General features: G+C 37.6%; 9 protein-coding genes, 1 long non-coding RNA gene and 1 pseudogene across 13 annotated transcripts; 9 read left to right on the top strand and 2 right to left on the bottom strand.

Annotated features, from left to right (window-relative positions):
• Nucleotides 1-4,618: 4,618 nt before the first annotated feature.
• On the top strand, nt 4,619-5,370 carry LOC113308859 (ubiquitin carboxyl-terminal hydrolase 12-like). Its single transcript, XM_026557306.1, has 2 exons — nt 4,619-4,808; nt 4,899-5,370. The coding sequence occupies exons 1-2, from the start codon at nt 4,745-4,747 to the stop codon at nt 5,129-5,131; spliced, it is 297 nt and encodes a 98-aa protein (XP_026413091.1). The 5' UTR covers nt 4,619-4,744; the 3' UTR covers nt 5,132-5,370.
• Nucleotides 5,371-9,241: 3,871 nt separating this feature from the next.
• LOC113311430 (vicilin-like seed storage protein At2g18540) lies at nt 9,242-10,266 on the top strand. The gene is made up of 3 exons (XM_026560271.1): nt 9,242-9,301; nt 9,652-9,998; nt 10,080-10,266. Exons 1-3 carry the CDS (start codon nt 9,242-9,244, stop codon nt 10,264-10,266), a joined length of 594 nt encoding a protein of 197 aa, XP_026416056.1.
• Nucleotides 10,267-27,646: 17,380 nt separating this feature from the next.
• On the top strand, nt 27,647-28,204 carry LOC113311429. The gene has a single exon (XM_026560270.1). The coding sequence runs from the start codon at nt 27,647-27,649 to the stop codon at nt 28,202-28,204; it is 558 nt and encodes a 185-aa protein (XP_026416055.1).
• A 30,213-nt stretch (nt 28,205-58,417) lies between these two features.
• Nucleotides 58,418-58,831, top strand: LOC113311428. The gene has a single exon (XM_026560269.1). The coding sequence runs from the start codon at nt 58,418-58,420 to the stop codon at nt 58,829-58,831; it is 414 nt and encodes a 137-aa protein (XP_026416054.1).
• A 1,623-nt stretch (nt 58,832-60,454) lies between these two features.
• Nucleotides 60,455-61,287, top strand: LOC113309614 (ubiquitin carboxyl-terminal hydrolase 13-like). The gene is made up of 3 exons (XM_026558068.1): nt 60,455-60,582; nt 60,689-60,837; nt 60,926-61,287. Exons 1-3 carry the CDS (start codon nt 60,539-60,541, stop codon nt 61,168-61,170), a joined length of 438 nt encoding a protein of 145 aa, XP_026413853.1. The 5' UTR covers nt 60,455-60,538; the 3' UTR covers nt 61,171-61,287.
• Nucleotides 61,288-62,554: 1,267 nt separating this feature from the next.
• On the bottom strand, nt 62,555-64,813 carry LOC113308833. Of its 3 annotated transcripts, XR_003340119.1 has the most exons (4): nt 64,617-64,813; nt 63,696-63,932; nt 63,046-63,296; nt 62,555-62,943 (listed from the first exon to the last, which is right to left on the bottom strand). It is a non-coding gene; the product is annotated as an uncharacterized LOC113308833 (long non-coding RNA). The 3 variants fall into 3 exon arrangements; XR_003340118.1 differs by having other exon boundaries at nt 62,555-63,159; nt 64,617-64,811; XR_003340117.1 differs by having other exon boundaries at nt 62,555-63,296; nt 64,617-64,810.
• Nucleotides 64,814-65,115: 302 nt separating this feature from the next.
• LOC113308573 (ubiquitin carboxyl-terminal hydrolase 12-like) lies at nt 65,116-66,718 on the top strand. 2 transcript variants are annotated; one of them, XM_026557036.1, is made up of 4 exons: nt 65,116-65,274; nt 65,378-65,526; nt 65,599-65,902; nt 66,633-66,718. In XM_026557036.1, exons 1-3 carry the CDS (start codon nt 65,135-65,137, stop codon nt 65,883-65,885), a joined length of 576 nt encoding a protein of 191 aa, XP_026412821.1. In that variant the 5' UTR covers nt 65,116-65,134; the 3' UTR covers nt 65,886-65,902; nt 66,633-66,718. The 2 variants fall into 2 exon arrangements, with proteins under 2 accessions (XP_026412821.1, XP_026412819.1); XM_026557034.1 differs by lacking the exon at nt 66,633-66,718 and having other exon boundaries at nt 65,599-66,109.
• A 1,456-nt stretch (nt 66,719-68,174) lies between these two features.
• On the top strand, nt 68,175-70,513 carry LOC113313865 (3,9-dihydroxypterocarpan 6A-monooxygenase-like). Its single transcript, XM_026562648.1, has 2 exons — nt 68,175-69,356; nt 69,548-70,513. Exons 1-2 carry the CDS (start codon nt 68,406-68,408, stop codon nt 70,253-70,255), a joined length of 1,659 nt encoding a protein of 552 aa, XP_026418433.1. The 5' UTR covers nt 68,175-68,405; the 3' UTR covers nt 70,256-70,513.
• Nucleotides 70,514-70,813: 300 nt separating this feature from the next.
• LOC113308736 (mediator of RNA polymerase II transcription subunit 15a-like) lies at nt 70,814-73,509 on the bottom strand. Its single transcript, XM_026557201.1, has 4 exons — nt 73,445-73,509; nt 72,881-72,992; nt 71,311-71,434; nt 70,814-71,125 (listed from the first exon to the last, which is right to left on the bottom strand). Exons 1-4 carry the CDS (start codon nt 73,507-73,509, stop codon nt 71,019-71,021), a joined length of 408 nt encoding a protein of 135 aa, XP_026412986.1. The 3' UTR covers nt 70,814-71,018.
• Nucleotides 73,510-98,219: 24,710 nt separating this feature from the next.
• On the top strand, nt 98,220-127,618 carry LOC113311427 (annotated as a pseudogene).
• On the top strand, nt 112,721-115,602 carry LOC113314319 (dynamin-related protein 5A-like). Its single transcript, XM_026563113.1, has 6 exons — nt 112,721-112,868; nt 112,964-113,133; nt 113,968-114,057; nt 114,791-114,910; nt 115,037-115,184; nt 115,460-115,602. Coding segments are annotated over exons 2-6 (387 nt in total). The 5' UTR covers nt 112,721-112,868; nt 112,964-113,106; the 3' UTR covers nt 115,462-115,602.
• Nucleotides 127,619-144,179: the final 16,561 nt, after the last annotated feature.

Here is a 144,179-nt window from a genome sequence, read left to right as displayed (position 1 = left end):
TGCCGCAGTTGTTCATCTCTTCATATTCCGCATTTATCACACGTATTCTTTCATCCATTTGTTTCTTGACACGTCTTCTGTAACCGCTGCTTTTCAACCGCTCACGTCTTTTCATCCAAGGCATTATGAAATGAACGAAGAAGGGTAGCTTCATCAGAAAGACCATAAATGTCTGCAAAAAGGATCATTTAAATAAGATAAAACAACAGGATGAATGAATAAAGGGAAAAGAGAAAAGTAACATACCGTAAAGCTGATTATTAGCTTGCTGAAGACTAGAGCTTTTGTTATTATACGAGGAAGAATCAGTTTCTAATTGTCTATTTTTCTCGCGAAGACCTTTAACTTCAGCTTCCAATTCTTCATTCTTTTTGCGAAATTGAAGATTCTTCTTCTCAAGATTTTCGTGTCTTCTCTCTAGATCTAAGGCAACAACAAAAGAAGCTTTTCCATCCTGCGAGAAAATATAAAAAAAAAATTAATATAGAAAGAAATTTTGAGTTATAACAATGAAGAAGTAAAAGGATAAAAATATACCAGACTATTGAGAGAATGCAAGAAGTCGGGAGTCACTGATCTAGAAACTCCAAGAACAGAGCTATCACCATCCAGTAAGGGGACATCGCAAAGGGTAGAGAGAGCTTTGCAGGTATTTGCGAATTGGCTATCTCCCATTCCTTGTAGAGAATCAGAAAAGAGGCCAGAGAGCTTAGCCATAGAAGATTCAGGTAGAGAATCTTCACTTGTAGCAAGATCATCATTGTCCTCATCACCCTTGTCACTTTCGGAATTTTCGTGAGGAGGGATATTTGAAGGAGAAGAATAACGAACTTTCCTTTTCTTTGGAGGAGGACCAGTTGATTTTTCCCTGCGAAGAGCACCTTTACCTTTATCACCAGTCTTCGCAACATCGACAGATTCTTCTACTTCAACAATAATCTTCACACACAGATAAAATTAATAAATGGAAACATGGAAGCAACAATATACTATTTAAAATCATAAGAGAAAATTTCTTACCTCATCTGTGTATGAGCGAAGAGCTAACAAAGTACTAGCTTTCCCAGTCCTGTTATAACTATCTTTCAGTTTTTGGATCTGCGGAATGTCGCAAGAGTTAGCGAACATAATTATAAAAATCAATAAAGAAATATAAAGTGAGTTAAATGGGAAGAAACATACCTCTTTATCCTTTTCGGGCCAAGAGAAAACCCAAGGTTGATAAGCAGCGAGATCCGCCGGAAGAACATTTGACCCAGCAATGTAGGGTCCTTTTAGCATTAAAAGAAAAACACACCATTTATCATCTTTGGATTGGCAAGGAGTTGTGTTTTTACCATAATGCCAGTCAATATCTTGCATGAGAATTTTGGTTTCGTCAATGTTATCTTTCTTTTTTAAGCGAATACCCCAGCGAGTATTCTCTTTCTTCATGGAGATCAGTTCATAGTTCTCAAAGAAACTCGCTACTGTGTATTTCTCAGCAATTATCTCTAAGTCTGCGAATTTATGATCCCTAAGTTCTTTGGAGCATAGATATCCTTTACCAGCACCACGGGTAGCGAATTCTAGCATCAGACGGATGCAGTCCCCACTCAGTTGGAAGATAGCTCGTGAAAATCCCAAGTGAGCGAGAATTTCATAAAATAAAGGAAGATATGGGTTATAAAGAGGAATAGGGAGACTCGCGAGAATCTGACCTAGCGAAATTATGATTGATTGATCATCACAATACTGATCAGAGAAAAGTTTGACAGAAAGAATTGATTTGGCATTTTCACCAGGAATGGTGGAGAGTGTGAAACCTTTATCAGCAAGATCTTTTTGGACATCTTTTAAACTCTTCTCATGTCTATGATCACTTGGAGCCATATTTGAATATAGATTATGGGAATGAATAAAAAGTAAGAGGATTGAAAGGGGAAAAAATTACAACAGCAGAACTTGCAGAAGAATAACAGAGTTGCAGAGATGAGAAAATAAAAATAGAAGAGAAAGTAAAAAGAAAAGTGGAAAGAAGAGTATATAAAGGAGATTTTTTTTACTCGAAGAAATAAATACCATTAAGACGAAAAGACGTGAGTGGCTGAACAACATCGGTTACAGAAGACGTGTCAAGAAACAAATGGAAGAAAGAATACGTGTGATAAATGCAGAATGTGAAAAGATGAACAACTACGGCATTTCTCACATCATTCTCTACTTTGCAGAGAAGATATGAGAAGAGGCAAGATGTAGGATCATAATCTCGCAACAATAATATTTCGGCGAAATTATCAACAACATAATACAACAGCGTCGCAGAACAATTTCAGGAAGAATAAAATAAACGACGTCAGCTAAGATCACGAGAAAGATATGATAGTCCTACGAAAATTAGAGAGCTTGCGAAGTTAACATTTGTAAGGTTGCGAGAATGTCGCAGACCATACCCGAAAATAAAGGACAGATTAGCTGTCATCCACTATGTATTTCCTTATAAATAGTCGTTCAAATTGTAAAGAAGGGAGAGATCTTTTTTGAATAAGAAACAAGTAAATAGGAGAGAGAAAAATCTAGAGCAGAGATCATTCTTGAATTCTTTATCTTTTCTTGTAAGAACATTCAAAGATTGATCAATAAAATTAAGAGTGTAAACCTAAAAATGAGTTGATTAATAATGAAATCATATGAGGGGTGTAGTGTAGGATTTCCTGCAACTACAAGACCCAAGGGAAGAGTTACATGTGGACTATTCTTGTCCATACAACTTCTACTAAAACAGACTCGATCTAGTGTCATGACAATAGTATGATCACAGTTGAGGTTACTTGCTGGATAAAAGAGAAGGAGGGCTCAACGGTACTGAAAGAGAGCACTCCAAGGATGAAAGGCAGTAAGTATTACTCTAAAGAATCATATATAGGAAATGTATCTGGAGATGGATGAATATTTTGTGTTCCAAGAAATGTTTTAGACAGTTATATAAAGGTTTATTTCAGCAGATCTTCTATTCTCGGAATCACATTAGTAAGCTAGCTAATTTACAGTGAAATAGAGGTACTGATATTCAGCTCATATATTCAAAGGTTTTGATGCGTTTAGTTTCCCTATTCGATTCCGCAGCTAGTTGCAAATTTTTCTGCCTCTTATTCTTGAGCAACATTTATCATACCAGTAACTAAAAGTTTACCTCGGTTTCAAATGAGAGAATTCCCGATACTTGATTGGATAATACTGCAAAATCTTTTTGGAGCTATCTACATTACACTTCTGGTATTGATTTGAATCATTTATTCTTGGGTGTGTTACACTGTCTTATGTGTTAGTCATGATATATTAGGATCAAGGATCAGTATCCTGGACTTCAAAAAAAAAAAAAATGTCAATGACCAGATTGTGTTTCATTCAAAAGTTATTTTTGAACAGTAGAAGGTAATCGCGCGCTCTCAAGTAGAATTGCAAGGACAACCAATTTCAAGAAAAGAGTTGAAATTAGAAGTTAAAAGGCTTTTTCATGAATAGATAAGGAAATTAGTAAAAGCTAGCACTTTTCAAGATGGAAACTGCACAACAAACATAACAATAAATGGAAACAGTGCAGAATTCCTAATAAACTAGCCAAGCAATTTTGGTGAAAACATATGTTAGATGCACCATGATAGGGCGCGTGAGCATTTTGGTGCATTCGCATTGCACACCTCTACATGATTGTGAACAGCCAAGGGTTGGAAACACACCACATTTCAACATGTGCAAGAAGTGGCCACTGGCATTTTTCATGTTAGATCCATTTGAAAACAGTTATTTTTCTTTTTTTTATTACTTTTGGGTACCAATGGTGTAAACAATTTGAGGTTGAAATTGGAATTCACATACCAACAAAATTTGCTTCCTCCCAAACTGTTAAGAAATTCAAAATTCAAATTTAGCCGTACCTTGTCAGACGTACTCTCACCACGTGTATCTTTGTGAATTGCGAACTGCGTCTTTATATGGTGTTCATTTTTCCCAAGACAAAAGACAAGTCTTTCTTTCCCAAATCCAATATCACTATTCAGTGGAAGACAAGTAGAACAAGAAGAGCAATATCGTCGTATCAAATGGCAATGGTTAAAAAGACAAAATTGGTTAAAAAGACCAAAATCAACCATTCCTGAGTGAAATGGACAGTTAGATTTTGATACTGTTTAAATGAAAAAAAAAAGTAAAAATAGACAGGATGTAACCAGTTTCATCGGGCCCATTTTCAAATATTTTTTTATATTTTTAATTTACACAGGATGTATCCATTTTCATCATTACTATTTTTAAATTTAAAATTCTTGTTCCATAATTTAAAATTTAAGATTTTTTAATTTAAGATTCTTGCTATTTTTTAAAAAATTTAAGATTTGTTAATTTATTATTTTATTTTTTTTTGACATTTCATCCAAATTATTTTTTCCTCGTCCATATTTAAACCGTGATTTAAAATATTTGCCCATTTTCGGTAAATTCAATTGGAAGATCAAAAACGTTTCAAATTTTCCAACGATAGCTACTGACAGTGATGTTTTCTCTGTTGGTAATTCCTATTTATACATTCTCGAATTTAATTAGTTCATCTTTTTAGATTCTTGTTCTTTCGACTAGTTTTATTCAATAATCCACAAAGTTTTTTTCTTAATTTTTTAGGAAAGCAAGGATTTATCCAAAGGGAAAAGGGAAAGTGTATGACCACTTATCACTCTTCCTCCTCCCTGCCGGCGAGTTGACAAAAACCATGAACGTGGAGTCCAGTTTTGCGATTACTAGTCAAACGGATCGCAACAACACAGTGAAATTGGGTATATGTGTATACCTTCAATTCTGCCATTGATATTCATATATAAAATTTAACTAAGTTCGTTTTACTTTTGATTTCTTTGATTCTGCAGAGGGAAAAGACATTTTTCTTGAAAATAGTGGTGAAGGGTGGGGTTGGCCAGAATTCATGCCTCTTAGTGAACTCCATGACCCTACTAAGGGCTATATCGTGGATGATACTTGTATTATCACAGTCGAGGTTACTTGCTGGATGAAAGAGGAGGAGGACACAACATTGAAAGAGAACGATCCAGCTGAGGTCCCAGAGGCAAAGCGTACCAAAATCAAAGATGAAAGACAGTAAGTAGCCTAGGGTATGAGTTGAAGAAAGTTTTAAGTCACTGAAAGGGATGATTACTCTCAAGAATTGCTTATGTATCTAGAAAAAGGTGAATATTTTGTGTTCGATGAAATGTCTTAAACAGTGGTAAAGTTTTATTTTGGTAGTGAAATTGAAATGATCAAAGTTAGTAATGCTAGTTTATAATGAAATATGGATGCTTCTCTGATGATATATGAACGTTTTAATGTTTAGTGTTTCTATTGAATTCCATGACGCAAAACTGCTTATTGTAGACGTCTCTTATTCATGAGCAACAATCTTATGGCAAATATCGCACAAGAGATTTTAGATTTTAGGCATCACATCGCATGAGAGCAATTCCAATACAAAAGTCCAGAAGACTTTGATTGAAATGATATTCTAGAATCCTATTGGGAGTTATTTCCATTGAGGGTATTGTTTTCAACCATTTATTCTTGGATGTAATACCGTTTTGGTCTCTCAGACAAGATAAGCTGGTGTGTGTGGTCAGTGTCCCAGGCTTCCAAAAAGAGAAAAGGTGTCAAAGACCAGGTTATAAAATGTCAATTGCCAACTTTCAAATAGAGATACAAGGAAGGTCAAATACGAGAAAAGATTTGAAATCTGGAGTGAACAGAGTTGCAAAGGGTTGAAATTTAGAATTGGAAAGGGTTCGTAATGAATCATAAAATTAACTTAACAAAGAACAAAGGATGTCTCAAATAGAAAGGGGGATCAGAAAAGCTAGCACTTGTCAAGATGGAAAGCAAACGATATTGGAAACACTGCAGGAATTTCGCTAAATAAATAAACAAAGCAATTTTCGATGGAATATAGAGCTCTTGAGGGACTTGATTTTCTAGCTAAATTCCATTCTCAAGTACTTGAAGAAAACAGGACAACTTCAACAAGGAGAGGTGATTCTACGAACTGTAATTGTTAGACAAGGCAGCGCAATGCACTAGTGGAAACTAGACTGAGCAAATGAAGTTAGATTGTATGCAATGCAACAGCTAAATACTTCGTATTTACTCTTTATGTAGGTACACGAAATAGAATTGCCACGTGTCATACCAAGTAAGGTAATGAAATCCTAGTCAAAGATCCGTGTCAGTAAACTATCAAATCAGTCAACATCAGAAGGCGAGACACAGATCCCAAACGCGAGGTAACTCCCCACCCCGAAAAAAAACATAAGGACCATTAAGATGCTAAGGCGAAGCCACAAAAAGATTTCTTGGCAAAGAAGACAAATCGCGAAGTAGGAGTAGTAGGGCACAAGAAAAGGACAGGTGTCCCGACAAGACCACGTGAAGACAGCGAAAGGTGGGGGAAAGCTTTATGGAATATGCTCCAGGCGAAGCATAAAGTAATCTCGGCGAGATGATATGAGATGTATACCACTATGGTTGCTTAGGCCTATAAATAGAGACCTTTGAGCAATGTTAAGGGGGGGGGGGGGGGGGGGGGGGGGGGGGGGATCTAGAGAGGAGAGGAGAGAGGGAGAGTTAGGGCTTCCTTGTAATCCATAGGCTTGGAGAGGGGATTAGGATTTCTCGATAATCCACGAGTATAACTCGTATTTCGCTGGAGATTAATAAATAATCTTTTGTTCTTGCGCTTATCATGTCTTAGATCTCATTTACGTTCCATTTGGGTGTGTTGCTGGATTTCCAGTAATCACATTTTGGCGCCCAGAAACAGGGAACTTAGATTGGGGGTCAATCCTCATCTAAGAGTTAGAAGAAAGGCGAGGTTGTGAAAATAGGAGATCTAGGTAATTAGGGTTGAAAAAGTTCAGCTGATACTGAAATAAGGATAGGTTAATGGCTAGAGTACCAAATCGAGCAGCGCATGTAATAGCAGTAAGGAAAAGAAAACGATTGGTGGATAAAAGGGGAAGGATGGAACGGGCCGGAACATCAGCTGCAGGAGGCAGACGAGAAGAGAACCAACGACGGATGAAAGAGGATGGCCTTAGGGAAGGATCGGTGCACACGTCCGATACAGACACCGTTGTCGAGGATGAAATGACTCGTGAGGAGATGGAGGAGAATATCGGAGAAGAAAACATGACGTTGGACCAGCTAAGGGAGACGCTCCATCGTGAACGTGAACGGGACTTGGCGGAACAACAGATGCAGTTGGAAAGGCATAACGCTAGGTTGAGGCAACAAAACCGATAACTTAACGAAAACGTGGAGGATGCCATAGATTCGGAAGGAAACACTGTATCTTCGGAGGAAGATGAGTTGCGGCGAAGGAGATATGAGCACGAGGAAGACGAAGGATGACGAAGAAGACGAAGAATGAATGAAGACGAAGAAAAAGAATTTAGAAAAGCACTTGAGATCTCACAATGAGAAGATCAAAGGAGAATACATGAGGAGGAACAGAGACGGGAGGACGAACTACAACATCAGGTGAACCTTATCCGAGACGAGGAGGAAAGACGACGACCAGATGAAGGGAGGCATAACGTGATGAGAGGCCGTCACCATGAGGAGGATGGAGGAAACTTGAACCAAGAAGTTTTAAACGAGCTGAGAGACATGAAGGCTTTAATAAATAACTCACGAAGAGGTGGAAGAGTATAGTTAGCGGAAGCGATAGAGGAAGCAGATAAATCGCCATTCACCTACGAGATCATGCATGCATACATTCCGGAGAAATGCGTGTTACCAACGCTTGCAGGCATATTCAGTGGATCGGAAAGTGAAGTGCAACACTTGAAGCAATATACTCTTTCACTGATGCAATGGGGACGAAATGATGCAGTACTTTGCCGATATTTCCCTGCGAGCTTAGCAGGGGAAGCATTAACCTAGTTTGATGGACTCCCGGAAAGGTCGATATCATCTTTCAAATATTTTCAGAGGATATTCTTAACGACGTATATAAGAAACAACTTGTTGAGGCCAGGGATAAAGACACTGTTCAGCCTAAGAAGAAGGCCAACGGAAAGCTTGCGGGGGTCGGTCACGAGATGGAGAACAGTATGCAGCGAGCTAGCAGGGAGAGTTGATGAACGAAACTCCATCTTATCCTTAGTAAACGCTTTGATCCCAACGGACCTTCTGTACACACAGATATTCATTATCCGGAACTCGATAACGATGAATGAGCTGGGGGAATACCAGGAGGAATATGTAGCGTTGGAAGAAAAGCAGAGGCAAGTCAGCGAAATGACGCTGGCCCCGACAAAAGAAGGGAATTCTAGGTTGTTACCAAGAATGGTCCACGCAACAGAGGATGAACCTAGGCAAGGAAGGGAGAGCCTACAGTTTCATTCCCAGCAAACCTCGTATCCGTCTCGAGCGGAGATCAGGAGTGGATTGATCAACAAAGGTATGAGGAGTCAAAACAAAAAAATAATGAGCCACGAATCTAAAATTCGGGATACCAACCTAGGAATAATCAGGGACCCAGATACGGCGAAAGAAGGCCCAATGGACCGATCTTTGAAGATGTGAAACTCCCACGACTTAACACAACTGTGGAAAAGGCGTGGGAGGCAATAGTGCTGACGGAGGAAGTCCCTCCCCCACCAAATTTCGGGAGAGAGCCCCCTTCAGGGTCACGAAGTCATGAATTCTGTAAGTATCATCGCTTCCATGGACACCACACAGGCGATTGAAGGAACGTTCGGCGAATTAAAATTCGCTTGATAGACCAAGGGAAACTTGCGCATTTCCTAGAAAGTTATATGCCACCCCCGCCACCTCGTGAGAATCATCCAGTATACCGGATCGAGATAGATCGAGGAAAACAACAATTAAACTGTAACTCGATAGTTCACGCGACAAAAGGTATCCAGGAATTTCATGACAATGTGCTTAAAAGAGTGCACAAGAGGGATTTCGAGGGAAACGAAATATTCAGCGTCATGACGAAAGAGCCGCTAGAGGAATGGCAGAAAAGGGAGATAACCTTCTCGGCGAAGGATGCACCTGTTTCGCACACAAGTCATCTGGTCGTGACCTTGGGATTCGAAAAATATTCCAGATGGAAGGACGAACAAACTGAGGAAAGGAGAATTTGGGAAATAGACGTAATCTTAGTTGATACTGGGAGTTCATTCGATATCCTATTTTATCATCCTTTATGACCATGGAATACAAGGACTCGGATCTTGTACCTTCTACATATAACATATATGGGTTCAATAAGGTAGCGTCTAAGCCGAAAGGGAGTTGACCGTGAAGATTCTAGATGGAGAACTAGAGACGAAGGTCACAGTCTTTGTCGTAGATGTCGATTCTCCCTACAATGCTCTCATAGGGCGGCCTTGGATACATGAAATAAAGGGAGTTGCGTTGACATATCACCAGGAAATATGGTTCCCGATTCCAAGTAGAATCGGCGAGATAAAGTGAGATCCGAGGGATGCAAACGTGCATAACTATGAGGAGAATATAAGAAAGAAGATGAAGCAAAGGAAGAAAGTCAACTAAGAAAGAAGATCCGAGCAGCTGATGGTATTTACGATAGAGTCTAGCAAAGAAATTAGCGTAACGTAGGAGGATGAGGAGGAAATCAATGAAACAAAAGTTCATATTGAGGAACATAACAACGCAATTCAAGAGGAAGGAGGCCAGGTCAATCAAAAGACAAGGGGAAAGTCCAAGAAGGGGAAGGTTGTTGAAGGAAATGAAATGACAAAGAACAAAAGGGAAACTCCCACGACAAAGGAGAAACAAATTCCACGAGAAGGAGGGAAGATGAACCGGTCAAGAGGAAAAAGGGTGCAAGGACAAGAGGCAGAGGAAAGCATTGAAATACAAAATTTGCAGAATAAATTTAAAGACAGTCGCGAAGACGAGGAGATGGCCCAGCTAAAGGAGGAACTTTACGAAGAGAGGCGAAGGTAAGAAGATCTGGTCAGGGAACGAATAAGGTTGGAAATGGAAAATGAGAAGTTGATTATCAGAAATAATCATTTAAAAAGGAAGCAGGCAGATAGTGATATACAGGAGGAGAGATATGCTATGGGAAGATCACGAACTGAAGAAAAACATTACGCACGAAAACGAGAAGGTCTAGGGCAAGGTGAGCAAAAGGAGCGAGAAGACTTGAAGAAAGCCATCGAAAGCAGCAGAAGAGAATTCAGGGAAAGAGAGTATCAAATGCAATAATCAATAGCGGTTACTCAAAGAAGAAACAATATTCCTAGGGAAATGAGAGAAAGAGATTTTCAAATGATGAACATATGTTCAAGGAGCGATCCATGCAAGCCAGAGATAGCAACACTCTTCTCGTTAATGCAAAGGGAGAATGAGAGTTTGCGAAGCCTCGTTGCAAGATGGGAAGCAATATGCATAGAATTGAAGGGAAGAATCTCGGAAGAGGAGTTGGTGCGATCATTCATTTATGCTTTGTCAACTAGGAAACCGTTATTTTCGGCACTATTCAAGATAAGAAATGCAGTACGAATGAAGGAGTTGAAAGAATACCAAGCCGAGCACATTCCTACGGAAGAAGAGTAGACGAGATAAGATAAGTGTATTCGCTTTATTTATATGATAAAAATGAAACGATCTTTGTACTCAATTTTCAAAGAGCGTATCAATAAAAATTTGATAAAATTTTGATGAAATAAATATTCGTTGAGTAGCCAAAGACAGTAAGACCTCAAGATTAGGATGCAAATAATGAATATGAAATAAAAGTTTCCAGGGAAACTTAAAACCTTCGCCTAGGAAGGATGGTAACCCACGGCATGCACCCTAGTTCGCATGAAAATGCAAGAGGAAAATACCTAACACATGTCGTGGACAACTCAGACATAAAGCTAGGGGCAATGACAAGACCTATCCGCTGGGGACCCCTTTTATGATGGCCTTCGGTAAGGAGTGCAGAAATATGACCAAGGCGTCGACGTATTCGGTTGAGCTGCGGGTGCCTGGGACGTCTGGAGCGTTACCGGCCATGTCCGTCTGGCAAGTCTTGCCTACGATGCACTCGATCCCAAAGAAAACCCACTTAGGGTGTGACTTCGTAACTCCAAGCCTCATCGGCGAGGAGGATAAGAAGTAGCGAAAACAACTGAGTGTCATAATAACCGGATGGGAGGAGACCAACATGCATGTTAGGGTTAACCTCCTTGAAGGGGAACTCAGGGGGAATATAAAGGGATGACACCCTTCATATTACGGAGATGTGTGACCAAAAAAGACGACAATGTCATGGGACTGCTATTCATGGGAATAGGTAGGCTGTCATATTGTCGCAAAAATAAAACTTAACAAATATGTTAAGGCGAGGTTGATGGATTGCTATTCGCAAAAATAGCAAGCGCCCGAGACTTCGCCGAAGTAATACCCTTTATAATAGCGTGACGCGCAATAAGACCTTAGTTAGGAGGCGCATTAATACCTCATAAACAAGAAAACCAAGGAGATAAGCAAAAAATGAATACAGCTACTAAAACAAAAAAGTTACAAAGAGCATTCTCAGAACCATCTCGATCGGATGATGCCAACAAGAACAAGAGGCAAGTATATACTTTTATATTTTTTGTTCTCTTAGCATTATCCAATCTAAGAGAAGGAACCCGAGGCAGAAAACTGAGATCGGGAGCATACTGTAGCAATCAGTGCTCCTCGTTCTTTTAAAATTAGCATTCCTAACTCGCCGAAAATCAAAAGGAAGCAGGGATGAGTGAAGAAGGAAAGCCGAAACTAAGGATAACTTGAGAAGCGAGGGAAGAAATAAAGATGAAAACTCGCAAAAGAATAAAAGGCAAGTATATACTTAAAGGCTTCATTATTCTTTTAAGAGTTTTCATGGTCAGTATATACTTGAGGCAAATGGCAGATATCAAATAAACACACGCTTGATAAAACAAAATCATAATATCGTTAAATGTGATTATTCCCAAAATAAAGTGTTTGCCCCCCAAGCTTGGGAGCGCCCATAAAAATTGTTAGTTGTAAAACAATGATCCAAGACGAGAGAACACAAAACTAAAATTTCTACTGAGGGATGGCTTCATCGATGATTGCAGACTCAGGGACTTCACCACATGCAACGTCAATGCTAGTAGAATCTCCCTTGGGCCCCTTGTTGTCCTTCGCGGTGTCACCTTTTGGCTCCTCATCTTCATCAAAAGATGCTTCCTCATTGGTAGGATTAGCAGCTTCATCCTGAGGCTTTTCATCATCGTAAAAAACCTTTAAAAGAAAAGAAGGAGGAGGAATGCCATGCTCGGCGCAGTAGTTATTGAAGAGCGGAACCAAATAGCTCTGATTATTCTTGTGGGATGTCTTTGCTACCTTCTTGGAGGATTCAATGATCTCGTCCATATTATCATTTAGGCTTTCAACCTTCTTATTAAGACGAGAAACGTCACCACGAGCCTCATCTCTCTCTCTGGTGATACGAAGGACCCGACTCTTATGACGAATATCAAATAAACACACGCTTGGTAAAACAAAATCATAATATCATAAAATGTGATGATTCCCAAAATAAAGTGTTTTTCCCCCAAGCTTGGGAGCGCCCATAAAAATTGTTAGTTGTAAAACAATGATCTGAGACGAGAAAAGACAAAACTAAAATTTCTACTGAGGGATGGCTTCGTTGATGATGACAGACTCAGGGACCTCACCACCTGCCCCGGTAATTATAGTAGAGATCCCTTGAACCCCTTGTTGTCCTTCGTGGTGTCATCTTTTGGATCCTCTTCGTCATAAAAAGATGCTTCCTCGTTGGTAGGATCAGCAACTTCATCCTGGGGCTTCTCATCATCGTAAAAAACCTCTAAAAGAAAAGAAAGAGGAGGAATGCCATGCTCGGAGAAGTAGTCATTGAAGAGCGGAACCAAATAGCTCTGAGTATTCTTGCGGGCTTTCTTGGCTAACTCCTTGGAAGATTCGATGTTCTCGTCCATATTATCATTTAGGCTTTCAACCTCCTCATTAAGACGAGAAACATCACCACGAGCTTCATCTCTCTCTCTGGTGATACGAAGGACCTGACTCTTATGACGCTCATCTGATTTTGCGAAGGTAAGCAGAATTACATTAGAAACAAGGAAGTAAGCTGGGACAATCAAAGATAATAGTACACCTAAAAACTACCTTCCGCCTGAAGGATAGTAGTATTTAAAGTACTCTGAACATCAGAGTATAGATGATCAAGCATGGCTACTTTGAGGTTGGAATCTTCAAGCTGAACGCATAACTCATGATACATTCTATCCCATCCTTCACCGTGAGGGGATTTCAAAGTGCTCTTGTCATATTGAATGGCGAGAACGCCTTTTCCACGAAGACTTCCAGTCTTGATTGGACGAGAGGATTTCGCCGGTTTTGGACGAGAGGAAGTGGCTAATTTAGCTTGCTAGAGTTCCACCTTTTTCTTCAGACAATCAACCTCCTCATTTAGACCATCCACAGTGTTCCGAGACCTACGAAGAGTAGATGCGAGCTCGGTTTTTCTTTTGATCACTCGATCGTAATCTTCCTCCAGTTTCTTATAGTTGGCTATCGACGAAGAATAGAGGCGTCGCGAGGTAGTAAGAGAATTAGAGACCCATTGAAGCTCTGACTTAAGGCGCAGGTTGTCATTGTGGAGGTGGAGGTTCAGTTCCTCGTTACGAGAGCATTCAACTGACAGACGGTCCACTTGCAAGCAAAGGGTCTCGGCCTTTTCATTAAGGATGGAGTTCTCCGAAACATAAATATCATTCTGAGTTGTAAGATTCACCATCTCAGCACGAATATCTTCCAGCGAAGAGGAAGCTTCGTCGACGCTCATTTGACATTGCATGCATCGAGCTTGACGAAACTTAGAATAAGAAAATAATGGAAGCAAAGGCAACAACAATAGAGGGACGTTAAAGAAAAAAGAACTCACTCAAAAGCTTCTCTATCTTTTGATCTTGCTGGCGGGAATGATCTTTTTCTTTCTGAAGGTCCTCCGATAAAGATTTTATTTTAGCCTCATCTTTCCTAGCCATCTCGTGAACGAGCAGAATTTCCACAAGGGTGGCCATGTGACGGTAGACTTCCTGCGAAGCAAAGCTTGAACTCAAAAAATAGATCTCGGAGCCGAAAAGGAAAAATAGCGGAAAAGGTACAAAGAAATCACCTGGTTCATCAAGGCAGGGTCCTGCTGCTGAGACAGATTCATTGAAGCATTCAAGATCGCTGACGAGTCTTGAGAGAGGAAGTAATCAGAAACAAGGGCAGACAAAGACTCCAAAGCGCGAGATCTCATAGCAGGATCTTCTTGGGCCTTTTGGTAAATATCTCGAAGGAATTGCATGTCAGGGTCGAAAAGGGTATTTAACATTGAAAGCCGGACAGATTGCTTTCCCTTCTCGCCAGAGAAAGGCACACCCGAAGAACTCTTAGGATATTCACCCCCTGGATGAATAGGGGAATCCACGACCTTGGAATGAATGACATAATCAGCTTCTTTCGGAGGAGCAGAAGCAATAACTGAAGGGGGTTGTTGCTTAGTGCGAACGGGACGACCAAGGAGAGCGGATGGTTGTATTGCAGCTAAGGAATCCACATCAAAGGTCTTTCGCGGCCTCTTGGATTCCCCAGACGAAGGAGCATTTGTCTGCGAAGTCAAAGGTTAGAAACCAAAAGGGCTAAAATTTACAAACAAAAGGCAATAAGGATGGTACCTGAGAAGAAGGATGAGGAGTAGGGTTAGAACGTTTCTTGTGGCCCTTGGGTACCCCAGAAGTAGGTAATCCACCCTACAAAGAGGAACGACATCAGGATAGGCAAATCATCACAAAATCGTTAGCAAATGGACGAAAATGATACCTGTTCAGAAGGAGTCTTCTTAGCAACCACTTTCTTCTCCTGGCGTGCCTTGACGAGTTCAGCAACGTGCATCACATCCTAAAACAAATTGAGAAGTATAATTACAACAGATAGATTATGTGTATGATAAGAAGACGATTAGGGTGTACAAGACGAAGTCAAAGAAGTGTAGATTCCTATTCAAGATTATATTTTAGAGGAACAAAGAAACCGATAACGTGTGGAGAATGAATAGAGTTGATGTTGGTTGGCATAACCATAAAGATCTGGAAACTCTTGTTGGGCATTTTCAAGTTACCAAGTTGAAACCGCACGAGTTCGAACAAGTAAGAACAAGTTTGGGAATTAAACCAAGCAAGATCCTTAGTAAGTTCACGAGGGATGACAAGAATAACCTCTCTTCATTGTCTACAATTTATGCGGCCAAGGAAAATATCAAAAGAATTGAATGGGATGGATGAAAGGTGATGGAAGAATCACAATGGTTAGTACACAAATACAATTACACGGTGAGACACCATGAGTCATCGGAAGGGAAGTTGGATCGTATTTTTCTTGCGCATCCCGATATGATTCAATTGGCGCGTTGCTTTTACCAAGTTTTGTTCATGGATTGTACTTATAAGACGAATAGGTACAACATGCCTTTATTGAACATTGTTGGAAAAACCTCGGATAAACATTCGTTCACCGTGGCATGGTGTTTTATGGATTGTGAGAAGGATGATAGTTATATTTGGGCATTGGAAACTTTGAAGCTTCTCTACCACGAAGATGAGACTCCCGGGGTTATAGTGACCGACAATGAGCAAGCAATAATGAACACCGTGAGGATAGTTTTTCCAAATGCACAAAATTTTATTTGTACTTGGCATATACAATGCAATCTTAGAAAGAATTGGAGGAATCATATCCAAAATCCAAAGGAAAAGAAAGGCACTAAATGTGAAAAGGAGGAAGATGAACGTCTTAGTAAACTAACTAAAGAGGAGAGGGAGAAAGAGAAAAAGAAAGAAGACAAATAATGGAAAGAAGATGAGATCAAGTTTGGGTTATTCATGAAAGCGTGGGATAAGGTGGTTTGGTCCATGAGTGTTGCAAGATATGAGATAAACTTGAAGGAGTTCGAGGATGAGTGGGGGACTAATTACCCCAAAGTAGTGGAATATTTCAAGAAACAATGGTTGAGGCCACACAAAGAGAGGTTTGTGCATGCTTTTACTTACGACTATAAACATTTCAAACTTGAATCCACAATTATGGTAGAGCAAGCTCATGGGAGACTAAAAGGTCTACTTTTCACAAGTCAAAATGGGATTGTGACGGTGCAACATGCTATCCATGAGTACACTAATAATGATATTGACAAGATAAAAAGCAATTCCAAGAAAGTAGCTTCCGTAAGTTGAAGGAGTTTAAGGAGGATGATTGGTTTCTTGTTGGTATACATAGAAACGTCTCGCATTGGGAAATACGTTTCATGATGAAACATCTTAAGTTGTATCAAAAGTATGATGACCCGAGCACTACTTGTAAGTGTAGGATAATGAAGGATATCGGACTTCCATGTCGTCATATGCTTGGTAGGTATAAAACTCCCATTCCTCTTGAAGATATCGATCCTTATCGGAAGCAACTATCTTTCAAACCGGCTCCAAGAGAAGATCCCGGCGAAGAGTTTGGAGACATGGAACTTGGGAGAATAATCCTCGAAAAGTATCACAAGTTAAATAGGTTGGACAACAAACTATGAAGCAAGTTGATGCCGATTGTTTACCCTTTTATGGAAGAACTTCAAGAACCGGCGAAACAAGATCCTTGTGATAGACCACCTACCACAAAGACGAGGACAAAATAAACGTAACAAATTAAAGAGTATTTGAGTACAAAATGAGATCCATCCAGACATGTTTATACCGAGGCGCAATACAAGGAGGAGCCGGCTATAAAGAAAAGAGGTCGTCCGAGGAAAGAGACAACTACACCAACGGTTTCAAACTTGAATCCAAATAGCACTCCACTTCTTGATAGTCCAGCAAGTTTGGAATTTGTTGGAAATAAAAGGGGTCGGCCAAGGAATGATTCAATTACACCAAAGGTCTCAACTTGAATCCAAATGGCACTATACCTCTTCAGAGTCAAGCAAGCCAAGGGGATGTTGCGAAGAAAAGAGGTCGCCCAAGTAAGGCAGTACAACCGGTATTGCAAGAGTATTGCTTACAACTCCCTCAAATTATTCAAGAGTTCGTTATTGGTACCAAAGACGTCCCAAAGGATGGAAATTGTGGGTTTCACGTTGTCTCACAACAATTGGGACACCTAAGTGGAGAGGTTGAGGAGAATATCACCCAATGCCAAAACATAAGAAAGAAGATGGCCGCCCCACTAGAAAAAGACAAGGAGTTTCATATCTCAATGATGCTAGAAGGCTCGATGGAGGACAAAGAAGCGACTTTTAAAGAATTGCTTACTAGTGTTAAAGTCCTGGAGGGAAATGCACCGATCAAATGGGAGCATTGGATGAGAATTCCGGAGTGTGTCAATATATTAGTGGATATGTGGTCATGCGTGGTACATTGTTTTAGTAAAGGACTATATATAGAATTTGCACCGAAACATGGGGTTTGTGTGGAGCAACTCAAGCATAGAAGAATTGTTATGGCTTTGGTGGATAAAGTCATTTTATTGGTCTACAACTCAACTAGGAATGTACATTACCTCCTCTTTGTGGGTTTAGTTTTTGGGAGAAGTTCATAAACAACAAGAGCAAGGAATGGGTGAAACTTTTATAAGGACAACATAAACCTTTGGAATGTTTTAGGTGAGTCTAGGGAATGTCCCATAGATTTGGATAAAGGAGGTTCAATAGATTTGAATGAACTCCCTACCATAGATTTGAGTGATGAGTGATTATGATTAGGAAATAAAGAATCTTTTTGGAGTACTTTTATAATCGCATTCGTGTTTTGTATAATGTACTTTGGCGTACTACAAATGAATGAAATGGATGTGATTTTTTTTGTTTATACTCCTTTGTTCGGCATTGTATGTGCTACATGACCTGCCGACCGCAATAGGGTCGGCATGTTATAAATTCTTCAGGCTGTCGGCTGCACTGCATGAAAGCACAGGAAAAAATGCATGGGACGGTCGGCAAGGTTTTTTCCCTCATACAGTTCCGATGAACACATGGTCGGAAGGGTCTTGGTTTCGTCAGGTTGCAGGCATTTCTGTGGCCGGCAGGGTTTGTGTGGATAACCATGCCGATCATAACATAAAAAATAAACATGTTTATGGATGTTCTCATACATCATAGTTGGCAGGGTGTATTAGGAGAAACCTGCCGACTATATATTCACCGGCAGGGTTTGTAAACTGTTAAGTGTCGACTGTTAAGCAGCTGACACGCTTTTAATTTAGTACAATGCCGACTGTACATCGAATACAAACCTTAAAAACTTAATTAGAGCAGACAAACCTTAATTAAAGCATACAAACGTTAAAAACTTAACCGTAACACATTTGGGACATAGATAGTATCTTTTTCCGCTACACAATTGCTTAGGAGAGGTAATTATCTTCATCTTACCGTCGCAACATGGATCTGTGTATGGTAGAAGGTTGATTTTAGCAACTTCATCTTCATACGGAGCTAGGCGCTCATCTATCCAATAGAAAAACCCACAACAAGTGCATTTTGAAGCATACAGATGATATACATCTCCTAGAAGCTTTCATGAGAAATAATAATCCCTTACAACCTTCAATAGTGCATTTGCTTTCTTTAAAGGAACAATCGTTTGCAAAATGACCACTTAGTGTACAAAGACTACAAATATTTGGTTGTGTTGCACTTGAAACTTCCATTATTTATCCAAGGTTGAAGATGAAGTTGACAATGCTTTTATAATACCAACACACCTAATATCTTGATTTTGAAATTTCTAGCCGTTGAGCATTCAATGGGTTGTACTTTGTACCTAAAAAGTGCACCTAACATTTAAGTCGGCAAGGTCGAGATTTCAAACCATGCCGACTACCACTCCCTGACAGCATTGTGGCATATAAAGCCTAGTATGGTCGGCAAGGTTGAGTTACAGACCATGCCGACTCAGTAAAACTCTAATATTTTCTAAAACTGCTCAAAAAAAAAAAAGTTCTAAAGCAACTGAAACTGAAAATTAACATAAGTTTAACAAGTCTAAAACCACAATCTAAGAGTTCAAAAAAAACATAATGTAAGAGTTCAAACCACAATATAAGTTTCTAAACCAAGTGAAACATAATAAAGTTTAAGAATTTCATGGATCCTTCTCATTGTTGTTATCTTCCTCCCCATCACTAGCTTTTGCACCAGCATCAGCTTTTGTTTTTCTCTTATCTGGACCTATGTAGTCACCGGCCTCATTGTAATAGGGGTTCACTCCAGAAAAGTCACATGCCCTGAAAAAAGTCCTCGGATCAACCTCCTCTTCTTCCTCCTCTGATGATGTGTGTTCTTCATAGTTGAGGGGATTTTAAGACTATCCATAAACCTTAGAAATTCTTCAGTATCTTCCTTAGCCATCATAAGTAACTTTCTTACAGGACAATTCTTTTCAATTTCATCTTTAGGATCTTCTAAATTGGGATAAATTGCGTCAATAAATTTTAATAACTCTTCTGCATTGTTAACAAGACAAGGGGTATCTTTTATTTTTGCCTCTGGAACCTAAACAATACAAAAATAAGATATATGAAAATTCTAAGCATTGAAACATGGTTCTGGTAGTACAACCAGCAGGGTCTAGAATCTAAACACTGCCGACCAACCAATGGTCGGAGGGGTTGTAACCATATAGCATGCCGACTAATAAAAAGTCGGCATGGTATTATTCAAGAAAGATGCCGACAATTAACTAATGAAATTCAAGTTTGTGTGACCTAAAGTCGGCATGGTACAAGTCTAAGACAACGTCGACTAGATTCAAATCGGCAGGGTTTGTTAATATACCCTGCCGACCCTGGTTATTGTCTAACAGTCGCCATGACTGCTATGAAAATTCGGCAGGTTATTCATCCTGATACCATGCCGGCGCTTACAAAGCAACAACAGTCGGCATGATTTTAAATTATCGACCTTGCCGACCAAAAACTCTGAAATCATAATTTTTGATAATCTAACCTAATATAACAATCATACAACACATCAGAATAATGGATTGAGTTTAGAAATCACTTACAATCTTCTTTTCACCGGTGGGTTTTTTTTTTCCAACATTCTCAGGGATTGGATTTTCGGGTTTGCTAGTTCCAACTCTTTCCTTACCTTTTCCCTCTGATTTGGATCTTATCATGTTACCTGTTGAATCTCTCTTGCTACTGGTCGAACCATTTTTGGTAGAATATCAAAATTAAAATTTTTGGTTGATTTTTGGTTGATGGAATAAGATGAAGGAAGGAGAAGAGGAGAGGGATTAGAGAAGATAGATTAGAAGAAGATTAAACGTTTTTTAGTTTTTAAGTTTAAGGTTTAATTTTAGGTTAAATACTGCACGGGTACTAAAATTATTTCATCCTGTTTTGACCTCTCCTTAATAAGGGCACATGTACAGTTAAATTTGGGTATACCCCAATTAGTTTGAGTATACCCCAATCTCGCTAGGGTCTTTTACACCACCATAAATGGCACCGAAATTAATGCCATTTTTTTAATTGTTCTTTGTCCATTTACTTTCTCACGATGGTGAAACATGAGGAACGATTTTTAACCACCAGTGGATAATCTTATTTCTTTAGTTTCGGCCTTCGGGTGCCCATAAGAGCGTCCACAATGGAACGACCATACTAAAACCAAAAAAAAGACCAAAAACTAAAAAAAAAATGGGTTTGGGAGTGTTTCAACACAACGGTGTGGAGCAAAATTATAGTGAGGCGAAGTTTTAATGTCCGCCATAAATGAAGCGTACATTTTATCTCCGTCCCATAGACAGACGGACGTACACTTAAATGCCTGAATGTGGTGTAAATAAAATCTTCATCTGATATCGGAAAGATATAGAAGTTACGCTGCATATGGGGCGTACCACCTGGTGACCTCCCGTATGAAAGTTCGTCAATCAATAATCAATTAGCATCTTTCTATACCTGGCTAAATTGTGGCCTATATGACTTAATTGGGTCCTATAGGTTTTTCCTTCTCACACCCCACATTGCTCTAGGCATCCAAATCTTATCAAAAATACTAATTTATTCCCACATTAATTTCTAAATATCACTCGTATATATTCTAATCTTTTTATTTTTAGTAAATCCAAAATCAAAAGAAGCTAAACCTAAAAAATCTTTCCATTTCTATCATAAACTTTCCAGATTCTCAAAACCCAAACCAATTTTATTTTTTTCATCCTCTACTCCGACGATCTTCAATCCAACCAAGAAGAAGGTAATCTCCATCAACCCATCTTCTTATATTATTGATTTACATCTTTAAATAATCATTTTTGACAAATCAAAACTCTGATTCAATCCAGAATCGGTTTTTATTGACCTATCGAATAAACCGATTCTTGATTTTTTTTCCCGACCATGAAGAGCATGCACAACACTCGGCTTAGAAATGAAATATGAAAATACATAGCCAGAATCGGTTTATATATGTAATATGTATAATCCGATTTTGGTTGTTTCTTCATAATCGGTTTACATATAATTCTCTATTAACCAATTGTTAACTTGATTTTTGTTTATTTTTTGTGTAGAATGGACTTCGGACACCTACCATTTTACAATCAAGAGTTAACCTTGGAGGATATTACGAGGAAATCACAAAGAGTTCCAGTGAGAAGCCTATATAAGTTTGCTTACGGAGCTGAGACCCGTCTTGAACAAGCCCTTGCATTGATTGATATGCTTTAAGAGCTTGTTGAGGTCATGACGTTTTCCAGGATGAGGAGAAACATTATTTCAGCTGGTAGGAATGCCCATCAAGAATTGGAAGGTATGTTTGAAGAAATGGTTGAATTTATGTCCATGGATGATGCATAAGTTTATGCTCTTGATGATGATGTTGCTGCTGGTGGTGCTGCAGCTGCTCCTGATGCTGTTGCTGCTGCAAATGCTCCTGATGCTCCTTATGTTTTTAAGTTTCACTTTTAAGTTCTAAAACTTTAAGTTTATAAGACTTCTGGTTGTTTTAAGTCTTTTGGGATGGTTGATGTTTGTATTTTGGATGATATTTGTGTGGTTTATTTTTTTATTTTGGATGATCTTGTGTTGAACTTAATGTTTAAATTGATTCTAGCCTGACATGCCAACAATCGGTTTACTCGATATGGCTTTAAAAACCGATTGTGCAGGCCAAGCTTTCTGGATGTTACAAAATCAGATCACATATGGAAATATAAAAACCGATTATGCAGGCCAATCTTTCTGGATGTTTTAGAATCGGATCACATATGGAAATATATAAACCGATTGATGTCGGTGAAAATTCAAAGTTTTAACTGTCTTTAATCGGTTTATATTGGTATCAAGAAAGTCTGATTCCTAGTTCCATGCAAACACAATCGGTGTTTACAATCCTTCTAAAAGACCGATTATTTCAAATTATTTCACGTTTTTCAAAAAAATAGCCGTTTGGGACTTTCTATATAAATGGAGACCTCACCCTTGGACCCCATTTGCCCCAAAATTGATCATTTTACTCCCCCTCACTCCATATACTCCACAACTACTCATTTCATACATCCACACACAAGAATGACTTCATTTCATTCAAATGAAGATTTGGCAATCACCAAAGCTTGGTATGCGGAAAAACGACTTAGACGTCAATCCTCCGAAAGGGTGGATTCCACAAACTTTTGGGCTAGGGTACACAACAAATTTATCCAAGAGTTTGGAAATCCTAACGCAAGAAGTGTTCAACAAGTGCACGATAGGCACCTTGTCATCGAAAACGCGATACTTGATTTTTTAGCTCTCCAACCTCGGATTTTTAACACTCGGCCCTTCACCTTGTCCATTATGCAATTTGTGAGTAATATTTTGGTTTTTTTTTACATAACCCATGTTGTTTTATCTTCCAATGAAACACCACTAACAAATGTAAGTTTGTTTTTGTGTTTTTGAAGCACGAATCCGTGAAAACGGGCTACTTGTTATTCGTGTTCGATGCAAGCTATCATTTCTTGGAAGATAGAATCCCGGTGGATAACACGCACTACTTGGATGATGTATCGTCTTCTTCGGAGGAATATTGATGGCTTTAAAAGTTTTAGTGTAGGTTTTGTAGGTAGATCTCTATGTAAACCCTCACGAGACTATAACTCGTCCACTAGGGTCGCCTAGGGGTTTAAAGGCTTGATGCATGTGCTAAATGCATCCTACAATAATAATGCGATAAATGAAAATTCGGTAATGAAAAGAAACAATCGGTTTATGTGTGTGATAAGAAAAAACCTATTTTCATAATCGCATTATAAATCATGTCAAAGTAAACCGATTCTGGATGTCCTCTGGTAATTATAAACACCAATCCAGAATCGGTTTACAAGTGGATGAACATAAACCGATTATGTGTAACTTTTACGAAAAAAATTCAAAATGTTGATGTTTTGATGAACTCTCTAACATTAGTTAATATCACATCCAAAACAAAATTAAACCCTAATATGATTAATTAGTGCTAATTAATCAGGGATAAAATATGTAGTTTGGTAATTATTTTGATAAGGGGTGGTGTGAAGTGATTTCTATTGATTTTTTTTGTCATCTAGATATAGGCCCCAATTAAGTCATATATGCCCGAATTTAGCCAGGTTTCTGTAGGATTGGTGTATATGCCCTAAGATTGGCGGACAATAATTTCACTTGTAACTATGCTTTGAGTAAGTTGTTTAAACCACCAATGCACTGCCATGTGCCATGTAAGTACACGTTTCATCTCTCCCTATGTGTCCGCCAAGAAACACGTGGAAGACATGTATCCAAAGACATCAAGATATGATGCCACGCAGGAGTAGCCCAGAAACGTGCCCCCTCAACACAGGTCCATCATCTGGCGCATCCGACGACCAAGAACCAGGGAGCACTGAAGATAAGGGCTACCGCAAGGCAATGAAGCAGATCCGTGAAGTCACTTTATTCCATCCCAAGAAAGATCCTAGATCAGCGGCTAGGGTTAGTCCGACTGACATGGATAGGACAGAGACAGTAAACAACTGTCCGCCGCATGCAGACGACCCAATCACCCGCATTAAACACCCTAAGATAGGCACGTGTCGACCAACCTGTGGAAGAGACGACGGTAACTCTTCGGGATCAAGCATGGAACGGTGGGGGCATCGAAGAATACGAAGATATCTGCGGGATTGGCACAAAACACAAGACGATAAGGTTTCAACGGTCTTCAGAGGTGGATCCCACGAGATAACCCTATAAATACCCCCCCCCCCCCCTTCACTATGAGAGGGGAGGACAACTAATCCAGAACAACTAGAGGAGAATATGAGAGAGAAAACTAGGAAGAGTAAGAAAAGTCCTTAACCCGCAGACTCGATGTATATCTTAAAGTCATTCGACTATTCTTGTAACACCTCAATACATAGTGAAACACCAACTTCATGGACGTAGGCCTTAGTGCCGAACCACGTAAATCACCGTCTCATTACTTTCTGTTCTTTATATCCCGCACTTTACATTATGTACTCTTCTCGCAGGCTTAGGTCTTTGTTTATCTTGTTATATAAATCTCATCAATGGTAGTAACGATAAGACAAGGATGAGCCCGAAGGCTATGAGTTGATGAATCAATACAATCACCATCCCTTGTATTTACCAAACATGTTTCATATTGTTAACTGCATACGAGCATTTTTTGTGAACACGTGGATGCCCTCGTGATTATTGTGTTAACAATCTGGCGCTAGAAACAGGGACTTTGTCCCGGTAAAAGATTTATCTTATCCTGTGATATTTATACGTATCTTTTTTTCTTAGCACCACTCTTTGAAAATAACGATGCTTAGGATGCTTTTATGTTTCAACATCCATTGTTTACGAACAAATTTGTGTCTTTTTCGAAATTTCCGAACAGATCTTTGTCTTTTGCAAAGTTTACAAACGGATATGTATCTTTTTCAAAGTTCACGAACGGATCTACGTCCTTTTCAAGCTTTTATCTTCGAAAATAAAGAATTACTTACAGTTATATGTATCTTTCCAGTGGATCTGCTCCACAGCCGAAGATTTTTAAGTTTTTGCCCTTGAAAATGAGAATTTAAGGGACCGACCCATGTACTTCCCAATAGGTCTAAGTTTTCGGAATAATGCTCGAATTATTGGCTTTGAAAGTTAAAACCCACAGATGGATTTACTCCACCCTTTGAAAAATAGTCTTATTACTGTCAACTTTTAAAACAGGCCTGGATATTCAAGAGATCCGATACCTTTGAAGAAATGAATAATAGCCGGATAATCTCTTTTTTCCTTCAGTGTATGGATTTCAAAACTCTGCTAACAGATCCTCCACGGACCCCTCTTCTTTTTGTCTACTCGATGTTTCTTTTGCAGACGATATCAGAGATGGAAAAGGACAAGGATGCAGGAAAAATGAAGGCTTCATCAAAAGAAGCACCCAGTACCATGCCAGTTATGACAAGGAGCAAGCAGAAAGGTGAAAATCTCAAAGCAACTGATAAGAATCCAAACGGAGCTGAGAGCACGATGCCTTTAGCTGCCGGCGCTATTGCAGAGGATGCACTAAAGGTCGCTGCTGCTAAAGCCGGAACCTCAAAGACTGTAACTCTTGGGATTGGGGTTTCAAAAGAAGCAACTGCCTCCCGACCGCATGAACAACCCGAAGGTGTGGCAGAGTCTGTAATACATCAACCTATTTACGGAATGTCGCTCACCAATGAGCAGAATCTGCCACTTCAAGTTGATCGACCACTTCTAATGGCAAGGCAGCCTGCACAGCAACAGGCAGAGTTCCAAAACCCACCAGAACCCGTGATACAAATCATTGATGAAGGCCATATGGTAGCATCCGGAGGTCAGGTGCATGCAGGAACGCCAAATTAAGGATCGAACCACTCTGCTCAGATGATGGCCGAACTGCAGGAATTGAGAAAGAACCAAAAGACGTACGCCGATGATGTAGCTCTGCTATCTCAGGAAAAACAACAACTCAGAGAAAGAATCGCCTTTAGCGTAGAGGTGGAAAATCTGCACGACGAAGCCAACTCTAGGGCGCCAATACCAAATCCAGACCGAAGAATGGTAGTTGCTGACAACCCAGCGCCTTTAAACCGAAGAGAGGCCAGGGAAAATCGAAGATCCGATCCAGACTATAACCCAGATGGATCAGACTACTTTGATGATGACACTACTAGGCCCGGAGGACCTGCTATTCACGAAGAACATCAGCGTGCAATGGATAATCTTCGTGCAGAAATGATGACGAAAATCAAGAAGCTAAAGGCTAGACAAGGGGGCAGGAGATTGGAGCAAGTTATGAAGGAAGCAAATACTACTCCCTTGACGCAACGATTAGCAGAAGCTCTCATTCCCCAGAAATTTTCGGTCCCATCCTTCGATTGTTACGATGGATCCAGCGATCCCGCAGCCCACCTGTGGTATTATAATCGAATGATGGTTAGGTTACGAAGATGCCATACTTTGCAGATACTTCCCTTCAAGTATGAAAGGATCCGCGCTGTCTTGGTTCGACAACCTAACACCAGATTCTATCGATTCATATGACCATCTTATTGAGAAGTTCCTGGCCACTTACATGTACAACAAGGTCGTCAACACAGGAATGAACAAGATCTTCTCATTTGCAATAAAATACAAGGAGACCATCAGGGAGTACACTGATAGGTGGCACATGATATGTCAAGCCGTAGGGAATGTTGATCCAGTAGTAAGTATCAACTGTTACAAATAGGGGATGGACAGGATGAGCCCCTTGTTTGTTGATATTCACGGTACCATCCCTTCCACGGAATGAGATCTTCGAGTAATCATAGAAAATCATGCAAGACTAGAGGAAATTCAACGAGAGAACCCCAGAGCTCAGGCTCAACGACCTCCACGGACAAACTTCGTAGAGCAGGCAAGCGGTTCCAAAAGGATCAACTTAGATGAATGACCCAACGAAGATAGAAGGGAACGAAGAGATGACCGCAGAAGGGATGATCGAAAGTTCGAAGACCAAGTCTACACGAAACTAAATGCCAGCTACTCGCGCATATTGAAGGAGATCAAGGGTCGGGAAAACCTTGATTGGCCATGGTCCAAGGGAGAGCATCCCCCTAGATCAGAAAAGTCTAGAGAATACTGTCAATATCACTGTTTCAATGGCCACCAAACAGATAAATGCAAAAATATCAAAATAATGATTCAAAATCTAATTGACGCAGGGGATCTTAAACATTATGTGCAGAAGAATGATGCCGAAGGAAGGGAAAAAAGAAGCAAGCAAGTTCAACTACCCGAGGGTAACCACACACTTAACACCATCTCATGTTTTGAGAAAAGAGGCCATCTCTAACTGCCCAAATAAGGAAAAGATTGAGAAAGCAATTCGAAGACTATTGTGAGTTATACAAGATCGATGGGGAAGAGGTAGATGAACACGAACAGTGGATGGACGCGCCCATGGTTTTAGATGCTGAGGATGTCGAAGAAGATATGGAGGATCACAACGATCCTTTAGTCCTTACATTACCAGTAGCCGGGTGCCATGAAGAAAATCCTCATCGATAGAGGGAGCTCGGTCAATGTTCTGTTCTATGATACATTCAAACGAATGGAACTCAACGACGAACAGCTGTTATCTTCGTATCATACTATCTACGGGTTCAATGGGGCAGCCACGAAGCCACTTGGAGACATTGTCTTGCAAGTGGACGTAGGGCCAATGAAAGTCGATACACGATTTAGTGTGGTAGATGCACCATCACCCTACAACGCCATAATTGGCCGAAGATGGGTGCACAAGCTCAAAGGAGTGGCAGCTACTTATCACCAATACCTCAGGTTTCCTACTCCCGAAGGGATAATGGAAATAAAAGGATATCAAGTCACTGCACGAGAATGCCAAGCTTTACAGAACCATCTCAACAACGAGCAAGACGAGCAGCAAAAATCCCGAAGATCTCGAAACAAAGAAGTCGTGAAGGGAAAAGCCATCAATACTTATCTAGAGGAGATCTCTGGGAGGATCCTTTCGAAGGAAAATGTCATTGAAAATACGGAGGCAAATACTTTAAATACAGAAGCTGTGGAGCCTACAAAATAGAAATTAAAGAATGCTCCCCTCCTTGGGGAGCTAAAGCCCACGTTAACCTCCTTGGAACCTGTAAAATAAGTTAACATAGGGACCGAAGAAAACCCAAGGATGATCAAGATAGGAACTTTGATGGACAAAGAAAGGGAGGCATCGTTAGTAAACTACTCAAGGAGTACGCATACATCTTCGCATAGAAACTGTCTGACATGCCAGGAATCGATCCACAGATAATCTAGCACGAGCTTCGTATAAATCCCGGCAGGCCACCCGTGAGGCAAAAAGTACGGAAGGTAGCCACTGACTATCACAAAGCCGTCGAAATAGAGCTGCACAAGCTGCTGGAAGCGGGGTTCATCAAGGAAGTCAAGTATCCAACATGGATCTCGAACATGGTAATCGTGCCAAAAAAGAACAGAGGGGTTAGAATATGCACCGACTTCACCAACCTCAACAAAGCGTGTCATTAGGATATCTACCCGCTACCCAGCGTCGACCAATTGGTTGAAGCGGTAGAAGGATACGAGGAACTATTATTCATGGATGGATATTCCGGATACAACCAATTATTCCTAGAAGAATAAGATCAACAGCACACGAAATTCTATACCCCACATGGCCTCTACTTCTATGTAAGGATTCCCTTTGGACTTCGAAACGCGAGGGCAACATACCAAAGAATGGTTGATGCCATATTTAAACCATGGATTGGGAATACTTTGGAAGTCTACGTCGATGACATGCTCGTCAAAATCAAGCCGCGCAAAGATCACCATCGAGATCTAAGGGATATCTTCGAATCAATGAGGAAACATAACATGAAAGTAAATCCAGAGAAGTGTACTTTCCGCGTCACTTCTGGAAAGTTCCTCGGATACTTGGTAACAAAGATGGGTATTGAAGTGGACCCTGCGAAGATCCAAGCCATTGTAGGTATGTCATCCCCAAGGAATCTGAAGGAAGTTCAGAAGCTTAATGGATCCCTAACAGCGCTATGAAGATTCATATCCATATCATCGGATAGATGTAAGCATTTCTTCAACATACTCAAGAAAGGGAGAAAATTCGAATCGACAGCAGAATGTGAGGAAGCTTTTCAAAGCATCAAGGAATATCTTGGCGAGATCCCGATCTTGCAAAAACCTGACCTCGACGAGGTCCTGGCCCTATACATAGAAGCAACTGAAGATGTTGTCAGCGCAGTGCTGGTCAAGGCAAACACGAAGATAGAGCAACCCATCTACTACATCAACAAAACTCTCAACACAGAAGAGAGAAACTATACAAAAATTGAGCAACTCATCTTGGCCTTAGTATGGGCCTACTTAAAATTAAGGACCTACTTCTTGACACACTATATCCGCGTCCCATGAAGAGCCCTGTTGGAAGCCATTCTTAAAAGTACATGGAAAGTATGAATAATTACGAAGTGGAGCACAGACCTCGACCAGTTTAACATTATCCATGAACTCCAACACTCCCAGAAGTCGCAAGTCCTAGCAGATTTCCTGGCTGACCTACCACTGGATAATGGCGAAGAAATCCTCATAGAAGGATTAAAAGCCACGGGGATGCCGGTGATCGACAAAGGTAAATATCCAGACAATATGCTCGAGCCAGCCGACCCAAGAAAATGGGAAGTCTTCGTTGATGGGTCAAAAAATAGAGAAGGTGCGGGAATTGGCGTTGTAATCACCACTCCCACAGGGGATACGATCGTGCACGCATTCAGGTTGGAATTCAAGGGGAACACCAACAAAATTGTCGAATACGAAGCTGTGGTACACGCCCTTCGTCTGATAATAAAGATGAGCATAACCGACGTGCGCTTGACAAGTGATTCACAGCTGGTCATACGACAAATAGGGTTTGAATACAATGTTTACGATGCCACTTTGATGGCGTACATGGACCTAGTCCAGACACTGGCATCCCAAATACCGAACATCAAGTTCCGACACTTGTGCAGGAAAGAACTCAGACATGAGGATTCCTTGGCCCACATATCCTTCATGCTCGTGAACGAAGATATCAAGGCAATCAAGATAACCAGAGTGTACGATCCCTCTATAGATCATCAAGAGATCTCTGTAGCCAATCAAGATGATAATGTAGGAGAAGATATTCCTGATGACGATGTAGGAGAGGACATTGTCGAGGATTTTAAGGAAGACGATATCATGATCAGAGCTAACGAAGATGAAGATTTCAGCAAGGAAGAAGATTGGAGGTCTAAGATTCACCTTTTTCTCGAAGAAGGGACGTTGCCTACTGATCTGAAGCAGGCTAGGAAAATACAGTCAAAAGCAGGGAGGTACGACCTAAGAGAGAGAATCTTGTACAAGAAATCTTGCCTGGGACCTTTGTTACGATGCTTGTCTAGATCTGAAGGCCACCTGATTCTGAAAGATATACACCGCGGGGACGCGGGGAACCACAGCGGGATGAGATCCCTAGCAGACAAAGAAAAAACCCAAGGGTACTACTGGCCAACAATGATACGATACGCAACAAGAATGGCGAGAAGATGTGAAGAATGTCAGCGTTTTGCCAAAAGAATCCACGCACCAGCAACGACATTGAACTCTGTGGATAGTCCGTGGCCATTCTTCAAAATGGGGCATAGATATCGTGGGACCTATGATCGAAGGATCGGGGAAAAAAAGATTTTTAATTGTAGCCACAGACTATTTTAGGAAATGGGTAGAAACTAAGGCTCTAGCAAGGATCCGCGACGCATATGTCTTCACATCCATCTTTGAAAACATCATTTGCAGGTTTGGCATCCCAGCAGAGATTGTCTCCGACAATGGCAAGCAACTACAAGGAAAAAACATTGACATGCTCTTCGATACCTTCAAAATCCGAAAGAACAAGTCAACGCCCATATACCCTCAAAGAAACGGCCAAGCAGAGGCCACGAACAAAACACTTGCTCTAACTCTCAAGAAGCAGCTTGACGAACATAAGGGACGATGGTGTGAGCAATTACACAATACTTTATGGTCGTACAGAACAACCCGAAGATCAGCCACCGAAGAATCTTCGTTCCTACTCACTTACGGAGTCGAAGCAGTCATCCCTACAGAGATCATCATGCCAACTACGAAGACTGAATCATGGGAAAAGAACCTCACAACAGATATGATGTTGGAAAGACTAGATGATCTCGAAGAAAGGAGAAAAGCATCACTACAAAAAATGGAGAATTATCAACGAAGATTAGCAAGAGAGTACATTAAACTTAAAAATCTTGTAGAAGGACAGTATGTGCTGAGAACTATACCCCAATACCAACGAGAAAATAAATGGGGCAAATTAGCACCAACATGGGGGGGACCTTTTGTTATACATGACATCGCAGGAAATGGATTTTATTACATGCGCAACCTAAAAAGGGAAGTCCTCAGACACCCATGGAATGCAAAATATCTCAAGCCATATTATCCATAGAAAGCAACACAGCTCTGCATCTGCATGAAGAATACCAGAAGAAGAAGATGACACATCTGTTCAACATGTTTCTATCTCTGGGTGAGGCATAACGGACCACAACTTATCAATAAACAAACTTTTGGCATAAATCCATATTTCAGAACACTTGTAAATACGACGCATCACAAGAACACTGTGCATGTATATACAACAAGTTTTCACTATTGGATAAAGTAGTTACCTACGATCTCTCGGGACTCCCCTATCAGTGTCTATGAGTGTAGGACCATGTGGAAGGCATCCAATAGAAAGAGATATCCGACCAACCTTAAGGCAGCGGGTCAACGGAATGGATGTATGTAAATATTCTGAATAAACATCCCATATCCTAGAACGCTGCCTCGACCTCCACCGTCTGGGAATCTTCTGGCCCAGGATTAGCCAGCGGGGTGACAGGTCTCAAGATGATCACAAAGGTACATACCTTCGGCATCGCACTCAAACACTTCCATCTTTTTAATACTAACTTATTTCCAATTTAATGTAACGCAATATATAAAATATTTAAGAACAAACAACGCAGGTACACCAAAACGATGATCCATTCCATGAAAGTTGATTACAAGTTCGGCAAAACAAACAAGAAATATATCAAAAAAATGGCACGAAGCCCCATAATAAACAAAGATCAACTTTCTATAATCGATAAAGCCCTATAGATACTTGGATAACGCAGCCTGATCAACTAAATCTTTTCTTCGAGACGAAGGCACGCTCCCGCCAGAGGAAGGCCCCGAGGAACTATTCAAGAGCGCGAGTTTAGGACGACGAGGACACTCCTTGACGATGCCATGCTCCGCCTTAAGGTCATGTTCGATCTTATCCAGAATCTTGTTAGTCTCTTCTACTAACTGGAGGCGAGCCTTGTACCGAATCATGGCACATTTCATCTCGGACTTTGATAACAAGTAGGATAGACTTCTTACTTCCTTGGAGGCTGCATCCGCTGCTTCACTACGAGACACAGCCAGACCCTTGTAGTAGTTGGTTTGACCCTCCTGCTGCACTAAGGAAGTCTGAGCGTTTTCAAATTTTTCATTTGCAGTGCGAAGCTGTCCCTCGAGCTTTGCGAAGAAAAGAAAGAGAAAAGGGGTTAGAATAATGAAGATAAAGAGTCCCACTCGACGGAGAAAATATATACCTTCAACCCTATCCGAAGCTATTTCATACTCATCAACAACGACATCTCGGGATTCATCAAGAAAGTCATACTCATCGGATATTTTCTTATAATCGGCCTGAAGATTTGTAAGGGAAAATTGACAAGCATCTAACTCTACCTGCTTCATGGAATCCATATGACGAAGATGATTGACTTCGTTATTCATTCCTTATATCCCCTTGTTAAGTCTGTACATATTCACCTCAAGATTCCTCTCAGACTCAACTAAATGGGCAACGTCGGCCCGAGACGCAGCTAAGGCTTTGCTAAGGGCGCCATCCTCAGCCCTAACATCGTCTCTTTCCTTAGCAAGACGCTGTATATAATCTCTTACTTCGGAATCTTGAGAAGAACGATCTTGCCGTAACTCTCCTTCTATAAGGGATATTTAGGTTTCCAAATCCGAAGCATGCTCTCGAGCCTCACGAAGGTTATCACGCGTCCATTGCAGAGCTCCATAAAACTGATGACGATCAGCGTTGTACTTATTCTGCATATCAACCATCAGAGTATGCTTCACACGCCACACCTCAGCCTTTGAATTCCATTTATCGTCCTCTCTCTTTATTTGTTCTACTAAATCCTTGATCCGGGACTTTTGACGCTTCCTTTCGTTTCGTAGCCATATCAGCTCTGGGACTCCACCTACTGAAGATAGGGTGGGGAGAGTCAGACAGAACACTAAGTGCTAGAAAAGAGCGACGACGAGCTAAATAGAGAAGAAGAACAAACATGTAAAAGACGAAGCATTTTTACGAGCCTCCTCCATTTCACTATAGACCACAGCAATCTCCAGACGAAGCTTTTCCTCTTGGTTGCCTAGTTGTTCCTTCCCCTTGAGACGACTCTTCAATTCACTTATCTCTTTGCCTCTAGCAGAGATGATAGCTTCAGCAGCAGATAACTCCTCCTATCTGTGACGGAGCTTGGCCTCTAATTTGAGAGACTTAACATTGAAAAATTGGTATAAGGTGTGATTACAATGTCCATTCCTCATCATCTACGGCCCGAAAAATAACATTGTCAAATCAAGATTCCGCGAAGTTTCTAAAAAGAAATAAGCATATTGAAATTACAACTGACCTCTAGCATCCGCTGCTGAGGGAAGCCATACTGGTACCCATCTGCCACGACCATCATATCAACAATCGTGGAGGGAGGGTCGACCACAAGGTTAGCTTCCAAGCCCCTCAGATTCTTATCCCATACCTCTGAAACCTGGTCTTCGGCGGACAATTGCATCATCCGACGAGTATAGGCGTCGGACTTCTTCTCAATGTCAATCACCGGAGCAGGATTTGGGACGAACATCAAATTCTTCTTCTTGAGCCAAGTCAGAATAGCGTCATCACCCTCATGCATCAAAGACTACGGGAAATCTTCCAGGAAAGACTCAGCATAAGCGTCTCCAACGACAGCATCTTTCCCGACCACTGATTTCTTGCTTTCCTCCACCTCTTTGTGCGCAAGGGTTTTGGAATTCCCACCTACAGAACTATCATCTACGTCAACAGTCTTTTGACCTTCATCATCCCCCTTGACAGAGTTACCGAGCACATCATAATCATCGTTTGGAGAAAGCAGTGAAAACTCAGAAGAAAGACCCATGGCAGCGTCCATATCAAAGTTCTCTCCCGCAGAGTAAATCCTGCCGAAGGAAAACTCTTGGACGAAAGGAGGGGTATCACTGGTATTGTCACCACCTGCGGTTATATTTTCTTCACCAAAACCGTCACTACCTGCGGTCACATTTTCTTCACCAACATCTTCGCCGTCTGGAACACCTCTTTTCCCACCAGTACCAATCTCCTCCTCAGCAAAACCGCTACCATCTTCATGGTTGGGGGGAGAAGTTTCGATACGCTCTTCCCCGTCGGAATCGTCCTCATCCTCAACAAAATCTTCGTTCACAGGGCTGGTAACCTCTTCATGAACCTCTGCTTTGTCAGTCACAATGGTAGAAGATTTCTTAGCACCAATTTTCCTCTTCTTATGTACTTACAGAACCACAAGGAATTTCATTCAAGAATATTTCCTCCTTCGTTCAAAGGAGTCGAACCCTTCAACCTAAGGAGAAAAGGGGAAAGTATAAGAAGAAGTCATACCCTGGCAGTCGCAGCACTCTTTGGAGGAAGGGTAGCATCGGAACTCTCCTCTTCGTCTCTATCAACAACATCTAGGGCATAAGGAAAGTTAATGCCTTCGAAATTAAAACGCCAGGGACAGAAATTCCCATAACGAGAAGGAGGAGTTTCACGAGGTTGGCTATCAGCAATGGAACGCCATCCGCCGCGAGGACCGGGGATCCAACCATAAGCCCAAGGGCCTACAACCTCGATCACGGTAGCATGCCACTCATAATCGTGATCACGCTTGATCTTCTCACGAGGAGGAAAGATCTTCTTATTCGAATATCCTTTCGTACCACGGACAAATTTCAGCTTGGTATCGCTCTCTTCACTCAGGAGACGAATCTCACCATGAGAAACAAAGATATTACGAAGACCAACGCTCCATGGCTTGCGGTTCTTCCTATTAACATAATCCCCGAAGGAAGCATTGAAATTCTGGGGAGTGTACAACTCTCTCTCGGCAGGATCGGAGACATAGCAAGTCATCGTCGTCTCTCCCTTACTCCGAATATAACATTCCTTCAAAGCGCGGAGATAATTCCCAGTCAACTGTGACACGGAGCGACAGTGGGTATTTGTAGAAGAACCCTCGCGACCAGCCAATACATCATAGTAAAAATAATCACCTGATTTGTACAGAGGTAACATGAGACCCGCCTCGAAGGCCCCCACGGTCGTCAGCAAATGATACGCATCAAACTGATAATTCGAGATGAGATCATAAGTAATATCATCTTCGGCAGCGTAAAAGCGGACATCAAAAGCTTGAAGATCATGCTTCTTCTTAAAGTAATCAAGATCAATATGCTTGAACGTGACTTTCTTTCTACCAGCTGAGACGCTTCGTATTTCTGGGATAACGTCCTCTTCCTCAACAGGATCGGGTGTAGAATCCTTCGGAGGACTCATATCTGAAGCCTTCCTTTTACTAGGAATATTTTTCGGAGAATCAGTCTTTGTAACGGTACCCTTGGAAGATTTCCCTTTGGAAGGAACCGGGGGAGGAGGAGGCAGAGAATCCCGCTGGGGAACCGAATATGGAACCACAGAACGAAGAGGCGAGACATTTAGTTCTTCTCCACGAGGAGGAGGAGGAGGATGCGTGTCCCTTGGATCACCACGCGGACGAGAAGAAGGATTGCGACCAACTGCATATCTAGAGCCAGGTGGATCCTTCGGAGGATCTCCCCTTTCTGTGGATGAAACTCTTTGACCAGAAGAAGAAGAGGCCTTTTGAGAACGAGGATCTACTTTCGAAGACTTGGTTGAACCACCTCCTGGAGGATATATGTCATGATATCTATGTGTGGGGGGGGGGGGGGGGGGGGGACCTACACGGAATATACGGTGGGTCTGATAAGGAACTCGCCGATCAGCCATGTCCGCGAGAAAGCATAAAAGCGAGACAATAACATCAGCAAAAGAGTAAATAAAGATCAAAATCCGAGAAATCACCAAAACCTCTATCAGTTCATCACAAAAATCTGACGAAAAGCCTAAAACTAACCCCATCCTCGACTGACGTCTCAGTCAGAAGAAAAAGAGGCGAAAACCACTACCATGGAGTCTGCAGATATCAGTATGTAAGCCCTATGACGAAGAACAGGGGAAAGTATATGCATTTTATATATTTGTTCTTCATCACATAATCAAGAACACCAGCAACAAAAAATCAATCATAGGTTAAAATCAAGAGTGAAATCTCATACCTATATCAAGAGATTTATGTAAGTAGAGACGTATGATGAGGAGACAACGAACAACAGAGAATCGATACCAAATCAGGCTCAGAACAAAGGCGGTAGCAGTTAATGGCTAAAGAACAAGAATGAAGAACAAAAAATGAATGAGAACCGACAGAGAAAAGGAATGAAGAACTGACGGAGAATAATGAAATTTATTTCAAAATTTCGACTCTCTCTCTCCTACTTATAAGCATTAAAAGAGAGAGAAACCGTCTCATCACCCTAGGAGAAGTTAATGCAAGAAGTGGGGAACGTGCCCTAAAATCTAGGGGAAGTTAAGGAAGAGAGATGAAGAAAACGATACGATTTTCCTCCAACTTTAACTGACGTCTTAGTCGGAAGAAAAGGGGCAAATTGTAAGTACACGTTTCATCTCTCGCCATGTGTCCGCCAAGAAACACGTGGAAGACATGTATCCAAAGACATCAAGATATGATGCCACACATGAGTAGTCCAGAAACGTGCCCCCTCAACACAGGTCCATCATCTGGCGCATCCGACGACCAAGAACCAGGAAGTACTGAAGATAAGGGCTACCGCAAAGCACTGAAGCAGATCCGTGAAGTCACTTTATCCCATCCCAAGAAATATCATAGATCAGCGGATAGGGTTAGTCCGACTGACATGGACAGGACATAGACAGTAGACAACTCTTTGCCGCATGCAGACAACCCAACCACCCGCATTAAACACCCTAAGATAGGCACGTGTTAACCAACCTGTGGAAGAGACGACGGTAACTCTTCGGTATCAAGCATGGAACGCTGGGGGCATCGAAGAATACGAAGATATCTGCGAGATTGACACAAAACACAAGACAATAAGGTTTCAACGGTCTTCAGAGGTGGATCCCACGAGATAACCCTATAAACACCCCCACCCCCACCCCTCCCTTCACTATGAGAGGGGAGGACAACTAATCCAGAACAACTAGAGGAGAATAGGAGAGAGAAAACTAGGAAGAGTAAGTAAAGTCCTTACCCCGCAGACTCAATGTATATCTTAAAGTCATTTGACTATTCTTGTAACATCTCAATACATAGTGAAACACCAACTCCGTGGATGTAGGCCTTAGTGCCGAACCACGTAAATCATCGTCTCATTACTTGTTGTTCTTTATATCCCGCACTTTACATTATGTGCTCTTCTCGTAGGCTTTGATATTTGTTTATCTTGTTATATAAATCTCATCAATGGTATTAATGATAAGACAAGGATGAGCCCGAAGCCTTTGAGTCGATGAATCAATGAATCAATACAATCACCATCCCTTGTATTTACCAAACATATTTCATATTGTTAACTGCATACGAGCATTGTTTGTGAACACATGGATGCCCTCGTAATTCTTGTGTTCACATGCCATAAGAAGATATGGATGAATATGTTAGGATGCTTCATGGGTCAAACGTAACTGTAATTGCTTATTTTCATGTACCTTTACGACAAATGAACGGATCATGTAATTAGTTCCAAGCATACGAAGTTATCTCTCGTATCATGCGTTTTATCTCCCCTATTTGGGTGACTACAGGACCATTTTGGAATGCTCTTATATAATGCTAACTAAAATATTCGAAATTACTGGAGAAAATACAAAAGTTGTCCAAAATATTTAAAAGGCCAAACTTTCCATTTTATTCATTGATCAAGGCGAGCTCTTCATATTTTTATTATTTGGATAAGTGATTGTCGAACTATAAGACATTTGAGTAAACTAAACATCCTAGTATCGCAATCTCAACAAATGAATCGGTTAGCTTGGTCAGCAGCGGAAGCAAAATTGAAGGTCTATATGGGCTAAAATAACATTGTGAGCTGAACATTAGAGTTCTAGGCTATTAATTTTTATGGCCAAAATTACACACAAAAAATTGAACTTCGGGTGATGTTTAGATATTTGGGGGTGGCTCGAGCACCTCGAAGCCATCCCCAGTTCCGTCACTGAGCTTGGTATTGGCCATTCAATCGTTACACAGGGAGTGCAATGGATTTGTTGGCTCTGACAGCCGGGCTTAACCCTCCTAGTGTTCATCCCAAAATCAACAGTTCACCTGATTTACGAGTGTTTTAAATTTAATAAAACATGAAAAGTGTATATGTTTATGCTTTTCGGGGCTGTGGTTGTTTTCCAGAATATTATCAGAAATTAATTCCCTTTTAAATAGAGGCTCCAAAGATTTGGTTTTGAGGGCTTTTAGGGATTCAAACGTCTTGAAAGTAATTTGGTTTTGATTGCTTCTAGGAATTCAAATGTCCTGAAAGTGCACGAGGGGACCTAATCACGTAAGTCTTATTAAAATCAAAATAAAAAACTAAATCTAAATCGGGAAGAAAAAAAACACGCTTTTACCTCTCTTTTCTCCACCATCGCCTCTTTTTTCTCTTCTTCCATTTTTTTCTTCAATGACGATTATCTCAACCGTAATGTCTTCAACCGGGTAAGAATGAATAAACCAACCATTCTTTTTATGTTTGTGGTTGCATGAATAGGTTAGATTTGATTAAACGAAGGATTTATAAATTAGTTTCCGAACTGAATTACGGTTAGAAAAATATAAATTCTCAACCGTAATCAGATATGAATTCCCAACCGTGTATAGTGTTTACGGTTTGAAAACCCAACCTTATGTGTTGAAATATCAAAAATAAAAAAAATTCCCAATTGTAATTTAATTTGACTTTCTCTTTGATTCGAAAAATATGAACTCTCGACCGTATTTTGTATTTATGGTTGGAAAACCTCACCGTAAGTTGAATTTTCAAAAATAAATAAATAACAATAACTGAAATATCTTGATTTTTAATTTTCAAACACTAATTATGAATCAAATACTTGTCTAACCTAATCACTAATATTACTTAGCTTAAAGCACGGAATGTGGTGTGCGTCCTGTGGGGCTAGAATGAGAATATTCCGATTACTAATGTAATCTAACTGTATTTATCCAAATAATTATATATATTATTTTTTTCACGGTTACTTTTCCGTAAAATATGGTGGTTAGGCATTTTTACATCCTTTAAGAGCAAGGAATTTGGAATGAGTGTCTAAAGCGTTCATTCGCTACCAAAACCAACAAGAGGCTAGCTCAACAAGTGTTTTTTTTTTACCAGAAGCCAATTTAACAGGTTAAACAGCTAATGATTATCCGTTTGGGGAGAAAAATTATCTCCTAGCGGCTGAATTATATGCTTCCGCATATCATTATTCTTTTCTTTTTTAATAATAAAACCTAATTGTTAATCCAGTATCCAACAGTTTTAAATGAGTTTTAAATTAATAAAACTCTAAAAATATGTTTGAAAGATAGATCTTTAACCACTTAAGGTGTTTTTTTTTCCAAGCGACTGATTTAGTATCAATTATCCCCCACTCCTTCGATCCAATGAGAGTATGAATGATTATTGAGGTATGAGTGAGTGTTTTCATTCCATGGTAGCACCTAATTTGGTGTTTTTAGATAATACTCATTTATATTGAATGAGAGCCTCATTCCATACCCCTTTCTCTAAGAAAACCTCTAAAAGTAAAGGATAGGTTAAAGCATGTGAGAATAACTAACACGCCAACTTAGAGGTGTAAATTTGGTCAGACCAGCACGGGCACAACCCAGCCCACCACATGAGTTAGCCCAGCACGGCACATCACGTTACCTTTATATGATGTGATGGGACGTGGCACAACACGCTAACAAAGCACGGTACGATACAATACAACACTTTTTTTTTTGTATATTTCACAAAAAGTGTTTATCTATACATTTTTTTGACATTTTATCTTCATGATGTCAAATTATTTCAATAACAACAAATATAAATATGTAGAAAAAAATTACTTTGAAAAATGCAAAATAAATGTGCCAGACACAACACCACATGGAAGATCACGCCCCCCCAACATGACACAACACAACATGCCTAGTTTTAGACAAGACACATACCACGGCGATCTCTCCTCTTAATGGTTGGTAATGGTCCGGCATGTTTTACACCTATAGGACAACTCATCTACACATTCAATATCATATCTCTGTTAGAGAATATTTTTCGGTAAAAAACTGATAAAACCTATGTGGCCATGAACATGGGAAATTGTCTTGGTCCATTGGGAATTCTCTTAGTTAATCTAATTTTTAACACTAATTGATCGACGACATTTCGGCCATTGATAGAACTAGTAGAATAAAGAGTTTTGTTGATACATATTTGATGATCCGATTTTGTCAGCTTGTGCACCTTCAAAAGCAAATGCTTGGAATCCCTATAACAGAATTCTTGGTTCATTTCCAGTTTTTTTTTTCTTTTTTTTCTTTATTTTTTTTCCCGCCAATCATTTATTTCCATATCTTACACCAAAATAAATGGCACCGAAGATGTATATTCGTTGTTTACTCATTTTTGTTAATTAATGCCCCTTGTTTTCTTTTCTCTTAATTTTTAGTATCCCACAACAATTTCTGGGGATTGTCCCATTTTTCTCCCATTATGGGATGAACAAATTTGAAAAAGGACGATAAAGAAATAAGTCGAACACTTTTCCATGCGTCGTCTGGATCTTCTTCAACCACTAGCAATTATATCTGACTGTCTACGACTCTTCTACAGCGTCCTCATTTATATTTTCCAGATATGATTTATTCATGTTACCTAACTTTATATGATATTTTACATTATAACTTTATTTTATCCACAACTTTTAATTTTGCATTCTAACTTTATTTTATCCACACCTTTTTTTATATATTATATATATTATATAACAAAATATTACCACCAAGGGCTTTTATTAAGATGAAAAACGTATTATACAGGAGTAGGAACGACAGGGAGTCTAGCTACAAGCTGAGCACCCACGCCTTTTTGAATAATAAGACTGAGCCTATGAAAAAGAGAACCACCTATTTTGTTGTTTACATCATGACTTACAAGGCAGTTCTTCAACCTTTTTAGAAAAAGAATCACATCCTCCCCTTGTTCTCCTAAAGCGGAGGCGACCAAAACACCAAACTCATACCCGTGAGTCATACATTTAGTTAAAAACCTGTTGCGCTTACAGGTTACGGCTGCAGAGATAGCTTGCCTAGGTATAAAGTTACCGTTGGTTGTAAAAGTAGAAACCACTGTGACATCGAAGCACGTATCTTTCCCATTTTTCCAATTGTAAACGAGTATGTATGCAGGTCTTAGAGATGATCTATCTGATAGAAAACCCAACTTGGCCTCTTTCCTAGACGCGACACCGTCCTTATAACACATTTATGATAGCATATGTGGAACCAAATCATACCTGAATTTGAGACCAAGGTCGCTCGCGCAGTGAAGGGTGTGGTCTCTGCATATGTCATAATCCTCCACAACAAGAACAAACACTGTCTTCCTCAAACAGAGGTATGCCCAAGGGATACTGCAGAATGGATCTAAACTGGCGGGGTCCAATATTCTGCTTGAGACCCGCTATTGGTACAACATGGTCTGACATGCTATTATATTCATTATGATCTTTTTTATAACTTAATTAATGGATATATTATATACATATTTGTTCTTATTTTCTTTTATAATTTAATTATTGGATAAATATTATTATTACAAGAAACTAGTTGGAAGTCTAACTGTTAGAGCATTGCTCGGTCGAACTCGCAAGCATTGCTATCTCAAGCTTGTTTGTCAAGTTTAGTTTCCAAAACTATAAGTCTTGATTTCTAGTCTACTTATAACTAAGTCTCGGATTAGGAGAGTAAATGCAGTTGAGCATCAGACTTCACGGCGTTCATCGATTGAAGACGAAGAAGTACTAAGGGGAGCTTGTGGAACTTCATCAACAAAAGGTATGTGAAGACTTGAAATCATCTATCAATCAGAAGTCTATCTACTTTATCTCCTATTTCAGAAAAATTTCGTACGACTATATATACAGATTTTGACTATACACATTTGATATTTCGATCCGAGTTTAACTCGCTTACATATTTCTCGAAATATGTGTTGGTAAGCTTTCTCTTTAACCAAGTTCAACTTATATTCGTGACGGAAGTGTAGGAACAGAATCTCGCAACAGTTATGTTTCAGCGAAGTTAACAATGGTATTGCACAAAAGCGTCGCAGAACAATTTCATAAACGACATCAGCAAGGATCATGAGAAAGGTGTGACAGTCTTGCGAAAATTAGAAAGCTTGCGAATAATACATTTGTAAGGTTGCGAGAATGTCGCAAACCATATCCGAAAATAAAGGATAGATTAGTTGTCATCCATTAAGTATTTCCCTTATAAATAGTCATTTGAATTGTAAAGGAGAGGGAGATCTTTTTTGAGTGAGAGATAAGTACATAGGAGAGAGAAAGTTGAGAGCAGAGATCATTCTTGATTTCTTTATTTTCCTTGTAAGAATATTCAGAAATTAATCAATAAAATTAAGAGTGTAAACCTAAAAATAGGCTGATCAACGATAAAATCATACGAGGGGTGTATTGTAGGATTTCCTGCAACTACATAATGGCGCTAGAAACAGGGAGATTGAAGATCGAAAGTTGAAGATTGATAATTGAGAAAATTCACACCAAGAAAGTGATAAAACAAATCAGCGAATCAGTTAGAGGAAAGATGAATAGAATTAATGAAAATGACAAAAAATTGGAATGTAATATGATAACAAAAATCTTGGTTAATGAATTCCATGAAAACATCAAAGGAAGAATACATAAACAAAATTTTGAAGGAAAGAAAATTATGGCGGTAGAAAAAACTTCACCTTTGAAAGATTGGGAAAAGCAAATAATTGTGTTCATGGCAGAAGAAATACCAAAAGAAAATTTGAATCATACATCTCCATTGGTTGTCACAATGCCTATTACACGAAAAGAGAATGATACAACAATAAAATCCACAGGAGAATGGATGTTGAACAAAACTTTAATTGATGCAAGAAGTTCAGTTGATATAATGTTTTATCATGCATTTCGGGGAATGGGATTTAAAGATGAAGAAATGTCCAATTCAACATATTTTATTCACGGCTTTGGAAAATCCACAACAAAACCTAAAGGAGAAATAGTGGTACAAATTCCATTTGGAGAAATCGAAACATATGTGACATTGTGCGTGGTAGATATGGAATCGCCATATAATATGTTATTAGGAAGATCATGGATACATGCGATAAAAGTTGTGGTATCAACGTTGCATCAATGTATTAGATTCCCCACTCCAAGTGGAATAGGTGAAATCAGAGGAGATGTTGATAATGCGAAATTATATCATCAAACTGAAGTAAGGCATTATGGAGACCAAGTAAAAAGGAAACAATTTTGTAGAAAATTGGTAAAGGAAGCAAAGAAGGAAGAAGAATTTAGAGTATATACGATAAGGGCGAAAGAAGGTAAAGGAATACCCAGCGAAATTTTGGAAGAAGGAGAAGGATCCATAAAAGAAATTAAAGAACCCACACCAATGGGAGAACCTAAACCCAGTTACATTGCCGTAGAACCGACAAAAGAAATAAATGTTGGGACTGAAGAGGAGCCTCTAGTGTTGAGAATTGGAACCAAAATGGATATAGAAGAAGAATAAAGAATTGTCAATTTACTGCGAGAATATAAAGATATTTTCGCAGGAAACATGGATGAGATACCAGGAATAGATCCAACAATTGCTTGCCACAGACTGGAGATTAACAAAAATGTGAGACCATTTAAACAGAGAATAAGAAAAATCGCAACAACTTACCATTCCCAAATAGAAGAAGAATTACAGAAAATGCTGGAGGCAGGAATTATAAGAGAAGCTAAATACCCAGAATGGATAGCGAATATGGTCATTGTCCCAAAGAAAAACAAGGAAAACAGGATTTGCATAGATTTCACTGATTTGAACAAAGCTTGCCCTAAAGATAGTTTTTTGTTACCCGATATTCCTCAAATGGTGGAATCTGCAGCAGGAAATGATAGGGTATCATCTTTAGATGGGTACAAAGGGTATAACCGAATTCCTCTCGCTGAAGAAGATCAAGAACATACTGCTTTCTTTGCTCCTAGAGGTTTATATTGTTATACGAAAATGCCGTTTGGTTTGCGAAATGCGGGAGAAACATATCAAAGAATGGTAGATAAGGTGTTCCCAAAATGGATACATAAAACAGTAGAAGTATACGTGGATGACATGTTGGTAAATAGTAAGTAAGCTAAGGACCATGTACAAGACTTGAGGGAGATTTTTGAACAAATGCGACAGTATAACATTAAATTGAATCCCGAGAAGTGTACTATTGGAGTTGCATCGGGAAAAAAATTAGGCTACATTGTATCAAAGGAAGGAATACAGGTTGATCCGGAAAAAGTGCAAGCAGTTCGTGACATGCCAACACCAGCAACAATAAAAGATGTATAGAAGTTGAATGGGCTTCTAGCTTCGCTGGGGAGATTCATTTCGCGATCATCAGACAAATGCAAATATTTTTTCGATATACTCAAGAAGGGTGCGAAATTTAAATGGAGTGATGAATGTGAAAAGGCTTTTCAAGGAATCAAAGAACATCTTATGAATACAACTATCTTACAAAAAGGCAGAAGAATTATTGATTTACCTTGCGACAACGTCGCATGCATTAAGTGTTGTATTATTGCGAGTAGACGCAAGGGAGAAACCCATTTATTACATTAGCAAAACTTTTAATACCGCAGAGAAGAATTACTCAAAAATTGAAAAGTTGATCTTAGCATTAGTTTATGCATCATTTAAGCTCCGCATATATTTTCAAGCACACAAGATAAGGGTATTAACAAAAGTACCAATTGAATCAGTGATGAAGAATTCTAAAAGATCAGGAAGGGTAGAGAGATGGAATGCACAAGTAGGCCATTTTGATATTAAATATGAAGTTTTATCTTCACCAAAATCACAAGTTGTTGCGGATTTCTTGGCAGAATTTCCTTTAGAAGAAGATGAAGCAGTAGAAGAAATGATGGATGTAGAAGACGAACATGGAGATCCAAAATTTATTAACAGAACCAAATAGATGGGAAATACTGGTAGATGGATCATCAAATGGAGAAGGAAATGGAGTTGGAATTGTTTTAATTTCGCCAGAAGGAATAAAGATGGCTTTTTCATTCAGGTTGGAATTTGAATCCACTAATAATGAAACAGAATATGAAGCTGTGATACATGCATTAAAATTCGCAATAGAAATGAAACTAGAAAACGCCAGGATCACTAGTGATTCGCAGCTAGTTATTCGCCAAATAAAAGGAGAGTATACTACAAATGAACCATCCCTGAAGAAATACAAGAAGCTGGTTGAGGAATTGTCAGCGAAAATCCCAAAAATAAAATGGAGGCACATTTCAAGAAAGGATAATAGACTCGCAGACGCTTTTGCTTTCATCTCAAGTATGATGACAGATCCAACTGCGAGATGCATAAAAATACAAACACTTCTGTCACCATCGTCAATAAAGAAGAGGAAGATGTGGATGTGATGGTCATAGATAATGAAAAAGAAGAACAAATAAATAATGTCGCAGACTGGAGAATGGAGCTTCACGCATATTTGGCGAAAGGAGAAACACCAAGAAATAGATTGGAAACACACAAGTTAAAAAGCCGAGCAACGAATTATGAATTAAGAGATGGGTTGTTATACCGAAAATCTTTTAGTGGACCATCACTCAGATGTTTGACACGAGAGGAAGGAGAAAAGGTGCTGAAAATGTTACATAGTGGAGACGCTGGCAATCATAGTGGAGGAAGATCTTTGGCACATAGAGCAAAAATGCAAGGTTATTACTGGCCATACATGCATGAAGATGCAAAAAAAAATATCAAGACGTTGCGAAGATTGTCAGCGGCATGGAAAGAAGATACATGCACCAGGAGCACCATTGTCATCTTCAACCAGTGTGTGGCCCTTTGGAAAATGGGGCTTAGATATTGTGGGGCCATTTTTACCAGGAACTGGACAAAGAAGATACTTAATAGTCGCAACAGATTATTTCACAAAATGGACAGAAGTGAAGGCAGTACAACATATTCGCGACAAAGATATCTTTACATTCATATTCGAAAATATCATTTGCAGATTTGGAATTCCTGCACAGTTGGTATCTGATAATGGGAAACAGTTTGAGGGGCAGAACATAGAAATGTTACTCAATGCATTCAAGATAAAATGTGGAAAGTCCACTCCTTTATATCCACAAGCTAATGGGCAAGTAGAAGCAACAAATAAAACAATTGCAGATATATTAAAGAAGAAATTAGAAGGACATCACAGATCATGGTGTGAACAAGTACATAATGCAGTATGGGCTTATAATACAACTAGAAGAGAAGCTACTGGAATGTCACCTTTTTGTTTAACATATGGAGTTGAAGCGGTGTTACCAACAGAAGTTGTTATTCCGACAACAAAAAAGAATTGGGAGAAAAATCTTAGTGCGGGTTTAATTCTAAACAAACTTGATGAATTAGAAGAAAAAGAGAAAAAGCTTTACAACATATGGAGAATTATCAGCGAAGATTGGCTCGAGAATATAATAAACGTGTCAAGATACGTGAATTTCAACCAGGAGATTTAGTTCTGCGAGAAACACCAATATATCAGCGAGAAAATGGTGGAAAATTAGCGAAAAAATGGGATGGACCTTACATCATAAAGGAGATAGTTGGAACAGGAGCTTATAGATTAATGGACCCAGAAGGAAAGATGTTGGTCATAGATTAGATAGACCATGGAACAGATTGTACTTGAAAAGATATTATCCGTAAGAAGCTTTGAGAAGTTATGAATTCTGAAAGAATAATTGCAGGATTATTCATGACAAAACAAGATCATGATGTGCGAAATTTTCGCAGAGAACAATGACATAAAAGAAAGGGGAACCTTTATGGCGTACACCCTAGTTCGCGAATAAAATTTCGCAAGAGGCAAATGTAAGACCTAAAGTACGTCATATTAGGGGGTACCTGTTACATGACTCAGGGAAAGGCTATACCGCCACCGGAACCTGAGTCATGGAGATTTGGGGTCAATAAAACCCATCCGGGAGAGGCACCTTGGATTCTCAACTTAAGCATATGACTTAGGTTGGGCGACTAAGGTAATAAGGACTCTCCCAAGGAGTGCAGATCTGATCAAGGCGCCGAGGTACACGGTTGAGTCAAGAGTGCCGAGGGCGTTTGAAGCGTCCTTGCCATTCTTGACAAGTCTTGGCTTATACTGCACTCGGCCTGAAGAAAACCCCACTTAGGGTGCAGTCTCGTAACCATAAGCCCTATAGGTAAAAGGGATAAGAGGCTGCGAAAACAACTGGTTGTTGTTAAGACTGGATGGGAGGAGCTAACCTTGTATGGTAGAAGTACGCCTCCTTGAAGGGGAACCAGGGGGAAGATAAGGGCGGCACCCTCCATTAGGGAGCTGATAAGTGTCTTAAGACGCAAATGTCATGAGGCTTATTATTCGTAAAGATAATTAAGGCTTGTCATATTTGTGCAACATTCCTGAAGAGGCAACACTACAAAAGAAAAAGTTAAGATGAGATCAATGGATTTTCGCATGAAAGTGCGAAGACGTCCTGCGATTTCATCGCAAGACGGCAATATCATGGGGCTTTATTTTCGCAAGAATATTTAGTCCTGTCATATTGTCGCAACACTTCTGGAGAGGCCATAATACAAAAGAAAAAATTAAGACAAGATCAATGGGTTTTTGTATGAAAGTGCAAGGACGTCCTGCGATTTTGTCGCAATGGCAAGAGATGGCATAATAAGACCTTTAATTAGGAAGGCAAAATAAGACCATATAATAAAACAAACTAATTATAAGCATTTATAACAGAATATTTTTCGCAAGAAAAATAATGAGAGGCAAGTATGAGAACCGATATATAAGAAGCATCATCTTTCTTATCAACAAAATATTAAAAGAAATAGTTGACTCCAAAGTCGATTGAAAAATGCAGCTCTCAAAAGTAATAAAAATAAGACAGCTCAAGAAAACAAAGCTAGAAAAGAAACTCAATCTTCAATATCAATATCAGTAGCAAGAGATGACAGAAGTTCTTCGCCAACATTCTCGCAAGCTTCTCCTTCATTTCGGCTTTGATCTTTGTCATGACTAGAATTTTGATTATCACCAGCAATTACTTGATTAGCATCTTGAGTATCGCCAGCAACTACTTCTTCGGGAGAAATTTCTTTCTCATTCTGATTAACACCAGCAGATACTTCTTTAGAAGGAACTTCTTCTTCATCTTCCGGGAAATTATCCTCTGCACCGCTTTCATAATCGTAATCACTATCAGCAGGACAAGGAACTTCATCATCATCTACTTCTAAAGGATCAATTGATGTAGGAGGAAGAGAGTTGGACAATAAAATGTCGTTTACAAGGACTTCATCCCGGAGATGAACTTGGCGAAGAAGTGCTCTTTGATGATTCCTATCTTGAATATCCTTAAAATAAGCAAGATATTCAAGTCTTCTTTCTGCCCGGTCGCTAGAACCAGTAAGAATAGAGAAAAGTAATGCATTCTTTTTGCGAATTTTAGCATATTTAGCCTCTAAATCAGAAATATAAGAATGAAGATTCTTCTCAGACTCTGCGAAAAATAGAATACAAAATTTTATTAAGATAAGGAATTTAGAGAGATATGACAAAGGAAAGATAAATAAGGCAGTCAAACTACTATGACTACCTTCCTTTTGCGAAATAAGATGTTGAACCAAGGATAGACAACTATTCTACCAATGATCCATTGCGTCATCAAATTTATCTCCAACTAAACCTTTAAGTCGAGACTGAAGGTTTTTCTCTTTAGAAACAAGGAAGGCATTTTTCTTCGCAAGAGAAGAATAAGATTCTTCTAATTTGGAATATTGATGTTTAAGCTGGTTTTCCTTCACACTTAAAGCTATTCTACTTTGAATGAGTGAATCTCTTTCAGTGATAGATGATTATGTTACTTCTTTAAGTTCATTTATTAAAGAGCGAAAAGATTTTTCTTGGTCAGCACATACTTTTTGGAGAATATTAAATTGTTGCGAAGATATCGCCATCTTGTTTAAATAAACTCGCTTCTCTTGAGACAAGGTTTTATTCTCATCTGATAAAGTTTCCATCCTTAAATTAGCTTTGGTTAAAGAATAAGAAAGACGAGATACTTCATTACTTAATAGATCTTGTTTTTCAACTAATTGGGTATTTTCATTGGTAAGGTTATTTATTTGATCAAGAGAATATGAATAGAGATTATCTAATTGGTTATACTGATCCATTAAGACTTTTTTATCAACACGGGCTTCTTCAATAGCAGATTCAAACTGATATCTCTCCATTACTCGTTTCTGATTTAATGCTTAACATGCGAAAGAGGGATTTAAAGGATAATTAAGCGGGGGAAGGATAAAACCATCGAAAAAGCAAATTAAAGACATAGATGAGGAAATCATACCTCTTAACTCATCATTCTTCTTGCGAAGATTATCACGATCCAACAAAACGTTCTGAAGTTTCTGATTTTCAAGACGAAGAGCATTACGTTCTTTTTCTAAAGTTGTCTGCGAAGCAGCTTTGTCAGAACCCAAATGCTTGCTCAGAATTTCGCAAACATTAGACTTGATGGGATCAGTGGAATACTTCTTGCCATCATCTAGAATCTCAGATAAAACCTTGAAAGCAATATTTATCCCTTCCACGCTCTCTTTCGACAAAGGAGGAGACTTAGGAAGAGAACTGGTAGAGACAGGAGGTTGAGAAACATTCTCAATGGGAAGAGAAGAGGCTTCATTCGCAAAAGGAACCACAAGGGGAGTTTCAGTCATATGAAGATCAACTGGAGAAATTAAATCAGAGGAAGCATTCTCGCGAGTTGGAGATAAAGGTTTATCTTGCGAATATATCGCAGGAGATTTGGAAGAAATGAAGTCAGAGGCAGCGTCTTCGTGAATTGGAGATAAAGGTTTATCTTGCGAAGATGTCGCAGGAGATTTGGAAGAAATGAGTAGATGGAAGGGAACAATAGTTGGAATAGCCTTGAGGTGGCGAGATTTCTTGTGAGGTCTATGAAGATCTTTATCACCCTGCGAATTACAATCTAGATAAGAAACAGAGGCAACAATATTGTTATTAGAAAAAGATAGTGTTTCTTACTACCTTCTCATTCGCAGACTTCCTTTTATGAACGACAACTTTATGCTGTGATTTGGGATTATTAGGATTCTGAACTGAAAATTTGGTGTTGGAGCCGCTTTTGCTGAAATAACAAGAGTATGGGAATCACATAAACAACATCACATAAGACAATAAACAAGATCAATTTCAAATATATCAATTTCAGCAAAATCTATAAGGAAGAAAAAAGAAGACTAACCTTGATGAATCCATGAAAGATGATAGAAGAAGATCACGAACTATGAAGATCTAATTTGAAGATGAAGAAGAATTTAAAAACATTGAAGAAGAAAGAACAAAAGTTGCAACGATGGAGTTTGCAGAAGAACGATGAAGTTGCAGAGAGAATAAAAAGAAAGAAGAAGAGGATGAAAAGAAATATATATAGAGGGAATTTTTCCGCGAGAAAATAAATGTGGTTAATACGGAAAGATTTAAACGGTTACAAAAGACGTGTCGAGAAATAAATGGAAGAAAGAATACGTGTGATAAATGCAGAATATGAGAAAATAAGCTATTGCATTTAACAAAGAATGTATTTGGATATTACAAACTAAGTATCCAAAAGTGCGCATAGCAACTAGAAATTTTTAGTAGTTTCCTTTGCATTTGGAAACAACCCATACGGCAACTAAGGCCTCGCAACTACCATTAGTTTCCTTTGTTTGGGAACTCAAAACTAGTATTAGGCAACTAAACTAGTATCGTTGCTAATGCTCAGATTTTTTGTAGTAACTTATATCTAAGTTAAGTCACTTTTCATTTGTGTGTAACAAGCTAAGTTCGATCTAACGGTTGAAAGATATTAGCTTGAGTCTAATCAGGTTTTCATCTAACGGTGAATATTGAATGCTTTGTTACCAAGGTAGCATTGATTTCAAACCCTGATTTGAAGACTATATAAGGGAGAACTCTAGAAACTGGGAAACCTAATCCCCACACCTCTTGTGTGATACTAGTTGCGACTAGAGTCGATTCTCCTTTAACCTTAGGTTTTTCCAAAACCCTGTAGGTTAACGACTTGAAGACTTCATTGGTATTGTGAAGCCATAACCAACTATTTTCTCTGTAGTTGCGTGTTCTGATCTTGTTGTTTTCTATCGTATTGAGTACTATCTTCTCTAAGATTTGCTCGAGATTTAATCTCCGATAGACAAGATAAAAAGTAGTCACAACCATCTTCCTCTCATCATTTGTGATTCCACAATATCTTGTTTCGCTACCATATGATTAAGATTATTGTGAGGTGATTGATATTACTAGGATGTTCTTCGGGAATATAAGACGTGTATATCAATTAGTTCATGTTCACCTTGATTTATGAAAAGACGGAACAAAACTCAAAGGTATTTATTTGGGAGAAATATTTATCTATTAAATATACTTTTATGTGTGAGACATATTGGTTTATTAAGTCTTCGACTTTGGGTCGTAGCAACACTTAGTTGTGGGTGAGATCATCTAAGGGAATCAAGTGCGCAGGGTCTTGCTGGGATTCAGAGGCGTAAGGAACGCGACTGTACCTTGATCAGTGTGAGATTGGTTAGGGCTCAACTACATTCCAGTTGTTTCAAATAATAATCAAACTCGCGGATTTCTATCTATTTGATTTGATGATTACATTGTGAAACAAAGATATAACTCTTGGATATATCTTGATTAAGATCGCTTTATTAGTTGGTGCTCTTAGAATTATATTGGAGTTTTTCCATATAGATTACCTAAAAGAAATATTGGGTAAGGTTGTTAGAGCCCGACTTTTCACTAACAAGCTAAGTTCCAACAACGTACTGCTACATTAGATGAACAGGTTTCCGTGTTAGCCTACCAGAGATCCTCATAAGGAAACATCCAAGGGACCGAAGCGTATTGGGGCGGATTATATATGTCTTAAGAGGAGCAAGCTAACTCTACCTTCCATGTAAAATTATGTAATATTGCGCCATCAGATACTTGAACCTGGGAACTCCTGGAGCGCATCAAATCTTTGAAGAGCAGAGATGACCAGCTGAGTTAATTACCAGTATATTGGTTGTGGGAAACTAATAATCAATATTTTATTCATTTTAAGTAGATTTCCTACAAGATGAAATCTATGATGTGGTCAAAAGTTTACCTAGCTAGAATTCCCTGGACCTGATGGCTTCCCGACAGGCTTCTTTAAATCTAAATGGGATAGGGTGGGAGAGGATTTAATCACAATTATTAGAGCATAGCTCGGTTGAACCCACCAAGCGTTGGTATGTCAAGTTTGGTTGTCATATTTTAATGAACCAAAAATCATTTAAAGAGTCGCTTTATTATGTACTAGAGTCAACTTCGTATAGGTTAGCTTGAAAGTATTAGGATATGAGACATTACAAGTATTACGAAGACTTGAAGAAGTCAAGAAGTAAGGAGCTACAACGACAATATCATCCTTCCACTTGAGGTTACTGATATTTGAATTGAAATGTTTCATTCCCTAATTTATCTTTCAATTCATGCATATTGAAAACATAACTGCGAAGCATGAATGATTATACTCTAGTTAGACGTAGTATTAAAGAATACAATACAATACGAATTATAACGCTTATCTTTTGAACTTCGTATATAAGACATCGACATAATCGTTTGAATGCTATTGTGATTATGTAGTATGAGGTGAAGATTGCATCCTAGGAAACAATGTTTTACATTAGTTTAAAGGAAGTAAATTCATGAACTTGTTAGTTAATCGTTTTCCTGTTAGTTAATCGTTTTCCTATTTAAGAAAAGCCTGAGTTTATTGCGCATATTTATTTCTTTTGCTTAACAAAATTTCGTTACAGTTGATATTTTATTCCATTATTTGTGTATGGATGTGCGTGTGATTCAATTGTTTCTGGTTAATAAAACTATTGTTATCTTGTTTTATTGTTTGGTTTCAATTGTTTAGGCTTGCAAAATATCGGTGCAATTGCGGTGCTTTAATGTCTATGTTGTTTCAATTGCTTCCGGTTGAGGTGAATAATTATGCAAGTTGATTTATTTGGGTTGTATGAATGGTTTATGTCTTAAAGAAAGGAAAGGTTTTCAGGATGAATTGTTTAGTCCAATTCGATTCCGGATAAGAGAAACTAAGTTAATTCTGATCTTAGTTAGACTTATCAAAGTGGAGGTTTCAGTTATTCAAGTCTAATCGAATGCCTTAACAAGAAATGCTAGTTAACTAACCTAGCACTTGTCTTGTTTAAAAGTGAAAGGTATAAGTTATATGGATAATTGGAACCTGATGAGAAAAATAGAGTTATCTTTATTTTGGTATTATCGAACAAGCGATTGTATTTGTACAATCGGTTTAGCAAATGAACTAAGGTGCTTAGTCGATTTTTTGGTTTGCTAAACTATTAGGTAAAATTTCTTCGGGAAATTGTTTCCTTGGTAACATACCGAAACAAAATTACTTTGTAGTTTCGGTTTTGTTATTGGTTATCAAAAATGGTGTGTGGAACCCTCGTTCTTAACTCTAAAGGTTACAAGTCTTGTGAGATTTGTAAGATCCTCTCGGCGTGTCCTTTATTGCTCGTACCTTTGTCATTTTGTGACAAAAAAGGGGAGAAATATATGGAGTAAACAAGTGATACTGATATTGATTTGTATTGATTGGTATCACTAAGGTAAAGGACATTGGTTCTTAAACGTTTATCTAACGAAAGAGTAAAACAGAAACTAAGGGGGAGTAGCATATCATATGATACTTGTAGTTATATGGACTGCAAAAAAATAACAAAGACGTGCAGATTGATAAAATCTACCTATCTTACCTTTAGGGGGAGTATTAGATTTGTTATTATAATGTCAACAACGACATTTATGGATTGAATGTATACAGGTTATTGTGTTGTTGAATTCGAGAATCAAGCGTATGTGTAATGAATTCTTTTAATTTGTTTATCCACATGATGTAAGAGTGTTGTCAGTAAAATTGACAAAGGGGGAGATTGTTAGAGCATAGCTCGGTTGAACCCACCAAGCGTTGGTATGTCAAGTTTGGTTGTCATATTTTAGTGAACAAAAACTCATTTAAAGAGTCGTTTGATTATGTACTAGAGTCAACTTCGTATAGGTTAGCTTGAAAGTATTAGGATATGAGACATTACAAGTATTACGAAGACTTGAAGAAGTGAAGAAGTAAGGAGCTACAACGACAACATCATCCTTCCACTTGAGGTTAGTGATATTTGACTTGATCTGTTTCATTCCCTAATATATCTTTCAAGTCGTTCATATTGAAAACATAGCTGCGAAGCATGAATTATTATACTCTAGTTAGACGTAGTATTAAGGAATATAATGCTTATCTTTTGAACTTCGTACATAAGACATCGGCATAATCTTTTGAATGCTATTGTGATTATGTATGGGTATGAGGTGAAGATTTCATCATAGGAAACAATGTTTTACATTCGTTTAAAGGAAGTAAAATCATGAACTTGTTTTGTGAATCGAAAAGGAACTCGCTAGGCTTATTATTGTTATTCATTGCATATCTTTTGAACTACCAATATGTGTGATTAGTATAACCGCTCATGACTTGTTTATGTTCTTGGTAAAATTATTCACAAGGCCTGACTTTTGTAATGGTATGACTTTTGTTAGTAAAACCGATCTTAAGTAATCACCTGAGATGGTATGATCGATTTAGTGTTATTGGTATGAACAACTCTAGGCAAAGGGGAACCGATCCTAGTAATAGGTGCAACCGATCACAAGAGGGAAATCGATCCTTGTAAGAGGTGCAACACGTTTCTAGATATTGGGAACTGATCCTATTAACATGTGCAACACATTTTTAGATATTGGGAACCGATCCTATGGACATGTGCAACAAATACTAGTAAGATAACATATATATGTGGGAACCAATCCTAGTACCTAGTCAACCGAATTTTTGCAAAGCTAGTGTGACTAAATCCAGTACTCACATGGAGGTAGAACCGTGAAACTCATGTTTGGTGATTGAGCGTTCTTAATCAATCACATAGTTCTTGAAAGTAAGATGAAACAATTCTAAACTAATTTGGAAGTGTGGAAAATCGGTTTCAAGATTGTAAGTATTAAAGAGGACTTACAAAGTTAAGATGTCAACATACTTTGAACATGTGCAGTAACGCTTATCTTTTATTGTTCAAAGATATTCCTTAATAGCTAAAATAAAATCCCGGATCGAAAAAATAAGTTGAGAATCTTTTAATTAAGGTTTTTAATTTTATTTTTGGAAAATGGAAAATTAGTAATGTGCATTTACTAGTTAGAGATTTTCTAACAAATTTTCGGTCAATGTTCGGACAAAGAAATTCCAGGAATTATGGAAACCAAATTTGGAATATATTGCATATCTTGAGAATATTTTCGGTTTTGGAAATTCCTTGGTGTCCAAACTTCCTTGGTCTATAAATATCAAAGTTTGCATTTCGAGCAAACTAATCCTCAGAGCCAGCAAAACTACCTAGATGTGTTATTACTGGTGGAGCCGCCTATTCGGAGAGGATAACCTAATTAGGTGACATCTCTTACGGCCGCTCGGTTTAAAGACTTCTCTGGGATTGGGAAGCTCTATTAGTACTGTTGGTGGGAAACTAGATAATTGCGGTTAACTATTAGTTTTCGATTGATTTGATTGACTAACGGTTGTTGAACTTTGATTGCACCTAGCTTGTTTATGCTTGAGAATCTTCTCTTCTGATATAAGATTCACTCAAACTAAATCGAAGGTTCGAAGGGATCTTTGGATTGTTTTTATATCTAAAGACGTCTTGTGATAATCCATTGTTAACAAACTATGTTCTGTGCGTGATTGATTACAAGAGATTCAAGTTGATTGTGTGCAGGTGTTTATTGAAGATCTAAGAAGATTTGAAGACAAAGAAGACTTTGAAGATTTCTGATTTGGGTTCATAATCTTTGGTGTGCACAATTCTTGTTTCGGTTAAAGAGGATCCAACTATAATCGGTTTATCCTTGTGGTAGATTGGATTGATTAGTTGAGTAGATCGACATCAATACAATTCTTTGTGATTCAAAGTATTGATTGCAAAATCTTGAAAATTACTTTGGTAGTTGTTATTAGATAGATCTAAGGACCTGAGAAATGAGGTTATTGGGATAAACGGAAGAGCCTTTTGTCGAACTCATATCACTTGGTTGAAAAGAATTGTTACCAAACAAATTTGTTGTTCCTTTACTGTTTGGAATACGAACCAAAGTAATTGTTCCAAGTAGGTGGATTATTACAATTTGGAGGCGTGGGAATACAGACGGAAATAGGTGAACTATAGGTTTAGTTGTTTGGTCTCAACTATACGAAGTGGGTTTGATTTTGTATAGCGGCTTAATCCTGAGAGTATTCAATTCTGGACAAGGTCCCGGGGTTTTTCTGCATTTGCGGTTTCCTCGTTAACAAAGTCTTACTATGTCTTTTACTTTTCTATTTCCGCAATTATAATTTCTTTTATTATAATTAAAAGTAAAATACACAAACGTTAATTCTTATTTACTTGATAGCAATCCTATTGTGTTTGCTTAAGTCCGAACCATTTATCAAGTAAACATACTTCGTTGTTTCATGTATCGATCTTGTATCCATAGTCAATCACATAAGTTATCTTGTTGCCGTATTATATCGATCTCGTATCCATACACGATCACACGAAGTGTGAACCGATTAGTTGTATTGTCTCGACTCAGTCCATAGACAATCACTTTCAGAGAAAGGACTTATAGGTGGAAAAGTTTTAGATTGAGGTATATTTAGGTACCCTCGTCTTTTCAACAATGGTGCAAGATTTCTTCTTAACAAGAAAACTACCTTTTTACCTAAATCACACCTCAATTTGCTTAATCCCAAAATCTCAATTTCCAGCTACCCCAAATGATTACAGACCAATAAGTCTTTGTAATAGTACTTACAACATCATCTCCAAGTTAATGGTTAAGAAGATGAAAAACTTTATGGACAAAATTATTTCTCGGACTCAGGTAGCTTATGTTCCTCAAAGGTATCTCAATGATAATATTATAATATCTCATGAGTTGATTCACACTATGAAGAGATCAAAGGAAAAAGAAGGGAATATAGCTCTAAAACTCGATATATCCAAGGTTTTTGATCGCCTGGAATGGAAATTTTTGGATAAAATGCTTTTATCTCTAGGTTTTGTTCAGAATAGAGAGAACTGATCTACCAGTGTATCTCGACAACACAAATTTATATCAGACTCAATGGAAGTTCCTATGAAAAGTACACTCCTACAAGAGGATTACATAAGGTGGATCCTTTATCCCCCTATCTCTTTATCATAGAAATTGACTACCTTTCACGAGCTTTATTCATAGCTGAAAATAACCAACTTGTTAGACACATCAAAGTGACAAAAGAAGCTCCATCAATTAATCATCTATTATTCAAATATGATTGTTTGCTCTTCTTCCAAGCTGATCAAAAAGTTTATCATCTATCCTAGATATCCTTAAAAACTTTGGTAATCCATCAGGACAGATGATTAACTTCTCTAAGCCAGATGCCTTTATTACAGGAGATTTGTCACATCAGCATAAAATGGAAATAGTGGAGAAACTGGGAGTTAAACAGATGTGTGATTCTGACAAATATCTGGGACTACCAACTTTATTAGGTCAATCTAAAACACTCTCTTTTAAGTCTATCAATGATGCTTCTGAAAATAGGCTCAGTGGATGGAATTCAAAAATTCTTAATCACTCAGCTAGAACCACTATTGTTAAGTCAATGTTAAACTCTATACCAGCTTATTACATGAGTTTCTTTAAGTTACCCAAGCACACATTAAAACAGCTTGAGGCAATACAAAGGAAATTCTGGTGGGGATATAAGAATAATAAAGGAATAAACTTCACTGGCTGGAATTCTCTATGTAACCCAAAAGCAGAGTAGGTCTAGCTTTCAGAAAATTAGAGCAGTTTAACATGACTCTAATTACTAAACTAGCATGGCGGCTTTGCACAGAATCAGATCAACTTTGGGTCAAAATTCTAAAGCCAAAATACTCCCCTTACTGTGATTTTCTTCATCTTCAAACTGAGCATCTAATTCCTCTTGGATTTGGAAAGGCATAAAAGAAGTTCTGGAAATTGTGAGGAAATTTCACAGATAGGATGTTAGGTGTGGTACAAAAACTCTAGTCTGGTATAACAAATGGGTAAAGGGTTTGGACCATTCACCAGTTCCAAATAGTAACTATGCTGAACCGGCAAGAATAGTGTATGTCTGTGATCTCATGCTTTAGAATCCTAGAAGGTGGAATATCCCTCTATTTAAAGTAGTTTTCCAAGATGACATAGCTAAAATCATTCTGCTAATGCATCTATTCCAATACGGCCAAGACGCTATTATACGGTAACCAAACAAAAAAGGTATCTTCTTTGTTAAATCCACATATTATCCATTAAATTCTCAGCATAGGAAGTTACAATCTCATCTTGTCCCAAAGGAAGTCTGGAAACATATCTGGAAATCTAATTCGCCACACAGAGACAAATTTTTTTATCAGGAAGTGCCTTCGAAACATTGTTCCGATAATGGTGAAACTAAGTTTCTATAAAGATGGAATTAACACTCTTTGCCCACTGCGTAATCAAGGTCCTAAAACCCTAAAACATCTAACCAAAGGATGTGATACCAAATCAGTCTGGTTTTCAATGAATATGAATGTTATTAACATTCAGTCCGCTCACCCATCCCTAGCCTCTTGGATTAAGAGTTGGTTCTTAGATTCCACGACCATGCATCAAGACTCATGGAATGTTTGGATAGTCACTGTCATGATTACTATGGCAAATTTAGAAGAATAGGTGCAACAAGGTTTTTTTGCAATAGAAAACCAAACATCTTGAAGAAACAATATTAAATATATGTTTCATCAATGTCTTCACAGTTTTGCAAATCATCGCCAGAATCATCATCTTAGTTCTCCTTTGGCCAGTATTCACATTTGGCAACCTCCTTCCCCCTAGAGTGAATGTATTTTTCTTTGGTGTGAAAAAATATATTTATGATGGAATTAACATTTCGCAACCTCTTTAATATTGATAATATTGGGGAAAGGAAGTTTAATATTGATGATAATTAGACCAATACCAAATAATTTTAATTCTGTTTAATGAATGTATTTTTCTTTGGTGTCAAAAAATAAATAAATTGTACATCCGTGTTATATGGCAAACAAAACGACATTAACAAATGTGATTACAGGCCACAGGTTAAAACAAAACAAAACTCAAAACTTGTTTCCCACACAAAAGCTTTTGAAAATTCAAAATTCAAATTAAACCGTACTGTCAGATGTACTCTCGCCACGCGTTTCTTTGTGAGTAGCCACCTCCATCTTTATTTGCTGTCCTGGTTCCAGGACAAGACTGTACAGTCCTTCACTCTTTCTACCCGGAATCCAATACTAAGAAAATATTATTATACTCTTCAGAAGAAGCAGATGTAAAGGAGAAATTGAAAGGAAACTCTTAGAGCTTTTTTCACTGTTTACTTACTCAAATGGCCTCAACTGAAATCGAAGAGATTGGTTCCTTTTCAATTTCATCTTCTAAATTCAATTGGAAGATCAAAAACTTTTCAGAATTTACAACAATGTATACATACAGTGATGTTTTCACTGCTGGTAGTTTTAAATGGTAATCTAACTAACCTTTAATTAGTTTATTAATCATTAATTTCTTCTTCTGCTGCTGCTTTTGGATAGTTTAATCCATACCGAAGTTTTGTCTTGGTAATTATCAGGAGAGCATGTATCTATCCAAAGGGAATGGGGAAAGTGTATGATCACTTATCACTCTACCTAGTCCCAGTTGATCTGACCAAATCGGTGAACACGGAGTATTGCTTTGCCATTACTAGTCAGACGGATCGCAACAACAAAGTGAGAAAGGGTATGTATATATGTTGCAGTACTACAAGAATAGAATATATTTTTATTTGTTCTTACTTAATTACATTTTGGTTCATTTGATTCTGCAGAACAAAAACAGAAATTTCTTGAAGAGACTACTAGAGGGTGGGGCTGGACATCATTCATGCCTCTAAGTGAACTCCATGATCCGAGTAAAGGCTATATTGTGGATGATACTTGTGTTATCTCAATTGAGGTTACTTGTTGGACAATGAAAGAGGAGGACTCATCAGATGATGGAGTAAAAGAGAGTGGAGATCCACACAAGGTTCCAGAGGCGAAGCGTAGCAAAACCATAGAGAACAGTCAGTAGAGGAATAGAGGATGATTTGGAAAGTAAATACTCTCACGAAATACTTCAATGGAAATGTATCTCGAAATAGGTGAATATTTAGTGATCAAAGAAATGTTGTAGAAAGTTATTTCAGTACTTCAATTCACATAGACATTATTATAAGTGTGGCTAATTTAGAATGGGATACGGATATTATCAAGGTTATATACGAATGCTTTAGTGTTTAGTTTTGGATTCCATGACTTAAAACACCCAATCAAAATCCTTCCTATCTTTTATTTTTGAGCAACTCATGGGGTCGGAGAAAGAACAACTTCGCATCATTAACTTGTCCAATGTGTTGGGCTTGCTCATCCTTATGATGTACTTTGACTGCCGCTCCAATGATGCCACCGGGTATCATAACGGCCCCGCTTGTGGAGCCTATATGAAATTCTGTTCTCACCGCAAACAGAAGTGCCAACTGACTATATTTTCACCCCGATCATCACCATGCCTCTCAAATATAGCAAAGTCTAATCCATAGCTTAGGAGGGACTTGATTTTCTATCTAATTTCCAATCTCAGGCACTTGAAATTGAAGATAAGCAGGGCTATTTGACAAAAAGCAGCTGACTTGGCTTGTAAAGAACACTAGGAGCTATTAAAATATCACAAACATCTTTAACCAGAATGAATGATTTCAGAAATTGTAAATTTTGACAAGGGCCAAGGCGCCATGGCCGAGCAGCATCAACACATTAGTTGAAAGCACCTGAATTTAGTGTGTGCAACAACTGAACATATCTGAACACGAGCCAAATGAATATGGCTGTAATTCAGGGGTCATTATTTGGAGTTGTTACCATTGGTACTGGTAGGAGAGAGGGTGAGCGCAATTCCACTTGGGCAGCATTGGGTGGTGGGTGCCCATAGGTTAACACAATTTGGGGTCGAAATTAGAATTCACACAATGTTTTGAGAATTCAAAATTCAACTCCATCTTTAAGCCGTACCTTGTCAGATGTACTCTCACAAGTCACAACGTGTTTGTTTTTGAATAGCCAACTCCATCTTTATATGCTGTTTTGTTTCCAAAGACAATAATAATACAGTCTTTCCTTACAAAATTATGGGGGTGACATACAGATGTACCCCTGTTTTTTTATGCCTAAACAGATGTACCCCCATTTTTTTAAACTTTGCAAATGTACCCCTGTTTTGACTGTTTTTTTTGAAAAAACGGTAAACAGAAAGTTAGCTGCAGTTATTTGCCAGCTGTCTACATTTTCCCACTTAAAAAGACATTTCAGTCCTTCAAATCACTGAGTTTTCTGGTTAAATCAGTTCGGTCAGATAGTTCATCTGTACCCTATTTTTTTTTCAAAAGAGAACGCTAAAATTAAAATGAATTCAAAAGATGAGCATGGAACGCGTAATAAGAATGTATTTGCGATCCTAAAAATTACATAGACTGAAAAATTAGTACAATGCAACTTATAATATTTTTCTCATTGCCTGCATAATGATTTCAGAGTTGATCTCCATCTCTCAAAGCTTGTTCCTTCATGATGCTCTCCATGTTAGCAATCTAGCCAACTCTCTAGTAACCAATACAAAACAACTCTCTCAACTCTGAATGCTTCCTTAAACACCTTGCAAAGAAACTCAAACTTCTCCTTGAACGTCCAGCTTTCTCCTTTTCATCTTCAAACAAATATCAGCTCATATTGATATAAACTACAACAACACATTCACATGACACATCCGAGCTCATAAGGGACCAACTCACAGCCCGCAGCACCAAAATATCTGCCACAAATAGAAGAAGCACTGCTGAATCACTAATAGCTTTAGAGATGAAAAAAATATAACAAAACTCCTACAAGTAATCCAGAGAAGCATCATCATTACTATTCCTTTGCTTAATGGGTTCTTCCCTAACTTTTCTCGACGTGAACACTCATTGTGCAACTATCACAACTGCAACCATTGTTTCCTCTCCTTACTGGCTTGTAAAACCATTCACTGAATATCCACAAACAACCATGAGAGTCATGGTTAGTCATGGCAAAGAGTAAGCAAAACATTCCCAAACCACACCCATGAAGTAAACTGAGTCTAAACATAAACAATTCCCGCTCCAGTTAACATATAGTAGATTCCTACAACAAAAATGAGTACATATATAAAAGACACCCAATATCAGGGACAAAATGAAAGACAAAAATCTAAGCTTACTAAGGTTCTCAAGTTGCAAACTGTAGTTACATAAATCGTAACCGAAACAAACAGAGAAGATCATTTTTCATTTTGCCACTGTCCCTAACAAATACAGCAAAAAAACTTTACTAAACAACCCAAAAAAAGAAAATTAACTTGGTTTAAAACCCAGATCTCATAACCAAGTATCTTCTTGAAACAAATCCCAATTGAACAGAAAATCAAAATGAAAAAAAAAAACATCTAACTCCTAAATTAGAAACTATTAGAAGCACACCCCCGAATTACTTAATAGTAATCAAAATTAATTGAAACAGGAAAAGAAGAAGAAGATGAACTACCTCAAGCCCCCGAAGAATCTTGAGTTGCTGCTTCCAGATATTATAGTGGAGGCTTATCCCTTGTTCTACTGTGGAGCATATGGAGCCTAGCATCCTTAAGTTTCAGTACATCCCTATTAAATAGTACCATCAACCCCATTTTCATCAACATTATTCCTTGAGCTCCATTCAACTTTCTCAAGGTCTATATCCACTCCTACAGTTGTTCTTCTTGAGTCCGTGTGAAGCCACTCCGCACTACAAAACACCCACATATTAACATTTTAACCACCAAAATCCCAAAAAACTTCACACGCAACTATGCAACACTTGTTTTCTCTACAGCTATGGAGGCCATATGTTCATATAAATATAGAATCGAAGTATCAAAACTCTAGTAAGCACTAGTTTCTATTAATAAAATGGACCAGAGAAGCATTATTCTTTGGTGTTTTTGGAATATATATAAATTCAAAAATTCTATTTTAAGAAATCTCAAATCAAAACAATCAAACAAATATAAATCCCTCTCCTCAGTATAACTATAACAGTAAGAAATGAAATCGAATATCAATGCACAAAATTAATTAGGGAGAAAGGAACGAATTCAAAAGTAAACCCAGTATCACTCGATTAGGGCAAAGTAGAACTGTGAAACCAAAATAGTTAATTAAACAATGAATCCAATATCAATCAACTAAATATACCCCAGGAAAAATCGAATCCAGTATCAATAGATTAAGGCAAATTATACCAAATAAATGAAAACATGAATCCATTTTAATTGTTAGGGTTACAGAAAATCAAACAGCAGCAGAAAATTTAAAGATCAATTCACCAAATTAAACATTCTTAGAATCATAATAGCACATAAATATGAAAACCCATTATCAAATAAGTCTATACAAACAGATATTTCAAATTAGGGAAACGAATTAGTACATGAGTGCTTGGGATTGAGGTGAAAAGGAAAAAGAGAAATACGGTGTTGCCGTGCTGGTAGCTGTTGTATTTGTAACAACGATTGCAGGTGTTTGCGTGTTGCTTCTCGAGGAGGAATTAAAGAAGAAGGAGACCGAAGGTTTTGCTGCTCGGGGAAGAACTGAAGAACATAAGAAGAAAGATGTTTTCTATTTTGGGCAAAGATAAGTATTAGGTATAGACGAAAGGATGAGATTCAGTCTTTCATTTTCAATCAATGGTTACAATTCCACCGGAGGGTATACGTGTAATCTTACACTTCATTTTCTCATCTCACTCAAGGATAAATTGACCATATGACCGAGAAATTGACTTTATTAACGTTTTTGGATGGAAAACATCCAAAGGCCTATATTTGTAAATAGGAAAAAAACGGGGGTACATTTTTAAGTCGGATATAAATATAGGAGTACATCTGTTTATAATCCAAAATGTTGTAAGAAAATTCAAAGACCTTGTTTCATCCAGTGTTTACTCAAATGGCATTAGCATCCGAAATAGAAAAGATCTCTTCATCTTCATCTTCAACAATAAAATTCAATTGGAAGATCAAAAACTTTTCAAAAACTACACAGATGTTATCTGAGAGTGATGTTTTCTCTGTTGGTTGTTTTAAATGGTACAAATCTTCTGAACCTAATCTTTAACTAGTTTATGAATCATTTCTTCTTCTTCTGCAACGTTTCTACAACTTTTGATTAATTTGAATCTTCTCTTATTAGGAAAGCATGTATTTATCCAAAGGGAAGGGAGAAAGTGTATTACCACTTATCAATCTTCCTAGTCCCGGTCGAATTGCCAAAAACCGTCAGCACGGAGATCAGTTTTGCGATTGCTAGTCAAATTGATCCCAACACCGCAGTCAGAAAGGGTATGTATCTATCTACTATTGAATAAGATTTGTTTACATTCGATTTCACTTATGACTTCTTCGATACTGCAGAAGGAAAGCAGAATTTTCTTGAAGGAAGTACTGCAGCTTGGGGTTGGCCAGAATTCATGCCTCTTAATGAACTCCATGACCCTTATAAAGGCTATATTGTGGATGATACTTGTATTATCACAGTTGAGGTTACTTGCTGGTCGAAAGAGGAGGACTCGGATGATGATGATGATGAGGATGCAGCAAGTAGCCTTGGGGATAATTTAACAGCGAATCAAAGCAGCGATCCACAACCACAAGGGGCCACTCAGGGGAAGCGTACCGAAATCAAAGAGGAAAGGCAGTAGAGTATGATTTGAAGAAGGTATAACATATTAAAAATCCGATTATTAGTGCACCATAACTTGCTGCAGCTACCGCAACTCATGGAGCAAAGCTACTTCCGAGCACATGTTATAGCTTGCAAATGGTTATTAGCTCATACGAGCTCTATGAACTCCTGAAGTCAGTTGAAACTTAGATTTGCACGGTTGCAACATTAATTATGTAGTGTCTCAGATTTAATTATTACCCTAGCATAATTAGATTTCTTATTCAAATTTAAATTCCTAATTAAAAACGGTTAATCCTAACGCTAAATGTTAATTTCCAAAAGAATTTAGGTGATCTCGGCTAATTTGATTTGACTAATAAAACACTGGAAATTGCCTAAGCCGATACGGCCGGGGCTGTAGGTTTCGACTAATTTGACCCGACTAACGAAACAAATTGCTTAATCGGCCCCGACTAATTTGACCCGACCAATAAAACACTGGAAATTGCTAACGATCCCGATCCCGACTACTATGATCTAACTAATTAAACACACTAGTGTGACTCGACTAACCAACACACTATAATATGATACGACCAACTAAATATGCGGGTACTTTTCTCTTCTGTTATGACCCGACTAACTAAATATACTTTCGACTATTAAAAACAGGACCAACTAACACATTAATTTTAATGGATTTTGGACCAGCTATTTCCTGCATATTTTATGTCTTGGAATAATGGATTTTTCAGAAATTTTATGTTTATCTATTTTGCAGACCTCAACTTCTTCGTGGTGACTTGATTTCACGGGATGCGAGGAAAACAGGGAAACATCAGGTTTCTGCATGTGGGTGAAGAGGGCGGTCTGCAATACTTCATGGACAGATTGTATATGAATAATTTCACTTCATTCTTTTTTTAACATATACATAGTTGTGTATTCGAAAATATTGGTTGCAATATTGTGATTTTTGAGATTCAGTCAAGTTTTTTCAATTGTTGGATGTACATATTTATTCGTTTGCACGATCATTAAATTCGCTTTGAAATCTCTAATCCCCTTCCATAAAAAAACCGGTTAGGATTGGTGGCTAAGTCAACATGTATCGTGTGTACATGTGAGAAAACAGGTTTCAGTTGTTAAATCATACTCAAACAAGTTGAATCGGGATAAGACATGGAATAAAAAAAATAGATTGTTTAAAAGTGTGGTTCTAAAACAAATATAAGACATTCAATATCGCAATCCAAGTGTTGAGTTATTTCCCTACCATTTGGAATGTGAGCAACAAGTATTTTTCAAGGATACTGATTATATATATATATGAGGTCTAAATACAGTGAGCGTGAGCAGGACGAAATTTCTGCATCGGTCCGTTTGAGGCAAATAATGAATTTGAGGAGGCTAGGGAACTGACTTATACGGAGTTCCCGACAAAGTTTGTCATGTTTTTCGTATTTTTGCAGGTAGTTCCCTCCGTGAGATGTTTCTAACGTTGTCGCTCTTCTGTGAGGTGACATAACTAAATTGATATATTTTGGGAGGAAAATTGGAAGATATAATCGCAAGATATTCCTTATATACTAAGAAAGAGACGCGATACGACAAAATTGAAATTCATAAACGGGGAATTGAAAAACTTTCCCTAAGCTTGACATCGAGAGAATTATAGCAAGGAATAACATGACCCGCCGGGAATTTCCAATGATTCCCTAGATAAAAACGGATACGTCAGCAATATTGAAGTATCTGTGTTTCATAAAACTAAATTAACGGCCAATTAATCTAGGTTAATTATTAATTATGTACGGTATCTTCTCTCCTATTCAAAAAAAAAAAAAAGAAAAAAAAAAAAACTTTCCATGACTTTAGTCAAAGTTAGAACTAGGCAAATGACTTATTGGCGAAGTTGTCCCTCACTAAGCTTAGTCTCCGCCTTGTAGAATGCATCTAAGGTAAGGGCCAATCCCGTATTGCATAAACTCAGCCAGTCAGCCTAATGCGCACACCAATACCAATTTCACGTTTTCTATGATTTTATTTTGGAGGTCCTACTTTTTATTTAAAGCTGGACCACTTGCATCCTCTTTTATCAGGTAAACGAAGACAACTCCATGTGGAAATGAGCAACTTGCCAAATAATATTATCATCGTACTACTATGGTGGGGAACAACTTTTATTTGTCAAGTAAGCGGGCGTATTACGGGCAAATTCACATTTTGAGTTGCCGGCTCAAGTATATCTTATCTTAAAGCATTCTTCCGAACTCAAAGTTCTTCATTTATGCAACACATCGGCTGCCAGTATATGAGGAGCTTCTAAATCACCGTTTAGAGACAAGACACCTATTGCCTCAGTTAACTTAGCTCTTAAATCACCATTTACAAATATCAGCGACAAATTGAATGAGGTTCTGTTACATTATTCGCAATTAGGAAGTAGCTATTGCACATTAAAAGCAGGAACTAAATAGCCTTTGTTATTTGATTGAAATTATCTCCATACACATTAGACTGTTCTGTGTAGTTATTGACTTGCAGTTACTTTATGCTCCACTCTTGCTGTGAATTGATAATGGCGGTTAACATCTTCTTTTGTGCAATTGCCTTCTTCATTTGTCTGTTGGTTATGCTTGATATCGTCTTTCACTTCAAGAAACGAGTAGGGCGCAGACTCCCACCAAGTCCCATATCCTTGCCAATCATTGGTCATATGCATCTCATTTCTGCAGTCCCTTACCGATCTTTTCACAAACTCTCAATCCAATATGGTTCATTGATCTATCTTCGCCTAGGTTCCATTTCATGCATGGTCGTTTCTTCTCCTGAATTAGCAAAAGAATTTCTCACAACCAACGAACTAAACTTTGCTTCACGCCCTGTAACCATAGCCGTCAATTACATCAATTACAACTCAGCTGGCTTCGCTTTTGCTCCTTCAGGAACCGTGTGGAGATTCATGAAAAAGGTTTTGATGTCTGAGTTACTCGGTGGCCAGGCTCTGGTGAAACATCGCCACATCCGAAGAGATGAGATCCATAACTTAGTTCAGCTGTTGATAAGAAACTCTACCAATGGGGATAGAGTAAACGTTTCAGAAGAACTCCTGAATCTTTCAAATAACATAATTATGCGAATGATGGGCAGTGTCAAGTTTTCTACAAGTAGCAAAGAAGGGGAGGAGATTCGCTCCCTTGTTAGGGAGGTTACAAAGATTTTTGGTCAGTTCAATCTCTCGGATGCTTTTTGGTTTCTAAGGAACATGGATTTGCAAGGGTACCTTAAGAAATCTACTGATATAAGACGCAGATATGATATTTTACTTGACAGAATCATGCATGAACGTGAAGAAGCTAGAACTAAGAAAGAAAGGACGACTGTTAACGTCGGTACCGGTTGTAATATGGCGAAAGATTTATTGGATATATTACTTGATGTGTCTGAAGATATGAACTCAGAGATGAAACTCACTAGAGCTAATATCAAGGCCTTCCTCTTGGTAAGTCTCTCGCCTTCTTTCCTCCAGAGCTATTTAGAATAATGCATGCATATCTGACAATTGATCCAAGTTTGTTTACATAAATCAATTAATCCAAGTTTGTTGCCATATGTCTAGGTGGCTTGAAGATTGTTTCTTTAAGAGGCATATTATTACTTATTTTTTCTTATTTGATTTTGAGGTTATATTAGGATATCATGACGGCTGGAATAGATACAACAGCTAGTTCAGTCGAATGGGCGCTAGGGGAGCTCATTAATCATCAATGCATGCTTGAGAAAGCAAGAGGAGAAATAGATTCTGTTGTGGGAAAGAATGTCAGGTTGGTGGATGAATCTGATCTACCAAATCTTCCTTACATTCAAGCTATCTTCAAAGAAGTGCTTCGTCTTCACCCTCCTGTACCCATGCTTTTAAGAGAATCCGCCAAAGATTGCACGGTAGCAGGCTATGACATCCCAGCCAAGACTTGGCTGTTTGTCAATGTATGGTCCATCACTAGGAACCCCAGCTACTGGAAAGACCCTTTAGAATTTCGGCCTGAGAGGTTTATGATGTCGATGACACAGAATTCGGCTCTCCATGAAGGTGTTAATGGTAAATGTGATCAAGATAGCACTAGCCGAATGAATAGGGATGTCAGGGGTCCACACTTCGATTTGTTGCCATTTGGTACTGGTAGGAGAGGATGCCCTGGAATTGGATTGTCTTTACTTGAAGGTCCAACATTATTGGCCGCTATAATCCAATGCTTAGATTGGAAGGTAGTCGGCATTAATGGAAGCAAAGTAGTTGACATGACCGAACGACCTGGAGTAATTGTACCCATGGCCAATCCAATCATACTTGCCATCAGCACTCGTTTCAATCCATTCGAATCAGATACTGGAAGAAAATAAATATGCTGACGGAATGTGCTTTCATATTCTGCAAGAGTTCTGGTACTAGTGACGTAATTGAGACTTCAGAGTACTGCACGCGTTTTCTTGGTTTACTGCATTTTGGTTTAAAGTACAAGTTATAATTGTACTTCCAACAAAATAAATGGTGTATCTGTATTAGGCTTACTCCGCAGCTTGTAAGAACTTAAAAGTTGTTATATGTATCCTAATTTTGTGTATAAATCATCCCTGGATTTACATCCAACAAAAGCATAGTAAGACATTGTTTTAAAACTAAATATGAGAAAATAGTTGAATTCAGGAGTGGAAAGGCTTCAGAGTACTGCACGCGTTTATGCTGCGTGAACCTCTCACAGGGAGTTGCCATTCCCCTTTGTGTGCTTGGTTGCAGCTTTCTCTATATTATGTCCAGTGTTTTAGAAAGGGCGCGATTTTCTTGTGCCTCAGCCCCAAAACGCGTCTGAAGGGCCACTTCGTGGTTTGATTTAATAAAAAAAAGAAAACGGGCTGATAAAACTGAAGAAGAAGAGCGAATTGAGAAACAAAGTTATGGGGAATGTTGATTTCTTCCCATAAAAGGAATAAATAATTGTCATATCACCACCAAACATGAAAACAAAATATGAACGTTTTTAGTTGCCAGTCAATTATTAGATCCTAGATTCACAGACGAAGTCGGTGTAAGGACTGAGTGAGATTGGCCCCAGATGGCAATGTAGAAGACGATGCCACAGGTCCTTGGATCCCAGAATTTGCAATGTTATTCTGAATATTCTGGGATAACAGCTGCTGCCGTGCTTGAGACTGGTTGTCTAAAGGAATTTGTGACTGCCCTGGGTTGCGCACTTCGGACTGCACACTGACACGCTATTTCGGTACAATGACAGGAAGAAAAAAAAATAATCAGGTGACCAATAAATCACAACAACTGATAATAACTAATGCATGTGTAAATCTTTAACACTATACCATAGTCAGTACATACTACCAAAATTCCTTATAAGATTCAATTTAGCATCAATAAAATATTTTCCACCGGCTATCTTTCTAACCTGGATCTTGAGGATTTTGGCTACCACCACCAGTATTTAATGGCAAAGAATTAGCAACTCCATTTGTCTTAGATTTTGTCTCCATTGTTAGCATCTTCAAAGATATTTTTCGTAGATAATCCGTCTGAATTGACAAAATTAATTGAGTTAGATTCCAAGAGTGCTGCATGTATAAAGAAAAGATTGTTGAGCATAATACGACCACAGAGTACTGGCAAAAAATAATAATCGATGCAGAGATGATAAACAGATTTCAGTAACGATGATTTACACGGGATGTAACTCATTTTTACCCAGTTCTCAACGACAAATCATTTTTCTATGTAGAGGCCAGTACATCCTCTATTCCTCTGAAAAAAACTTAACAGCCTGAAACTGCTTAGAACTTATACCTAACAGAATGTAAAGTGACAAAACAACCATCTATAACACAGAGAAGAGTGCACAAATGGGATTCAAAATTATTTATGGAAACTAAAACAATGTTGTGCAAGCATCTAAACCTATCGAGTATCGACCGGGTGACAGACCATGGAGCTTCCTAACAACATAGACATTATTCTGTTACAAACCTCAGCTAAGGAGATTCTGGTTTGGAGTGAGATGGAGAGATGGATAAGGAGATTGTATCATAAAGAAAGTTAAATCACATCTGTAACGGAAAAAAGAATTACTACTCAAAAGTCAGAAAAGCAGTGAAGATGTGCTGAATTACACGGTTAAGTGTGTGTCCTTTGAACTCATCATAACCCATTAATACAAGGACATACCAAAAGGGTAACAATTCAGTTCGACTATCATACTAAAGCATTTAAATCGACCATCTCCAGTCGGATCTTTCCAAGAAGATTAACAAAACAGGGAAAGGCATACCACACAGAACGCATATTCAACATTGGCTTATCGGGCAAACTCCCGCAAGCAATCCCCAAGCTACTGCTACTCAGGTCTTTCGGGTAATAAAGTACATTCTGGAGTGAGAACTCGATGAAATTGAGACCCCGTTAAGCACCAATCTAGAAACAAGTGGGTCTAAGCAATTGAAGTTTCACACAAAATTTCCCATCAGCAGAATACATATAAATTTCACGAAATAACTCGAGTTCAGCAAGATGTGTACACGAAATGTCGTGTGCACTCCATATGTATCATGATTATTCTATGTAAAAGGTTATCATATCAAATTGGACAAGATATTACAGGTACTTGCCAGTCACGTGTGAATTACACCAGAAGATTTTCTACAACATATTAAAAATCCAGTTATTAGTGCATCATAAAAGATCACTACGACAAGAATGGCTTGAATCTTGAATACCTCTATCAAATAATCCTACAGTTCCCAACTCTTTTTTAGTTTATGTAATCCCAGAATTCAGTTACAAATCTAAATAATTAAAACACCAAATAAATGCTACAATTCTAATTTCTACTCAACAGAAAGTGACAAAATTCTGCTTATTTTGGTGAATCCATGCTGAAAATAGGAAAATCATGCTCACTCATGAATAGAAGAACTAGTAAAGCAATACAATTACTACAATGTCGATGCCAAATTGAATAATGATACCTGACTTGTGGCAGCAGTGAATATTTTTTCCTCGAATCTAACAGCAATTTTATTAAGCTCCACCAATCCCTCTGGCCCAGAAATTATAACGCATCGTTTTAGAGTTTCCATTCTACGAGAATGAAACGCAGTAAGTTTAAGATAAAATTATAACTAAGAAGAGTAGTCAAACCAACTGCAAGTTATTGAAAGATAACTAACAGGTAACAAAGATCATATCAAGCGTCAGATTATGATATACGCCCTCCAATTAGCAAAGAAAAAAAATGACACAGAAATCTCTTGTAGAGATACTTCCAAGGATCAAACCAAGAATATCTCTCATTCAAAAAAACTATGTTACACAAAATAAACGCTCGATATAGAATTCTTCTCTTACAGCAATATTACTCCCCACATATCATAAATCGAAATCAGAACTCCCTTTTACTGCTTAAGTGAAAGTGTCCAATCCAAGTTTGAAATAAATAATCACTACTAAATTTATAAAAAAAATAATAATAGCGTGACCACTTTGCCCAGGCTAATTCACAAGTTAAAACCAAACAACAGTAATCAGCTTACATCTTGGTAACAATTCTCTGTCGAGAATCAAGTTGAAGTTGTGTTCTCCAATCAGTAGCATCCATTTAGGTTCGATTTTGGCAGGCTCCCAATTGTTATTATCCATATCGATCAATAACAAAATAGATAAAACTGAAACCTCGATTACAAGGATACAACGAAGACGAGAGTGAAACCCTAAGAAACCCCAAAATCGCGAAATTGGGATTATCCCAGAAGTATAAATAGAGTTTGTTTGAGAGAGATAATTTTATCACTGGTGGAGAAATGATTATAGCACTACAAGAAAACTTGGTTTAAGCGACCAAAATCTCAGCAAAATCACAAAAGTTTGGTCGCTTTTACAGTTAAGCAAACTTGTTTGCAATCACCAAACACTTTGGCTGCTATTAACCTGTTTCCATTATATCGTAGCAAGTAAACAAATTTGTGGGTTGCTCCAGCATTTTTCCGAGTAGTACATAGCGAGTAGAATAGTAGGTTAGTAGCTATTTACTTCAAGCTACCATAAATCAACAATTCAAAATATGTTTGGCTGGTAAAAAGGGAAAGTGAATGGCTCTAAATAAACGTGAATTTTGTTATGGAATCAAGCAGCTTTCACGAGCTGCCAATGGTACGCATACTCCTTGGGTTTGAGTTGGGGAAGGTACGCATACCCCTTGGATTTGACTTTCACAAGCTGTCAGTTATATGCATACCCCTTGAGCCTGCATTCGTGAATCAGAGGTATGCATACCCGATAAGCATACCTTTGAACTACCTTTGTGTGTGGTTTAGGCGAAGAATGTTCGTGCTCAACCTCTTGTAACTCACATTGAGAAATCATAAAATCCTAATTTATCCTCTCTTTAACTACAAAAATATAAACTCTATATACATATTTCCAAAGATCATTTAGTTGGTTTTATTTTCGAGAATATGGGAAGGTACGGTTTGCATACCCCTTGGACATGACTTTCACGAGCTGACAGTGATACGCATACCCCTTGAGCTTGAATTCGTGAATCATAGGTATGCATACTGTTGACTTTAATGAAGAGTTGTTAGAGAATTTAGTGCTACTGGTAAACAGAGTTATCATATGTTGTTTCACACAACAAGAAATAAGAGTTGTCATATGTTGTTTCACACTAGAAGAAGGAAGAGTTTTCATATGTTGTTTCAGACAAGAAGAATGAAGAGTTGTTATATGATGTCTCACAACCCTACGAAATGCTATTAGGTTTTTGTAGTACAATTTTCATGTGTAATGATTTTTATATATATTTTAGCTTTTTCTTTTCTGTGGTATGCTTTTTCGTTTTCCCACTCCCGGCCAGGTTTCGAGCTCGGAGCCATTTTTTTTCTCGTAGTCGCCAAAAAAGGGTTTGTTTAAGGGTTCAGAGAATATTCTGATAGAATCTTACTAGTAAATGGTTAGATTCATCGTTCTTACGAAGTTTCCCGATTTATAGTAGTCCTACTCCTGGTCAGGTTTTCATCTTGGAGCCACTTTCTTTCTCGTAGTCGACAAAAAAAAGGTTTGTTTAAGGTTTCAGAGTTCCGATGGAATCTTACATATGAATGATTGGATTTATCGTTCTTACGAAGTTTCCGACTTATAGTAGTCCACTCCCGGCCAAATGAGTTTCGGAAGCAAGATATCATATATTTATGGTCCCTCAGTGGATTCAGCCATCTGGGTTTCATACTCAGTTTACAAGATTACTAGATATAGACCATATGTTCTCATTCAAATGTGCTTTGGAAGTAAGATATCATATATTGATGGTCCCTCAGCGGATTTTTCATGCATTCGGGAAAATGACCAAATTACTGTCACCGGAAAGGGAAACAAACTTTCATGTGCCCGTGAAAATTACCAAATATCCTATCCTAAAAGAGGCAACAAATTTTTCGTTGTCCGTGAATATGACCAAATTACCCTCACCGAAAAAGATAAATAAATTTTTAGGTGCCCGTGCACATGACTAAATTACACTCGCCTTGAAAAGGGAAACAAATTTTCATGTGTCCGTGAAAATTACCAAGATACCATGTTCTCCAATTTATCCATTCAATGCTTACTCAAGTTATTAGAGTTACATTAACAATTATCCAAAATGCCATTTTACATACGTTTAACAAGTCATTATGACATAGTTCGCTAGGACAGACTCCATTCAGACCAGTAAATATTCCTTTATAGCTGTTTATTACTCTTCATCCGACTCTAAAGTTTCTTCAATTTAATTGGCATGCCTACATAATTCGATTCCAACAAAGCTCACATAATTCAATTCCAATAAAGTATATCCATTCTAGATTTGATGTCATTGTATTTGCTTAAAGATTTAGATAATTTTATTCCAAATTAAATAAATTTGTTTATTTAGACATCAATTTTTCAGCTATAAATAACACTCACTTAGTTCCACGCAGAAGACTCCTCTATTAAAAAAAAAAACTATCCGTATCTTTGTGATAGTTCATATTTTATGGATAAAATTGCTATTATGGGTGAGAATTAGATCTGCATCTATCTGAAAGTTTGGATGATACTCTAGGTATTTGAGGGGTTCTCTCTGGAGTAGTCCATCCGGTCAGCCATCTGGACATATAGTTTTTTTCTTTGTCCGGTCATCGATTGACCGGATGTAACATGCTTTTTAATTTTTAATTTAATTTGAAAACTAATCACGTTGATTTTTAACCGGATGATTTACTTTTTATTTTTCACTATGACTAAAATATAGATAAAAAAAATGTGGGTGTATATCTGTGGTTATCTATATAGATTTTCCATATAGAGGAAAATATTTAAAAGTCTCTAATCCTCCTTATTTATAAGGATTATCCTTAAGATGTGGATGCTTATACACCTATACCGTGGTAGCAGCCCTTAAAACAAGGTTATATCAAAAGAAAAAAAATAAAAAAACTCTTTTTAATAAGAAAAAGTAAATTTGTTATTAAAATAAAACACTGAAAATTGACATAAAACTACAGAATAGGCATAAAGATGCAATAGCGATATGCACCGTTAGATATTCTTGGACATTTACACGTGGTAAAAAAGTTAAAACATTAGATGGTGATCAGCCATCCAAACCAGCATTGGAGTTAATATTCGTCTAGCCAAGTAGCACCGTCACTAAAAATTCGATACTTTGTTGAACGTCCGATGGCTCTTCTCAAAAGAGAAGGAAAATCCTAACCCTATCCTTATCCTTCTTCCATTCCCTTCTCCGCCTCCCTTTCTCCCTCATACTCTCTCTGCTAACCACCCATCTTTATCTAGATCACAGCCTCCTTTGTCTCTCTTTAATCTCTCTCGGTCGACCATCACTACCAACACTACTACCTATCTTCCACAAAGAGAGAAACTTAATTTTGTTCATCAAGGGTGTAAGCTTTTTTTTTTCCAATGATCTCATATTATTGTTTTTGTATTTTCTAGATTTGAAGATTATTACTGAAAAAAAAGACAGAAGAGGAATTAATGATAAGAGAAAGTTGTAATTGTTAGTAGTGAAGACGAACAGGAAAATGATTTGTTTCCAATAGTTATTCATGATTTGAAGATGATCTCATTTGATCGAGGGTCAGAGTCTCCTTTAAGTAGATGTCAATACCACGATACTTTTTCTTCTTCTTCTTCTTATATCAATCTTTTTTTACTCTAGCAGAGTTTAATTGAAATGATGGAAAAAAAAATTGTCACTGAAATGCTTAGATTTTATATATTGTGTTTTTTTTTTTTTTTGCTAGACGTGGATTTTATTTGTTAAAAAGTTGACAGTTTGATTTTATGTTATGAGTTAGCTCTGATCTTTGTATTTTTTGTAACTAAATGCAGGACCCAAATTCATATTTTTGTTGGAGGAACCGGATCTGGAATAATTACACCATTAATCTCAAAATCAGAGCTAAAATACAGATCAGGATGAGCTTTGTCCAGTGATTTTTAAAGGACAGTGATGAATTTTGATGGGATTGTAATTTTATTTTATTTTTAAGAAATGGAGATTGTATTTTATTTTTGTGAAAATGAGATTTGTTTTCTTGTAAAAAGATGATAATGTAAATTGAATTTAACAATAATAAAATTGACTAATTGATTTATTCAGTTTTATTTTTATTATTCATAATAACCAGTATTGGTTTTAATTTCATTTTATTATTCATCTGAATTTGGTGATATCGGAAAGACATTTACCGTACCGGAATATTTTGAGCAACTACCTGCAGATTAGACGCTCAAACTTATACGAAAACTGATGCAGCTGGACATGTTACTCGCTTAAGGATAGTTGGACTAGATTTAGACCAGTGGCCTTATTACTCGTTGACTCGCTTACGGATAGTCGGACTAGATTTAAACCAGTGGCCTTATTACTCGTTGAAGGATGGTTGGAGTAAATTTAGACCAGTGGCCTTATTACTCGTTGAAGGATGGTTGGAGTAAATTTAGACCAATGACCTTATTACTCGCTCAAGGATCGTCGGAGTAATTTTAGACCAATGACCTTATTTGGTCGCTGCATGAAGTTGAAACATAACTAAAGCGAGTGCATAGCTGCTGCAAGTCTCTACACATCCCACCTCTTGCAACAACGGGCGAGAGCCACTTTAAGTTGGTCAAACCCCTTGAGAGACCTAAAACGGGATGTTGCCACCAAAATCGACTGGTTGCTTAATCTAGTTTTTCTTGCAGTGTAGGAGTCGTATATATCGGAAATCTCGGAAATACTCTCTCCCGAGATTTCCCACGATGGAGAGAGTGACTTGGACCCACTGTCCCACGCATCCATCCAAATACTAGAACACTCCGTATATATATCGAAAATGATTTATACACAAGGAAGTGTATGCAGCGTGTGAGAGGGGTTGGGGCCCACTCATGCCTCACCCCTATCCCAATGCAGAGAGGGTGACCTTTCTGTCGTTGGATCCTCTCGGCGCATACACTTCGTTGTGTATGTAGCAAAGTCGTATATATATATTCAGAAATGTTTAGTGTACCGCAAAAATACATCGTGATCTGCACCGTGAATTTGGTGTGAGAGAAAAAAAAGCTGGTGGATCCCATTTTTTACCCCACCCCTTTCAAATCTCCCCAAGGGCTGCCCTAACAGCCCTTAGATCTCTTCACGGTGCACAGTGCGGTACACACCTTCGGTGTGTGTATCACTGCTGATATATATTGTCGAGAGGAATTATTGTAATCGGTAATATCAAACTGTTGTAATACAATTCCTAAGAAACTGTTACACTCAATTGGACGCAATTAGTGCGGTCCAGTTTTGCTCATCAATTCTGTACTCAGTTGGACGCAACTGATACAGTCTGTTTTATTTGTAACAGTTACACTCAGGTTTATCAAACTGTTTTAATCCAGTTCCTCATCAACTGTTGCAGTCTAGCTGATCGAAGCTACTGCAAATCGTTGCTGCTGCAGTCCAGCTGATCGAAGCTGCTGCAGTCCATCTTTTTTCGTCGCTGTTGCATTCCAGCTGACCCCAACTGATGTAGTGCAGTCTTGCCCGTCGGTGCTGCAGTTCAGCCGATGGAAGCTACTGCAGTACAACGATGTTCGAAGTTCCTGCAGTCCAGCTGATCGCAGCTGCTGTAGTGTAACTTTGCTCGTCGTTGCTGCATTCCAGCTGATCGCAGCTGCTGCAGTACAGCTATGTTCGCAGTTCCTGCAGTCCAGCTGATCGCAGCTGCTGTAGTGTAACTTTGCTCGTCGCTGCTGCATTCCAGCTAATCGCAGCTGCTGCAGTCCAGCTATGTTCGTAGTTCCTGCAGTCCAGCTGATCGCAGCTGCTGTAGTGTAACTTTGCTCGTCGCTGCTGCAGTCCAGCTGATCGCAGCTGCTGCAGTCCAGTTATGTTCGTAGTTCCTGCAGTCTAGCTGATCGTAGCTGCTGTAGTGTAACTTTGCTCGTCGCTGCTGCAGTCCAGCTGATCGCAACTGCTGCAGTCCAGCTATGTTCGTAGTTCCTGCAGTCTAGCTGATCGCAGTTGTTGTAGTGTAACTTTGCTCGTCGCTGCTGCATTCCAGCTGATCGCAGTTGCTGCAGTCCAGCTATGTTCGCAGCTCCTGCAGTACAACTGATCGCAGCTGATGTAGTGTAACTTTGCTCGTCGCTGCTGGATTCCAGCTGATCGCAGCTACTGCAGTCCAGCTATGTTCGCAGTTCCTGCAGTCCATATGATCGAAGCTGCTGCACTCCACCTCTGTTCGCAGCTCATGCAGTCCAGCTGATCGCAGCTGTTACAAATCAACTTTGCTCAATATTGTTACTACCCAGTTTTGCTCGTTACTGCAGAGGACAGTTTTTCTGTGTCCTTCGAAGTCCAGTTTACCGGAATCATTGCATCCCAGTCCCGAAACAACTTAGCGATCTAGTTTACATTGTTGCTTCTATCCTGATTCGTATAACTACTGAAGACATATAAAGAATCAAAGATCGATGTCACAACCAATAACACAGCCAAGACCATTGAAGGTCCAACAACACACAAAGTTTGTTATCATCTCAACTACTAAAGGGTCACACCCCTTCGTTATACAACTACCACGGTTCTGTTTTACATCAACAGTTACAGCTCACTTTCAACACCACTCCTGTCCAACATCACGCTTCCGTTGCAGTCCAGTTCAGACTTCAGTCCTGTTTTTGCATACGACAATGGTTCATACTCAACCATTTCCCGCCGATCTTCCAATTTCAATAGCCTCTCTTGGGGGAGACTTGATTACGATTTCCTCAATAGACGAAGGCATTTTTCTATGCACTTCAACAACAATAATTTACTCTTGGGGGCGTCTTGATTTCCGCAAACAACAAGGGAATTTTTCCAATCACCTCAACATCAACAATCCACACTTGGGGGCGAGTTTTTCCATTGACTACGGTCCTACGGTGAACGAAATTTTCTTAACCCCCAACTCGTTGGGGGTTAAGAGGGGGAGATGTTTATACCATGAGTAAATTTGCCACATATAGGGCCAGAATGTTGACAGGCCACTATTATGCTATCATCCAAGCCCGCTAATCAGTCAACCAAAGCATCCCACCAGCCTTCCCAGTATTAGAATGACCGATCAATGGTCAAAGTCAACACCCGGTCAACGATCAAAGTCAACACCCGGTCAACGATCAAAGTCAGGATGCACATCACACTTCTAGACAAATTTTCAGTCATATTGCCAGCAATACTGCTAACCAATTTCCAGCCTGCTATCCAGCATCCATCCACACCGCCAGCCACTGCCAACCATCAATCCAGTATGCCAACATGCAGAATTTATCATGGAAGCATGAATGAGCAGTTTCATGCAGAATTCATCGTGGAGGCATAAATGTGCATTTTCATGCAGAATTAAATAGGGAGGCATGAATGAACAGTTTCATGCAGAATTCATCATGGAGGCACAAATGTGCAGTTTCATACAGAATTCATCATGGAGGCATAAATGTGCAGTTTCATGCAGAATTAAATAGGGAGGCATGAATGAGCAGTTATGACCATTTAAGTTTATATTGAAATTATGTTGTAGTTGCAGGAAATCCTACAACACACCCCTTGTATTATCATGACTATGATTTCTAGATCTAAACTTATTTGATATGAAAATAAAGATAAAGATAATGAAAATAGAAAATAAGACACAAGATTTACGTGGTTCGATCAATGTGATCATGTGCAAGAACCTCTCTGCGAAATTAACGCATAACTTTTTTCCTTATTCTTTTATTCTCCCATGCAAATGAGAAGAAAATGAAAAATATGTGTTTCTGCGAATTCGAACCCGTGACCTATTTATTGTTCGCTCAACCTTGAACCATCTGTGTGAATTTCTGTTTGTGATAGAAATTGCAGCATCTTCCTCTTATCTTTTCTTCGTCCTTCCTTAACTTCTTTCACATTTGCCTTCTTATCCTGAACATGAAAATCTTCCACTGAAACTTCCATTTTTTTTCTTAAATTTCACCACAACAACTAATTTTTTCTCTCATTGTTTTCATGTCTTTGAATTGTTGATGATGTTTACTCCCTGAAAGTGTGATTTCTTCCATAAAATTTCCATTTTTGAACCTAAACTTTGTAGATCTAGAAAAATATGAACAGTAGCTAATCTTCATGGAAATTTCTTGAACCAACAAGTTACAGAAAGGATAAATCCTTTACTCCTCCCTGTTTCTAGCGCCAAAAATGTAATTGCAGAAAATCTTACAACACACCCCTTGTATTATCATGACTATGATTTCTCGATCTGAACTTATTTGATATGAAAATAAAGATAAAGATAATGAAAATAGAAAATAAGACACAAGATTTACATGGTTTGATCAATGTGATCTACATCCACGGGGTTAGGGATCTTCACTATGATTGTTGAATTACATATGAATTACAATTGAGACTCCATTAATGAGTATTTGGAGCTCTCTCTCTCTCTCTGATTTTTGGGGAAGAATAAGAAGATAATAATAATACCAATTACTTTTCTCTCTCCTACCTTTCTCTTTATATAGGATGCTACCTAGTGAATGACAACTCATATACAACTAAGATTTCCCCTAATTATGAATCTGGCTTGCGATGATATCGCAAGCTTACAAATGTTAATTTCGTAGATCTTCCAATCTTCGCAAAGTTATTACATTTTTGTTATGTTTAAGCTAATATCACCTATTGTGTCGTTTCTCAAAGTGCTCTGCGACATTTTTGTAATGCGTTGTTAAGAATTTCTGATCCTACATATGTATTCAAACTGTATAAATAGAGAGGAGCAGAAATGAGAAAAAGGGGGGGAGAGGAGAAAGGAGACTAGCTCATACTTAAAAACAGAGTGTAATGAAATTATCAATAAAACAATTCTCCCCAAGGGGATTCACCCGTGGATGTAGGCAAACCATGCCGAACCACGTAAAAACCTGTGTCTCATTCTTTGTTCTTCAATTCGTCTCCTAACCCAAAATACATACCAAATCATCGATTACATCGTGTTTCGTGCCCAAAAGTAATTTTGGGTACAAACAAAACCTTTATTTGATTTTTACAAATATCCATATTTTTTCCTGTTTTGCCCTTTGTTATATTTCGTTTGTTAGAGACATAAATCCAAGTGTGATGATAACCAAGCACCATAAATACGGGTAAAATAGTTAAAAGCCATCTTGAAATTTCCATTCCTCCTATCTAATGATACAAAGAAAAAACAATATTCCGCATATATAATAGGTACGGTCGTACGGGGGAGTAATATTTTGTCTGTAGTTGTAGGAAATCCTACAACACACCCCATTAACTATTCCTAGATCTAAAACTATTTCACAATCAAAATAAAGATTAAAGTGCTAAAATTATAAATTGGACACAAAATTTACGTGGTTCGATCAATATGATCTACATCCACGGGGTTAGGTTTCACTATGGTTGAAGAAATTACATATGGATTACAATTGAGACTCCATTAATGAGTATTTGGAGCTCTAGGTTGATGAAGGAAGAAGAAGGAGATATTAATACCAATTCTACCTCCTCTCTCTACAGAATGTGTCCTTATATAAAGTGTGTCTCTTTCCTAAAAGTGTATCCTCCTTTTCTCTCTCCTGTCTTTCTCTTTATATAGATATTTACATAGTGGATGACAACTCATGTATCCCTTATTTTCGGGATCACCATGCGACATTCTCACACATTAGGAAGTTATTGTATCTTGCACACTAACAAATGTGATGTGCGATATTTTGATCCTACATTGTCTCGACAGAATAGAAGCCTACGAAAGTATAGCAGCTTATTAATTTTTATACTCCATAATTGTGGATGGTCTTTATTTATGACATTGTTTTGTTATTTTATAGTTACACTTAGTAGTCTTGACATCTGCCCCACTAACGTTAGGTAATCCTTGGGTAGTCGTTCCTTCCCTATCGTTATTGCCTAAGTTTCTGAAAAATAAATAAATTTTTAGCTCCACCGGCCTAATGGTTGCAGAATGAACACCCCAATCTTCTCTGTTTTTTATTTTTTTTTTGAAGCATGAGATTGTATTAAGATTAAGCTGCAATTACACAAGGGTATTTTTTACCGAAAGAGTCATCCATTACAATTTGGTTAATGCAAGATGGGACTACATGATCCCAAACCAGGGTTGAAAGGTTTCCTAGGTGACTACGGTCGACAGTAAGGTTCGCCATCCCGTCTGCAGCTTGATTACCTTCCGTGTAGATGTGTCTAATGATGCATTGCGGTAGTGGGCCATGGTTAGCTTGGTTTCCGAGATCATACTTGAAATGTACCAAGACGGATCAACATCTGAAGATAGGAATTGAAGCAGATTTTCCGAGTCGATTTCAAAATGTACTTGTGCCCAACTTCGTTCTTTTGCTATTCTAGATGCTATGAGCATGACCTAAGATTCGGCAATCAACGCAGTGGTGATTCCCAGCGGTTGTTCTACCGCTATCAGGGTGTTCGCAGATGAGTCCCTGCATATGAAGCCTGTTCCAGCTATTCCGGGATGTCCTCTCGTTGTGCCATCCGTGTTGATCTTGATCCAACCCAAATTAGGTTTTGTCCATCCTACCATGATTGTAGTGGAGGCCCGTGTTACATTTCCAAGGTTCATATAAGCTGGCATTCCAGGTAGCACAGGAAGGAGGTTCGTTTGTGGCCAAGAGAATTCTTGTTGAAGACTGAGAGATATATGTGCTATGTTTCTCGGGTTTGGTTGCTTTTGACGATATATGTAGTCATTCCTAGCTATCCACAAGGACCAGAAAAGGAAACAAAATGCAGTATTGATAGAACCGTGTACCTTTAACTGTAGGATTTGTGAGATTGTCGTTTGAGGGTTTGGAAGGGTTGGAAGATTTTGGCCCGTACTTGAATGATTAGGAAGTCCCATGATGAGAGTGTTCCATGTAAAAGGTGTTGGAAACAAAGCACTATAATCAAATCACACAAAGAAACCGCTGAGTCGCGTACTAGGTCGCTATCTTTAAGGTGTTTCGCGACTCTGCCTCTTGATTGTGCTAGCAGTCAGTTTTTTGTCGAAACCCTATGGGATAAAACAGCTTATCTCTTTCGATTTCTCTGCACTGAGAAATCGAATCAATAATAACTCTTTCAACAACACTTGCTCAGAAAACTTGACGAAATAAAAATAACGTTCTATCTTTTTTTTTCCAGAAACCAGTTTTTTTTTTTTATAATCAAAAAGAATCAATGGAATTAATGGAAAATTAATTTTCGATTAAATGCCAATTAAATTTCTTTGTAACAGCAAAAAAACGGCCGTATTAAAATTTCAACATTAACTGTAATTAATCATGATATAATTATCTTAATACGTTTTGAAAATTTAAGTTAAAAACAGCAAAAAAATTGTTTCTGGATCAGCAGACCTCCCAAGACCCCCAAGGCCCCAAGGCCCCGCTCCCGGACTAATGTAATATAATATATAGTATATACCCTAGTGAAATTGTGTGGGGTGGGAATTGAACCCATGCCTATAGTGTGGGAGCTCAAAACAATGCCACCATACTATCTCTCTAACTTTGGCATATTATTACAAAACTATGTTTTTAAATATATACCCCAACAATCCCCCACTTATATTTTAAAACATTGAGCAAGTGCTATACAGTTGTGCATAAGCAAAGGTGCCTTTCGACTTGAACCTCTACATAGTGTTGAACTTTCTAAGTATCAGGTAACTAGAGTGACTCTCGTCTTGAACTCTAACTAATAATAGATTATACAACACACACAACTATATCTTAGAGTAAAGTTCTTAATTTTGCACATTAGGGCCATGTGCTTATCCCTTTCTTAACGAACGATCTAGAGAAATGCCCAAGTTCTCATAGAAGGCGGCCACACCTTCACATTCGTATAGGTGAGTCTATCAAGGATACTCCTGTATATCCCACTCTTAACTTAAGATCTATAGACATCATTAAGAGTTTAAACACTCAACCTGTTTCCTACTTCAGGATATCATGCTATGGGAATGCATGACTCTATCATATTATTTGTAACTTCGTCTAGTCCCTTTGAACCTATTTCTAGGTTGGGTATCCATTACAAATGACTCAACTTCTCACGGGCAAAAGTCCCATACTTTTAGAGATATTCCATACCTTTTCTCTTGCTAATCCTTTCGTCAAAGTATCAGCTATATTTCCTTCAGACCTTACATGATCTACTCTAACAACACCAGTTGTGAGAAATTCTCTAACTGTGTCGTGCTTTCGACGTATCTGTCGATTCTTACTGTTATTATAACAGTTCTCTACTACTCCGATAGCCGCGGTACTATCGCAGTGGATCAAAGTGGCTGGTATCGGTTTTTCCCATACTGGAATGTCTGATAACAGACTCTTCAGCCATCCTGCTTCTTCACTAGCTGCTGCTAGTGCCATCAATTCAGCCTCCATCGTAGATTGGGCTATAATTGTCTATTTCTTTGATCTCCAAGATACAGCGCCCCCAGCAATAGTAAAAACATATCCACTGGTGGCCTTGGAATCATCTGAAAGAGTATTCCAATTAGCATCGCTAAATCCTTCAAGGACTGCGGGATGCCTCTTATAGTGTAATCCTAGGTTTGTGGTTCTTTTCAGATACCGCATAACCCTCTCAATAGCATCCCAGTGTTCCAAACTAGGATTACTGGTAAACCTGCACAGAACTCCCACTGCATATGCAATGTCTGGTCTTGTACAATCAGTTGCATAACGCAGACTTCCAATTATACTAGCATATTCAGATTGTCTAACACTTTCTCCAGTGTTCTTAAACAATTTCACATTAGGATCAAACGGAGTACAAGCAGGCTTACAATCAAAATATTCACTTTCTCAGAATTTTTTCAATGTAGTGAGATTGATCCAAACAAATACCACTACTAGTTCTAGTTATTTTGATTCCCAAGATTACACTAGCTTCACCCAAATCTTTCATGTCAAAATTCGAACTAAGCATACCTTTAGTTTCATTGACAACAGATAAATTGGAACCAAATATCAGCAAATCATCCACATACAAGCAAACAATCACACACACATCATTCTCAAATTTATAATAGATGCATTTGTCACCCTCGTTTATTCTGAAGTTATGTGAAATCATTAAATTATCAAATTTCTCATGCCACTGTTTAGGAGCTTGTTTTAAACCATAAAGGGATTTTTCTAGCTTACATACTTTCTGTTCTTGTCCAGGAATTACAAAACCTTCAGGTTGTTCCATATAAATTTCCTCTTCTAGTTCACCATTCAAAAAGGCAGTTTTAACATCCATTTGGTGAATAACAAGATTATGAGCAGCGGCAACAGCAATCAAAACACGTATAGATGTTAATCTAGTAACAGGAGAATAAGTATCAAAGAAGTCTACGTTCTCTCGTTGCCTAAATCCTTTAGCAACCAGTCTAGCTTTGTGCTTCTCTATTGTTCCATCAGGTTTAGTTTCCTTTTCAAAACCCATTTACAACCTATAGGCTTACAACCAGGAGGTAAATCTACTATACGCCAAGTTCCATTAGACATATGAGAATCCCATTCATTATCTACAGCTTCTTGCCAGAAACTAGACTCTGCAGAACTGAACGCCTCTTGTAAATTAGAAGGTTCTTCCTCTACGGCATAAAATTCAAAATCAGGATCTCTTGTGTCAGTCCTAGCTCTTTTACTTCTTCTAGGTTCAACTTCAGTGATCCTAGTTTCTGCACTTCTAGGTTCTTCTAATCTATGTTCAGAATCAGCACTAGGTAAAACACTAGATAAAGAACCCCCACTATTACCCCCACTATTTCTAGATTTAAAAGGAAATCTCTCTTCAAAGAAATCAACATCAATAGATTCAATAATAACCTTATTATTAATATCAAAGAACCTATAAGCTTTACTGTTTTGAGCATAACCAATAAAAACACATTCATAAGCTCTACTTTCTAACTTATGTCTTTTAGGATCAGGTTTTCTAACAAAAGCTAAGCAACCCCAAACTCTAAAATAAGAGACATTAGGTTTTCTATTTCTCCAAAGTTCATAAGGAGATATCATGGTTTTATTATTAGGAATGCGGTTCAAAACATGGCAAACAGTCAGCAAACATTCACCCCACCAATGAGAAGCAGCACCAGAGCTAAGCAAACAAGCAACAGTCAATTCAGTAAGAGTACGATTCTTTCTTTCAGCTTTCCCATTCATTTGAGGATTATATGGTGCAGTTCTTTCATGTATAATGCCATTAGTTTGATAAATTTCAGTAAAAGGAGAAGAATCATATTCAGTGCCTCTATCACTACGAAATCTCTTAATTTTCCTACCAAATTGATTTTCAATTTCAGCAATAAAAATCTTAAATTTTCAATAGCTTCGTTCTTATGGCTCAACAAATAAACATAAGTATAATTAGAACAATCATCAATGAACGTCATGATATACCTCTTGCCATTTCTAGTTAGGATACCTTCATATTCACACAAATCAGAATGTATTAAGTCTAGTGGTTTCGATTCTCTTACAACAGATTTATGTGAAGTCTTGGTTATTTTTGCTTGACTACAGTATTCACATTTTTCAAAATCATTTTCAGAAAATTCAGGGAGGACACCTAACTTACTCATGTTATTTACTAACTTTTTACCCACATGACAAAGCCTTCCATGCCAAACATTAAAATTGCAAACCATATAAGCAGAAGAATCAATTTTATTCATAGCATCAACATTAAGCTTAAACATTCCATCAGTAGCATAACCCTTTCCTACAAAATTCTTATTCTTAGTTATAGTGTAAATATCAGACCCAATAGTTTGATACAACCCAGCCTTGTTGAGAAGATAGCCGGAAACAAGGTTCTTTCTCATTTCTGGAGTGTGAAGGACATCTTTCAGCATGAGTGTCTTCCCAGAAGTAAACTTCAACTCTACCGTACCAGAACCTTTCACCATAGTGCTGTGGGAGTCTCCCAATAACACTTTCTTGTCCTTGGTTTCAGCATAAGTCTTAAACATGGACCTATCAAAACAACAATGACGCGAAGCACCACTGTCTATCCACCACCCATCAGATCCACCAACCATGTAGAACTCTGGATCAGAGACCATGGCAATTATAACGTCACCCACAGCATTAGCTTGTGCGTTATTCTTTTCCTTGTTAAATCTGCAATTCCTAGCCATGTGGTTTGGTTTATTACAGATATAACAAAGAAATTCAGAATTGGAATTCTGTCCATTTTTCGATGGGTGTTGGTTCTTGTTTTGATTAGGCCTTCCTCCTTTCTTCTGGTTCGGGTTAGGTTTCATATCCCTTTTCTTAGGTTTTAAATTCGGATGAGTCTTATTGTTAGAAACAATGAGAATCTCTTCCTTCTTATCTTGTTTCCGAGCTTCTTCCTCAACCCTGAGCTTAACAATCAAACTTTCAAGAGAAAATTCTTTAGTCTTGTGACGCAAAGTATTACGAAAATCTTTCCAGCTAGGTGGTAACTTGTCAATCATTACAGAAACTTGAAATTGTTCATCAGTTTTCATACCTTCGGCCACAATTTCGTGGTAAATTTTTTGAAGTTCATGAGCCTGTGCAACAACTGATCTATCATCCACCATTTGGTATCTCACATACCGGCTCACAGCATATTTCTTTGAACCCGCTTCCTCGGTGTCATATTTTTTCTGTAATGCATCCCATACATCTTTAGCAGTTTCAAAAGTTGAATAATACTCATATAAATCGTCAGATAATGCATTAAGAATGTAGTTTTTGCAATCAAAGTCATTATCGATCCATTTGTCGATGGCCTTTTTTTTTCCTCGGGAGTTTGAGAAACAACTTCTTCAACACCACCGGTAGGAGGTGGATCTGTAGCAGCACCACCGCACAGCAGCAGCAACAGCAGTCTTATCAGCAGCAGGTTCCAGGGTTCCAGGATGAACACTCGACACAATCATATGCAGCTTCATCAGTTTGAGATAAAAGAACATCTTCAGCTTCCATCTTCTGAAATGCAACCCTTCAAATTTGAAAGGCTTGTTGGTATCATCAACGCGCTTCTTTTCATTCTCCATAGCAGAAACGCACCTTAAAATTGTTGGAAACAAAGCACTATAATCAAATTACACAAAGAAACCGCTGAGTCGCGTACTAGGTCGCTATCTTTAAGGTGTTTCGCGACTCTGCCTCTTGATTGTGCTAGCAGTCAGTTTTTTGTCGAAACCCTATGGGATAAAACAGCTTATCTCTTTCGATTTCTCTGCACTGAGAAATCGAATCAATAATAACTCTTTCAACAACACTTGCTCAGAAAAACTTGACGAAATAAAAATAACGTTCTATCTTTTTTCCAGAAACCAGTTTTTTTTTTTATAATCAAAAAGAATCAATGGAATTAATGGAAAATTAATTTTCGATTAAATGCCAATTAAATTTCTTTGTAACAGCAAAAAAACGGCCGTATTAAAATTTCAACATTAACTGTAATTAATCATGATATAATTATCTTAATACGTTTTGAAAATTTAAGTTAAAAACAGCAAAAAAATTGTTTCTGGATCAGCAGACCTCCCAAGACCCCCAAGGCCCCGCTCCCGGACTAATGTAATAATATATAGTATAAATAGTATACCCTAGTGAAATTGTGTGGGGTGGGAATTGAACCCATGCCTATAGTGTGGGAGCTCAAAACAATGCCACCATACTATCTCTCTAACTTTGGCATATTATTACAAAACTATGTTTTTAAATATATACCCCAACAATCCCCCACTTATATTTTAAAACATTGAGCAAGTGCTATACAGTTGTGCATAAGCAAAGGTGCCTTTCGACTTGAACCTCTACATAGTGTTGAACTTTCTAAGTATCAGGTAACTAGAGTGACTCTCGTCTTGAACTCTAACTAATAATAGATTATACAACACACACAACTATATCTTAGAGTAAAGTTCTTAATTTTGCACATTAGGGCCATGTGCTTATCCCTTTCTTAACGAACGATCTAGAGAAATGCCCAAGTTCTCATAGAAGGCGGCCACACCTTCACATTCGTATAGGTGAGTCTATCAAGGATACTCCTGTATATCCCACTCTTAACTTAAGAGCTATAGACATCATTAAGAGTTTAAACACTCAACCTGTTTCCCACTTCAGGATATCATGCTATGGGAATGCATGACTCTATCATATTATTTGTAACTTCGTCTAGTCCCTTTGAACCTATTTCTAGGTTGGGTATCCATTACAAATGACTCAACTTCTCACGGGCAAAAGTCCCATACTTTTAGAGATATTCCATACCTTTTCTCTTGCTAATCCTTTCGTCAAAGTATCAGCTATATTTCCTTCAGACCTTACATGATCTACTCTAACAACACCAGTTGTGAGAAATTCTCTAACTGTGTCGTGCTTTCGACGTATCTGTCGATTCTTACTGTTATTATAACAGTTCTCTACTACTCCGATAGCCGCGGTACTATCGCAGTGGATCAAAGTGGCTGGTATCGGTTTTTCCCATACTGGAATGTCTGATAACAGACTCTTCAGCCATCCTGCTTCTTCACTAGCTGCTGCTAGTGCCATCAATTCAGCCTCCATCGTAGATTGGGCTATAATTGTCTGTTTCTTTGATCTCCAAGATACAGCGCCCCCAGCAATAGTAAAAACATATCCACTGGTGGCCTTGGAATCATCTGAAAGAGTATTCCAATTAGCATCGCTAAATCCTTCAAGGACTGCGGGATGCCTCTTATAGTGTAATCCTAGGTTTGTGGTTCTTTTCAGATACCGCATAACCCTCTCAATAGCATCCCAGTGTTCCAAACTAGGATTACTGGTAAACCTGCACAGAACTCCCACTGCATATGCAATGTCTGGTCTTGTACAATCAGTTGCATAACGCAGACTTCCAATTATACTAGCATATTCAGATTGTCTAACACTTTCTCCAGTGTTCTTAAACAATTTCACATTAGGATCAAACGGAGTACAAGCAGGCTTACAATCAAAATATTCATACTTTCTCAGAATTTTTTCAATGTAGTGAGATTGATCCAAACAAATACCACTACTAGTTCTAGTTATTTTGATTCCCAAGATTACACTAGCTTCACCCAAATCTTTCATGTCAAAATTCGAACTAAGCATACCTTTAGTTTCATTGACAACAGATAAATTGGAACCAAATATCAGCAAATCATCCACATACAAGCAAACAATCACACACACATCATTCTCAAATTTATAATAGATGCATTTGTCACCCTCGTTTATTCTGAAGTTATGTGAAATCATTAAATTATCAAATTTCTCATGCCACTGTTTAGGAGCTTGTTTTAAACCATAAAGGGATTTTTCTAGCTTACATACTTTCTGTTCTTGTCCAGGAATTACAAAACCTTCAGGTTGTTCCATATAAATTTCCTCTTCTAGTTCACCATTCAAAAAGGCAGTTTTAACATCCATTTGGTGAATAACAAGATTATGAGCAGCGGCAACAGCAATCAAAACACGTATAGATGTTAATCTAGTAACAGGAGAATAAGTATCAAAGAAGTCTACGTTCTCTCGTTGCCTAAATCCTTTAGCAACCAGTCTAGCTTTGTGCTTCTCTATTGTTCCATCAGGTTTAGTTTCCTTTTCAAAACCCATTTACAACCTATAGGCTTACAACCAGGAGGTAAATCTACTATACGCCAAGTTCCATTAGACATATGAGAATCCCATTCATTATCTACAGCTTCTTGCCAGAAACTAGACTCTGCAGAACTGAACGCCTCTTGTAAATTAGAAGGTTCTTCCTCTACGGCATAAAATTCAAAATCAGGATCTCTTGTGTCAGTCCTAGCTCTTTTACTTCTTCTAGGTTCAACTTCAGTGATCCTAGTTTCTGCACTTCTAGGTTCTTCTAATCTATGTTCAGAATCAGCTAGGTAAAACACTAGATAAAGAACCCCCACTATTACCCCCACTATTTCTAGATTTAAAAGGAAATCTCTCTTCAAAGAAATCAACATCAATAGATTCAATAATAACCTTATTATTAATATCAAAGAACCTATAAGCTTTACTGTTTTGAGCATAACCAATAAAAACACATTCATAAGCTCTACTTTCTAACTTATGTCTTTTAGGATCAGGTTTTCTAACAAAAGCTAAGCAACCCCAAACTCTAAAATAAGAGACATTAGGTTTTCTATTTCTCCAAAGTTCATAAGGAGATATCATGGTTTTATTATTAGGAATGCGGTTCAAAACATGGCAAACAGTCAGCAAACATTCACCCCACCAATGAGAAGCAGCACCAGAGCTAAGCAAACAAGCAACAGTCAATTCAGTAAGAGTACGATTCTTTCTTTCAGCTTTCCCATTCATTTGAGGATTATATGGTGCAGTTCTTTCATGTATAATGCCATTAGTTTGATAAATTTCAGTAAAAGGAGAAGAATCATATTCAGTGCCTCTATCACTACGAAATCTCTTAATTTTCCTACCAAATTGATTTTCAATTTCAGCAATAAAAATCTTAAACTTTTCAATAGCTTCGTTCTTATGGCTCAACAAATAAACATAAGTATAATTAGAACAATCATCAATGAACGTCATGATATACCTCTTGCCATTTCTAGTTAGGATACCTTCATATTCACACAAATCAGAATGTATTAAGTCTAGTGGTTTCGATTCTCTTACAACAGATTTATGTGAAGTCTTGGTTATTTTTGCTTGACTACAGTATTCACATTTTTCAAAATCATTTTCAGAAAATTCAGGGAGGACACCTAACTTACTCATGTTATTTACTAACTTTTTACCCACATGACAAAGCCTTCCATGCCAAACATTAAAATTGCAAACCATATAAGCAGAAGAATCAATTTTATTCATAGCATCAACATTAAGCTTAAACATTCCATCAGTAGCATAACCCTTTCCTACAAAATTCTTATTCTTAGTTATAGTGTAAATATCAGACCCAATAGTTTGATACAACCCAGCCTTGTTGAGAAGATAGCCGGAAACAAGGTTCTTTCTCATTTCTGGAGTGTGAAGGACATCTTTCAGCATGAGTGTCTTCCCAGAAGTAAACTTCAACTCTACCGTACCAGAACCTTTCACCATAGTGCTGTGGGAGTCTCCCAATAACACTTTCTTGTCCTTGGTTTCAGCATAAGTCTTAAACATGGACCTATCAAAACAACAATGACGCGAAGCACCACTGTCTATCCACCACCCATCAGATCCACCAACCATGTAGAACTCTGGATCAGAGACCATGGCAATTATAACGTCACCCACAGCATTAGCTTGTGCGTTATTCTTTTCCTTGTTAAATCTGCAATTCCTAGCCATGTGGTTTGGTTTATTACAGATATAACAAAGAAATTCAGAATTGGAATTCTGTCCATTTTTCGATGGGTGTTGGTTCTTGTTTTGATTAGGCCTTCCTCCTTTCTTCTGGTTCGGGTTAGGTTTCATATCCCTTTTCTTAGGTTTTAAATTCGGATGAGTCTTATTGTTAGAAACAATGAGAATCTCTTCCTTCTTATCTTGTTTCCGAGCTTCTTCCTCAACCCTGAGCTTAACAATCAAACTTTCAAGAGAAAATTCTTTAGTCTTGTGACGCAAAGTATTACGAAAATCTTTCCAGCTAGGTGGTAACTTGTCAATCATTACAGAAACTTGAAATTGTTCATCAGTTTTCATACCTTCGGCCACAATTTCGTGGTAAATTTTTTGAAGTTCATGAGCCTGTGCAACAACTGATCTATCATCCACCATTTGGTATCTCACATACCGGCTCACAGCATATTTCTTTGAACCCGCTTCCTCGGTGTCATATTTTTTCTGTAATGCATCCCATACATCTTTAGCAGTTTCAAAAGTTGAATAATACTCATATAAATCGTCAGATAATGCATTAAGAATGTAGTTTTTGCAATCAAAGTCATTATCGATCCATTTGTCGATGGCCTTTTGTTTTTCCTCGGGAGTTTGAGAAACAACTTCTTCAACACCACCGGTAGGAGGTGGATCTGTAGCACCACCGCAGCACCAGCAGCAGCAACAGCAGCAGTCTTATCAGCAGCAGGTTCCAGGGTTCCAGGATGAACACTCGACACAATCATATGCAGCTTCATCAGTTTGAGATAAAAGAACATCTTCAGCTTCCATCTTCTGAAATGCAACCCTTCAAATTTGAAAGGCTTGTTGGTATCATCAACGCGCTTCTTTTCATTCTCCATAGCAGAAAACACCTTAAAATTGTTGGAAACAAAGCACTATAATCAAACACAAAGAAACCGCTGAGTCGCGTACTAGGTCGCTATCTTTAAGGTGTTTCGCGACTCTGCCTCTTGATTGTGCTAGCAGTCAGTTTTTTGTCGAAACCCTATGGGATAAAACAGCTTATCTCTTTCGATTTCTCTGCACTGAGAAATCGAATCAATAATAACTCTTTCAACAACACTTGCTCAGAAAACTTGACGAAATAAAAATAACGTTCTATCTTTTTTTCCAGAAACCAGTTTTTTTTTTATAATCAAAAAGAATCAATGGAATTAATGGAAAATTAATTTTCGATTAAATGCCAATTAAATTTCTTTGTAACAGCAAAAAAACGGCCGTATTAAAATTTCAACATTAACTGTAATTAATCATGATATAATTATCTTAATACGTTTTGAAAATTTAAGTTAAAAACAGCAAAAAAATTGTTTCTGGATCAGCAGACCTCCCAAGACCCCAAGGCCCCGCTCCCGGACTAATGTAATATAATATATAGTATATACCCTAGTGAAATTGTGTGGGGTGGGAATTGAACCCATGCCTATAGTGTGGGAGCTCAAAACAATGCCACCATACTATCTCTCTAACTTTGGCATATTATTACAAAACTATGTTTTTAAATATATACCCCAACAAAAGGTTAGCGCTTACCACCTAATTTGGGTATTTCCCAATAACATGCGGGATAGTGCCCAACTAACATACAAGGATACAGAGCAATGGTTCAAGTGCCATTCCATGTAATCTTCAAAACTCCAGTTTGAAAAGATCCCACAAGAGTATTCCATTGTTTAAGCTCAAAATTAAACCTGCTAAAAACAACATTCATCTTACGTGAAAACTTAAAGTTAGGTAGTTAACACAAAAAAGGGGTCATTTAAAGTTTAGACACCATTGCGCACTTCTATTATCCGAAGGATTAAACCATCATATCCTCTCTGTCTCTCTCTCTCAAACTCAAAAAATTCTCAAATCAGTTGTGGTGCACATTGGAAAAAAAAAAAGAAACAGCTGCCCACATCAATAATTTGCCACTTCAAAGACAATAATGAGATAATCCAAAGTCCAACGTGGTTTACATTGTACTTTGGACATTCGGTACTACGGTAACACGTTTGAACTGTCTGGTTGCCATAACTTGCTGCAGATACCGCAACTCATGGAGCAAAGCTACTTCCAAGCACATGTTATAGCTTGCAAATGGTTATTAGCTCATACGAGCTCTATGAACTCCTGAAGTCAGTTGAAACTTAGATTTGCACGGTTGCAACACTAATTATGTAGTGTCTCAGATTTAATTAGTACCCTAGCATAATTAGATTTCTTATTCAAACTTAAATTTCTAATTAAAAACGGTTAATCCTAACGCTAAATGTTAATTTCCAAAAGAATTTAGATGATCTCGGCTAATTTGATTTGACTAATAAAACACTGGAAATTGCTTAAGCGGACACGGCCGGGCTGTAGGTTTCGGCTAATTTGACCCGACTAACAAAACAAATTGCTTAACCGGCCCCGGCTAATTTGACCCGACCAATAAAACACTGGAAATTGCCAACGATCCCGATCCCGACTACTATGATCTAACTAATTAAACACACTACTGTGACTCGACTAACCAACACACTATAATATGATACGACCAACTAAATATGTGGGCACTTTTCTCTTCTGCTATGACCCGACTAACTAAATATGCTTTCGACTATTAAAAACAGGACCAACTAACACACTAATTTTAATGGATTTTGGACTAGCTATTTCCTGCATATTTTATGTCTTGGAATAATGGATTTTTCAGAAATTTTATGTCTATCTATTTTGCAGACCTCAACTTCTTCGTGGTGATTTGATTTCACGGGATGCGAGGAAAAACAAGGAAAGATCAGGTTTCTGCATGTGGGTGAAGAGGGCGGTCTGCAATACTTCATGGACAGATTGTATATGAATAATTTCACTTCATTTTTTTTTTAACATACACATACTTGTGTATTCAAAAATATTGGTTGCAATATTGTGATTTTTGAGATTCAGTCAAGTTTTCTCATTCGTTGGATGTACATATTTATTCGTTTGCACGATCATTAAATTCGCTTTGAAAAAAAACGGTTAGGATTGGTGGCTAAGTCAACATGTATCGTGTGTACATGTGAGAAAACAGGTTTCAGTTGTGAAATCATACTCAAACAAGTTGAATCTGGATAAGATATGGAATAAAAAAAATAGATTGTTTAAAAATGTGGTTCTAAAACAAATATAAGACATTCAATATCGCAATCCAAGTGTTGAGCTATTTCCCTACCATTTGGAATGTGAGCAACAAGTATTTTTCCAGTATACGGTTTATATATATATGAGGTCTAAATACAATGAGCATGAGCAAGAAGAAATTTCTACATCGGTCCGTTTGAGGCAAATAAGGAATTTGAGACGCGATATGACAAAGTTGAAATTCAAAAACGGGGAATTGAAAAAGTTTCCCTACGCTTGACATCGAGAGAATTATGGCAAGAAATAACATGACCCGCCGGGAATTTCCAATGATTCCCTTGACAAAAACGGATGCGTCAGAAATATTGAAGTACTCGTGCTTCATAAAACTAAATTAATGGCCAATTAATTTAGGTTAATTAGTAATTATGTATGGTATTTTCTCTCCTATTCAAAAAAAAAGTAAATAAAAATAAAAGATAAACTTTCCATGACTTTAGTCAAAGTTAGAAGTAGGCAAATGACTAGTTGGCGAAGTTGTCCCTCAATAAGCTTAGTCTCCGCCTTGTAGAATGCATCTAAGTTAAGGGCCAATCCCGTATTGCATAAACTCAGCCAGTCAGCCTAATGCGCACGCCAATACCAATTTCACGTTTTCTATGATTTTATATTGGAGGTCCTACTTTTTATTTAAAGCTGGACCACTTGCATCCTCTTTAATCAGGTAAACGAAGACAACTCCATGTGGAAATGAGCAACTTGCCAAATAATATTATCATCGTACTACTATGGTGGGGAACAACTTTTATTTGTCAAGTAAGCGGGCGAATTCGGGCAAATTCACATTTTGAGTTGCCGGCTCAAGTATATCTTAACTTAAAGCATTCTTCCGAACTCAAAGTTCTTCATTTATGCAACACATCGGCTGCCAGTATATGAGGAGCTTCTAAATCACCGTTTAGAGACAAGACACCTATTGCCTCAGTTAACTTAGCTCTTAAATCACCATTTACAAATATCAGCGACAAATTGAATGAGGTCCTGTTACATTATTCGCAATTAGGAAGTAGCTATTGCACATTAAAAGCAGGAACTAAATAGCCTTTGTTATTTGATTGAAATTATCTCCATACACATTAGACTGTTCTGTGTAGTTATTGATCACTTGCAGTTTATGCTCCACTCTTGCTGTGAATTGATAATGGCGGTTAACATCTTCTTTTGTGCAATTGCCTTCTTCATTTCTCTGTTGGTTATGCTTGATATCGTATTCACTTCAAGAAACGAGTAGGGCGCAGACTCCCACCAAGTCCCATATCCTTGCCAATCATTGGTCATATGCATCTCATTTCTGCAGTCCCTTACCGATCTTTTCACAAACTCTCAATCCAATATGGTTCATTGATCTATCTTGGCCTAGGTTCCATTTCATGCATGGTCGTTTCTTCTCCTGAATTAGCAAAAGAATTTCTCACAACCAGCGAACTAAACTTTGCATCACGCCCAGTAACCATAGCCGTCAATTACATCAATTACAACTCATCTGGCTTCGCTTTCGCTCCTTCAGGAACCTTGTGGAGTTTCATGAAAAAGGTTTTGATGTCGAAGTTACTCGGTGGCCAGGCTCTGGTGAAACATCACCACATCCGAAGACATGAGATCCATAGCTTAGTTCAGCTGTTGATAAAGAAATCTACCAATGGGGATAGAGTAACCGTTTCAGGAGAACTCCTGAATCTTTCAAATAACATAATTATGCGAATGATCGGCAATGTCAAGTTTTCTACAAGTAGCAATGTAGGATCAGAATCTCGCAGCAATAATGCCTCAGCGAAATTATTAACAACACAACACAACAACGTCGCAAAATAACTTCAGTAACGAATTAATAAACGACGTCAGCGAAATCATGAGAAAAAAAATTTGATGGTCCTGCGAAAATTAGAGAGTTTGCGAGATTAACATTTGTAAGGTTGCGAGAATGTCGCAAGCCATATCCAAAAATAAAAGTTAGATTAGTTGTCTTCTACTATGTAAAATTCTATATATAAAGAGCCGATCAGCTGTAAAGAAGAGAGAGATCTTTTCTGATTGAGAAGCAAGTAAATAGGAGAGAGAAAATCCAGAGCAGTGGTTATTCTTGATTCCTTTATCTTTTCTTGTAAAATTGTTCAAAGATTCATCAATAAAATTAAGATTGTTAATCTAAAATGAGTTGAATGCTAATGAAATCTTGTGAGGGGTGTAGTGTAGGATTTCCTGCAACTACATAATGGCGCTAGAAACAGGGAGGGGTAATTGAAGATTGAAGATTATTCTAGAAAAAATTGATGATTAATATTGAGATTTGTGAAGATTTGGAGTGATTGATTAATAATTTTACATAATCTCTTGCAATTCATTAATATTGAAAAAATGGCTAGAAGAAGAAATACATCAGAACAACCAACTACTGTTAGAAGAAGCAAGAGAATTGCTGGAAGGGAAAGAAGTGATATGGGAGAATCTACTAGAATGAGAAATAATAGAGAAAATCAAATTCAACCACCAGTTCAACAAACACTAGTACAACGAAGGAATACAGATTCTGATAGGGTGAGTATACACACTTGGCAATCAAATTCAGCAGAAGAAGTAGAAGAAGAACAACAAACCAGAAACCATAGACATGTAGAGAGAAATCAAGAAGCAGATGAAGGAATAATTCATGGAGATGAGGAAATTGGAGCGTTAGAAACGTTGAGACGAAGAACACATGAAGAAAGAAGAGCTGAGGCAGAAGAACGTGCGAATTTAACAAGGAAAAATCACGAATTGAGGATGAAAAATATGAGACTACAGAGTAGAAGATCGAGAAGTATTACAAAATCATATTCAAGATCGACTAGAAGACAGATGAGGCGAAACTCACCCACAATTAATGCCGGAAATAATATTCAAGAAGAAATATCAAATCCTGATGAAGAACATCGCAAAACTAGAGAAAGGACTGATGATCGTTACGTTCCACAAAATGAAACTTTTGATGATAGGAAGGATGATAGAAATCAAGAGAACGGACAACGTCAGGGACAAAATAATCAAGATGGCGAAGGGAATCAAGAGGAAGGAAGGAGAATTTTACATGAGATAGAAGCTCAAAGAAATCAACAAACAATCGAAGAAGAAATTGAAAGACATTATGCTGAAAAAACACGTTTAATTTGTGAACGTGAAAGATTGAGAGCAGAAATGGAAGAACAAGAGCTTCAGGAAACAATTCGCCAGAACAATCACGACAATCGAGAAAGAACACAAAATCGGAATAACAGTAATATCAATGAAGAGTATGATAGAGTACAGAGAATGGCTGAAAGACAGCGAATGGAATTGATGAGAAATGAACAAAATTATGGAGGGGAAAATGAGAGACATCATCATATGCGAATTCAAGATAGAGATGAGGAAGAGAATCGCAGAAGAAGACGAGATGAAGATGATGAAGAAGAAATGCAAAATTTCGCGAGAGAAGAAAGATATGATCGCAAAAGAAGGGAGACGAAATTAAAAAGACCAATGGATCAAAATTCAGGTGTAAATAAACAAATCTTAAAAGAATTAGAAGAAATTAGAGGAATACTAAATAATAGAGGAGAAGTAGGCAGAAGACAATTGGATGAAGCTATAGAAGAAGGTGCGAAAACTCCATTTACAAGGGAAGTACAACTAGGAGGAATACCACCGAAATGCAATTTGCCCCCATTAACCAGCATTTTCGATGGAATAACTTGTGCAATTCAACACATTAAATCCTACGTGAGGTGCATGTTGCAATGGGAAAATCATGATGTTGTATTATGCCAGTATTTCGCATCCATCTTAACAGGGGAGGCGTTAAAATGGTTCGAAGGTCTACCAAAGAATACAATAACATCCTTCAATCATTTGCAGACTACATTCCTGGGGGCATATATAAGTAATAATTCTTCGTGACCTGGTATTGAAGACGTTTTTGGATTAAAACAAAGAATTGGCGAAAGTTTGAAGCACATAACTAAAAGATGGAGGACTATGTGTAGAGAAATGGCTGGCCGTGTAGATGAGAGATATCTTATCTTATCATTTATCAATGCTATTTTTGCAACCAACCTATTGTATATCCAAATTTTCAGAGTCAAGAATACAATCACGATGACTGAATTGCGAGAACTTCAGGAAGAATATATTGCTCTAGGGGAAAGGAAAAATGAAATGGAATCATATCCGGTTGCGAACATCAGTTCACAAACAGCGAATGCAAGTTTATTACCCAAACTAATAAACACTAGTGGAAAACAACAATTCGGCGACCGCCAGGACACGTCATATATACGAGTTAAACGACCTGTTCTAGGGTTCTCTGAATGGGTCGTTTATAAAGCATTTTTTAATTGCACGACCCTTATTGTGTGGGTCTCTGAACAGAGACCGTTTCTTACAGTAATTAGATGTTGACCCGCAATACTGGTCGTATATTTGAATTATAATATAAAAAAAATACAGATTCAGATCAGCTGAAATGTCTGAATCTGAATTAATCTTACTGGCATTTTAGTCAAACAGTCAAGTCATGTTAAGTCAAACAGTCAAGTCAAGTTAAGTCAAACGACAGTCAAGTCAAATCAAACTGAAATTCAAATGCAACCTCAAATTTAATTGAAATTCAAATGCAACTCAAATTTAACTGATATTCAAGTGCAACTTCAAATTTAACTGAAATTTATAATCAAACTGAGAATTTTAACATTCATTCATTTTATCCATTGGGTGTAAAACTAAACAAAAAAGATGAACTACTGAGTTCAGAGAATACATGTCCAAGATAACTATGTTTTGACAACAACATGCTAAACTAATAGACAACTGATGAAAAACAAAATGATAATTCAGCTCCTCCTATGACAATGAACTTAATTAGCCAATCCTTCACAAATGATATCAAGCAGAGCATCCATGTGTTGTGTCCTTGGTTCACATGCGACTTTCTTCAAAGAAAATCAACAGTACAATGACTTCGTTCAGTTCATAATACACGGTAGAACAAAATAAGTTACTAGATATAGGTCATGTACAACAGTGTGAGGTAATTTGACAGACATTCTAGCAATGGGTAGTAGCTGAAAGCACATGTGTGAGGTATTTTGACATATAGGTTATGTAGATAACAATTGGCTCATTAATTGCAGGGATCAAACCATAATCATTTCCATTCTACCAGAATAATCAAGACCACAACTATAATTCAGATCAATTGAACAACTTATACAATCCAAGCAAAACTCATTGTGATATACAATCATAAACTCAGCTTACTTTCCAATCCACCCATAGCTGCTATCTCAATTTCCCTGAACTACTACCACCAGATTCAACAACCTCATCATTAACAATACTAAAAACTTATTTCCTGCATCATTTCCATACATACAAATTCTCTGTGACTCAACCATAACTTTAAACTACAAACATAACCATAACCTAATCTAGGTCACGTGTGAGGTAAGATTCAGCATGCTATTTGACCCAAATAAGTACCTAGTTGTCAAGGTTCTGACTATACAATGCCTTTAAGATGCACAGGAAAACACAAAATCAGAGGTTCAAGGTTTGTTGTCAACTCACATGTGTGCAGGGGAGCTACATGATTTCCACCAGTTGAATTATAAGGTGTTGGTCAAGTTCATTCACGTACGTGTATCCCCATTTCTCGTTCCCTTGGAAAGATAACCAATTGTAGAAAATGAAATTAAAAAGAAAGTAAAATATCTAACATAACAAATATGGAATCTACTAGAAGAGACATGTAAGAAGAAATATAATGAAACCTTACCTGAGCTTCTCCACTCCAATACTCATCATCTCCAACAGTTGTCAAAATTGACGGAGCTTCATTCTCATTTGTAGTAAAGCCCCTATCATCAATTCCAAGCACCCACGAAGAAGTAAACAAAAACATTTATCTATCTAGTAATTGACAAGTTTTTTTTTTCAAACTGCAATATGAATCCGTGAGTTCAGAACAATACACAAGTCCTAGTTAGCTAATAAGAAAACACTTTCCCTAGTGTCACTCTTTAGAGCAGCTTTAGCTGAACTCATGTTACATCGTACACTTTCTCTAGATGCAGAGCCAGACACAAGATACTTAGTCAAAGCATACAGATAGAGGCGTAGAGTAAACATGTGAATAATCAGGTGCACTCACCAAGTAAATGCAAGTTTCTTGCCTAGACTAAATATACAAAAATAAGTAAAAGAATACCCTTCTTTCAGAGTCAAAATAGCCGTGTGAGTAGCATCTTCAAGCTCCATATCATCAGTATACCTACAATGAGAGGAAAACTTAAACAACTTAGCAAGGCGTGGATCCACGTGATGCTTGTAAAAAAATTTCGCAATTAACCATAAGACCATAAAAATACATTATGCTAGTCAAAAATACTGTAATCCATTATAGCAATTGCTCTATGCGATTTCAAACTTCAAATCTAAATTGACTTAAAACTCCAATAGTTAACAAAGTTGAGTAGGTTTCTGAATAATTTCTTACCCAGATTGAGTAAACTCTTGCATGACAGCAGCAGTTTCTCAGACAATTTGTGTAACAGATATTGGTTCCCGCACAACCAGAATACAATGAAGTTAAAATATTTGCATAAGTACTGTAACTAAAACAGGGTAAGTAGAAATTAGTGTTTGAAGGAAAGAGAAAAACACAAAATGCTATAAGATGCATTTTCTTGTCAAAAGACGGTTCTAACAACACAAAAGTAATGACAAGAAAACCACACATCAACGATGTATTAGTACTTGTATAATCTGTAATACTGTTGTGCCTGCTTCCTACTTTGATGAACCAAAACTCTAGAATCGTGACCCATCCCTGAAACCAAAACCGAATGTACTTAGGCAAGAAAGAGCATTTGATTACAGCATATTGAAGATAGTAAAGCAACATACAAACATTCTCTGTTGAAAGTATACTTGTGCTCTGTTATAAGCATACATGAGACCCCAAAAAGACTAGCTATGCCAACTCCTGCAGTACCCTGTAAAAATATATTACAAAGTCAGATCAAAGATGAATTAAGGATCAAAGATACCAAAGCTAATACGAGGACACCCCCAAACCGACCTCTCCTCATATCATATACTTGTCTACAAGAAAATTACTTTGAAAGATTAACAAAGTAACACAGAAACCTAGTCAACTTGGATTAAAAATCATCATTCTAAGTCATATTGGAACTAAGAATAACATCATACATAATCCAATACTAATATACGTACAACCACTGAAGTATTCATTTTATAACTATCATGTTGTTAGAACAGAAATCCCGTTTCATTTGACATCAACCAAAACAAAATTACTTCGAAGAAAACAGAACGTGCTTGTACATTAACATCACCAAACCAGTAATCCTTTCACATGAATTGAGTCAAAATCAATTAAAATTAAACATATTACTTCATTACCTAGACCCTAATATATGATCAGTAGACTAAATCTAAACAAACAAACCCCAACTTCAGTATCATAAAAACAACTAACACCACCCAAATACCAAAATCAGATAAAACTTTTACCTGATGAAGATGTTCCTATAAGTTATCTGTCTGACTGAAATCAAACAACAAATACCTGAAATCAAACAAATACAAATAATGGTTAAAACCCAATGAAGACAGCCAACCAAAAAGAAAATCAAGTTGAAAGAAAAGAAAATAAAATAATTAAAACTCAAATGTTGTACCTGATCAAATTTGTAAAATCAAACCCTAATAACCGCACCAAATTGAGAAATCAACCTGAAATCAACAAATAATCAAAAAAGATTAAAACCCAATGAAGACAATCAACCAAATCAACAAAAAGAAAATAATTGTTTTTTAAAACTTAAATTCTGCACCTGTGAAGTTTGCAAAATCAATCCCTAATAACCGCACCAAATTGAGAAATCAACCTGAAATCAACTAATAATTGAAAAATGATTAAAACCCAGTGAATAGAATCAACCAAATCAACAAATAAAGTTATAAGAAAATAAAATAAACAGAACTTGAATTGAAACCTAACTGTACCTGATGTTGTTTGAAAAATCAAACCCTAACTTCACAAGATTCATTGATGTGGAAGGTTTATCGAGTATCTATTAGATTTTCAGATGAACAAATTCATGGTGGACTCTGGTTCATGGTGGTGTTCATAGAAAAGGCGTTTTCTGTTGCGACTATAGGGTTTGGGTGAAGTGAACAAAGTGAAGAGAGACAAAGATAACGAGATATATATAGGCTCAGAAACTACCAGATTTAAATCGCTGGATGAGGGTCGTCGAACCGGTAGTTCCATGATGGCAAAATAGTAAATAAAATTTCTAATTCAGAGACAGCTTATTAAGCTCTCGGAATTTTTCCGTGTTTTTACCAAACTAGAGACGGCTATCTTTGGTCAACGATCTAACTACAGTCAATGAGGGTCTCTGATGTGGGTTGCTAAATACCCATTTTCCACTAGTGAAACACAGTGGCGAGCACTTCGCAAGTACAACAAGAAAAGGTGACGGGCAACAATCAACATAAACTGGTAGCTATGGGAAGCCGAGATCAAGAGGAGTATGAAGGAGAAAGAAATTTCTACAATCGTGGTGGAAATAACAAAATTCAAAGACTCGATCAGCCGCAAGAAACTTATGGAGGTCAAAGAAAAAACTATAATAGAGGACAAGGAGGTCACAAGGTGGTATGAGAAGAAATCAAGATGCCACCTCTAAATGCAAGTGTGAAGAAAATATGGGAAGCTATAATTTTGATGGAGAATATACCAACACCATGGAACATGGGAACGAAACCACATCCAAACCACAGAAGTCATGAGTTTTGTTCTTATCATCATTTTCATGGACATACTACAAATGATTGGAGAAATGTAAAAAGAATTATTCTGAGAATGATAGATCAAGGAAAACTAAACCACTTTTTGGTAGGGCACCCACAATCTCAACCATTGCCACCACTACCAGAGCATCACAAAGTAAACACGATGAAAAAGAAGGAAACATTCTTCATAGAAGTTGGTGCAAAAGCAAAGAATCTATTATGTCACTCTATCGTACATTCATACAAGACAATTGAAGATTTTCATGACAATGATTTGAGTAGAGTGTTCACAAGAGATAATGATGGAAGAGAAATTATGAATATTGCGAAAATCTCGCCACTAGAAGAATGGCAGAAACAAATTATTTCTTTTACCGCAGAAGAAATCCCCGAAGGTGAAGAGGTACATGATAATCCATTGGTAGTAAAATTAGAAATTAATCCAAAACCGAAAGAAGATGAGGATGATGAAGCTGAAGATTCATGAGCAATTAATAAGATCCTAATCGATACTGGAAGCTCTGTGAACATCTTATTTTATCATACTTATAAAACTATGGGAGGAAGAGATGATGATCTTATACCATCAACATATAAGATATATGGTTTTAATGGTACTGCCAACAAGCCTAAAGGGGAGGTTATTATGCGAATTCCATTGAAGGGAATATCTTCTGAAATCCTATTCTGTGTCGTTGATGTAGAATCACCCTACAATGCATTAATTGTTAGACCTTGGCTGCATGGGATTCTAGGTGTAGCTTCAACTTTCCACCAGTGCATCAAATTCCCTCCCCCCAGCGGTGTAGGAATCATAAAGGGAGATTGGGTTGAAGGAAAGAGGTGTTACGAAACTGCGGTAGAATCCTGCGAAGGAAGAGCAAACAAGAAGGAAAGTTGGCGACACAAAATCAAAAAGACACAAAGAAGTGTGAGGTTGATGGTGGATGCAATCGAAAGAAAAGAAGAAGAGATGTTGCGAAACTAATGCTAGCTCAGAATAAAAAATGGTGAACATACCACAACCAATGAAACAGTAGAAGAAAATAACAAAGAAGCAAAGGATAGCAAAGGTAATGTATGAATGATCGATTTGTTGCGACACTGTCGCAATAAATAAAATTCTCAAAAATACATTTTATTGAATGACAAAATTGAGATTCCAAAATGAAAATACTAAATGATGATGTGCAAGAATCTCGCAGAGATAATGAATTCTACAAAATAAAATCAGAGAACAATGACAAAAAAGAAAGGGGCGAACCTTTATGGCGTACACCCTAGTTCGCGAATACAATTTCGCAAGAGGCAAATGTAAGACCTAAAGTAGGTCATATAAGGGGGTACCTGTTGCATGGCTCAGGAAAGGCTACACCGCCACCGGAACCTGAGTCATGGAGATTTGGGGTCAATAAATCCCATCCGGGAGAGGCACCTTGGATTCTCAGCTTAAGCATATGACTTAGGTTGGGCGACTAAGGTAATAAGGATTCTCCCAAGGAGTGCAGAATCTGATAAAGGCGTCGAGGTACACGGTTGAGTCAAGAGTGCCAGGGGCGTCTGGAGCGTACCTTGCCATTCTTGACAAGTCTTGGCTTATACTGCACTCGTCCCGAAGAAAATCCCACTTAGGGTGCAGTCTCGTAACCATAAACCCTATAGGTAAAGGGGATTAGAGGCTGCGAAAACAAGTGGTTGTTGTTAAGACTGGATGGGAGGAGCTAACCTTGTATGGTAGAAGTACGCCTCCTTGAAGGGGCAACCATGGGGGAGATAAGGGAGGCACCCTCCATTAGGGAGCTGATAAGTGTCTTAAGAAGCAAATGTCATGAGGCTTTTTAATCGCAAGGGTATTAAGGCTTGTCATATTTGTGCAACAATCCTAAAGAGGCAATAATACTAAAGAAAAAGATAAGACGAGATCAATGGGTTTTCGCATGAAAGTGTGAAGACGTCCTGCGATTTCGTCGCAAGACGGCAATGTAATGGGGCTTTATTTTCGCAAGAATATTTAGGCCTGTTATATTGTCGCAACATTCCTGAAGAGGCCATAAAAGAGAATAGTTAAGGCAAGATCAATGGGTTTTTGCATGAAAGTTCAAGGACGTCCTGTGATTTTGTCGCAAAGACAAGAGGTGGCATAATAAGACCTTTAACTAGGAAGGAAAAATAAGACCACATAGGGATGAGATTTTGAAAAGAATCAAAATTCATTTTGCATATGATTGCGAAATTATACATAAACAACTGCGAAGTTGAGGCACAAAATAAGAAAAATATGCAAAATCTCCCATTTGGATACAAATAACAGAGGCAAGTATGGGAATGAATGAAATTAGAAAATGTTATTTGTCTCCACATGATAGATTTACGCAAAAATTAAAAAATTAATGATTATATTGATCAACCATATTGCAAGGAAGAATTGTTTTAATGAATGCAAGTCAAAATGAAAGAAACTCATATATTAAGGAATATGGAGAACCAAAAGAATTCGCAAATATACAGAAAGGATGAATAAATGTACAAATATTACATAAGATTAAAGAAAGAAACAAAGACTACTTCTTAGTTGATCCTTCATCATCTTCCTCAGACTTGTTACCTTCTTCGCCTGCATCAGAACTTTTATCTCCATCAGAACCTTCATAACCATCAGATTTTCATCATCAGCTTTGCTATCAGAAATAGTCAGACTAGGAATGTTCTTTGGGATCTCCTCCAAGAGACAAGGATAATCAGAATGAGGAATACTATGGTCATCAGAAACCATTTGAATAGTTTGATTGCGAAAATGCATATCATCGTTCTTAAAGTTCGCAACAGTGATCTTGATTTGATTCTTTAATCTAGAATACTTATCGTTGCGAGAAGAAAGATTCTTTGCGAGTTCCTCTTTTTCAGCTTCAAGTTCCTCAATTCTTTCGTGATATATACTTTCAGAATATGTGAGCGAAAGGCAATCAATTAATAACTTGATGAAAATTCATAAGAAACAAAAGATTAGTGAAGAAGAACAGTTAATAACCTTCTCTGTTGTAGTTGCAGGAAATCCCACACTACACCTCTCATATGATTTCATTATTAATCAACTCATTTTAGGTTTACTCTCTTAATTTTATTAATCAGTCTTTGAATATTCATACAAGAAAAGATAAAGAAATCAAGAATGATCTGTGGTCTAGACTTTCTCTATCCTATTTACTTGTTTCTTACTCAAAAAAGATATCCCTCTCTCTTTACAACTCGAACTACTATTTATAAGAAAATACATAGTGGATGACAGCTAATCTGTCCTTTATTTTAGGGTATGGTCTGCGACATTCTCGCAACCTTACAAATGTTAATTTTGTAAAATTTCTAATTTTCGCAGGACTATCATATCTTTCTCGTGATCTTAGCTGGCGTCATCTATTTTATCATTTCTGAAATTGTTCTGCGACGCTGTTGTGCTGTGTCATTGATAATTTCGCTGAAACATTGTCATTGCGAGATTCTGATCCTACATCTTGCCTCTTCTCATATCTTCTCTGCAAAGTAGAGAATGATGTGAGAAATGTCGCAGATGTTCTCCTCTTCATCTTCTGCATTTATCACACGTATTCTTTCTTCCATTTATTTCTTGACACGTCTTTTGTAACCGTTGCTTTTTAACCGCTTATATCTTTCCGTATTAATCGTGTTTATTTTCTAGAGGAGAAATTCCCTTTATATATATATTCCTTCTCACTATCTTTTTTCTTTCTTTTTATTTTCTCTGCAACTTCATCGTTCTTCTGCAAATTCCATTATTGCAACTTTTCTTCTTTATTCTTCAATCTTTTTAAGTTCTTCTTCATCTTCATACTATTTCTTCTGCAGATGTTCATAGTTCGTAATTTTCTTCGAAACAATCTCCCTGCTATTGTCTTCCATGGATTCATCAAGGTTAGTTTTCTTTTTTCTTCTGAAATTGATCTTGTTTATTTCCTTATTTGATGTTGTTTATGTGATTCCCATACTCTTGTTATTTCAGCAAAAGCGCTTCCAACACTAGATTTACATTTCAGAACCCTAACATTCCCAAATCGCAGCATATGGTTGTTGCACATAAGATAAAGTCTGGGAATGAGAAGGTAGTAAGAAACATTATCCTTTTCTAATAACAATATTGTTTCCTCTGTTTCTTATCTGGATTGTAATTCACAGGGCGATAAAGATGTTAATAAACCTCTCAAGAAATCTCTCCACCTTAAAACTGTTCCAACTTCTGTTCCCTTCCACTTACTCATCTATTCTAAATCTTCTGCGACATCTTCGCAAGATAAACCTTTATCTCCAATTCGCGAAAACGCTGCCTCAGACTTCCTATCTTCAGCTGAATTCTCAATGATTGAATCTCCCCTTGTTGATCCTGCTGTGAATGAAACCTCTTTTCTTCCCATTGATAATATTTCTCAACCTTCTATCTCTACTAGTTCTCTACCTAAATCTCTTCCTCTTTCGAAAGAAACTGTGGAAGGGATAAATATTTCTTTCAAAGTTTTATCTGAAGTTCTGGATGATGTCAAGAAATCTTCTATTGATCCTATCAAGTCTAATGTTTGCGAAATTCTGAGCAAGCGTTTGGGTTCTGACAGAGCTGCTTCGCAGACAGCTTTGGAAAAAGAATGTAATGCTCTTCGTCTCGAAAATCAGAAACTTCAGAATGTTTTACTGTATCGTGATAATCTTCGCAAGAAGAATGATGATTTGAGAGGTATGATTTTCTTATCTTTGTCTTTAATTTGCCTTTTTAATGGTTTTATCCTTTCCATATTTAATTATCCTTGGAATCCCTCTTTCGCATGTTAAGCTTTAAACCAGAAACGAATAATGGAGAGATATCAATTTGAATCTGCTGTTGAAGAAGCCCGTGTTGATAAGGAAATCTCACTAGTGGAAAATGGGTGTTTAACTACCCACATCCGAGACACTCATTAATGGTAGTTGGACCGCCGACCATAAATAACCGTATCTGATATAATAAGAAAATGGACCATATCCGAGAGCTTAATAAGCTGTCTCAGAATAACAAAATTTATTTACCCTTGTATCCCTCTTGGAACTCCAATTCAGAGACCCGCAGGTGTACATTGCAGTTACTGTTTTAGATGTCTGATGAACGGCTGTAGATGTTTAAGATTTGAGCCATTGATTGAGATGAGATGGATGGCTGGATCGGAAAGAAGAGACCTCGTTATTATCGAGGATAAAGATATCTTCTCCTTCTATCTACGCCTCATTTTTCTCCTCTTCACACTCACTCCTCACTCCTCAGCTTGTCTTTCCCTCTCCCTCCAACCACCACCGACTACCTTCAAAGAAATCATCTATCTACCACATCCATGAACAACACCAACACCGATCTTCAGCACAAAAACAACATCGATCTTGTAGTTAGACCGTTGGCCATTAGTGAAGTTAGGGTTTGGTTTTTCAAACAACATCAGGTACAATTAGGTTTCAATTCAAGTTATCGTTATTTCTTTTCTTATAACTTTATTTGTTGATTTGGTTGATTCTCTACACTGGGTTTTAATCATTTTTTGATTATTGGTTGATTTCAGGTTGATTTCTCAATTTGCTGCGATTATTAGGGATTGATTTTGCAAACTTCACAGGTACAAAATTTGAGTTTTAATTTATTTATTTTTTGTTGATTTGGTTGATTCTCTTCGTTGGGTTTTAAGCTTTTTTCGATTATTGGTTGATTTCAGGTTGATTTCTCAATTTGGTGCGGTTATTAGGGTTTGATTTTACAAATTTGATCAGGTACAACATTTGAGTTTTAATTATTTTATTTTCTTTTCTTTCAACTTGATTTTCTTTTTGGTTGGCTGTCTTCATTGGGTTTTAACCATTATTTGTATTTGTTTGATTTCAGGTATTTGTTGTTTGATTTCAGTCAGACAGATAACTTATAGGAACATCTTCATCAGGTAAAAGTTTTATCTGATTTTGGTATTTGGGTGGTGTTAGTTGTTTTTATGATACTGAAGTTGGGGTTTGTTTGTTTAGATTTAGTCTACTGATCATGTATTAGGGTCTAGGTAATGAAGTAATATGTTTAATTTTAACTGATTTTGTCTCAATTCATGTGAAAGGATTACTGGTTTGGTGATGTTAATGTACAAGCACGTTCTGTTTTCTGCGAAGTAATTTTGTTTTGGTTGATGTCAAATGTAACGGGATTTCTGTTTTAACAACATGATAGTTATAAAATGAATACTTCAGTGGTTGTACGTATATTAGTATTTGATTAGTATGATGTTATTCTTAGTTCCAATATGACTTAGAATGATGATTTTTAATCCAAGTTGACTAGGTTTTTGTGTTACTTTGTTAATCTTTCAAAGTAATTTTCTTGTAGACAAGTATGATATGAGGAGAGGTCGGTTTGCAAAGAACGGACTGATTCAGTACCAGATTGTACGCCAACAAGTTAATGTTGGTTCTCTGGAAGAGGTGATCAAACCATTTTTGCATCTTTCAACAGAGAAAGTTGAGAATGCAAAGACCCAGGCAGAGGCTTTAGAAGAAGCTCTAGACATTGATGACTTGGAAGCGGATAAGAGGCCTGAAGACTTGATGCTGAGCTATATTGGTGTAGAGAAGGGAAAGGATATATCTGACCGCGAGCTTGTTACTCTGTGGTTAGAGGCCTACAGAATGGTTCTTGAAATTCTCCGTAACAACACTAAACTAGAAGCATTCTACGCGGTAAGCCATCTGATATTTTAATTAGGTTTACCTCCTTTCAACCGCTTTTTATCTCTTAGGCATTTTTGATTTTTCAGTCTTGATGAGTTTGAATGTAATATTTCTCTCTATTGTAATGATGACTGCACACCGAGTCTTCCAGTTTTGTAAGAAGCACAAGAGAACAACTGAATTCTGTAGGCTTTGCGACATAATCAGAAACCATCTTGCAAATCTTAACAAATACAAGGACCAGAAAGACATACCTGACTAATTGAGATTGAACTTTGGCAGGTATGTGGAGAATAATTAGTTCCATAGTCCAAGTATTTGCGTGGAAAAAACTACCTCGGTTCTCTATCTGAATTTTGTTATCTGATCTTGTGCAGGAAGCTTTTCGTTTTGTGTAAGACATTCATGGTTTGATGTGTATGGTAAAGAAAACTCCCAAGCCATAAGTGATGGTCATTTATTATGGCAAGCTGACGGAGATGTTCCGGGTTTCGAACTATCAACTTTATAATGCATATGCATGGTCCAAACTGTTCTCACGACAAAGGTAAATAATTACGAAACACATGTTCCACCTTGTTCTAGTATTCATAGTGTTAATGGTGGGTTTTTTGTTGGCCACCTTGTTCCAAACTGTGATTGGTCACTTTGGTTCTGTTGGGGTCTGTTGATATTACTGAGCTTTGTCAGATATTTATGGTTTGCAAGTGACTTTGCAGGGTATAGATTTTATAAACCTTGTTGATGTATATATGGTGTGAATCATGGGATTCCATCTAATAAACTCCAAAATGTGGAAAGAACCTGAGTGGATTAGTAGTATGTTGGGGGACCACCTGTATAGAGTTTGGTTCTGCAGCTGTTGGGGGTGTCCTCGTGTTAGCTTTGGTATCTTTGATCCTTAATTCATCTTTGATCTGACTTTGTAATATATTTTTACAGGGTACTGCAGGAGTTGCCATAGCTAGTGTTTTGGGAGTCTAACGTATGCTTATAACAGAGCACAAGTATACTTTCAACAAAGAATGTTTGTCTGTTGGTTTAATATCTGTAATCAAATGCTCTTTCTTGCCTAAGTGCATTCGGTTTTGGTTTTAGGGATGGGTCACGATTCTTGAGTTTTGGTTCGTAAAAGTAGGAAGCAGGCACAACATATTACATATTATACAAAGTACTGATACATCCTTGATGTGTGGTTTTCTTGTCATTACTTTTGTGTTGTTAGAACCGTCTTTTGACAAGAACATGCATCTTGGTATTGTTGCTCAAATTGGGTTATAGTAGTCAGGGGTTGATGCTAAAATTGGGTTTTTAATTGATCATGTTAAGCCTTCGTTTGGAATTGTTGGCGATGTAACCTGTGTGCTTTTGTGGTTTACAGTGGACAAAAACAATGGAGGCTATGGATATGTTTCAGCTGCTCAAGATCCTAACATGTATCCTAACCAAGGCTATGTCGGTCCTGGATATGGTAACATGTATTCTGCCAACTATTGGGTCTATATTTATACTGCCACATGATATCTTATAAATGCATTTTTTTATATATAAATTGGAATTAATTAGTTTATGGGATTCATGTATAATCAACGACTAGAAGACTAGAATTTGAGAATGATATCGTGCCAGATTGAACGTGGTATGGCTAGCTAGTCCAAACTGGTAGCTAGGATTATCTTTTAAATTTCTATATGGTAGATTGATTAGTCCTATTTTGGCAAACTACTGCAATGATATTCAAGTGGTATAGGGTAGGAGTATCGTAGCTTGTGGATTGGTTCCTTGTTTGTCTTTAAAATGGGGAATACTGCGAATGTCTCCATAGAATATGATGGCTGTTACGGCTTGGGATGGATGGTTTTTATTTCAAATACAAAATAAATTTCATTGGGTACTGATGATAAGCTAGGAATTCTTCATGTTAAATGGGTTGTCTCCCAAATTTATTTAAAATGTCAGAGTGTCTCTTTCGATTGTGTATACTCTATTTAACTTGTAAATCTCGTTGTCTAGATTTAGACCATCCTCATCTTAACGTACATTTTTAATATCAGGGGTTTGTTATATGTGACCTAGGTTGCAATTTATAAAGATTGGCAATGCGAAAACTCGTGTTGTCTGGCTGTTCCTAAAATTATACTTGGTTATCTATGAGCTTTGGTTTATTTCATACTCAAACTGATGCATAATGGTCGATTTTGCAGCACTTGGGAACTGTAATCAAGTCTCGCATCCCAGGCCTCCAGTCGATAATTAATAAAAGTATTGCTGAACTAGAGGCGGAATTGAGTCGTTTTGGCAAGCCTGTTGCTTTTGATGGTGGAGTAAGTCTACCTTAAATCTCAGTCTTCAATTCAGAGCCTATTGTCTTTAGTCTTCAATATGCACTTATGAGAAAACATGCACTCAGTTATGGAGATTTGTCGTCTTTTACTTGTGGTTTTTTGCAGGGTAAACTGTACCTGATTATGGAGATTTGTCATCTTTATGATGGAATTTACAAAGAACATCTTGACGGCATGTATGTAGCTGGTAGATTGGAATGTAGCTGGTGTTACTTTCTGGTAGATTGGAATGTAGCTGCCCCTGCCCACACATGTGAGTTGACAACAAAACTTGAACCTCCTTTTGTGATTTGATTTTGAGTTTTATCTGTTGCCTTAGAATGATCTATTGTTCCCCTGTGATGTCGTTACTTACAAAAAATAAAAACACATGAGTTTCCAAAGGATTCAACCCATTTCTTTGTATCTGCCTTCGATTTCCCTGTCAGCTACAGATATTAATTTTGACTAATGAGCCAACTGTTGTTTACATGATCCTTATACCTTGAACATTACATTTATGGTATTGGTGGTTGGTGTATGTTGCAGGAACGACGTTCTTTGTCGTATGTGAACCAGGGACACAACACATGGATGCTCTACTTGATATCATTTATGAAGTATTGGCTAAGTTCATCGTCATCGGAGGAGCTTATCGTTTTGTTGTTTAACATGTTGTTTTTAGCTTATTGTCTATTAGTTTAGCATCTTGTTGTTAGAACTTATTAGCTACCTAGCTTGGACATGTTTTGTATTGAGCCAAAATTTCATCTTTTTTGTGTAATTCTAAACCAAATGGATAAAGTGAATGAATGTGGAATTCTCAAGTTTGAGTTTAAATTTGTATTTCATTTGAGTTCCATTTTACTTGACTTTGACTTGACTATTTTTGAGTTTCATTTGACTTAACTTTGAGTTCCAGTCAGATTATTTCAGATTTAGCCATTCAGGCATTTCAGCAAGTCTGAATTTATATTTTTTTTATATTATAATTTAAATATGAGACTCACGGCTAAGGGTCTGTACCTCGTAACCCTTAAAATCCGTCGTTATTTGAGACCCACGGCTAAGGGTCGTACAAAACAGCGGCGCTTTATCAGAGACCCCAACAGAGACGGTTGGAAATGGTCGTATAACTCGTATATATGACTTGTCCTGACGGTCGCGGAACATCTGTTTTCCACTAGTGTCTTGATGGATCAATATAACAATTAGATAAACTCTATTCATATTCTCTTGATCATATAAATAATCTTACCAATGAAAATACCCAATTAATTCAAAGACAAGATTTATTAAGTAATGAAGTATCTCGTCTTTCTTATTCTTTAACTAAAGCTAATTTAGGGATGAAAACTTTATCAGATGAGAATAAAACCTTATCCCAAGAGAAGAGAACTTATTTAAACAAGATGGCGATATCTTCGCAACAACTTAGTATTCTTCAAAAAGTATGTGATGACCAAGAGCAATCTCTTCGCTCTTTGAGAAATGAACTTAAAGAAGTAACAGAGTCATCTATTGCTGAAAGAGATATACTCATTCAAGGTAGAATAGCTTTAAGTGTAAAAGTGAATCAGCTTAAAGAACAATATTCCAAATTAGAAGAATCTTATTCTTCTCTTGCGAAGAAAAATGCCTTTCTTATTTCTAAAGAGAAAAATCTTCAGTTTCGACTTAAAGGTTTAGTTGGAGATAAATTTGATGACGCAATGGATCGTTGGGAGAATAGTTGTCTTTCCTTGATTCAACACCTTATTTCGCAAAAGGAAGGTAGTCATAATAGTTTGACAGCCTTAATTATCTTTTGTTTGTCATATCTCTTTGAATTCTTTATCTTAATGAAATTTTGTATTCTATCTTTCGCAGAGTCTGAGAAGAATCTTCATTCTCCCATTTCTGTTTTGGAGGCTAAATATGCCAAAATTTGCAAAGAAAATGCATTGCTCGTCTCTACCCTTACTTGTTCTCGCGACCGAGCAGAAATAAGACTTGATTATCTTGCTTATTTTAAGGATATTCAAGATAGGAATCATCAGAGATCACTTCTTCGCCAAGTTCATCTCCGGGCTGAAATCCTTGTAAATGACATTTTATTGTCCAAATCTCTTCCTCCTACATCAATTGATCCTTTAGAAGTAGATGATGATGAAGTTCCTCGTCCTGCTGATAGTGATTACGATTATGAAAGCAGTGCAGAGGATAATTTCTTGGAAGATGAAGAAGAGATTCCTTCTAAAAGAGCATCTGCTGGTGTTAATCAGAATGAGAAAGAAATTTCTCCTGAAGAAGTAATTGCTGGCGATAATCAAGATGCTAGTCAAGGCGAAGATCAAAACCGAAATGAAGGAGAGGCTTGCGAGAATATTGGCGAAGAACTTCTGTTATCTGCTGCTACTGAAATTAATACTGAAGATTGAGATTCTTATCTAGCTTTGTCTTCTTGAACTGTCTTATTTTTATCACTTTTGCGAGTTACATTATCCAACCAACTTTGGAGACAACTTTTCCTTTTAATATTTTGTTGATGAGAAAAATAATGCTTCTTGTGTATTGATTCCCATACTTGCCTCTCATTATCTTTCTTGCAAAAAATAATCTGTTACGAATATTTATAAATATTTTTTTTTATCATATGGTCTTATTTTTCCTTCCTAATTAAAGGTCTTATTATGCCACCTCTTGTCATTGCGATAAAATCGCAGGACGTCCTAGCACTTTCATGCAAAACCCCATTGATCTTGCCTTAACTTTTTCTTTTGTATTATGGCCTCTTCAGGAATGTTGTGACAATATGACAGGCCTAAATATTCTTGCGAAAATAAAGTCCCATGACATTGCCGTCTTGCGACGAAATCGCAGGACGTCTTCGCACTTTCATGAGAAAACCCATTGATCTCGTCTTATCCTTTTATTTTGTGTTATTTCCTCTTCAGGATTGTTGCACAAATATGACAAGCCTTAATATCCTTGCGAATAAAAATCCTCATGACATTTGCGTCTTAAGATACTTATCAACTCCCTAATGGAGGGTGTCGCCCTTATCTCCCCCCTGGTTTCCCCTTCAAGGAGGCGTACTTCCACCATACAAGGTTATCTCCTCCCATCCAGTCTTAACAACAACCAGTTTTTTCGCATCCTCTTATCCCTTTTACCTATAGGGCTTATGGTTACGAGACTGCACCCTAAGTGGGGTTTTCTTCAGGGCGAGTGCAGTATAATCCAAGACTTGTCAAGAATGGCAAGGTACGCTTCAAACGTCCCTGGCACTCTTGACTCAACCGTGTACCTCGGCGCCTTGATTAGATCTGCACTCCTTGGGAGAGTCCTTATTACCTTAGTCTCCCAACCCAAGTCATATGCTTAAGCTGAGAATCCAAGGTGCCTCTCCCGGATGGGCTTTATTGACCCCAAGTCTCCATGACTCAGGTTCCAGTGGCGGTGTATACTTTCCCTGAGTCATGCAATAGGTACCCCAGAACATTGACGTACTTAGGTCTTATTGCCTCTTGCGAATTTTATTCGCGAACTAGGGTGTACGCCATAAAGGTTCGCCCTTTCTTTATGTCATTGTTCTGTGTATCTTTCTCTGCGAAAATTTCGCACATCATGATCTTGTTTTGATATGAGTAATCTGCAATTATTCTTTCAGAATCCATAACTTCTCAAAGCTTCTTACGGATAATATCTTTTTAAGTACAACCTGTTCCATGGTCTGTAATCTATGACCAACATCTCTTCCTTCTGGATCCATTAATCTATAAGCTCTGTTCCAACTATCTCCTTAATGATGTAAGGTCCATCCCATTTTTTCGCTAATTTTCCACCATTTTCTCGCTGATATATTGGTGTTTCTCGCAGAACTAAATCTCCTGGTTGAAATTCGCGTATTTTGACACGTTTATTATATTCTCGGCTAATCTTCGCTGATAATTCTCCATATGTTGTAAAGCTTTTTCTCTTCTTTCTTCTAATTCATCAAGTTTATTTAAAATCAAGCCCGCACTAAGATTTTTCTCCCAAGCTTCTCTTTTGTTGTCGGAATAACAACTTCTGTTGGTAACACCGCTTCAACTCCGTATGTTAAACAAAAAGGTGACATTCCAGTAGCTTCTCTTCTAGTTGTATTATAAGCCCATACTGCATTATGTACTTGTTCGCACCATGCTCTGTGATGTCCTTCCAATTTCTTCTTTAATATATCTGCAATTGTTTTTTTGTTGCTTCTACTTCCCATTAGCTTGTGGATACAAAGGAGTAGACTTTCCACATTTTATCTTGAATGCATTAAGTAGCATTTCTATATTCGTCCTTCAAATTGTTTCCCATTATCAGATACCAACTGTGCAGGAATTCCGAATCTGCAAATGATTTTCGAATATGAATGTAAAGATATCTTTGTCGCGAATATGTTGTACTGCCTTCACTTCTGTCCATTTTGTGAAATAATCTGTTGCGACTATTAAGTATCTTCTTTGTCCAATCCTGGTAAAAATGGCCCCACAATATCTAAGCCCCACTTTCCAAAAGGCCAACACTGGTTGAAGATGACAATGGTGCTCCAGGTGCATGTATTTTCTTTCCATGCCGCTGACAATCTTCGCAACGTCTTGATATTTGTTTTGCATCTTCATGCATGTATGGCCAGTAATAACCTTGCATTTTTGCTCTATGTGCCAAAGATCTTCCTCCACTATGATTGCCAGCATCCCCACTATGTAACATTTTTAGCACCTTTTCTCCTTCCTCTCGTGTCAAACATCTGAGTGATGGTCCATTAAAGGATTTTCGGTATAGCAACCCATCTCTTAATTCATAATTCGTTGCACGGCTTTTTAACTTGTGTGTTTCCAATCTATTTCTTGGTGTTTCTCCTTTCGCCAAATATGCATGAAGTTCCATTCTCCAGTCTGCGATATTGTTCATTTGTTCTTCTTTTCATTGTCTATTATCATCACGTCCACGTCTTCTTCTTCTTTATTGATTGATGGTGACAGAAGTGTTTGTATTTTTATGCATCTCGCAGTTGGATCTGTCATCATGCTTGAGATGAAAGCAAAAGCGTCTGCGAGTTATCCTTTCTTGAAATGTGCCTCCATTTTATTTTTGGGATTTTCGCTGACAATTCTTCAACCAGCTTCTTGTATTTCTTCAAGGATGGTTCATTTGTAGTATACTCTCCCTTTATTTGGCGAATAACTAGCTGCGAATCACTAGTGATCCTGGCATTTTCTAGTTTCATTTCTATTGCGAATTTTAAGGCATGTATCACAGCTTCATATTCTGTTTCATTATTAGTGGATGCAAATTCCAATCTGAATGAAAAAGCCATTTTATTCCTTCTGGCGAAATTAAAACAATTCCAACTCCATTTCCTTCTCCATTTGATGATCCATCTACCAATATCCCATCTATTTGGTTCTGTTAATAAATCTTTTGGATCTCCATGTTCTTCTTCTACATCCATCATTTCTTCTACTGCTTCATCTTCTTCTAAAGGAAATTCTGCCAAGAAATCTGCAACAACTTGTGATTTTGGTGAAGACAAAATTTCATATTTAATATCAAAGTGGCCTACTTGTGCATTCCATCTCTCCACTCTTCCTGATCTTTTAGAATTCTTCATCACTGATTCAATTGGTACTTTGTTAATACCTTTATCTTGTGTGCTTGAAAGTATATGCGGAGCTTAAATGATGCATAAACTAATGCTAAGATTAACTTTTCAATCTTTGAGTAATTCTTCTCGGCAGCAGTATTAAAAGTTTTGCTAATGTAATAAATGGGTTTCTCCACTCCTGCGTCTACTCGCAATAACAACACTTAATGCATGCGACGTCGTCGCAAGATAGATCAATAATTCTTCTCCTGATTCTGTTTTGTAAAATAGTTGTATTCATAAGATGTTCTTTGATTCCTTGAAAAGCTTTTTCACATTCATCAGTCCATTTAAATTTCGCACCCTTCTTGAGTATATCGAAAAAATATTTGCATTTGTCTGATGATCGCGAAATGAATCTCCCCAGCGAAGCTAGAAGCCCATTCAACTTCTGTACATCTTTTATTGTTGCTGGTGTTGGCATGTCACGAACTGCTTGCAATTTTTTTGGATCAACCTGTATTCCTTCTTTTGATACAATGTAGCCTAAAAAATTTCCCGATGCAACTCCAATAGTACACTTCTCAGGATTCAATTTAATGTTATACTGCTGCATTTGTTCAAAAATCTCCCTCAGGTCTTGTACATGGTCTTTAGATTCTTTACTCTTTACTAACATGTCATCCACGTATACTTCTAATGTTTTGTGTATCCATTTTGCGAACACCTTCTCTACCATTCTTTGTTATGTCGCTCCCGCATTTCGCATACCAAATGACATTTTCGTGTAACAATATAAAACTCTAGGAGCAAAGAAAGCAGTATGTTCTTGATCTTCGTCAGTGAGATGGATTTGGTTATACCCTTTGTACCCATCTAAAGATGATACTCTATCATTTCCCGCTGCAGATTTCACCATTTGAGGAATATCTGGTAACGGAAAACTATCTTTGGGGCAAGCTTTGTTTAAATCAGTGAAATCTATGCAAATCCTGAATCCTTTGTTTTTCTTTGGTACAATGACCATATTCACTATCCATTCTGGGTATTTAGCTTCTCTTATAATTCCCGCGTCAAGCATTTTCTGTAGTTCTTCTTCTATTTGGGAATGGTAAGTTGTTGCAATTTTTCTTATTCTCTGTTTAAATGGTCTCACATTTTTGTTAATCTCCAACTTGTGGCATGCAATTGATGGATCTATTCCCGGTATCTCATCCATGGTTCCTGCGAAAACATCTTTATATTCTCGCAACAAGTTAACAGTTCTTTCTTCTTCTTCCATATCCATTTTGGTTCCAATTCTCAATATTAGAGGTTCCTCTATAGTCCCAACGTTTATTTCTTTGGTTGGTTCTGCGGCAGTGTAACTAGGTTTAGGTTCTCCCATTGGTGTTGGTTCTTTTATTGTTTTCATAGGTCCTTCTCCTTCTTCCGAAATTTCGCTGAGTATTCCTTTGCCTTCTTTTCCCCTTATCATATATACTCTAAATTCTTGTTCTTTCTTTGCTTCCTTTGCCAACTTTCTGCGAAATTGTTTCTTTTTTGCTTGTCCTTCATAATGCTTTACTTCAATCTGATGACATAATTTCGCATTGTCAACATCTCCTATGATTTCACCTATTCCATTTGGTGTGGGGAATTTAATACATTGATGCAACGCTGATACCACAGCTTTTATCGCATGTATCCATGGTATTCCTAATAACATATTATATGGGGATTCCATATCCACCACGCACAACGTTACATGTGTTTCGATTTTTCCAAGTGGAATTCGTACCACTATCTCTCCTTTAGGTTTTGTTGTGGATTTTCCAAAGCCGTGAAAAAAATATGTTGAACTGAACATTTCTTCATCTTTAAACCCCATTCCCTGGAATGCGTGATAAAATATTATATCCACTGAACTTCCTATATCGATTAAAGTTCTTTTTAATATCCATTCTCCTGTGGATTTTGTCGTTGTCTCCTTCTCTTTTCGCGTAATAGGCACTGTGATAACCAACAGAGATGTGTGATTCAAATTTTCTTTTGGTATTTCTGCCGCCATGAATGTAATTTTTTGCTTTCCCAACCTTTCAAGGATGATGTCTTTTCTACCGCCATAACTTTCCTTCCTTCAAAATTTCGTTTATGTATTCTTCCTTTGATGTTTTCATGGAATTCATTAATCATCGTTTTTGTTATTATATTACACTCCAATATTTTGTTATCTTCATTAATTCTATTCATCTTTCTTCTAACTGATTCACTGATTTATTTAATCACTTTATTGATTTGAATATTCTCAACAACAATCTTCAACTTTCGATCTTCAATTCCCTGTTTCTAGCGCCATTATGTAGTTGCAGGAAATCCCACACTACACCCCTCATATGATTTCATTATTAATCAACTCATTTTAGGTTTACTCTCTTAATTTATTAATCAATCTTTGAATATTATTACAAGAAAAGATAAAGAAATCAAGAATGATCTCTGTTCTAGACTTTCTCTCTCCTATTTGCTTGTTTCTTACTCAAAAAAGATCTCCCCCTCTCTTTACAACTCGAACTACTATTTATAAGAAAATACATAGTGGATGACAGCTAATCTGTCCTTTATTTTCGGGTATGGATGCGACATTCTCGCAACCTTACAAATGTTACTTTTTCGCAAACTTTCTAATTTTCGCAAGACTATCATATCTTTCTCGTGATCTTAGCTGACGTCATCTATTTTATCATTTCTGAAATTGTTCTGCGACGCTGTTGTGCTGTGTCATTGATAATTTCGCTGAAATATTGTCATTGCGAGATTCTGATCCTATATCTGTCATAAATCATATCTCTAATCAAGGCTGTATGCTCAACTTGGAGACTAACATTTACACCTAAATCTTTTCTGACATCATCTAAGATTTTCACAGACCAACCGAATTCATCCTCATTATTTATAAGGAGACGAGTACGAATTTGGTTTTCTCTTTCGCAGAGCTCGGTATTCTTGCGGTTAGCTTCATCTCGATCAAGTTGAACTTCAACAAGGATCTCTTGGAATTTCGCCAAAGCCTTAGCACCTTGATCAGAGATGCGATCCTTTCATCTATGAGACCGCTAATTTTGGTTCTTAGCTCATTGATTTTCTCTTTAGAATTAAGAAAGATACGCTTAAATCGATTGGGTAAGCATAACCTAGATCTATGGTCAATCTCTAAGAGGCGACATTTGGATCTCAGTTCATTCAGAGAAAGAGATGAAATTTTATCATTTGAGAAACTATTTAAATATTTAATAAGGCGCTCAAGAAGGGTATCATTATGCAAGGCATTGGGAAATGAGAGAAGAATGATAGCTTCATCAGAAAGACCATATATGTCTGCAAAAAGGATCAATTAAACAAGATAAAACAACAGGATGAATGAATGAAGGGAAAGGAGAAAAATAACATACCATAGAGTTGATTATTAGCTTGCTGAAGACTAGAGATTTTATTCTTGTATGAAGAAGAATCAATTTCTAGTTGTTTGTTCTTCTCGCGAAGATCTTTGACTTCAATTTCCAATTCCTCATTCTTTGCACGAAATTGAAAATTCTTCTTTTCAAGAATTTCGCGTCTCCTCTCCAGATCTGAGGCAACAGCGAAAGAAGCTTTTCCAGCCTGCGAGAAAATGTAAAAAGTATTAAAATAGAAAGAGATTTTGAGTTACAGTAATGAAGAAATAAAAAGACGAAAGCATACCAGACTATTAAGAGAATGCAGGAAGTTGGGAGTAACTGATCTAGAAACTCCGCAAAGAGAATTATCACCATCCATTAAAGGAACATCGCAAATTGTAGTGAGAGCTTTGCAGGTATTAGCGAATTGATTATCTCTCATTCCTTGCCAAGAATCAGAAAAGAGGCCACAGAGGTTAGCCATAGAAGATTCAGATGGAGAATCTTCATTTACAACAACGTCATCATTATCCTCATCATCCTCATTACTCGCAGAGTTTTCTTGAGAAGGAATATTTGAAGGAGAGGAAGAACGAGTTTTTTTGTTCTTTGAAGGAGGAGCAGTTGGTTTTTCCCTGCGAAGAGCGCCTTTGCCTTTATCACCAGTCCTCGCAACATTGGCAGGTTCTTCTATTTAAACAATAATCTTCACACACAGATAGAAATAAGAAATAGAAGCAACAATATACTGTTTAAAATCATAAGAGAATATTTTTTACCTCATCTGTGTATGTGCGAAGAGCTAACAAGGTACTGGCCTTCCTAGTCCTGTGATAGCTATCTTTCAGTTTCTGGATCTGTAGAATGTCGCAAGAGTCAGCGAATAAAAGAATAAAGACAAATAAAGAAATATAAAGTGGGTAACACTGGAAGAGACATACCTCTTTCTCCTTCTCGGGCCAAGAAAATACCCAAGGTTGATAGGAAGCGAGATTCTCAGTAAGGACATTTGACCCAGCAATGTAAGGTCCTTTCAACATCAAGGGAAAAACACACCATTTATCATCTTTGGATTGGCGAAGAGTTTTGTTCTTACCAGAATGCCAATCAATGTCTTGCATGAGTATTTTATCTTCATCAATATAATCTTTCCTTTTCAAGCGAATACCCCAGCGAGTATTCTCTTTCTTCATGGAGATCAATTCATAATTTTCAAAGAAACTCGCTACTGTATATTTTTCAGCAATTATCTCCAAGTCTGCGAATTTAGGATCCCTAAGTTCTTTGGAGTAAAGAGATCCTTTACCAGCACCACGATTAGCGAATTATAACATCAGATGGATGCAATCCCCACTCAATTGGAAGATAGCTCGCGAAAATCCCGAGTGAGCGATAATTTCATAGAACAGAGGAATATCTGGGTCATAAATAGGAATGGGGAGACCTGCGAGAATTTGACCTAGCGAAATTATGATTGATTGATCATCACAATGTTGATCAGAGAAAAGTTTGATAGAAAGAATTGACTTGGCACTTTCACCAGGAATGGTAGAAAGTGTGAAACCTTTCTCAGCAAGATCTTTTTGGACATCTTTTAAGTTTTTCTCATGTTTGTGGCCACTTGGAGGCATATCTGAATATAGAGTATGGGAATGGATAAAAAGTAAGAAGATTGAAGAGGGAAGAATTACACTAGCAGAACTTACGGAAGAACAATAGAGTTGCAGAGATGAGAGAATAAAAAGAGAAGAGAAAGTAAAAAGAAAATGGAAAGAAGAGTAAGAAGAATATATAAAGAAGATTTTTTTTACTCGAAGAAATAAACACCATTAAGGCGAAAAGACGTGAGCGGTTGAAAAGCAGCGGTTACAGAAAACATGTCAAGAAATAGATGGAAGAAAGAATACGTGTGATAAATGCAGATTATGAAGAGATGAACAGTTGCGGCATTTCTCACATCATTCTCTACTTCGCAGAGAAGATATGAAAAGAGGCAAGATGTAGGATCAGAATCTCGCAGCAATAATGCCTCGGCGAAATTATTAACAACACAACACAGCAACGTCGCAGAATAACTTCAGAAACGAAATAATAAACGACGTCAGCTAAATCGTGAGAAAAATGTGATGGTCCTGCGAAAATTAGAGAGTTTGCGAGATTAACATTAGTAAGGTTGCGAGAATGTTGCAAGCCATATCAGAAAATAAAAGTTAGATTAGCTGTCATCCACTATGTAAAACTCTATATATAAAGAGCCGATCATCTGTAAATAAGAGAGATCTTTTCTGATTGAGAAGGAGAGAGAAAATCTAGAGCAGTAGTTATTCTTGATTCCTTTATCTTTTCTTGTAAGATTGCTTAAAGATTCATCAATAAAATTAAGATTGTTAATCTAAAATGAGTTGAATGCTAATGAAATCTTGTGAGGGGTGCAGTGTAGGATTTCCTGCAACTACAAGCAAAGAGGGGGAGGAGATTCTATCCCTTGTTAGGGAGGTTACAAATATTTTTTGGTCAGTTCAATCTCTCGGATGCTTTTTGGATTCTAAGAAACAAGGATTTGCAAGGGTACCTTAAAAAATCTACTGATGTTAGACGCAGATATGATATTTTACTTGAGAGAATCATGCATGAACGTGAAGAAGCTAGAACTAGGAGAGAAAAGACTGTTGATGTCGGTACTGATGGTAATATGGCGAAAGATTTATTGGATATATTACTTGATGTGTCTGAAGATATGATCTCAGAGATCAAACTCAGTAGAGATAATATCAAGGCCTTCCTCTTGGTAAGTCTCTCGCCTTCTTTCCTCCAGAGCTATTTAGAATAATGCATGCATATCTGACAATTGATCCAAGTTTGTTTACATAAATCAATTAATCCAAGTTTGTTGTCATATGTCTAGGTGGCTTGAAGATTGTTTCTTTAAGTGGCATATTATTACTTATTTTTTCTTATTTGATTTTGAGGTTATATTAGGATACCATGACGGTGGAATAGATACAACAGCTAGTTCAGTCGAATGGGCGCTAGGGGAGCTCATTAATCATCCATGCATGCTTGAGAAAGCAAGAGGAGAAATAGATTCTGTTGTGGGAAAGAATGTCAGGTTGGTGGATGAATCTGATCTACCAAATCTTCCTTACATTCAAGCTATCTTCAAAGAAGTGCTTCGTCTTCACCCTCCTGTACCCATGCTTTTAAGAGAGTCCACCAAAGATTGCAAGGTAGCAGGCTATGACATCCCATCCAAGACTTCGCTGTTTGTCAATATATGGGCAATCAATAGGAACCCCAGGTACTGGAAAGACCCTTTAGAATTTCGTCCTGAGAGGTTTTTGATGTCGATGACGCATAATTCGGCTCTCCATGAAGGTGTTAATGGTAAATGTGATCAAGATAGAACTAGCCGAATGAATAGGGATGTCAGGGGTCAACACTTCTATTTGTTGCCATTTGGTACTGGTAGGAGAGGGTGCCCTGGAATTGGATTGTCTTTACTTGAAGGTCCAACAGTATTGGCCGCTATAATCCAATGCTTAGATTGGAAGATAGTTAGTTGGCAGTAATGGTAGCGAAGTAGTTGATATGGCAGAACGACCTGGAGTAATTGTTCCCATGGCCAATCCAATCATACTTGATACCAACACTCGTTTCAATCCATTCGAATCAGATACTATTAGAAGAAAATAAATATGTGCTTTCATATCCTGGTAGGGGTCGACGGATTTGAGATTTGAGTACTTTGCGTTTTCTTGGTTTGTTTCATTTTGGTTTAGAGTACAAGTTATAGTTGTAATCTCTCCCAACAAAATAAATGGTCTTATCTGTATTAGGCATACTCGGAAACTTGTAAGAACTTGAATGGACCCCATCAACACGGTGAGGATTGGTATATGCTTTGATTTATTTTGATAGGCAATTAGATCTTTTGTTGTTTAATTTCATTTGTTTCACTTACGATTTCTTATTGAATTATGAAAAACCGAAACTGAATTTTCCTGAAAAAGCTACTGGACTGTGGGATTGGCCATCATTCATGCCTCTCAAAGAACTCCATGACCCTAGCAAAGGTTATATTGAGGTTACTTGTTGGATGAAAGAGGAGGACTCAACAGATGATGGAGCGCAAGAGAGGGATCCCCACAATGTCCCGGAAGAAAAGAGTACCAAAATCAAAGATATAAGGTAGTAAGCAGCCTAGGAATTAAGTTGAAGAAAGGTATAAGGTAAAGAATATTAGTAGATGGATAACTCTCAGCCTTAGGAATTTTTATAACGGAAATGTATCTAGAAAATGGCAGATATTTAATGTTTTAGACAGTAGTAAAGGTGCATTGCAGTAGTGAAATTCACAGAATCGCATTAGTAAGCTAATTTACAATTAGATTCTGATGTTATCCAGGTTATCTATAAATGCTTTACTGCCTAGTTTTTCTATTCACATTCAAATGTTATTTTGGTATGATAAAAGGTAATCGCAGCCTTATCACATAGGGATGCAAGGACAGCCAAATACGAGGAAACAGTTGTAGTTGAAACTAGGAGCGAAAAGGATTTTCACCAAACTTAGAGGTGTCTGTGATAGAAAGGGAGTTAGTAGCACTCATCAAGTTGGAAAGCGCAGAACCAAATGTAGTTGCAGGAAATCCTACACCACACCCTCACAAGAATTCATTAACATTCAACTCATTTTAGATTAACAATCTTAATTTTATTGATGAATCTTTGAACAATCTTACAAGAAAAGATAAAGGAATCAAGAATAACCACTGCTCTAGATTTTCTCTCTCCTATTTAGTTTCTTCTCAATAAAAAAAAATCCCCCTCCCCTCTCCTTACAGCTGGTCGGTTCTTTATATAGAGTTTTACATAGTGGATGACATCTAATCTGTCCTTTATTTTCGGACATGACTTGCGACATTCTCCCAACCTTACAAATGTTAATCTCGCAAACTCTCTAATATTTGCAGGACCATCACACTTTTCTCATGATTTAGCTGACGTCGTTTATTATGTCATTTCTGAAGTTATTCTGCGACACTGTCGTGTTGTGTTGTTAATAATTTCGCTGAAATATTATTGCTGCGAGATTCTGATCCTACATCTTGCCTCTTCTCATATATTTTCTGCGAAGTAGAGAGTGATGTGAGAAATGCCGCAGTTATCCATCATTTCATATTCTGCATTTATCACACGTATCCTTTCTCCCATCTGTTTCTTGACATGTCTTTTGTAACTGCTGTTTTTTAACCGCTCACATCTTTCCGCATTAATCGTGTTCATCTTCTCGAGAAAAAATTTCCTCTATATATACTCTTTCTTACTCTCTTTTTCTCTCTTTTTATTTTCTTTGCAACTTCATCGTTCTTCTGCAAATTCCGCTATTGCAACTTTTTCTTCTTTCAATCTTTTTAATTTCTTCTTCATCTCCATATTGTTCCAACAAACCTCTGAATAAATCTCTCCACCTCAAAACCGTTGAAACCTCTGTTCCCTTTCACTTACTTATCCCTTCAAAATCTCCTGCGACATCTTCGCAAGTTAAACCATTATCTCCAATTTGCGAAAAGGTTTCCTCAGATTTCATCCCTTCAACTGACCTTTCAATGATTGAAACTCCCCTTATTAATCCTTATGTGAATGAAACTTCTTCTCCTCCTATTGATAATGTTTCCCAATCTTCTATCATTACCAGTTCTCTACCTGAGCCTCTTCCTTTAAATATTGCTTTCAAAGTTTTGTCTGAGGTTCTGGATGATGTTAAGAAGTCTCCCATTGTTCCTGTCAAGTCTGGTGTGTGTGAAATTCTGAGTAAGTATTTTGGCCCTGAAAGAGCTGCTTCGCAAACAACTTTGGAAAAAGAGGTTGAATTCTTGAATAAATATCTCCAGATGATGATTTTAGAGTGTAATGCTCTTCGTCTCGAAAATCAAAAACTCCCGAATATTTCGTTGGATCGCGACAATCTTCGCAAGAAGAATGATGAACTGAGAGGTATGATTTCCTTATCTGTGTCTTCAATTTTCCTTTCTAATGATTTTATCTTTTCCATATGTAATTGTCCTTGAAATCCCTTTTTCGCATGTTAAGCCTTAAACCAGAAACGAATAATGGAGAGATATCAATTTGAATCTATTGTTGAAGAAGCCCGTGTTGATAAAGAAATTTTGATGGATCAATATAACCAATTAGATAACCTCTATTCATATTCTGTTGATCATACAAATAATCTTACCAATGAAAATACCCAAATAGTTCAGAGGCAAAATTTATTGAGTAATGAAATATCTCGCCTTTCTTATTCTTTCACTAAAGCTAATCTAGGGATGGAAACTTTATCAGATAAGAATAAAACTTTATCTCAAGAGAAGCGAACTTGTTTAAACAAGATGGCGATATCTTCGCAACAACTTAGCATCCTTCAGAAAGTATGTGATGACCAAGAACAATCTCTTTGCTCTTTGAGAAATGAACTTAGAGGAGTAACAGAGTCATCCATCGCTAAAAGGGATTCACTCATTCAAGGTAGAATAGCTTTAATTGTAAAGGCGAACCAACTTAAAGAACAATATTCAAAATTAGAAGAATCTTATTCTTCACTTGCGAAGAAAAATGCCTTTCTGATTTCTAAAGAGAAAGCTCTTCAGTCTCGACTTAAAGGTTTAGTTAGAGATAAATTTGATGATGCGATGGATCGTTGGGAGAATAGTTATCTGACCTTGATTCAACATCTTATTTCGCAAAAGGAAGGTAGTCATAATAGTTTGAATGCCTTCACTATCTTTTCTTTGTCATATCTTTTTGAGTTCTTCATCTTACTGAAATTTTGTATTCTACTTTTCGCAGAGTCTGAGAAAAATCTTCATTCCTCTATTTCTGTTTTGGAGGATAAATATGCCAAAATTCGCAAAAATAAATGCACTACTCGTCTCTGTCCTTACTGGTTCTCGCGACCGAGCAGAAAGAAGACTTGATTATCTTGCTTACTTTAAGGATATTCAAGATTGGAATCATCAGAGAGCAGTTCTTCGTCAAGTTCATCTCCGGGCTGAAGTTCTTGTGAATGATATTTGATTGTCCAAATCTCTTCCTCCTACATCAATTGAGCATTTGGAAGTAGATGATGATCAAATTCCTCGTCCTTCTGACAGTGATTATGATTATGAATGTGGTGGAGAGATTGATCTTTTGGAATATGAAGAAGAGATCCTTTCTAAAGAAGCAACTGCTGGTGCTAATCAAGATGGAAGTGAAAAAGAAATCCCTTCTAAAGAAGTAATTGCTGGCGATAATCAAGATGGTGGCGAAAAAGAAGTCCCTCTCAAAGAAATTATTGTTGGCGAAGATCAGAATCGAAATGAAGAAAAGACTGGCGATAATGAGAACATTGGCGAAGAGATTCTTATCTAGTTCTATCTTCTTGAATAGTTTCATCTTTCTTATTTCTTGCGAATAATATTGTTCAACCAACTTTGGAATTAATTTTCTCTTTTAGTATTTTGCTTGCGAGAAAGATAATGCCTCTTGTTTACTGATTCCCATACCTGCCTCTCATTATCTTTCTTGCGAGAAATGATCTGTTATGAATACTTATAAATATTTTTTTTGTTATGTGGTCTTATTTTGCCTTCCTAATTAAAGGTATTATTATGCCACCTCTTGTCATTGCGACAAAATCGCAGGACGTCCTTGCACTTTCATGCAAAAACCCATTGATCTTTCCTTAACTTTTTCTTTTGTGTTATTGCCTCTTTAGGAATGTTGCGACAATATGATAGGCTTAAACTTTCTTGCGAAAATAAAGCCTCATTATATTGCCGTCTTGCGACGAAATTGCTGGACGTATTCGCACTTTCATGCGAAAACCCATTGATCTCGTCTTATCTTTTTCTCTAGTATTATTGTCTCTTTAGGATTGTTGCACAAATATGACAAGCCTTAATACCCTTGCGAGTAAAAGCCTTATGACATTTGCGTCTTAAGACACTTATCAGCTCCCTAATGGAGGGTGCCGCCCTTATCTCCCCCCTGGTTTCCCCTTCAAGGAGGCGTACTTCTACCATACAAGGTTAGCTCATCCCATCCAGTCTTAACAACAACCAGTTGTTTTCGCAGCCTCTTATCCCTTTTACCTATAGGGTTTCTGCTTACGAGACTGCACCCTAAGTGGGGTTTTCTTCGGGCCGAGTGCAGTATAAGCCAAGACTTGTCAAGAATGGGAAGGCACGCTCCAGACGCCCCTGGCATTCTTGACTCAACCGTGTACCTCGGCGACTTGATCAGATTCTGCACTCCTTGGGAGAGTCCTTATTACCTTAGTCGCCCAACCTAAGTCATATGCTTAAGCTGAGAATCCAAGGTGCCTCTCTCGGATGGGCTTTATTGACCCCAAATCTCCATGACTCAGGTTCCGGTAGCTGTGTATCCTTTCCCTAAGCCATGCAAAAGGTACCCACTTATATGACGTACTTTAGGTCTTATATTTTCCTCGTGCGAAATTTTATTCGCGAACTAGGGTGTACGCCATAAAGGTTCGCCCCTTTCTTTTATGTCATTATTCTATGATTATCTCTGCGAAAGTTTCGCAGATCATGATCTTGTTTTGATATGAGTAATTTCGCAACTATTCTTTCAATAACTTCTCAAAGCTTCTTACGGATAATATCTTTTTAAGTACAACCTGTTCCATGGTCTGTCAAGTCTATGACCAACATCTCTACCTTCTAGATCCATTAATTTATAAGCTCCTGTTACAACTATCTCCTTAATGATGTAAGGTCCATCCCATTTTTTCGCTAACTTTCCACCATTTTCTCGCTGATATATTGGTGTCTCTCGCAGAACTAAATCTCCTGGATAGAATTCGCGTACTTTGACACGTTTACTATATTCTCGGGCTAATCTTCACTGATAATTCTCCATATGTTGTAAATCTTTTTCTCTTTTTTCTTCTAATTCATCAAGTTTTCTTAAGATCAAACCCGCACTAAGATTTTTCTCCCAAGCTTCTCTATTTGTTGTCGGAATAACAACTTCTGTTGGTAACACCGCTTCAACTCCGTATGTTAAACAAAAAGGTGACATTGCAGTAGCTTCTCTTCTAGTTGTATTATAAGCCCATACTGCATTATGTACTTGTTCGCACCATGCTCTATGATGTCCTTCTAATTTCTTCTTTAATATATATGCAATTGTTTTGTTTGTTGCTTCTACCTGCCCATTAGCTTGTGGATACAAAGGAGTAGACTTTCCACATTTTATCTTAAATGCATTAAGTAACATTTCTATGTTCTGTCCTTCAAACTGTTTCCCATTATCAGATACCAATTGCGCAGGAATTCCGAATCTGCAAATGATATTTTCGAATATGAATGTAAAGATATCTTTGTCGCGAATATGCTGTATTGCTTCGTTTCTGTCCATTTTGTGAAATAATCTGTTGCAACTATTAAGTATCTTCTTTGTCCAGATCCTGGTAAAAATGGCCCCACAATATCTAAGCCCCACTTTCCAAAAGGCCACACACTGGTTGAAGATGACAAGGGTGCTCCAGATGCATATATTTTTTTTCCATGCCGCTGACAATCTTCGCAACGTCTTGATATTTATTTTGCATCTTCGTGCATGTATGGCCAGTAATAGCCTTGCATTTTTGCTCTATGTGCCAAAGATCTTTAACATTCAAGATTTCCCTATTTCTAGCGCAATTATGTAGTTGCAAGAAATCCTACACTATACCCCTCACAAGAAGTCATGAACATTCAACTCATTTTATATTAACAATCTTAATTTTATTGATGAACCTTTGAACAATCTTACAAGAAAAGATAAAGGAATCAAGAATAACCACTGCTCTAGATTTTCTCTCTCCTATTTACTTGCTTGTCAATCAAAAAAGATCCCCCCCCCCCCCACTATGATTGCCAGCGTCCCCACTATGTAACATTTTTAGCACCTTATCTCCTTCTTCTCGTGTCACACATCTGAGTGATGATCCATTAAAGGATTTTCGGTATAGCAGCCCATCTCTTAATTCATAATTTGTTGCGCGAATTTTTAACTTGTGTGCTTCCAATCTATTTCTTGGTGTTTCCCCTTTCGCCAAATATGCATGAAGTTCCATTCTCCAGTCTGCGATATTGTTCATTTGTTCTTCTTCTTCATTGTCTATTATCATCACGTCCACGTCTTCTTCTTCTTTATTGATTGATGGTGACAGAAGTGTTTGTATTTTTATGCATCTCGCAGTTGGATCTGTCATCATGCTTGAGATGAAAGAAAAAGCGTCTGCGAGTCTGTTATCCCTCCTTGAAATGTGCCTCCATTTTATTTTTGGGATTTTCGCTGACAATTCTTCAACGAGCTTCTTGTATTTCTTCAAGGATGGTTCATTTGTAGTGTACTCTCCCTTTATTTGGCAAATAACTAGCTGCGAAACACTAATGATCCTAGAATTTTCTAGTTTCATTTCTATTACGAACTTTAAGGCATGTATCACAGCTTCATATTCGGTTTCAATATTAGTGGATGCGAATTCCAATCTGAATGAAAAATCCATCTTCGCTCCTTCTGGCGAAATTTAAACAATTCCAACTCCATTGCCTTCTCTATTTGATGATCCATCTACCAATATCTCCCATCTATTTGGTTATGTTAATAAGTATTTTGGATCTCTGTGTTCTTCTTATATATCCATCATTTCTTCTACCGCTTCATCTTCTTATAAAGGAAATTCTGCCAAGAAATCTGCAACAACTTGTGATTTTGGTGAAGACAAAATTTCATATTTAATATCAAAGTGGCCTACTTGTGCATTTCATCTCTCCACTGTTCCTGATCTTTTTGAATTCTTCATCACTTGTTCAATTGGTACTTTTGTTAATACCTTTATTTTGTGCGCTTGAAAATATATGCGGAGCTTAAATGATGCATAAACTAATGCTAAGATTAGCTTCTCAATCTTTGAGTAATTCTTCTCGGCAGTATTAAAAGTTTTGCTAATGTAATAGATGGGTTTCTCCACTCCTGCGTCTATTCGCAATAACACGGCACTTAATGCATGCGACGTCGTTGCAAGATAGATTGATAACTCTTCTCTTGATTCTGCTTTTTGTAAAATAGATGTATTCATAAGATGTTCTTTGATCCCTTGAGAAGCTTTTTCGCATTCATCAGTCCATTTGAATTTCGCACCCTTCTTGAGTATATCGAAAAAATACTTGCATTTGTCTGATGATCGCGAAATGAATCTCCCTAGTGAAGCTAAAAGTCCATTCAACTTATGTACATCTTTTATTGTTGCTGGTGTTGGCATGTCACGAATTGCTTACACTTTTTATGGATCAACCTGTATTCCTTCCTTTGATACAATGTAGCCTAAAAATTTTCCCGATGCAACTCCAATGGTACACTTCTCAGGATTCAGTTTAATGTTATACTACCGCATTTGTTCAAAAATCTCCCGCAGGTCCTGTACATGGTATTTGGCTTCTTTACTCTTTACTAACATGTCGTCCACGTATACTTCTAAAGTTTTATGTATCCATTTCGCGAACACCTTCTCTACCATTCTTTGGTATGTTGCTCCCGTATTTCGCAAACCAAATGGCATATTCGTGTCACAATATAAACCTCTAGGGGCGAAAAAAAAGTAGTATGCTCTTGATCTTCTTCAGCGAGAGGGATCTGGTTATATCCTTTGTATCCATCTAAAGACGATACCCTATCATTTCCTGCTGCTGATTCCACAATTTGAGGAATATCTGGTAAGGGAAAGCTATCTTTAGGGAAGGCTATGTTTAAATCAGTGAAATCTATGCAAATCTTTATTCCTTTGTTTTTCTTTGGAACAATGACCATGTTCACTATCCACTCTGCGTATTTAGCTTCTCTTATAATTCCTGCATCAAGCATTTTCTGCAGTTCTTCTTCTATTTGGGAATGGTAGGCTGTTGCGATTTTTCTTATTCTTTGTTTAAATGGTCTCACATTCTTGTTAATCTCCAGCTTGTGACATGCAATTGATGGATCTATTCCTGGTATCTCATCCATGCTCCCTGCGAAAATGTCTTTATATTCTCGCAAAAGTTTAACAATTCTTTCTTCTTCTTCTTCTTCTACATCCATCTTGGTTCCAATTCTCAATATTAGAGGTTCTTCTATAGTCCCAACGTTTACTTCTTTTGTTGGTTCTGCGGCAGTGTAACTGGACTTGGTTTCTCCCATTGGTGTTGGTTCTTTTATTGTTTTCACGGGTCCTTCTCCTTCTCATTCTTCCGAAATTTCGCTGGGTATTCCCCTTCCTTCTTTTTCCCTTATCGTGTAAACTCTAAATTCTTCTTCTTTTTTTGCCTCCTTTGCCACCTTTTGGCGAAATTGTTTCTTTTTTACTCGTCCTTCATAATGCTTTAATTCAATTTGATGACATAATTTCGCATTGTCAACATCTCCTCTGATTTCACCTATTCCATTTGGTGTGGGGAATTTAATACATTGATGCAACGTTGATACTACAGCTTTTATCGCATGTATCCATGGTCTTCCTAGAAACATATTATATGGTGATTCCATATCCACCACGCATAGTGTCACGTGTGTTTCGATCTCTCCTAGTGGAATTCGTACCACTATTTCTCCTTTAGGTTTTGTTGTGGATTTTCCAAAGCCATGAACAAGATATGTTGAACTGGACATTTCTTCATCTTTAAATCTCATTCCCCTTAACGCATGATAAAATATTATATCCACTGATCTTCCTTTATCGACTAAAATTATGTTTAATTTCCATTCTTCCGTGGATTTTGTTGTTATCCCCTTTTCTTTTCGCGTAATAGGCACTCTAATAACCTAAGGAGATGTGTGGTTAAAATTTTCTTTTGGTATTTCTGCCGCCATGAATGTGATTTTTTGCTTTTCCCAATCTTTCAAGGGTGATGTCTTTTCTACCGCCATAACCTTACTTCCTTCAAAATCTCGTTTATGTATCCTTCCTTTGATGTTTTCATGGAATCCATTAACCATTGTTTTTGTTATTATATTACACTCCAATCTTTTGTCATCTTCATTGATTCTAACCATTTTTCTTTTAACTGGTTCACTGATTTGTTTAATCATTTTCTTGATTTCAACAATCTCAACAACAATCTTCAATTTTCAATCTTCAGCCTCCCTGTTTCTAGCACCATTATGTAGTTGCAGGAAATCCTACACTATACCCCTCACAAGAATTCATTAACATTCAACTCATTTTAGATTAACAATCTTAATTTTATTGATGAATTTTTGAACAATCGTACAAGAAAAGATAAAGGAATCAAAAATAACCACTGCTCTAGATTTTCTCTCTCCTATTTACTTACTTCTCAATCAAAAAAGATCCCCCCCCCCCCCCCCTCCTTACAGCTGGTCGGTTCTTTATATAGAGTTTTACATAGTGGATGACAGCTAATCTGTCCTTTATTTTCGGATATGACTTGCGACATTCTCGCAACCTTACAAATGTTAATCTTGCAAACTCTCTAATATTCGCAGGACCATCACACTTTTCTCATGATTTAGCTGACGTCGTTTATTATGTCATTTCTGAAACTATTCTGCGACACTGTCGTGTTGTGTTGTTAATAATTTCGCTGAAATATTATTGATGCGATATTCTGATCCTACACCAAACTAGTGATAATGGAAACAATGCAGGAAATCTGCTAAGAAGACAAAGTAATTTCTCGATGGACAATCTAGAGCTCTTGAGGGACCTAATTTTCTAGCTAAATTCCAATCTTAAAAACTTGCAGAAAGCATGGCTACTCTTGAAAATTACCGAGTGGCTGTAAGTTAAGAACAAGAGCAGCTAATGGTAGGAAATCAATAAGATTCAGTAAAATCTTTTTGGTGCATATTACCATCAATCTATAGTAACGAACATTGGATAGTATTAAGTTTTTACCCCTACCAACATAATCGAAAAGCTTGTAATAAAAGTGAACAATCTCTTTAGAGTCTAAATAACTAGATAAATAGCATCACAATATGCAAATGATATCTCTGCCACATTTTCAGTCAATAGGCGTTAAAACACAGGGAATGAAGACCTGGCTTAGCTGGCCCAGCGTCAAAGCAGCTACCAGCTACACGGCCAAAGCTGGGACGTCCTCGAATCTACCTTGACAAATCTGCAAGAGCATAGAAGTGCATCAATAACAAGAAGAGAAAGTTGTCGAAAGACATCAACCATAACAGATTAATTAATTAACAAACTATTGTAATGTATAAAACATTTTACCTCTTACAGCTTTGTTCTATAGTTTTCCACCTTATAACCTCTACGAGTTGGCCTCTTATTAGGTCTCTGCCATACGAATCTAGCACCAGAGTTAAGTCGTTGCCTCTTATTCGGCCTCTCTAGTTCACTGCTACCGAGAGATTTAAGTGAAAAAAGGCTCGGAACATAAACCTCTGCATTAGTCCATCCTCATCACCACGGACCTTCACCTGTGCAATTCTTTTGTTTTCTGGGTCATACTCATACAGAACTAAACTAGTATCAACCTGCAATAAAAAATTATTGTTCTTGAAACTCCGCACCGGCCTCGCAAATTCTATACCGTCATAACTCCATGTAAATCACCTCTGCAGAAATGGTAAAACTTTTAGACCAGGATTCCTTCACTCCGTACTCCTGCATTACCCATACATCAATCTGCTTTTTTCTAATATTGGAAACTACACTAAGACATCCTCCCAACTCCCCCACAGTTTTAACCGTCATGTCTTCCGAAGTTGCCAAAGGATCTTTCGGCAATGCCACTTCCACAAAGTTCTCACTGACAAAATCAAACGCCACTATAACTTCACCTTGACGCGATTTATCCTCCCACCGATCCGCTACCCAATGACGCAATCCATTGAACATCACCCCGTGATGATCCTCAAATTTATATTCTATGCTGCCAATCCCCTTCCATTCATTCGATCCTCCTAACGTATACACCTCTGCCTCAAAACTATTCATCCACATCTCAACCTTCCTAAAGAGGATCTGGACTCTGAACTACACCTGAAAGAGAATGAAATCTAATTTAATTCCAGGTGTTAAGTCACTGTACAATCAACTTAGTGTGGATTATGATCAAAGGTGTATTTTTATTAACAAAAATGCCATTCTTGGAATTGAGTTTCCAAAATTGCCACCCTAATCCCAAACCTACCAAAAATGCCACTATATGACATTTATGTCCCTGATATTAGAGGACCTTTAGTTGTTTAATATTATTTCCAACTTTCAAAACTTAAAGTAAGTGTTCTTTTGTGTCGTTTCAGTGCAGGGGTCCTGAAAAAGGGTCAGTACCCGTTACCGGACCCTAACATAAATAAAAAAAATCTTATTTTTTGAATTGAAAATTTAGAAATAATTTTTTTTAATAGTATTTAAGTATTATGGGTCCTTTAAAGAGGGTCTGACTCTGAACTACACCTTTTTGGACTCCACTCTAGTCTTCTAATAGAAATAAAAATATTTAAATAAGATAAATTTTGTTAATATTTTATTATTATGGTCCAGGACCCGTTACTGAACCCTTTACCGGACCTTGGGGTTAATAATAAAATAATCTTGTTAATGGAATTAAATAAGATTTCATGGGTCCGGACCCTCGGCATGTAGGCCTGGACCATGTCGCTTCAGACTAAGGACCTTTCCAACTTGACCACGTAGGCGCCATGTAGGTGACAAGTAGGATGGAGGAAGTGGGAACCTTTTTACCAGGGTCTGGACCTTTTCCTTCTATATCGGGACCCTACGCTAAGGACCTTTCTCAACTCGACCACCTAAGCACCTCCGTTGTCAGATGTGTTTTATATAAATAATTCTTTTAAGTATAATATTATAAAAGCCTTCTGTCATTGGTCAATATAAGCGGTGCTTTTCTATTGGTTAATTTGGGCGACAACTTTCTATTGGTTAATTTGTGCGACACCTTTTAATAATTCTTTATCCTCATTTGCTCACTGTTCTTCTTCCTGCTCTTTCATCTTCTTGAGGTTCTACTGCTCTATCAGGGACACCTCTTCTTATTATTTTATTTTTGTTCTTCTTCTTTCACCATCTTATATATTTCTTGTCATTTTTATCGTGTTCATATCATGGCAGCTGCTACACCATGAAAGCTAGGGTTTTATATTTTATTAAGCATCCAACTGAGATAGAGAAGGAAGGAGGTACGGTGTTTAATAGGTGAGCTTAACTTCTACCTCTTTAAAATTTGATATTAAATTTTGTTTAATTTCAATTACAAACTCAAAGTTAGGGTTTTTAAATATGTACATTGGGGATTTAAATCCATGTTTATTTATATAGTTTACAGTGAAATAAGGTATGGGTTATCTTTAATTTTGTGGTTTAGTTACTTAATTTATGTGGGGTTTATGATACAGGATGATCTTAATTTTGGCCTCTGTTTATTTAGGATGTGTTAAATGCAGCTAAATTTTTTTATGGTTAGGTTACAGGAAAATAGTTGGTTGAAATAGGCATGCGATCTAGTAGATCATCAGTATTTGTAATCAAGGGTTAACTTGTGTAATTTCAATGTTTATTTAGGAATTGATTGGTAATTCACTTTTTTCTTAAGAAGTTTATATTGTATATAATTGATAGTATGTTTTGTGAAATGCAGTTGCTTTTAGAACCCTAAATTGTCGTCGCCATAATGATAAGCAAAGATGTTCTCATCCACTACAATGGTGAATGGGTGCACAAAGAAGGTAATGATGACTACAAAGGTATGACACATCTTGCGGGGGTACCTGATAAGTACACTTTTGAGGATGTGAAGAAGAGAGCAATGAATGTTTTAGGTTTCGTGCACAAACCTTGTTTTGATGTGTATGGCCTCATAGATGTCCCGAGAACCCCATTTAAGCAAAGGATTAAGATTGTTAGTGAAGAAATGTTGATTTTTTATGTTGGCCAGACATGTGGAGTCCCAAGGTTTTACACAATCAAATATGGAGAAGAAGTAAAAGTAGATATTCCTCCCGTAACTCCCAAAACAACTACTGGAGATTACAGCGGATCCAAGATGCTTCCCTACACTCCCTTGACACCTCTTAACAATCTCACGTCGTGTTCCAGTGAGGATTATCAGTCCAAGAATGAAACCATCAAGGGAGATGGTGGTGTTAAAGGTACGTTTATTTGTCCCTCTTATTATTGTACTTTTGTATTATGTTTTTCCTGACCAAATAGTCACACCAATGTTGAATGTTTTATTTTTTCAGCGAGTACTAGTGGTCCAAAGGCTAGGAGATGTCTTGAACCAGTAATGACTCCATCAGCCAAGAAACTCCGATGTCTTCATGATGCGCCAACAACTCCAGCGCCGGTTCTGGATATTCCTAAACCCCCGAAGGATATGAAGTACAACGATCTACGTGTGCGTAAAACTTTCAAAAGAAAGGGGGAGCTGAAACTTATACTTGCAATAGCCAAAGTAGAAAGAAATTTTGAGTACAAAGCTTTTAAATCCGACGGCCAGAGGTTTATTGCCAAATGCAAAGACAAGACATGCGAGTGGCGTCTGCGAGCATTTCCCTTACATTCTTGTGGGTGGTGGAAATTCACAGTTGCAAACGATGTGCATACTTGTGAAAGCAACAAAAGGACTGACCCTGAATTAAGAACCAAAGCGGTCCTTACTGGAATTGCAGAGCTTTTCAAGCACAAATTCAAAGAACTAGATGCGGCCTTTACGCCCAAACAACTGGGTAAGGACATAAAAAGGGATTATGGAGTGGTTATCAATTACCGGCAGGGATACAGCGCTTGCAAGCGTGGTATTGAGCTGATCAAAGGTAGCCCCGATGAATCGTACCAACACCTCGTTGGTTATAGTCACATGCTTGGTGACGTAACAAGGGTACTGTTACCGAGATTGTAACTGATTCAGATGATTCTTTTCTATATTATTTCTTTGCTTTTGGAGTATGTATTGAAGGATTCAAAAACTGTTTCAGACCCGCATTTGCGGTTGATGGTACACATCTTACAGGGCCCCGCCAAGGAGTTCTACTGTCAGCCGTTGGAATGGATCCCGACGAGTCGATCTATCCTATTACTTTTGTTGTTGTTGATTCATAGAATAATGAATGGTTTATGAGAAAGTTAGTCGGAGTACTTCCCGATAAGTATGCTATGAATGAAGATGTTGTTGTGGGAACAAACAGGCACCCATCGATCGATAGGGCCATAAGGTTGGCATTTCCTTGTGCTAATCAAGTATACTGCATCCACCATCTTTCAGGTATTTAACAAGACTTTATATACTATAAACACACGAGTTTTGTGTTTAAATAGATTTGATGTTAGTTATCTGAATGGATACAACGTTAACCTTGATTTGTGTTTAGTGTAACTTATCAGACTGTAGGTCTTTATATGTGCGTATCTAGATAGAGTTATGAAGTCAATGACAATAGCATCGTATTGCATATAATGTACTTGGTATGGCATTCAGGTCCATGATAGTAGGACCAGGGTCGGCCCTAAGTTTTTGCTGCCCCGAAGCCTGTGAAAAATTGTTGCCCTATTAGAGTGTCTCGTTCTCATTGATCGTTTAATATGATGGGGATTTGTATTGCATATCCATAGCGTAATTTGACATCAAATATGGATGATTTACCACTTCAAAATTCTATATTTTCAAAGCACTGACTTACCATACAGTTCACTAATCCCATATCAGATACTACATGGGAAACTAAACTAAATCCCTTGTATATTACCTGCAAATGCAACTCTTCCATCTGAGAGAGAAGTGTTATATTTGCATCAAGTAAAATATTTTTGCGTACTTGAAGTTCAACTAGTTTTAATTGTTCATCAAGTAAACCATGATAGGACACTTGAAGATAGTTACCATGGACATTAAATTTTAAAAGGATTCACACAAAAAGTATATGTTTAACTACATGATTGGTGGAACCAAAATGACGACATCATTGGGATTTCAGAATTGGTTTTCTTAAGTAGCATGAGACATCATTAGCAGCAAGCAACAAGTCTATCAAAAGTAGTATAACAAATTGATAAAAATTGAGAGTATTAACAACTAATAGAAATAGTTCATGATTTTAATTACCTATATGCTATATAAATGATGATAATCTATGATATTTTTAGAGTGATTTCAATCACCATCAAATTAGATTGGGAGTTGTTGAGTGTTCAAGAACGGGAAGGAAGAAAGAGTGTCCTTGGGGTAAAACGATGTATGAAATATTTTTGAGTTTTTGCATCATGCCCCTTAATCTCTTAGAAATATGTCCAATAGTGGCCACATATATATGTACAGTCCAAACAAGTTTTGTTGTCCACCCTGTTGTATGATACATTTCAGACATGCATATATATATATATATTATATACATATATACATATATTATGTTGTACTTATAGGTCAGTCCCGTAATGTTTGACCTTGCAGAAAATATCAAACAGACCTACCACAGCGCCGCGGCTTCGGTGGCATTTACAAGAGCTGCAAAAGCGTTTACCAATGATGAGTATGAAATTGCTATGAGAGACCTAGGTTTAGTGAGACCCGCCGCTTTAAAATTTGTAGTGGATCTTGGACCGGAAATGTGGGCCAGGGTGAAGGCTAGAACAGGTCGTTTTACTCTCATAACTACAAACGCCTGTGAAACTTTCAATTCAAGAATAGTTGATGTTAAAGGTCTTCCAATCTTCCATTTAATAGATTACATTCCCAGGTTCCTTATGGAATGGTTCTGCGAACGTAGACAACTAGCTCGTGATCGGCAAGATCCTTTGAGTCAACATGCACGGGATATAATCAAAGCACGGTGGGCTGTGGCAAAAAGGTTTGTGTCTTTCCATGTCGATGAGGACGAATATGAAGTGGATGAGGATGACTATGAAGATAAGCACACCGTCTATCTTGACCGAAGGTATTGCACGTGCAAAGTGTTTGATTATCGGCATCTTCCGTGTCCCCGCGTACTTGCAGTGTGTGAGACATATAAGATAAAAGAAGAAGGCCTTTGTGGGGAATATTATAAAACATCGGTTTGGAGATCTATTTATGAACCTAAAATCTATGGTGTGCTGAGCCCAGAAACTTGGGATGTCCCAGCGGAGGTGGCAGAACGGGTGGTGTTTCCTCCAAAAATTACACCGGAAGTTGGTCGTCAGAGCATCAAGAGGAAAAGGTCTGCCATTGAAAAACCTAGAAATAAA

Source organism: Papaver somniferum, chromosome 9, assembly GCF_003573695.1.
Source record: "Papaver somniferum cultivar HN1 chromosome 9, ASM357369v1, whole genome shotgun sequence".
Classification (NCBI taxonomy): Eukaryota; Viridiplantae; Streptophyta; class Magnoliopsida; order Ranunculales; family Papaveraceae; genus Papaver; species Papaver somniferum.
This window is presented reverse-complemented; position numbering and strand designations above follow the sequence as displayed.

Bases quoted from the DNA above. Each gene is read 5' to 3' on its own strand.
- LOC113308859 (XM_026557306.1), top strand. From the start codon at position 4,745: ATGAACGTGGAGTCCAGTTTTGCGATTACTAGTCAAACGGATCGCAAC. The intron at 4,809-4,898 runs GTATATGTGTAT...TTGATTCTGCAG, and splicing joins CAACAACACAGTGAAATTGG to AGGGAAAAGACATTTTTCTT.
- LOC113311430 (XM_026560271.1), top strand. From the start codon at position 9,242: ATGGAATACAAGGACTCGGATCTTGTACCTTCTACATATAACATATAT. The intron at 9,302-9,651 runs GTAGCGTCTAAG...AGCGTAACGTAG, and splicing joins ACATATATGGGTTCAATAAG to GAGGATGAGGAGGAAATCAA. The intron at 9,999-10,079 runs GTAAGAAGATCT...TCATTTAAAAAG, and splicing joins CTTTACGAAGAGAGGCGAAG to GAAGCAGGCAGATAGTGATA.
- LOC113311429 (XM_026560270.1), top strand. From the start codon at position 27,647: ATGAAGAAAATCCTCATCGATAGAGGGAGCTCGGTCAATGTTCTGTTC.
- LOC113311428 (XM_026560269.1), top strand. From the start codon at position 58,418: ATGATTAACTTCTCTAAGCCAGATGCCTTTATTACAGGAGATTTGTCA.
- LOC113309614 (XM_026558068.1), top strand. From the start codon at position 60,539: ATGTATACATACAGTGATGTTTTCACTGCTGGTAGTTTTAAATG. The intron at 60,583-60,688 runs GTAATCTAACTA...GGTAATTATCAG, and splicing joins ACTGCTGGTAGTTTTAAATG to GAGAGCATGTATCTATCCAA. The intron at 60,838-60,925 runs GTATGTATATAT...TTGATTCTGCAG, and splicing joins CAACAACAAAGTGAGAAAGG to AACAAAAACAGAAATTTCTT.
- LOC113308573 (XM_026557036.1), top strand. From the start codon at position 65,135: ATGGCATTAGCATCCGAAATAGAAAAGATCTCTTCATCTTCATCTTCA. The intron at 65,275-65,377 runs GTACAAATCTTC...TTCTCTTATTAG, and splicing joins TCTGTTGGTTGTTTTAAATG to GAAAGCATGTATTTATCCAA. The intron at 65,527-65,598 runs GTATGTATCTAT...TCGATACTGCAG, and splicing joins CAACACCGCAGTCAGAAAGG to AAGGAAAGCAGAATTTTCTT.
- LOC113313865 (XM_026562648.1), top strand. From the start codon at position 68,406: ATGCTCCACTCTTGCTGTGAATTGATAATGGCGGTTAACATCTTCTTT. The intron at 69,357-69,547 runs GTAAGTCTCTCG...AGGTTATATTAG, and splicing joins ATATCAAGGCCTTCCTCTTG to GATATCATGACGGCTGGAAT.
- LOC113308736 (XM_026557201.1), bottom strand. From the start codon at position 73,509: ATGGATGCTACTGATTGGAGAACACAACTTCAACTTGATTCTCGACAG. The intron at 72,993-73,444 runs GTAAGCTGATTA...TCATTCTCGTAG, and splicing joins CAGAGAATTGTTACCAAGAT to AATGGAAACTCTAAAACGAT. The intron at 71,435-72,880 runs GTATCATTATTC...TTGTCAATTCAG, and splicing joins TCACTGCTGCCACAAGTCAG to ACGGATTATCTACGAAAAAT.
- LOC113314319 (XM_026563113.1), top strand. From the start codon at position 113,107: ATGGTCCAAACTGTTCTCACGACAAAG. The intron at 113,134-113,967 runs GTAAATAATTAC...TGTGGTTTACAG, and splicing joins AAACTGTTCTCACGACAAAG to TGGACAAAAACAATGGAGGC. The intron at 114,911-115,036 runs GTAAGTCTACCT...GGTTTTTTGCAG, and splicing joins CTGTTGCTTTTGATGGTGGA to GGTAAACTGTACCTGATTAT.